Genomic DNA, 144,179 nt, shown 5'->3' on the forward strand with positions numbered 1-144,179 from the left:
AAATAAGAGTACTCGCATTAACTTGAACCTATTACGCATGGTCTCACAGTCTAAAATATCAATCTGTATATATACGGATCGTTTTGGTATTTTTTTTAGCTGAAATTTTCTGTCGTAGAAATTGACAAAGTAACAATTTAAAGGTTTTAGACTTGTTTTCACGATTGTATTAGTTATACATCATTGCTACTAGGTTAATGTTATGCTATATGCTGGTGAACTACCATCCTATTTGGTACAATGGTCCAGATTATTACAAGGACATGCATTATTGCGTCCTTGACGTCGTCATGGCTACTTTCAATGTTACTGAATGTTTTCAGTATGTTGTCTCATCCCGAAAAAGGAATAGGTAAGGTTTTATTATTTGCTTCCGTCATATCTTTGGACAAAAGCTGTGACTTCTAGATAAGTTGAGTAGTCGAATCTACGAATATTGTGGTATATAGTGCTGTAATAGTACCGTGGCCTGTCCACCAATCTGCTGTCGATACTTGTTGTAATCGGTTAATTTCCTTTAATGTAGCTGGATGTCTGAATGTGAAATGGTGGATTTTTCTTAAACTTATTAAAATGACTTCTGGGCCAATATGCTTTCAATTAAAAAAATGTAGTCATAGACCCTGTTTTTTTTTCATTCAAAATACATTGAAATTAACAGTTATTTTATTTGGGCTACATTGGGGGAATTTAATTTTTTCTTGTTGAAGAAACATTAAACGACAGAATGAGTCCTTTTCGAGGGCTTTGTCAGTTGCACCTATTTATTTGATTTGTCTTATATTGAGCAGTAATAAAATTTTCCAAGATAAGGGAGAGGGTTCGGCGACTGCAATCAATATGGTCCTCAAATACGCCAAAAATCACTAGGACCACGTTTTCCGCACCTAATCTATATATATTTCTGTCCCAAGCCAGGAGTCTGTTTTTCATGGCTTGTTGTGTGTTGCTGAATATCATACTAGTATTCGTTTATGTTATTGTATATAAATCGAGGTTGTTGACTTTCTTGTTTGTATCGTTTTGCATTTTGTCATGGTTGGACCATTTATAGCTTGCAATGCGGTATGGGTTTGCTCATTGTTGAAGGCCGTACGTTAACCTACAGTTGCTAACAAGAACGTCATTTGATCTTTGCATGGTATTTAATAATTTGTCTCTTTGGCATTCATACCACGTCTTCTTATTTTATACTAAAATCACTTTAATCAGTACTCACACCTGCAGATCGATCATTGTATGTGCATAAAGGCCTTTCGTTTTATTTTACCATCTATTTAAACTATAAGATAAAAGATTGAGTCAATATATACCAAACAAGCGATATGATGACATAATCAAAATATGTATACCAAGCATTCAAGGAAGTTTTTAGCAACATATAAAAGGCGATCTTACGACGGGATTTTCTTCCCTTTATTTTCCAGTGGTATTTATGTTCTTCTTCAGATGATTTAATTTAAATGGAAGTTACCGAACTAAACAAAAATCCATAATGTAAAAGAGTATACGCCCTAACACACTGAGTCCCGCAGTGGTAGTTAGATAAAATAATAAAGTATTTAACATTTAGAAAAAAAGGAAATAAATACGTTGTTGAAGAAGGTTAAACAATCACCCGGATGTATATAAGGATTGACTTGCTCTTAAAACTTGCGCAATATTGACAGGCGATAATATCACCCAATAAGTAGAGTAAGTATTTACTGAATATTTTGTAATCAATGTCATACATAATTTATTAATTTTTACACAGTTTATAGTCATTAAACAAGAAATAGCATTTGATATTATTACAATATTTATAGTTTAGTACAATTAAACCAAGGCATGTACAGATAATACGATACTTCAGTTTCATACAGGAGATAGAACAATGCGAATTTAAAATGCCCCTCTATTAAACCCTCTATTAATTGTCGTTTGATATCTATAGTCCTTCAGCGGTGTCTATTTTGTTTGTATGTTTATAGCAGGGCATTATCGGTTATTAATTTGCCACTGGACGTTAAGCAAACAACAATCAACAAATTAGTCAGTTTTAGCATTGATCGCTAGAAATTGGAACCGACTATTCTTCAGTCATCATGTTATTGAAATTGTAACTGTGTTTAGAAACTTCTGAATAAAATATGAAATGTAAATTTACTGTTCTAAAAGAGTATAAAGAGAAACTGATTTCACATATATTATGAATGTGGTAATATGGTATACGTGTTGGCCGGGAAGTAATTTGTATCTGTTCTGTTTTTCCGCGACATATTTTTAGATTTTTACTTATTGTGATAATCAGAATTATGAAATGTTTTTATATAAATGCTAAACACTCAGCGGAAACCTTACAGCACGCAATTGCTATTATAGTCGGCAAATTTGTACACTTACTGCAAAAACATGTGGGGAATATCTACTAACCAGACGGAAATGTACTAAATTTACGGAAATTGTGAACTTTTTTAGTTCCTTGAAAAATAGTATGTATGTTCATTACTGATAACGCATTGATTTATTGTTATAAACTTTCAATTGAGGAAAATTGTTGGTTTACACCGAAAAGCCACTATTGATTCATTGATTAGATTTTTGTTTTACTTGCACTATTCGGTTGTAAAAGTAGAAAGGAAGAAGTAAAAATCATTTAAAAAATTAAAATCTATAGTTTTGATACACTTCCCAAAAGGCTTCAAACGAGTATTCGTGTCAATCTGTTGCAAATCGAGTGCAGATTATAAAGTACATTGGAAGATAACTGTAATGCATTTAACAAATAGAAAGTTATCTCCCTTGGTATGAGATTCATAGAGCTTTCTATAGAATTTATATTTCACTCGGTAATGGTCTGTATATTAAATCTTTTTTTATGAAAAGCATAACATAATCATATGTATGTGTTTAACTAGTAAATAAAATGTTGCACGATCCTGAAGTAGAGTCGTACTCACCTTAAAAAAATATGCGTTTCACTTTTGATGGTTGACCCGTTTTGTTAATGTAATGAATAGAAGCATAATATTTTTACGATGGAAATTACAGAGCCTTTTGTCTAAATTTGTAAATCTTAATCTTCGTAATTTTTCAAATAAGTCATATACATTTATTTTCCCCTTCTATTTTCACTTCATTTGTGATCCAGGTGTTTTTACCTGCAACTATCAACATAGCAAACTGGTCTGTGATTTCATCCTTGCCAAGACTTCATACAAGTTATATATGTGTAATTTCGTTAATATAGATAAATATTTAGTTTAAAAAAAATCTGTTTATATGTTTTGCACCCAATTCATACAATTCATTTGAAAAATTACGACTTAACATTTTAACAGCAAAATGAATGTAAATAATTATATTCTCTGTAAAACTAAATTGCTTATCTAATCTTAGTTGAGAGAGTGCCCTGAAACAAGGTATTTCTTACCCTGAAATATATTCGTTTAACAACGGTAAATCACGTAGAACAACAAATTTCTGAAAGGCAACACAGTTCAACTACCAATTCTCAAAATTGCTAAAAGAACGGAGTTTTCGATTTTGATTATGAAAAATAAGGAATGAAAATAAATTGTTTATGTGTTTTACTATGAATTATTTTATGATGCAAACATTTATTTATATAAATATTGACGGGAAAAAATAATGCCAAAATATATAAAAAGTTATTAATTCATCGCAATAATCTTTGCTATTGTGATTAGTGGTCGCTTGGTTTATATTTAGGGGTTCTTAAAAGATTTTGTCCGCCTTCTTTTTCATTACATATGCAACACTTATATTTTCGGTGTGAAAGTTTGAAAGCTACATGCAGAGAATTGAAAATGTTATGGATGACAAATCAGAAAATTTAGCCAACCTGAAAATTTCAAACAAGATTTAGAAAATGTTTTTCAAGGGAATAATGGGATTATTTTCCTGAACAAGATATTATTGCTGTATTTTGTGAAAGTTTCAATCAAATAATGAATCTTAGATTTTAAAAACACGCTTTAGTCTTGTCTTAGGTAAAAATTTTGTCCTTCATCGTTTGATATCATATTTTTTGTCATTTCATATAGATTTAAAATGCATTCAATTTACAGTTTGAAAATTACCCTCGATCTACTATTATGTAATCGAAATGTCATCGGTCTTGGTTTGCCTTTTTCAAATTGTATAAATTGATTTTAATATTTGAAAAACTTCCAACTATTTATGTATGCTACTTTTGGATAGACATGTACATTATACGTTTTAAGAAACAAAGTTGTCATTTTAATTAAACGACGAAAAACAAAGAAAGGCATACATTTTGTGGAGAGTTGTCTCATTGACAATCATACCACATCTTCTTTTTTATATATTGTATAAGTTGTTCGGTTTTGATTTATTAGACCGAAGTAGAAATACTCTTCGTAAGTATAGCAACTTTTATTAAGAATCTTTGCCAACATATGACACTAAACTTTTTTATAAGTGTTTTTACCGAACATGATAAAAAAAAAAAGAAGTTATTATAGTCTACAAATTTATTGGCAGAAGGAAACTTTAAGATATTTTTTTCTCTCTATTTGATTGTTACTTTGATGGAACTCAACCATGTTTATAATTTTGGTGAGAGTTGGAAACTCATGCTAGCTGCAATCATAGTTTATTGTTTCACTGTATATGGAATATAAAAGCTTTTAAAATTTCGTTACGCTGACATGTATATATTTCTGAAAATGTCAGTCTTACTGCTTTTGCATTCTTACAGGAATACCAAATTTGTTCCATTTCTACCAAGTAACATTATAATTGTAAAATTGTATTTTCTTACAGGTCATAAACATGTCTTCTGACACACCAAAACGACGAATACTTGTGTGTGGGGGAGGAAATGGTGCCCATTGTCTATCCACGTTAGCTGCCTCACAGAAAAATTCAAAGGTACACGTTCTGACATTATTTCAAGACGAGGCTGACCGCTGGACAAAACTATGTGAGGATTCTGATGTAAAATTGACAATAACGGATTTAGATGGAAGCCAGCGAGAACAATTTGCAAAGCCAACTTTGGTAACGAAAGATACAGAAAAGGCGATGTGTGGTGTCGAGATCATTTTCCTTGTCGTACCAGCTTTCGCTCATGAACAATATTTTAAGGCTATAGAACCACATTTCCAACCGAATACACTGATTGTTGGACTTCCCGGACAGGCAGGATTTGAATTTCAGTGTAGAAGTATATTAGGCGACAAAGCGAACACGTGCACTATAGCATCACTAGAATCACTGCCTTGGGCATGTCGTATATTAGAATTCGGTAGACACGCCCAGATCCTTGGGGCAAAAGATTCTTTAGGAATATCATACATTAAGGGAAAGACGTGTAAATTACCTTTTCCAATAGTCGCATCCATTCAGGATATTATTGGTACAAAACCCAAAATAGAAGAAATACAGAACTACATTGCAATCAACTTGATGGCAAAATCTATGGTCCATCCTCCAATTCTTTACGGAAAATGGAAAAACTGGGATGGAAAACCTTTACAGAATGAACCTTTATTTTATCAAGGTATAGATGAAATACAAGCAGACTTGTTATCTCAAGTCAGTGACGAACTGATAGCCACTGGGGAAAAGTTGGAGCAAGTCAAAGAGGGTATAGACATGTCACAAGTTATGCATATCTATGATTGGTACAAAACCTACTATAAAGATCAAATAACTGATAAAAGTTGTCTTATGAAGGCCATGCAAACCAACAATGCGTATGACGGACTTGTACATCCCATGATTAAAACTGAAGACGGCTACGTACCAAATTTCAATTACCGATACACAACCGAGGATATTCCATTTGGTCTTGTTGTAATGAAGGGCATTGCTGAAATCGCTGGAGTAGATACTCCAGTCATGGATGAAATCATTTTATGGGCACAAAAAAAACTAGGCAAGGAGTACATCGTGGGGTCGAAACTTTCGGGAAAAGATGTTGGCACAGCCAGAGCACCTCAGTCATTCGGTCTAAAAACTGTCGATGAACTTTTTGATACTTAATGGCCTAAATGGTTTTGAATGGTTAGGTTTCTTGTGCCATCATATTAATTTATTTATTTTTTTTTTATAGCTAATATATTTAAGGAACAGTATTATTATCTACCTTATACAAAAAAGTTAACTATTTTATTTGTATAGATTATGGTAACAGCTTTAAATGCTAATGTGTTTTATCTTAGTAAATCAGCAATACACTCTCATTTTCTTGAATTTAATCATTTTAAAATGTTTGTGCAATACTATGCTTATGGTAAATAATTATACGGCATCTGGATTCATTTGCTTTCTTAATTATGCGAGCTTTTTTCAGTATCTGTTGTTATTCGTGATACACAGGGCGTTGTAGTTATCTCCCTTATATAAGATATTTTATTAAAGTTTTGATTTATAATACGTTTTGCAGTCTTTGTTTTATTTTCGCACTTCACCTGTTTTGAAAGAAAAAATAGGTTCACAAAGCGAAAGGGTAACAACCATTGTTTCCCGTCAACAATGGTCAGATACAATTTCATCAAATGTCCCATTTAAGTTTATTTTCGTAATTTTCAAAGACGGTATCAAATTAATTTTAAAAAGTCATCTTGATATTTCTTGAATAAACAGATACCTCCAAAATGCACACATCTATAGTTACTTGTTTTGTCGAAGGAAGCGCTTTGGCACTGCTATGAATACGGAAAATAAACACAGTATATTATGATGTTTAGCCTAACCATGCATGCAAAACTAACAGACTAACTGAAGGTAAGTAATTATGTATAAAAAAACAATGCTACATAAACATATGCATACATCAACATGCAACTTTGTTAGTCTTAAATGCTTATTAATCATTTTTCATTTATATGTTTCCGAGTTAAGTGTGACGTCCATTTTCACTGAACTAGTACACAATTTTGCTAAAGGGCCACTGAAGCCCACCTCTGGGTGCGGAACTTTCTCTCTATGTTGAAGCCCCATTGGTGGCCTTATGCTGTTTTCTGTTCTTATGTATTATTGTGTCTTTGACACATTCCCCATTTCCATTTTCCATTTTATAAATATATATATATATATATCAATACTATTTTACAAGCAAATTTTGAAATAAGAAATATCCTCATTTAATCGTATACAAGGACAAAATTCGTTTTGGGAAATAACGTCCGTTCTGAACACTTAGTATGGACCATATAAATAGTAAAACTAGATGAATACACTTTAAAGTTTACAAATACAGAGTGAAAAAATCAAGAATAGTATCTATTGATTTATTGCAAAATGCAAATCACAGATTCTTTGCTTAGCGTATATCATTAAACAACTGACCCTAACGCAATTTTCAAATATACTACACCAACCTCACAATGATTTCATTCTTATAAAACAAAGAAATACAAATCCTTTACAACCAATTACTACTAATAATGTATAAATGATATAGAAAAAATAACATCAAAATGAATGTGTATATTGGTATGTGTCAATAAAACGAATAGATTTTAGCACTTTTGGATACCGGTACTACTGTTGTCTTTATTTAAAACCATAATGATTTATTAATAAAAAGAATGTTTTCAAGATTGATAAGATGTCTGGTGTTTTTTTTATAATCCATCAAATTGAGAGAAATTGCTATTTTTATAAATCAAACTTTCATTGAAAAAAAAAGTTTGTTCTTAAAAGTTGGAATGTATACCACCGATTCAAAGGTAAGGTATAAGGGTTACATCCATTCGCCCATCCACCAGTATGTAACGCAATTCTGTCGCACTTTTTTCTCGGAAACTACACGTCATAGCTCTTGATTACATGACACCAAGTTTCGTTTGGTTATGCAGTACAATGTGACAAGTAATCAGCTCATCTGATGTTCTACTTCCTGTTTTCCAAATTCATAAAACATGCTAATCTTTAATCCATAAAAATAAATGAAGATGAAAGCTTAAAATTAAAACACACATTTCGAAAAATAGACAAGACTGTCAACGGTATTAACAACACAGACATTAAAAAACGAAATAACAAAAAATACAACATTGAAGACTATTACAAAAGCAACAAGATGAAACAGAGAATGGAAATTGAGAATGTGTCCAAGAGATAACAACCCGACCAAAGAGTATAAAACAGCCCAAGGCCACAAATGGGTCTTCAACAAAGCAAGAAAATCCCGCACCCAGAGGCGTGCTTTAGTTGACCTCTAAAAACAAAAGTGTATATATACTAGTTCAGTGAAAATGGACAGCATACTAAACTCCAAAACATATAAATGAACTACAATCAAAAACACATAAACCACTAACAAAGGCCAGAGGCTCCTGACTTCGAACAGGCGCAAAATTGCGGCGAGGTTAAACATGTTTTGTGAGATATCAACCCTCATCCAATACCTCTAGCCAAGGTAGAATAAACAAACACACACCAATATATACGCACAGTAAAAGTCATATTAAAAGAAGTCCGAGTTCATTATGAGTAATAAACTAATATATACCAGGATTAAAATTTTGTATTTACGCCAGACCTGCGTTTCGTCTACACAAGACTCATCAGTGACACTCGATTAGAAAAAAGTTAAAAAGGCCAAATTAGTACGAAGTTGAAGAGCGTAAAGGACCAAAAATTCTTAAAAGATTTGCCAAATAAAGCTAAGGTAATCTATTTCTGAGGTAAAAAAGCCTTAGTATTTTAAAAATTCAAAGTTTTTTTATACAGTTGATTTATAGTTATGACCATATCAATGATAATTCGTGTCAACACAAAAGTGCTGACTACTGGACTCAACCAACAGTGGAATCGACCCAGTGGTTGTAAATAAACTCCATCATAGATACCAGGATTGAAATTTTGTATTTACGTCAGACGCGCGTTTCGTCTATTAAAAAAGGTTTAAAATACTGATCAATTACTATTAGAAATAATAAAATAGGGTTGCTGTTACTTTCAACAGCATGGGTCGTATCCTAACATCTTGAAGATGGGTAAATAAAATAAAATAAGCAAAATGACAATGACACATTAACTAACTAAGGACTACTAGCAGCTACTGACATGCCAGTTCCAGACATCAATTAAACTGATTGAAAGTTTTCAAAGAACTCCTTTTAAGACAAAATATTGGAAGAATTCAGGTGCTCCATAATATTTAGCTGTTCTGCACGACTAGTTGCAATCATCTCTTTGCTCGTGAAAAGACAATAGGTGGTGTTACAACCAATGAGGACGATACCGTGTATAGAAATAAAGATGTGCTTTTTCTGTTGTATTGTTGATGGTTTTCCTCACTTTTGTCCGAAAATATATGTGTACATTATCCTAAGCCAAGTATAAAACCTACAAACTATCCAATAAAAAAGGTATTGCAGCTAGACAGTAAAGTGAGCTCAAAAATTATCCAAAACCAAAGTTAAATTAACCTTACAGTTGTTTTGCCGTCCTCAAAACAAATGTCAAATGCATAAAATACTCAGCTATCTTTATACAAAACCAAGAAAGTCAGCAACTTCTTCATTACTTGAAAACGACAGTAAATGTTACGGGTTTATTAAAAGTTTTAGTTAAGCACAGAAACAGTAAGAAAATAAGAGCTAAATGATATCAAGCAAGCAACACATTGTAAACTTCTATAGGTCAAATCCAATTGGCAAATACACTTATAAAAGTATTTATAAGATATGACTCAGTTTTAACATCTAGACATTTCGAAGGTTGACTATGGTATGGAAATATGGTAATTTCTTGACTTCTCAGTCATTTTCGTAATGATACTAAAATCGATGTTAAGTAGGGGTCCATATAGGGTCGCTTGCTTCTATCCAACATGACTTATTTTACAGTGGCATTCGTAATTCCTGTCCTTAAACACAATCGACCCCTTTGCAGAACATACCGAATTGGATTTACCAATAAATCATTTTGACAACTAGCATCAGAAATCTTCAGTACGAACACATTATTATATCTAAGCAAAGTACGAAAATGTCGTATGTTGAAGATCGGTAAGGAAAATGAAAAGTTGGGATAAGTAACAAAATGTGTTTAATACTTTACCAATGAGTGTGTTTCAAAAATAAAAAAAAAAAAGATTAAAAATATATCAATATTACCAAAATTCAATTTAATTTTACATAATTTCTCACAGGCACTTGTCTCAGAATTTTTTTTCCTATAGACCTTAATATAACATGTTATATTAAGGTATATATCGGAATTTTTTTTCTGAGACAAGTGCCTGTGTAATTTCTATAAAAGAAAAATCTCAGTTGCAGTTACATTTTTTTCTTGTGTAAGAAGAATCGTTCATTTTGATTTTTAGGGGAAACGATTTTCAGTATGGAGAGAGTAATATCGCCTATCAACTGTATCGAGCATCCAAAATTGCTCTTGAGTTATTATTGTTCCAGTCATGATACAGTATTCTGTGAAAATTGTAAAACTGAACTACATGGATCTTGTGTTGAAGTTCACACTGTTAAGAATGCAGCAAAGTCAATAAGTGATGGCGAAATTGTAAAGGCACTAGTTTCCCGCATAACGGAAGCAAAGGAGTCACTATCAGGTACAACCGACAAACTTGAAGACAACATTGCTACTTTAAGCCAACAATATGACAGCATTAAGCAAAATATTTTCACTGCGCGACAATCTATCAATCAGTATTTTGATTCTCTGGAGTCAGAATTGACTAATCTTGTACATGAACGCTGCATTAAAGGTGTAGAAGAGAAAATAGTTGAACTGGAGAGAAGGAATTATACTTTAGACCAATGGGAAGACGATCTACAGTTAGCCATGCACAGTGATGATGAGGAAATGCTCTTTGCCGTAGTGAAGATCTTAAGTAAATTACAGAATGATATGGAATCATATTTGAATGACATTCTTGAAGAAATAAAAATAACACATGTAAGATGGACACCAATAAAAACAGACAGGGCTTCAATAGTTTCCTTTGTTGGCAAAGTGTCTTTGACTGAAATGTCATCCAAAATTCAAGACCCAAGTTCTGGTAAATGTACGAAAGCCTTGTCAACCGACTCAAGTCGGAATTCGCCAAGCAACATTGGAGCCGTTAATATTTCACAGGAAAGTAAATCAGAGCAAGGTCTAGAAAAGGTGTCAATAAAAACACAACAAGGATGGGATGAAATTTCTAGTAAAGTTAAGGACGAGGAAGTAGAAATAACCGGTGTAAATGCGGGCTTAAATCGAGCATGTTCAAAAAACAACATTGAATTAATTAAAACACCCACTGTTATCGATTTAGTAGATGAACTTTCGAAAGAAGTCAACAAGTCTAATGACACAAGTTACCAAACGGAAACAAAAGTTGATGAGAAAATAGACCAAGAAAACAATAGCGAGAAAACCCAACCAATCGAGAATTTACTGAACAAACAGGACGTCGATGCTATACCTGATAATGAAAGAAAAATGACAAGTACAAGAGGGTCTAGTAGAAGTAAAGCAGATACAATTATTTATAGTGCAAAGTCTAAATTTGAAGCAACTAACTTAGGCCGGAAAAATAGAACAGAAGTGCAGCGAGGATTATTTTTGACAAATGAAGGCATGCTATTCATGGATAAGACTAACAAACACATTTTCATATGCAATAAAGAAGGGCAAATGCTTCATAAGATTAGCCTAAATAATGAACCCCAAGATGTGACAATGTTGGATGAAGATCGTGCAGTGGCAACTATAGGGGACAACGGAATTCAAATGGTCAACATACACAGCTTACGAAAAGAAAAAGCTCACGATGTCGGGGGATTCTGTGGGGGTATCACATCATATAAAGGACAAATAATTGTAAGTGTTGATAAGAAATTGCGTTTGCTCGACGCTTTTGGGTATACACTGCGTCGTTTGCAACATGATGGTAGCGCCTCATTTGTCTGTTCAGATAATGCGGGTAAGATATATTATACCGACTCAATGGATCATGCCGTCCATTGCATAGCATGGTTTGGAATCCCAGTGTTTACCTACAGCAACAAGGGCTTAAAGTGTCCAATGGGTATCGTTGTCGATTCTGATTGGTTCGTCTACGTGGCTGGCTTTGAATCGTGTAATGTACAAAAGCTATCACCCAATGGACGATATCATTCTGACTTTCTAACTGAAAAGGATGAATTGCATGAACCATCATCTCTTGCTTACAACGAGAATGAAAATGAAATTTTAGTTATAAGTGACAACAATAAATCAGTAGAATTGTATGATCTAAATGATAGCGTTCGACATCAACAGTAGGAGTTTTCTTCAAGGATATTCAGACTTCTGTTGTCTCCAGAACTTAAAATGTTATAACATTATATCTAAACAAGGTTTATCCCCAGTATATTAAAAGGTGAAATGTGTTCATCAGCACAGGTAAAATATATAATCATGATAAATGTCAATCATATATATATATATTTGATCAATCTGCACATATTATTATAGTACCTGAAATTCTGGAATAAATAAACCGTATTCATTCAAGGAATTTGCCTTTACCACAATTAACTTTTTTGAATCCTAGGCATTTAGAATGCGGTCAATTATTATATTTATGAGAAGGGCTAATTTGTATGGAAGGGGTAATGATACAATCTTCATTCTCTGTGCCAATAACGTATTCTAGTAATTCAAGGGGTGAAATAAAGGTGCGGTGACTCTTACTCTTACGAAAGCTAAATAGCCTCGTTTAGTGAATGACAACAAATAAATAAAGGCAGCAGTAGTACACCGCTGTTAAAAGTCATAAATCGATTGAGGGAATACAAATCCGGTTTACAAACTATAACAGAGGGAAACACATCAACTATAAGAGGAAAACAATGAAACAACAGAAACACTAGATTGAAACAAAAAACAAACAACAATACAATAGACGTAGAAAGAAACTATTAGATAACAACCGCTATATTTCTGACTTGGTACATGACATTTTAAGAAAAAATGGTTTGTGAGCCTGGTTTTGTTGCTAGCCAAACATCGTGCTTTATGATTCTTTTTGGTAACATTAAATATACGGCTAAAACGACAACATTATATGACAGGAATACATTACAAATGAATAATAATCCAGGCACATATGATGATCATGATGACTTACGAGAGAATCCATGAATCCTGAGATATCCACTGCCATTTGTTTGTAATACTTTTTTTATTTCTACCACCAACCTCAATATCTCTAAATAGCCTTAATCGCTAACCTGGATCTTTATCCGGTGTTAACAATAGCCACTCTCAAATCGGAGGTCGAACAATTCATACTTTATTTTTTGCAAACTTGATTCTGACTTTTTAGCTCACTTTTCGGGCCAAGTGAGCTTTTCCCATCACTTTGCGTCCGGCGTCCGGCGTCAGGCGTCCGTCGTCCGTCGGCGTCCGTCGTCGTCCGTCGTCGTTAACTTTTACAAAAATCTTCTCCTCTGAAACTACTGGGCCAAATTTAACCAAACTTGGCCACAATCATCATTGGAGTATCTAGTTTAAAAAATGTGTCCGGTGACCCGGCCAACCAACCAAGATGGCCGCCATGGCTAAAAATAGAACATAGGGGTAAAATGCAGTTTTTGGCTTATAACTCAAAAACCAAAGCATTTATAGCAAATCTGACAGGGTGATATTGTTCATCAGGTCAAGATCTATCTGCCCTGGAATTTTCAGATGAATCGGACATTCCGTTGTTGGGTTGCTGCCCCTGAAATGGTAATTTTAAGGAAATTTTGCTGCTTTTGGTTATTATCTTGAATATTATTATAGATAGAGATAAACTGTAAACAGCAATAATGTTCAGCAAAGTAAGATCTACAAATAAGTCAACATGATCAAAATGGTCAGTTGACCACTTTAGGAGTTATTGCCCTTTATAGTCAATTTTTAACCATTTTTCGTAAATCTTAGTAATCTTTTAGAAAAATCTTCTCCTCTGAAACTACTGGGCCAAATTTAACCAAACTTAGCCATAATCATCATTGGGGTATATAGTTAAAAAAATGTGTCCGGTAACTCGGCCAACAAACCAAGATGGCCGCCATGGCTAAAAATAGAACATGGGGGTAAAATGCAGTTTCTGACTTATAACTCGAAAACCAAAGCATTAAGAGCAAATCTGACAAGTAAAATTGTTGATCAGGTCACGATCTATCTGCCCTGAAATTTTCAGATGAATCGGATAATTGGTTGTTAGGTTGCTGCCCCTGAATTGGTAATTTTGAGGAAATTTTGCTGTTTTTTTGTTATTATATTGAATATTATTATTATAATCCTGGTACTTTTGATAACTATTTAAACCACTGGGTCGATGCCACTGCTGGTGGACGTTTCGTCCCCGAGGGTATCACCAGCCCAGTAGTCAACATTTCGGTGTTGACATGAATATCAATAATGTGGTCATTTTTATAAATTTCCTGTTTACAAAACTTTGAATTTTTCGAAAAACTAAGGATTTTCTTATTCCAGGCATAGATTACCTTAGCCGTATTTGGCACAACTTTTTGGAATTTTTGATTCTCAATGCTCTTCAACTTTGTACATGTTTGGCTTTATCAATATTTCGATTTGAGCGTCACTGATGAGTCTTATGTAGACGAAACGCGCGTTTGGCGTACTAAATTATAATCCTGGTACTTTTGATAACTATAGATAGAGATAAACTGTAAACAGCAATAATGTACAGCAAAGTAAGAACTAAAATTAAGTCACTATGACCAAAATAGTCAATTGACTACCTAAGGAGTTATTGCCCTTCATAGTCAATTTTTAACAATTTTCTTTAAATTTAAAGATTTTCAATAACATTTTCCACAGAAAGTACTGTTATAGATAGAGATAATTGTAAGCAGCAAGAATGTTTAGTAAAGTAAGATCAACAAACACATCACCATCACCAAAACACAATTTTGTCATGAATCCATCTGTGTCCATTGTTTAATATTCACATAGACCAAGGTGAGCGACACAGGCTTTTTTTTTTTCAATTCGAATCATTATAGGGTTTTCGCTTAGCTAATTATGAACTTTGTCGTTGCTTTATCTGGAGTAACCGATTTGTATCTGGAACTTCTTTAAAAGCCGTATTGTTTATATTGAATCTTTCTCCAAATTGTAAACATATAATATCATGGTGCACCTTGTTTTGATCCAAGGTTTTGGGGCTTCCTGAAAGCAAATCATGGAAATTGTATAAGAGGGAGTACGCTGTCGGTAGACTGGTACCGTTCAGTATTTTACAATTTTAAGAATACCGAATGTATACTGAATATTTTAAGGAAAGAAGTTTGTAAATTCCGAAGGTATACTGAAAACTACCACAAAAATTGTTACAAGGTAGCTCCGAACTTTTTTTAAAGGTCATGCATTTTTTAGATGTGATTCTTTTGTAACACAACAGTGCACACACTGAAATGTCTCGCCTTCTTTACTAATCATTGATTTTATGTTGATAGTCCTAAATGTAAAGCTTTATTACAACTGTCACATAAACTTAACATTAACCAAGAAAACCAAACATTGATCAATGAACCATGAAAATGATGTCAAGGTCAGATAAACATGATAAACCATGCCAGGCAGACATGTACAGCTAACAATTCTTCCATACAACAAATATAGTTGACTTATAGCTTATAGTTTAAGAAAAACAGACCAAAACACAAAAACTTAACACTGAGCAACGAACTGTGGGAATGAGGTCAAGGTCAAATAAAATCTGTGCGACTGTCATATGATCATAAAATATTTACATAAACCAAATATAGTGGGCCTATTGCTTATTGTATTAGAAAAATAGACCAAAACTCAAAAACTTAACTTTGACCACTGAACCATGAAAATGAGGTCAAGGTCAGATGACACCTACCAGCTAGACATGTACACCTTACAATCATTCCATACACCAAATATAGTAGATCAATTGCATACAGTATAAGTAAAATAGACCAAAACACAAAAACTTAACTATAACCACTGAACCATGAAAATGAGGTCAAGGTCAGATGACACCTGCCAGTTGGACATGTACACCTTACAGTCCTTCCATACACCGAATATACTAGACATATTGCTTATAGTATCTGAGATATGGACTTGACCACCAAAACTCAACCTTGTTCACTGATCCATGAAATGAGGTCGAGTTCAGGTGAAAACTGTCTTACGGGCATGAGGACCTTGCAAGGTATGCACATACCAAATATAGTTATCCTACTACTTATAATAAGAGAGAACTTAACATTACAACAAAATTTAACTTTTTTCAAGTAGTCACTATACCATGAAAATGAGGTCAAGGACATTGGACATGTGACTGACGGAAACTTCGTATCATGAGGCCTCCATATACAAAGTATGAAGCATCCAGGTCTTCTACCTTCTAAAATATAAAGCTTTAAGAATTTAGCTAACACCGCCGCCGGATCACTATCCCTATGTCGAGCTTTCTGCAACTAAAGTCGCAGGCTCGACAAAAATTAAATATCTCTTGAAATGAATGGTGGTTAATGTGAATCTTGACAGTCCAAATGCAAGCATATCTTTTAATTCAAACTATTAACTTGCTGAAACGATAAAAATGCTTGTATCATTTCATGCATTTTACATACATGAATTTTGAAAAGAGGTGAAGTAAAAAGCTATTATAATCAAAGCTCGCGTTCAAGGAGAATAGTTTTTTTTTTTATTTTAAATTGAAAAGTTACCAGTCTGGATGAATTAGCGTTTATAATCTGTTTGCAATTTATTCATTCTGTTACACGGTATGACTTCTAGATGTCAACTTTCAATGAACTTTAAATTTGCTAATTGGATATTTAATATATGCATTACATTTACCAACTCATCTCCTCAGCGTGACCTTTTCCATAGATATGGACTTTTTGTTGGACTATTGATGTCTTTCAAGAAACATATTAGTATTTTAAGAGATTTGAAACTGTTCCTGGTATGTTAAACACATATAAATCTGAGATTGAACAAAACAGAGTTTCATTTATTTTAAGATCTACTATTATATATCATATAAACGTTTTTTATAAGTAGGTTTGAAATCTGGAGCATCCATATCGTCTCTACCTGTATCAAAATTGCTTCAAGGCCTTTTTAATAATGGATCCATTTTTAACTGACTGTGTTTTGTCATACGATCGTTTATGTTACTTATTAGTATCTTGAACTATTAAGTGATTTAACAACCATTCAAAAGGTCTATTGGAAATAGTGATACTTCAATAGAAGTTGGCCTACTACAGAATAATATTTTCATTGAAATACAGTATGGTCGAGTGGATTTACAAGCCAGACCTTCAAAATCACACAATACATGAAAATACAGAAATGTAGGTACAAATTAAACATGATGACATACCCCTAATTTTTGCATGTTTGGGGCAATTACCTCAAAACTCAATCCTGAGGTACAATGTCAGAGATCTATTTACACACAAATCGGAAAATACAAAAATGTTTGTTTTTGGCCCCTTTATGGCCCTTAATTCCTAATCTGTTGGCACCATAACCCCCAAAATGAATACCAACCTTCTACTTGTGGTATTAAACATTTTGGTACAATTTCAGAGCAATCGAAATACTTTTTTACAAGCAATTGTCCTGAAACTAGGAAAATGTGGTTTTGGTCCCCTTATTCCCAAACGATTGGGACCATCATCCCAAAATCTAATCCTGACCTTCCATTTGTAGTATTGAACTTTCTTAAAAAATGTCATAGAAATCCATTCACTTACACTAAAGTTGTGGTCCAGAAACCAAATGTGTCTTCTGACGACGACAAAGCAGACTATGACATCAAAGCATTATACGAAACTCAAAAAATGTTTGCAGTCATATAAAAAGGATAATAGAAAACATCAACAATAGTTGCGAGTTCAACAGGCAACACCAACCACCAACACTTGTCATTGTCCAGAAAGCTAGACTTTGTAATAGTATGTCTTAATAATTGCATTATGTACAAGGTAATTCACTTGCAGTTGAACTATGATTGAGGATACGATAGCAGGCAGACATGCATGTAGATTCAAATAAGCTACCAATTCCTTTTTTCTATGTCTGTTTTGTATGGTCAGCAACCAGTTCAGTTACTGTATTTTGTTGTATCTTTAATATAGTATGAGACAACACACCATCCAAGTCACAATGTAAACAAAGTCAACAATTATAGGTCAAAGTATGGCTCCACCATGGAACCTTTGATCAAATCGAACAACAAGCTATAAAGGACCACCAAATGACAAGTGTAAAATAATGCAGACTTGAAAATCAACGGTCTAATTTATATCAAAAACAAGAAATGACAAACTTTATGAACCACACCAAGAAACAACAACTACTGAACATCTGGCTCCTGACTTAGGACAAGTGCCAACCTTTACCCTAACCTTAGATAGTCAGTTAACGTTCTAACCTGTTTTGTCCACCCTGAGAATTCTGAGCTTGACCTAAATGAATTGACACCTGTCTTTTACTGAAGATTGCTGTTAATGTATACTCCACATCTATTGTGGTAAAAGTTGCTGATCATGACAGATAATCATGCTAGCTCATTATAAAAGCACTTTTTGATCATTTATTCAGGCGAGAAGAAAAAAATATAAATACATATTTATTTTATATTTTTATTAATGTTAAACAGAAACCATCTACCATATCTTAATTCACATCAACAGAAAACAAGATTTAAGAACACAAAACAAGGATGATATCAACAATGTAAAACATAACAGAATAGTATTCAATAATGAAAATTATGCAAATCAGATTGTAAAAATAAGACATTGGTTGCACAACATAAACGGTAAACCAAATCGATAAATTCACAAAAACCACAAAGACCTCTTCATTTGATTTGGTTCTAGTGATTTCTTTATTACATAAAAACTGTGGTAAATTAGTCGACGTGGAGTCTCAGTGGCGGATCCAGAGGGGGGGTTCCAAGGGTCCGCACCCCCCTTTATTTTGGCCGATCAATGCATTTGAATCGGGACATATGTTTTGCACCCCCCTGCACCCCCCCTTTGCCCTGGGCTAGCACCCCCCCTTTCGAAAATTCCTGCATCCGCCACTGAGTCTTTTCAAATCTCTGTTCAAGTATAAACATGAATATGGGAAAAAAACAAATTTGTAAAGACACCAAATTATTTGCATTGTTATCTAGAACATTTCTTGGGTTTTAAAACTGGCCTAACAAGTATTTGCATTGTCTTGATGACTCCATTCATTGTTTTGTCAGTGATAAATAAAATAATGAAACAAGTTCTGAACATTTTTTTTACAATTACTATGAATAAAAGGAGAAGTGGTGAATATGTCGACCCAGTGAGAAAAATAAACAATATATGTCTTAAACATTTGGGTACATATGGTATCTATCACCTTAATAATGTCCTCTGAAATTTTGCTGTTTTTAAAAGGGAGCTAAATCTAAACAATGAGACAAGTAAAATTTTGAGACAAAACAAATCACCATACGATAGTTTATATCAAACATGTCAAATGGTATAAATTTTCACATAATAAAGACTTGTTAAATTTTTTAAAGAATATAATCCTTGAAAATCCATGCAACATGGATATGAATTCTCCTAAATAGACAAATTTCAATATAAACATTCATTGTCCGTCTTATTTTACTCTTAAATGACCCAATAACATCTTTGAGACAATGAATAATAGTTGCTTACAATTATGGAAAAATTAGGGTATTTATTATTTTGATTTTAAGTGTGGAAATTATTGTAAGAGGTCTGCCTCCATATTCCAGTTTGATTTATTTCATTCAAGTAGTGAAAACTATACATTAACCAGATCAGTATATTATAGATAGGATTTGAATGACATAATTTAACTTGAGTTGTTTCCCTTGTCCAACATTTTTTAGTGATATTTTGTTGATTTTTTATTTGACTAACTGAATTGAAACATGTGATACGCACCGATCTGATAAGAGATACTAACCATATGAAAGTAATGAATTAATCATGGCTTAAACAATTGAAACTTTCTATGTAAAAACATTTTTAAAGTCTATGGGTCAGTATAACAAGTTGAATATCATATGGTTGATTAATTCTCCAACATAGTGACAAAAGGGAAGTATCTCTTGCTCAAACTGTGACAATCAAAAGCTGTCTTGTCAAGAAAGATATAAACATAATACATACATATGCACCAGGCATTGTAAACAAAAATGTAAATAAACAAATAAACAAAAGTATCAATTGACAGATTTTAAACTGCAATGTAAGGTGATATCTGTTTAAAATATTTCATGTAAGTTTTTTCAATAAGACATACAATAACACAAGATTAAATCTCATCAGATACATAATCATTATAGTGAGGCACTGTTATTATTTTTACTTCCACAAGTATGATGTAAAACATATAAAATGCTTTGCAACCCTTAATTAGTATTTCAAAATAGATTTATAATTGCCATTAATGTATTACTCCAGCAAAGATTGAGGTGGTACAGGTAAACAAAGTCTTGATTACCCTACAAACTCTAGATAGTATTGGCAGTTATTTCAAAATATATCATGACACTCTACCAAAACAAAGGCTGAACTGATGATATAACTCAGGAATGTTAAGGGGAGATAACTTGGAAATTAATACATTTCAAATAAAAATAACCATAAAACTGAAACTTAATAAAGCTTGATATAATAAAATTTGAATTACATTTTTAATGTTTTAAAGACAATACAAAAACACTTAGCGATGTTTGTCTGTTTCACACATGGAATTATTCTCAAAAGCATACACACAAAATATGAAAATTAAAGATCAGATCATCTTATGAATTTCTTGGTTCCCTCTATATTTCTTGCAAAAAATTGCTGATTTAGGAAGTTGAGTATTACGTTTTTCAACTTTTTCATTTTTATTATGCAGCACACAAAATAATCTCTATTATATTTATTTGACACTTGCAGATCTTAAACTAGAAAAAATTGAAGACACCATTTTTATCAAGATACATTGTATTATGCACAAAGGATATCAAATGAGTATGTCCGTTTCACAATTTCAATCTTGCACTTACATTTTTTGTACATGTATACATTATAATGGGGGTCTCATTGGTGGGTTCTGATCCCGGATCCTGCTTACACTATATAGGTAAGCAATTCTCATTTTTATGTTATTTCTCGTGTCCCGCTAGACTTCATTTCCCATTTTCACGTCACAATAATTTGACTTTCACGAGTCACGCTTACTAAAAATCAGCAATCCCGTGTCACGCTTAGACCCCCATGAGACCCACTATAATTAGTTTATTATGATTAAACATTTCCAGATCTTCATAAAAATTACAAGAATGTCACAAACATAATAAGATACATTGTAGAATTCTTGTGTTGTATTTACAATGCACCATTTAAATATCAATGTCATTTTTAAATAAATATGCTGAGATTCATGATTCTGTCATTACCACGTAACATGAGATTTATGGAAAAATGTACGACTGTTTATGATTTTGAATTCTTTAAACACCATTTTCATCTAAACAACCTTTGAAAAGAATGTTTAAAGCGTAATGGTCACTTATGTAATACAAAGTAAACATCCAATTGAGTCCAAAAAGACAACTTCTACAGAGGTGTATAACAACCTTGGCTACGGTACCAATGAATGACATAGAGAAGCTGATCCATGAGTTTAGAGAGTTGAAATTTCAAATTATCATGACTGAATAAAAATAGGAGTGTGTTAAGGAAATTATGATCAGTTCTGCTTTATTCACCTAGAAAATTTCACGGTTTATTATAAGGACATTTTTTAATGAACTTTGGTTTGTCCAATTAAAAAAAATGTGAAAACATGTATGGTCCCTTTTTCTTTACAAAAATTAAAGTCTCCCAAATGCATTTATAGAATATATATTTAAAAATCTTGATAATTAATTTTTTTTTAATTTTTCTTTCAGAACATAAAAATACAACAGGGGCATCACAAAGCAGCCCCTCACAAAAGACATTGCGGCTTGCCTTTGATATTGGCTTATGTTCTCCTAGTTTTTAATTATAATCATTGCACAGAATTTTCTCATACCAATTTTCTAACAGATTCAGTTCTATAACTAGCATTGGTTTATCAACATAAACATAATGAATGCTAAAAACATTGCTACCTTATGTCAAGTATATTTTAAGTAATAAAAAAAAAATTAAATCACAATTTGAAGAAATTTTTTGTGTGTGAGTCATATGTTTATATAAACATGTATATGAAATAACATTATTCATGATCGGATTTCATTAATTAGTAAAAAAATTAATCTCAATCTTTTGTAAGTTATCTTTATTAACAATGTTGAGTAAGTTCTTTACTGACAATTGTATGTAAGTTCTTACTGACAATCATGTGTAAGTTCTTTACTGACAATTGTGTGCAAGTTCTTAATGACAATCATGTGTAAGTTCTTTACTGACAATTGTGTGTTAGTTCTTTCCTGACAATTGTGTGTAAGTTCTTACTGACAATCATGTGTAAGGTCTTTACTGACAATTGTGTGCAAGTTCTTAATGACAATCCTGTGTAAGTTCTTTACTGACAATTGTGTGTAAGTTCTTACTGACAATCGTGTGTAAGTTTTTTTTACTGATAATCATGATTAATTTCTTACGTACAATCATGTGTAAGTTCTTAATTTCAAACATGTGTAAGTTCTTTACTGACAATGGTGTGTAAGTTGACAACCATCAATAAGTTGTTTACTGACAATTTACTGAAAATCTCATGTAAGTTCTTTACTGGTAAGTGTGTTGTCTTTATCTAATAGTTGTACACTTTTCAAATGAATACAAAAGTAATGCTGTTTTTTAATGAAGTGAACCATAGTCCTGTAATCTGAAAAAAACAAAATAAAATAATTGAAATAATGAAATAATAATGAAAGTACAATAGAACTTATTTACAAACTTTAAAAGAAATATATTTGTTTTTACTAATAGTAATTTATGTATAAGAATGTTTGAATACTTTTACAAATGCAATAAAGTACATATACATGTAAGTCAGTAACACATGTAGATTTTCACCTGAAGTACACCCAGACCCTGGACATACATGTACAACAGTACAATGCTTCACTTCACACATTTTCTCATTGTCGTGTACTTTTAAGTATCAAGGTGACTTTCTATGATCCTTGTAACAATTAATGGGTTTCTTTTTTCAAGGTTGGCTACTTTCGCCCCGCTAGTCATTGTATCTATGGTAATAATAAAAAAGAATGTCTAATTTGTCAACGTACCAATTATTATCTCAGAAATATGCAACATATGCAACTTTTAATAGTTCTGTTTAATAACCCCTCATCAACATCAATAATAGATGTACAGTCTGTACAGTTAGCCACTAGTCCGATGCCCCAGACTAGTAAATATTGTTTCGGACTAGTGAAAATTTTCAAAATTTTACATAGTCATGAAGGGACAAATTTTGATAATTAGTTTCCGGACTAGTAAATGAAAACATTTTCTGTGCAGACTGATGTATATAAAGATGTATAAGTGTTGATGTAACCTGAAGCAAGTACAGACCCACTAATAGATGTATATAAAAATGTATAAGTGTTGATGTAACCTGAAGCAAGTACAGACCCACTTAAAGCTTGCATAACATAACAACATGATCAAATCTATTCTAGACATTTATTGTTGAAGGTATTTGCTTTTGTAACATAAACATGTCACCTGTTCAGTTAAGTTTTAGGTCATCAAAATAAATGAACGTGGCTTTTTAAAACTTTTTTCAGTTAAGAAATTGTCCATGCAAAACATAATAAACATTTAAACTGGATAAATCTTTGATTTTTTAACATGTTTAATCTAACATAACACAGCTGACAACAGAAAAGTAGCTTTATATTTAAACTAGTCTTACAACACACAGTATGACATTTAAGGGAAACAAATGTACTTTCTGAATTAATTTTATAAAAGACAGATGGGTCTTTTACACATGTTGTGATACATTATAATATAAAAGATTTTTTTGGCAGACTATGTATACAAAGGTTTAAATCTGTCCTACATTTCTGACATACATCTACATGTATATTGTATTGGACCAAAGTGGGAAATTAAAATTGTGGAGTAATATACAAAACTGTACATGTATATATGCATGAATAAAGCACAGAAATATTTCTTACTTTTTAATTTGTCTTGCAAATTTCCACTTAAATTTTAAGAAAATTGATACCAATGGATACTATTTGTAAACTTATTTTCAAAAAAAATATATATCCATGACATAAACCATGACCTAATTCTTTGTATTTAAATTAAACTTCTTATCTCAGTCTGGCACTTAAAATGTCAATGAATGTACTGAATTCAGCTGGATCAAGTTCAACATTTTACAATACAAAACATGTACATGCCACATTGTCAGATTGTATGAATTTGGCATTATTTCAGTTAAAATATTGCTTGCTAAATGCTAAATTACACAAGAAATGAAACAATTCAATTTCATTTAAATAAATAGTTTTCTACAAATACATGTATATAAACATGATAAAGAAATTCCAATTATTGTGATATGTCATGACTGCAAAAGATATAGTTTGTATATATGCATTCAATAAACATTTAACTTTTCACTTCAAGTAGTTTGAGACAACTGTACATGTTACCCATACAAATGTATATTCAGGGGCATAATAAAAGTTTTAAAATGCTATTAAACATTCAAGGGGATAAATGTAAACTGTAACCATTTCAAGTACAATATTAATGTAAACATATTAATTCTTTTATTTGTATTTGTATACAGTAATGAATCTCTTTGAAGCATCATGAAATTTAATTGTAACATGAAATACATTTTTATGTACATGTATACAATCAGGTGCGGATCCAGAGGGGGGGTTCCGGGGGTTTGAACCCCCCTTTTTTTTGGACGATCAATGCATTTGAATGGGGACATGCAATTGGAACCCCCCCTTTGTCCTGGGTTAGGAACCCCCCTTTTTTAAAATGGCTGGATCCGCCCCTGACAATAAATGAGAATTCAAAGACTTCAATCACGAAAAATCACTATCACACCTCAAATGATAGTCAAAGCATACATAGAATTTTATATTCTGATGTAAACCGAATGTTTGTTTTAGTAGTAATTTTATCTTCATTTTATCAAGAGCAGCTTAAAAAAACGATGAAGGTCTGAAAATAATAACATACATGACATAAAGATTTTACTAACTTAAGTATAAAATCATGTGTCTTAAGCAAAATGTCTTGTATTTATATTAACACGTCGGAGCAATATCGATTTCAATGTCTTGAAACAGTCCAGGTGACCAGCTGCCGGAGTTATTGGATCTTACAGGCATTGTTTTTCATGTTTTATGACCAGCTGCAGGAGTTATTGGATCTTACAGGCATTTTTTTCATGTTTTATGACCAGCTGCAGGAGTTATTGATATCTTACAGGCATTGTTTTTCATGTTTTATGACCAGCTGCAGGAGTTATTGGATCTTACAGGCATTGTTTTTCATGTTTTATGACCAGCTGCAGGAGTTATTGGATCTTACAGGCATTGTTTTTCATGTTTTATGACCAGCTGCAGGAGTTATTGGATCTGACAGGCATTGTTTTTCATGTTTTATGACCAGCTGCAGAAGTTATTGGATCTTACAGGCATTGTTTTTCATATTAAAAAGTAAACCCCTATACAGTGTATCTTGACAGCCAAAAAGTACATGTACAATGTCAATGAATGTATTAAGCACAAAATTAAACAAAAAGACAATAGAAACGATATACCAATCTAAGAGTACATCCAGTGATCAAAAGGCTGGTTCTAAACTAGCTTCAACTAACACTGTAACATAGAATGTAAAACAGTGCAATTAATCATGTTTTCCAAGTCTAAAATATCAACTAGTACACATCAAACTGATTAAGCATGTTTAGTGTAAAGATGTCATTAACAGTCTGTGAATAACAAAGTTTTATGTGTAAATTAGGTAGTCAACATCACCTGCAGGTATTTACCGTATTATATACTTACTTTTGAATTGTAGGGTATTAGTTCCATGTCAGTTTTTGAGTATTTTTACATTCATGTAAAGCTTGGAGAGTTTTATCAAAGACTTCCCTTTGTCTATTGTAGTCAACCCTGTGAAAAACCAGAAGGTACATGTAGTTACACATAGACCATCCACTGGACGACAACTGGAATCTAGCACTAATTGTTGGGGGAATGTTCACTTCCTGAGCTAATATTCCCATGTAAGCATCCTCGTTTGGAATGATTTTAATGTACTGACTAATGTTAACAACTTTTTTAACAACGTCAGCAGAAAGTAAATAGCCTACACCACTGACATAAGGAGGATATGTTTCCTCCTCATATTCTTCTTTTAGCACATGCCACCTACTGTCTTGATCACGTATAACTCTCCGTTGTTTAGGGTCTGACTGGACGTGACCCATATATAAACTGTTTGCATCTTGATGATGTATTATGATATCATATAAGTTATGAGTATGAACAAAACAATCATCGTCAGTTTTTAATATGAATTTGGCTGGGCAATACCTGCTTGCCCAGTGGAATCCTTGCATCACTTTTAGCGATAGGTTTCTGTAAGAGTCTGTATAGCTGCCTGATATTATATCCCTGAAAGACTTGAATTCCTCTTGTAAACTGTCCTGTAAGTCACTAGACTCTACTTTACCTATAAGAAACAAACATTGCCATGCATTCTCGGAATGTTTGTACAAAACTGGATTACACCAAGTCTCTCTTATAATTTGTCTATTCTGTATATTTTTGGGTGCAGACACTATAAGAATTAAAAATTCTATACCACTTTTGCATATATTTCCTGGAGTATTTCCTAAAATCTCTGAAATGTTCCATTTAAGACTATAATAATGATTCTCCATTGCAGCAAATTTTGATGATCCACCAAATTTTGGAATCAATTTAATTCTGCTTTTGTGAGAGCTGTGGTATGGAACTGTAGGTGGGAAATACTTCAATAAAAAGGTATAAAGCACTATAAAACCAATGGTTATAGCAAGGACAGAAGTGATACTAGCTTTTAGTATAACCTTCGGTGATGTCCTATGCCTTCGCATTACTGACTGAACTTGAAGTGAGACAATATATTTAGTATCAATGGGAGATTCTGTCTGATGAGACGATTCGTCAGGTGTTGTAATTTGGCACTTCAGAGGGTTTGCCTCATGCTGAAGATGGTGCATGGTGGGGACTTTAGGTGTCCCCATGGCAAAAATGTTTGTCTGTCACAGCTCTTCCACATCAAAACTCTTAGTAGAGCAAAGCCATATCCTACTAGTATTCAATAATCTGAAAGACAAAATCTGATTTGATAATAATTCCACTTAAAAACTGAAATAGGTTATTGGTATGTAATTTTAAATCAAACTAGACTTATCATGTATATTGAGACAATTTACTACTGCTGACAAGTTACGGCAGTACAGTATAAACATTATTTGATTATATAATTTCAATTGGATATTTTTGGGTAAACTATAAATTACATGTACAAGTACAAAACTGGGCATCTATTTTTTTACATACAACAGGTACACTGTATTGTAAGATTCTCATTTTCAGATCCAAATACACATACATGTACAGTTTACAAATTAAGTTTTATTCACATTTTCTTATAATTCCACTTGTAAGAGGGTGGTAAAGGGGGGTGCTTGCACGAAAAAAACGTGAAATAAGACATAATTTCACGTTGAATGTGAAATAATTTCTGTAATGAACGTTGCACGTTGCACGAAAAATAAATACTTTTATTTGAACCTTTTGTGACTGAGTCACTGTCTTCTTGTATATATTAACTCTTTGTTTTACTTGATATTCCCGATTTAGTATACACATTTATGATATAATTGGTTTTTGGCTTTTAAAAAAGTATTTCTTGACGATCCCTGCCAAGTGTTTGAATTTTATTTGAAAAATACCGAGTACGCAAAATAAGACTGAAAATCACGATCACGTAAAATTAAATAAGCAGAACACGTTGAACAAGGCACCCTTCTTGCACGACTGAACGTCAAATAAAAAAGTAAAAACATGTTGAACGTGAAATAAAAAACGGTGATCACATTGCATGAAAATAACCCTTTACCACCCTCTTGTAATAATATGTTTACTGTGACCATTTCTTGCCCTTACAGATAATAAGACAGCATCATAATAATTATAAATAGTTTGATACACATGAACATTGTTAATTTGACAATGATTCCTCATATTTATAAATGATAATTTTTTAATGACATTATGGATTCTGTTTTAAGAAAATAATCTAAATCAATATAAATTGAATGATTCATTTGCATGTGAACAAATTTCTGCTTACACAAAAATTGCAATTCATAAAAAAAACAAGTCATGTCCAAAAATCAGTTTAGATACCCATGATAGAAATATAGATGAACAATGTAATAAGCAAAGCATACATGTTTGTAAAATATCAATGTTCATCTAATGATTTTAGGACATTTTAGCATTTTTTAAGCTTTATTCTAAACAGGTATGATTTTTTTATCTAAAAAAAAAAACACCATATTAGTGTTTGATTCATTTCTATCATGTAGGTTTTTTTTTATCAAACAAAATTTGAGTTCCATGCATAATCTATACAAAATCTGACAATTTTGCACAACCTGTAGCATGAAAAAAGACCTGTGACACACACTTTTTATTATATTTTTAAAAAAAGCATGATAAAAACTCTCCCTGGGTTCCCTCTAAATCCACCTCTGGCTATTTAAAAAAAATGTGTAGAAAACAAAGGAATGACCACATGTACATTTTAACAATGTACAGAAATGTTATTCTCTAATTTTTGTGATATTTTCACATTTCCTGACCAGTGGGAGAAAAATATTTCTCCTCACTTGTGAAAAATCTGTTTTCGGCAAATGATTGGTTAAAATTAATTGTGACGTTAAATTTAATTGTTTTCTTCTGCATTTTCTTATTGTGACGTCATGCATGAAAAAAGGTGACCATGTCTGATGATGTCACATCAAAATTACACAACTTTCCTCATATCTTTGAAAAGGAAGGATACAAATCATTAGAGAAACAGATTACACCACTATATCTGTGGTATTACGATATTTCTCCACTGTACAGTCAGAACTCAGACATAAATAAGTCTGAATCTGCTTTTGACTCATAGAGGTCTAAATTTGTAAGTTTTAGGATTTGTCTCCCTTCAATGCAAGACAAAATACGACTTTAATAAGTCAAATATTGTTAAGCATGAAATAATTGACCAGAATCAAAAAGTTGCAAATATCGACTCCTACAAGTCGATAAGTTATCAAAATTGGTTAACTTCAAGACCCACACATATTTATAAAAAGGTCATGCATCTAAATCAAATAATGACAACATTGAAAGACAATGCTTTGTCTTCTAAAGAAAAATATGAATGAGAGTCTAAAAAATCGGAGATAATGTTAATTAACCTTACAATGCAACCACCTGGAACAGACATATGACAGAGTTGTCAAGCCACAACTGGAGATTTGGAAATTTTCAGCTGGAGTTTGGGCCTCAAAACTGGAGATTTTTTATCGACCTTTTTATCGACATACGCAAGATTTTTTTGTGTGTGTTTAAACTGCATATATATCTTTCTTTTTTGTTAAAAAAACAATGATTCCATACCTTTGAACACCTGCATAGCCATTTTTTACTCAGTAAAATAGAAGATAAGGGGGGTTCAAATATTTATTCATCATATATAGTTCCAAGATAAAGTGATCAGCCATCATACATGGCAAAAAGTACCTTTTCTTTAGCTACATTGTCAACTTTAGTACCACTACTGAACATGTTTGTAACAGAAATGTTGAATTGATAGAGTTGTGGGTCTTCTGGTGGGTAGCTGTCTCAATATTTTTAGTCAAGTAATTAGGGCCGCCATAGTCAGCTTTGTATGAAGTGTAGTAAGCATGGTCTTGACCCTTGGCACTTGACTTGCACCATTTTTAAATTTGGCTAAGATACTGTGTCTTCTTTAATTTGATGCTGGGGTATTTGGTGATAACATACAGTTTGCATTTTGTCAAATTATAAGACAAACACACTTTAATATGTAAAGGTATTCCATTGGCTTTGATAGAAAACAAGCCATACATGCCATATTTGAGTTGATTTTATTGTCTTTAAGGTTCAGTATAAACTGTAAGTCTGTTCCATGTTTTTCAACAGCATCAAAATCGATGTTTATACGTATATTTAACTAGCTAGTTGATTACTAGGTAAATGCCAATCATCATTACTGGAGACTTCCGTTTTTCTCAGACTTTTCCCATATCAATTTTGAGTTTCTCAGACCTTTTCCCTGTCCGTATCTATTTCGAAACAGCAATGTCTACTGAAATTTTTTCAAGATTGACATTTTCAAAAAGCGGAAGATTTCAATTTTTAACGGGAGGGACGGAAGAGGGTCTGAAAAGCGGGAGATTTTAACTCCCGCCGGAAGAATCACATCATGTATGCTGAAACCACACTTAATGAGGTAAAACATCTGTGTTCAGTAAGAATGTTCAATTAGATAATTAAATATAGACAGTGATCGGGAAAGTCGTGCGCCCTGCGCCTATAGCGCATATCGACCAGAAATGGCGCATAGAGTGACTTATGTAAGCGCCCACGTGGCGCACAATATTTTTCACTTCGTTTCGATACGTTTAGATATTGTCAAATGGATTTCCGATCGTGTTCCGTGCCGCCATGTGTGTGTACACAACTGTGTAATGTTCCTTCAATGATAGGAGCATCTATATATTTTTGGGACGTCTCGGGTGTTTTCCTATGGAAATAATAGAACCATGGGTGTAACTGATTACCCAACAAACGTAATTAACCATCATTCATGATATGATTTTTTACAACCTTAAATTTGTAAAATTTGGCTAGTACAGACGAGATTTGTCTCTAATTATTATCTTTTAACTTAGTTCAGCTTGATACTTTTTCGTTGAAAAACCCCAAAGCCTTTTTATGAATATAGCTTTTGTCTCCATAAAAGGCGACTAACTGTCCTTGTCACTTTTTGGTCTTTGGCTTGTTTTGATATTTTATAAACATGCCTTCAGCGAATTGTTGTTTTGTTTTATCAATTAATGATACTCTCTACTGTTATTGTTGTCATCGTGATGAAGTAATAATAATACAAGAAGTGCAGAGGAAATGCCAAATACGTCCTCTAATACGGAACGTCGGGAATAAGTATGGTATCGACGAAGACCCAAATTTAATGTAAAAAAAAACATGCACATGAACAAGACAACAGTAGCAGTAGAAACATTGTAAATAAAGGATATCTTAAATATTATCTGGTTTGGAAGAAATTATTTTACATTCTTTGTTGAATTGAAATAACAAAATCACAGGCACAATATCTATAATATTATTTAAAATCATAAAGGTAAGTACCACCATCACTTTGCCGAGATATACACTTTTTACTTTTTTCACTGTAGTCAATTCAAATTAAATGGCCCATTCATTTGACAACATGGCCCATTATTTTTTTAAATGGCCCCTTGAATTTAATTTTGAGGGGCCCTGGGCCCATAGAGAAAAAATCCTTCCAGATCACTGTATAGATAGCTTAAGTCTTTGTGAACTCTCTTGTTGTCATAGGTGGTGTACTTTGGCCACCAAGTAAAATTAAGTTTTTTCATCAGCATAAATAGACCTACATGTATTAACATGATTAAACAAGTCTGTCATTTTCTGACTTAGAAAAGTCTAAAATTGAAAACACATTTTTATAATAAATACATGTTTTGACTTCTTTAAGTCAAAAGCAAAAATCGACTTGTTTATGCCTGAGCTCTGACTGCTGTACACAACTTTGCAAATCTTTGAAAAGGAAGGATAAAAATAAAATCATAAGCAGTCAGGGGACTTACTTAAATAAGTGATTTTCTAAATCACTGATTTAAGTAACATTACTTCCATAAAGGTTGGAAGTTAGAGTTGTCTTTCTTTAATAATCACCTATTTAAGGCAGATTTTACAATAAGAAGGAATTATTGTTTTTTGTATCCATCAAAAAAGCAATTGCTGAAACTGTGAAACAGACTGTGTAATGGAGTAATGCATTATGTTATTGAATAAAATGTGTCTTTCTGAGTAAATAAAAATAAAAATTACTCTGTGTTTGTGTTTTATGTTAGAATTAGAGGGTTTTCAATTTCAAAATATTGGACATGGAATAGACATCATGACCTACTTTACTGACATCCAGCTTATTTGGAGTGGAATTTTGAAGTATTATTTATAAGTGGAGCCTAATAACATGGACTTATATTTTAATAAAAAGTCTTCTTTTGTGTTTTAATCATAACTTTAAGGCAGATTTTTATTGGTAAAGGCTAAAAAAGGTAATTTAATAATATTGTTGCTAACGTCACGTCTTTTCCGTCCATTGTGGTATGTCACGATCGCAATTTTCTTGTTAGTTCTCAGACAGCCCATTGTAGTTATTTTTATCCCGGGTTTTATAAATAATTGAAAATAGCAATCATATTAAATTTGGATGACGTAAGGGGGTCAAAGGACTTGAGGAATCAATATCATTGGCTGTTTTATTTTTTGCGAACGTTACTGTTCGAGGTTTCCGTCCAAATCAGTGTCACGTGAGCAACATATATTTATATCTGTAACTCTCCTGTATAGGAGTTACGATATCGCCCTTTGCAGAAATAGATTCGGAGTCAGTTCCTTCACATGATGGGGAAGCAAAGAAGGTAAGTTGTATGTAATATCGTTACAAGAGGACCTTAAATGTATTCCGTCCATCAAAAAGACGTTCGCAACAAAACATAATGTCATGATAGTAGATGTTGCTAATGTTACTATTACGAATTGGTTTCTTGTGTATTCATTTGATATAAAGTACACCTGCAAATGACATTCTGTATATTTAGAAATTCTAAACCAGACTGTACAATTTTATTACTCCAGGCATATTTTAAACATCACTGTGTGCATACATTTTAACTTTTAAAGATGTTGTTGCTCATGTGACATGTCCAAATGTCGCTAACGTTACTAATTTTTTGGTTTCTTGTGTATTCATTTGATATAAAGTACACCTGCAAATGACATTCTGTATATTTAGAAATTCTAAACCAGACTGTACAATTTTATTACTCCAGGCATATATTAAACATCACTGTGTGCATACATTTTAACTTTTAAAGATGTTGTTGCTCATGTGACATGTCCAAATGTCGCTAACGTTACTCATTTTTGTCTCCGTCACATTAGCAACATGAAAGTAGGAGACAGAACACAATACTGTAAAATCTGCCTTAAGTAGTACAAATTAATCACTAGAAGAAGTGATTTAATTTTACTGTAGCTTTAAATATAGAATACTAATGATCCAGGGACTAATTATGTTTCTAAACTTATCAGAACCAACATCTGTGTTGTCTAGGATGACCAGGTCATTTCAGGTGATGACCTTGTACTGAATCTAGGATAATGACATAAAAATCACTTGTTTAAGTATCAGACCTCAATTTCCTTCCCACAAATCACTTCTTTAAGTATCATTCTTTTAATAATCCCTACTAATTTCAACACCCCCGAACAGTGAGATTTTTATCGTGAACAGTAGAATTTTATTACATAATCTGAAAGATGAAACCTTGAACTTCACAGTAAAAATACTCCCACTGCTGGGAAAAATCTTTGAAGAAAGTATCAGTTCATTATGTAAAGCCATTATTATAGCATTTTTTCAACTAAAATAGAATTTTCAGCTAAATGATAGCATCAAAGGCAGAAACCTTTCTACTTAAAAGAAGCAAAAAGTTTATTTTTTTTAAATTTTACTAATTAAAAGTTATTATTTAAACCTATGTGTTTAAAATTTGGAAAAAAATACAAAATTCAAATTTGTGACAAAACCACGATTTTGCTACTCAAATAAGTGATTTAAAATCACCTATTTCAGTAAGTCCCCTGACTGATAAGGGAAACAGATTATACCGCTGTAACTCGTGTATTGCGATATTTCTCCACTCTCAACAGTTAAATTTTATTATTTAAAGAGCTCTGCAACCCTCGGGCTTTAAATATTAAAATTTAACTGTCTCGAGTGGAGAAATATCGTAATACACTTGTTGCAGAATCTATATTTCCATATCAAAAAGCACAGGCACTTGTTTCTGTCAATGTGGGGTTAACCATACACACCTGTATGAAAGTGATTTTTCGTACGGTGTGGATAGTAAACCCCACATGCACATTGGAAGAAACAAGTGCCTGTGTCAAAAAGCTCTAAAGCCTAATCCAGTCATATTTGGATGGAAATATTTTCAATAATTACCCATACAAATCATCAAATGTAGGCTGTCACTGCCGATAAGAGTGCTACAGTGTGCTAAACATAAATGTCATTATTGTGGAAAATCTAAAACTTCACGTTTTTTATACTTTTATAAATATTTCAGTCTAAGGTTAACATGTGTGATGAATAATCCTACCTGATTATGTCTGTGATCATTGATTTCTGTAATGTGGGTTGATTACATTTATAAAATTTTATTGTTCTTTATCAACTGATGTTTTGTTACAATATTTTGACTCCTTACCTTTAAAACAACCTGTGTTTTTGATAAACGATCAACGAATACCACGTAATGCCAAGCGCCATTTGGTGTTGTGCCAACAAGGTCAAGGCAATTTATCATGGGAGACAACTCTACATTTTTGACACACCTCTTCCGATTCCACAGAGTCCAAAGTTCACTTTATATTTTCTTATTTTTTATGGGAATTTGCATTTAAAATAAATAAATAAACTTTTTTCAATATTTTTATATCAAAACTCAATATATTTTATTTGTAGGTAAAGTGTATTTTTCCAGCCGGACATTTTTTTAACATCTAAAATCTGCCGTAATTTTTCATACTAACTAAACTGAATAATGAAATGCCATGAATGGCATGATAAAGTTATGAAATAAAATTTAAAAGTATTCGAGAATATATCTTAGAAGCCAGCGGTAAATCTTCATATGCAGAAGTGAAATTCGAATAGAAAAAAATGGTGTAAACGCGGGAAAACTTCGGAAAAAACCTAATGTAGATCTATGTACAGTACACTGGAGATTTTTTTAATTTAAAGAATGACATTTCATTTATGTTCTACTATCTAGTCATTGCGCTCTAACTACAGAGATTCGAATAAATCACATCATAGCTTCAAAGGACATCTTCTGGACATTTGAGCCGGGGTCTCTACTATTATGCATTGATTCGGGAAGAAGTCCATTATACTGACTAGGGCATTGCATGGTTACCTCAACCTGAGATTATTATACTATACATTATGTCCCAGTCTAAACTACACAAAAAACTGTCTGTACAAACTGAGATCGTTTCATCTCAACCTCTAATAGATCTAAGTGTTCTTCAACTTTAAAATTGACTATTACTAGATCCTTTCCTAGATTTAGTCATTTAAGCTTTATACGGAGACACTCTATGCAAAAAAATCCGACAAAGGAGAAGATTTTTCGTTTATTTTTGTTTATTGCTATAATCACTGGGGTAAAGCTGATGACCGTAACTGCATTCACGGTCATCCCAAGATGTCGGATGAAAAATTAGGTCAGTATCTGTATTTTCTGTTAAAGTGTTTCTAAATATATATCATTTTCTTTTATATACAAAGTATACATTGATACGATGTAAATTTATAAAAGATTCACACAGAAATCCCAAATAACTACCGAAAAATGTTCAGGAAACGCGAAATTCAACTTGAAAAAATCGCTAGGATGACCGTAAATCATTATCAAAATATTTTCAAGATGACCGTAACATAAAACAAGGATGACCGTGATTGGTAAACAGATGACCGTAACTTGTAAAAGATGACCGTAATTTGTAAAGAGGATCGTAACTTTTAAATGATGACCCTCAATTCTAAGACTATCCGTATTTGTATTCATAGCTTTTTGTTATGTTTGTCTCAATAGGGGCTTAGTTAGTGGATATAAACATGTTTCATCAATTTATTTTTAACTCCTTGCCGTATTTTGAGTTCATGACAATGATAGTAAATTGCAAATTTCTCGAAAACAATGAAATATTTATTGATAACGATTTTAAAAATTTAATACAAATTGACAGAGATACGACGAAAAGTTGAAGAAACAAGAATGTGTCCCTCTGAGGTGTCTCTAGTACAACGTCTCATCTACACTATAATTTTCTATGTTCAGTGGACCGTTAAAATGGGAAAAAACTGTAATTTGGCATTATGATTAGAAAGATCATATCATAGAAAACATCTATAATACTAAAATTACGAGGTCCAATTTGTCAGCCGTCATCACGTAAAAACGATGAATCAAAGAATTCAACATTATATATAACTAATATAGTGCAATGGTGTTAATTAAAAATTACACCACTCTAGACCCGTTTGTTTTCCACGTCATTAATATTGCCAATAATTAAGAAGTTCCGGATCGAGTCCGACACCGATACCAATAGTATATTCACCTGTTACCTATTACCTTATCTGTACGTTCCGCATCTGACAGGCGCACCACCAAACAGTGTATTTAGAATTTTGCTGTATACTGTTGAGTAAAAAATATTCCATTCCAGGCCCTTTTGTTTTCCAAATTATTAATATTACCAATAATTGATAGGTTCCAGGTCGACAGGTTCAAACAGAAAGATTTTGAAAGCAGAGAAAACTGTGCACCTTATACATGTTATAATCGGCATAACTTTATCAGATGACAATACCAATACTAAAATAAGGCATACGCATAGTTATATATCAGTCACTGACCCGCGATATCACGGGTGTGTTCTAGTGTGTACTAAGTTTCAAGTTGATTGGACTTCAACGTCATCTAAAACCTCCTCGACCAAAAACTTTAACCTGAGGTGGGACAGACGGACGACCGAGCAAACGAACAAACGAACGGACGCACAGACCAGAAAACATAATGCCCATGAATGGAGCGTAAAAAACACTAATCAAACATATGAATATCCGGTAATCGAGCCTGTGTGTATGGTTCCAGAGGAAGCAGATTAAAATCTTAGTTTGTCGATCTTTATATCTGAATAACATTGCTGTATATGCAAATTGACAAGGTTCCCCTCAGTGGTGGATCCAAAGAGGGGGGGTCCGGGGGTAGGGACCCCCTTTTTATTTACCGATCAGTCACGGCATTTGAATAGGGACACATAGTTTGGACCCCCTTTACCCTGGGTTGGGACCCCCTTTTTTTGAAAATGGCTTAATCCGCACCTGCTCCTTGTGATACGCTATACGCACAAGACTATTTTTAAGGATCTATTTTGCTGGAGCTCGCCTTCAATAGTTTGGTCGTAGTATTTTAAAAACAGGTTCTGTTATTTTACTTGCAAGACAAAATAGAAGACAAATCAAATACGATATAATATCAATGGGTGTACATCCATTGGCATTTTTAAAAAAGTGCATTTATTATATGTCATTACAAGGAATTCCAGAAATAAAAAAAAAAATCTTTTGGCTTTTAGTTGGAGGCTGTGCAGCACACTTTTTTTATTTTACTTGTAAGGTGTCATTTGATCGCGCTTTTGTTGCATGTTTCCCCCACTTTTTCATGTGCATGTCTTGCTGTATGTTCATTTTAAAAATTATACCCTCTACCGTAAAAAAAAATATATATATGGTGAACTTTGTATTTAAAGCACGTCTTATTTTCTCCTACCTATAGGATAATACTCTCATATAAATACGTTTTATGTCAACACCATTAATCATTTGATACAAAAAAAAGTAGTTATACAAATACGGATATTTCTTAGAATTGACGATCATCCTTTAAAAGTTACGGTCATCATTTAAAAATTACGGTTATCCTTTACAAATTACGGTCATCTTTTAACCAATTACGGTCACCCTTGCTATGAATTTCTGATTCTGTTACGGTCATCTCGATTGTAATTTACGGTCATCTTAATAGTGATTTTTTTAAATCGAATTTCCTTTTTCATGCACATTTCTCGGAAGTAATTTGCGATTTCCGTTTGAATTTTTTATAAATTTACATCGTATCAATGTCTCCTTTGTAAAGAAAGTGATATAGAAACACTGTAACAGACAATACAGATACTGACCTATTTTTTCATCCGACATCTTGGGATGACCATGAATGCAGTTACGGTCATCAGCTTTACCCCAGTGATAATATCCTAATTTGACTACTGGGGATGTTCCCTTGGCAGCATGCTACGGTGTTCATATATATCACAACTCGTTCGCAACGCCCGTGTTTTTAGTGGCGTTTTTGGATTTTAATTAAAGTAATCTATGTCAAGTTACTGGTAAGTCATAATTAAGATCAGGGATTTCGCATTACAAACTACTTAAAACCTTTACTTAATTCTGCCATAGATACAAAAATTTGGTTTGTAAGTTTGGCAGTACCTGTATCCTTTTGTTGTTGACCATGCGATATGGGTTTTAAACAATAGAGTTGTTAGGCAGAAACCATTTGATTTTCTGGGGGGGGCTATGGTTTTTTGTGGAAAAAAAGTTTGTTTCCAGTTTTTGGAGAAAAAAATAATTTGTTTTTGATTCTGAGAAAAAAAAATGTTTGTTTCACCCTCAGCTGCCACTATATGTAATGCTAAAATTGAAAGAAAAAAATTGTTTTCGACTTGTGGCGAAAAAAAAAGATTGTTTTTCGCCACAGGCGAAAAAAATTATTTGTCCAGAAAAAAAAACCATAGCCCCCCCCCCGAAAATCAAATGGTTGCTGCCTTACATTGTTTAAACTCAAACTCTCTGTTCTGTTAAGATTCATATATATGAAAAAAAGATATATGGCATTGTTCACTTTTAAAAAATATCACTGACTTTGGACCTATTAAATATTGATTTTCTGTCGCTTATATGGTGTTGGTTAAACTAAATATTATTGTCACAGTGGCGGATCCAGCCATTTCAAAAGGGGGGGTCCAACTCAGAGTAAAGGGGGTTCCAACTATATGCTCCCATTCAAATGCATTGATCGGCCAAAAAAAAAGGGGGGTTCCAACCCCCGGAACCCCCCCCCCCCTTGGATCCGCCACTGTGCCAGGGCCCAATCGGACAGGAAGAGACAAACTGACATCTTTCTAGTAGATCATTCTATAATAAGGATGTTGATATACAAGCAGCACCACCATTGGGCTCGTACATGCTTGTTCAATCCTAATAAATATTGACATATATATATCGGTTTTGCCGTAAATTACCCACATGTCTGTCTGCATCTTTTTGTTATTTGTAGTCGTAGGCGGAGGGAACGTCAGTTGCCATTTGATTATCGATACAAAACACTACTTTCTAAATCTATCTAAACAGGAGCCACGAGAAAGCCCAACTGATCGACTCGCTCATGTTTATTCTATGAATGGCTTAGTAATATCTTACATATTATATACTTTAATAACTTGTCTGTTGAACATAAAAAGGGGTATATAATGGGATGTTTTTAGCCTTATAAAAGTATTTTTTCAATCAACGGTAGAATCCAATCTAACTCATATTAAAATTAAAATAAGGAGATATGGATAGATCGCCAATGAGACAACTAACCAATATAATCCAAATGACGTGAATGTAAGCATGCAGCTATTGGTCACAACAATGAATAAAACTCGTACCCTCACTATAGTCAGCTATAAGAAGACCCAGATAGGACGTGTGAAACAATTCAAACGACAAAACCAACGATTTATAACAAACCAAGGAATACAAATATAAAGCACATGATTTTTCCATTGCAGACATTCTGATGTCAAAACATACCGTATCTGACATTTTACATGATAAACAACCGTTAACTTACCTTGTTAACCCGTCATGCAGTTTCTTTTTTAAATACGGATGTGACCAAAACAACGTTTAAAAGGGATATCCTAGCACTTTGTGAACATAAACTTTTTTTTAGTTGCAGTACAAAAGTATTGAAACTAGTATTTCGTTTTTGGCATTTTCTTTTCCGTGAAATTCTTTGCCATTTGTTTCAATAATTTCACTTTTAAGCCAAGAACAAAAAGTAAGAAAAATTAATACCAAGGTACAATCAAAGAAACGAATGGTATAAATTGCCTTTATTTCCGCCTGTCGACAGATTTAAAGAGATGTAATTCAAAAGAAATTTGAGACTATTTGTGTGGTTGTTTATATCCTGGAGAAATTTAAATGTATACCCTATAAAATAAAAATGATGTGAAACCTGAAACCCGAGGCAATAATTTCTTACTAAGGTTTATGTAAGATTCAAATGTAGCTATATTAAGCTCATAAGTTGGACATGTTGCATTGATATAGTTTTGCATATAAAATAAATGGGGAATGTGTCAATGGGACACATATGATGCCCCCGCTTGCATATCATAACCAGATGCTCCGCAGGGCGTAGCTTTATATGACCGCAGAGGTTGAACCCTGAACGGTTGGGGCAAGTATGGACACAACATTCAAGCTGGATTCAGCTCTAAATTTGGATTGTGATTAAATAGTTGACACAGCATAGGTTTCTGACACAGAATGAATGTGTTCTAATGAACTTAAAATTTTTGTTTTCTCTTAGAGCAATTCACTATGCTGTTGAATATTAATCCTCTCAAAAAAATGTTTGAAGAAATTTTCTTTTTTATTTATGAAATTTCAAATGAGAAAAATTGAACCCAATTTTTTTAATCACATCCCCCTTTCCCTTATTCCAAAACTAATCTCAATTAAAATTTCTAATGGAGTTTGCAACAATAACTACTCATTTAAATACATCATAAAATATTAAGATGTAAAAAAACTGCTTGTTATCACTGAATGGTAAAGATTATTTTAATTTATCAGTTGGTAGTAAAAAGTGAATATACATTGTATATTGTATATAACAAAGATTTAAGTTGATTCTGGACAAAGAAAGATATCTCCAATTAAAAAAAAATCTTGCTATTGCAAATATTTTGCAATTAGATATTTCTTGCTTACTATTCTGGACAAAGAAAGATAACTCTAATTAAAAAAAAATTTGCTATTTCACAATATTGTGCAATTAGATATTTCTTGCCATTGCGCAATACTGTGCAATTGAAAAGACTTGCTATTGCACAATACTTAATATAATAATTTTAGATCCTGATTTGGACCAACTTGAAAACTGGGCCCATAATAAAAAATCTAAGTACATTTTTGGATTCAGCATATCAAAGAACCCCAAGATTTCAATTTTTGTTAAAATCAGAGTAAGTTTAATTTTGGACCCTTTGGACTTTAGTGTAGACCAATTTGAAAACAGGACCAAAAATGAAGAATCTACATACACAGTTAGATTTGGTATATCAAAGAACCCCATTTATTCAATTTTTGATGAAATCAAACAAAGTTTAATTTTGGACCCTTTGGGCCCCTTATTATGTTGGGACCAAAACTCCCAAAATCAATACCAACCTTCCTTTTATGGTCATAAACCTTGTGTTTAAATTTCATAGATTTCTATTTACTTATACTAACGTTATGGTGCGAAAACCAAGAAAAATGCTTATTTGGGTCCCTTTTTGGCCCCTAATTCCTAAACTGTTGGGACCTAAACTCCCAAAATCAATATCAACCTTCCTTTTGTAGTCATTAACATTGTGTTTAAATTTCATTGATTTCTATTTACTTAAACTAAAGTTATTGTGCGAAAACCAAGAATAATGCTTATTTGGGCCCTTTTTTGGCCCCTAATTCCTAAACTGTTGAAACCAAAACTCCCAAAATCAATCCCAACCGTTCTTTTGTGGTCATAAACCTTGTGTCAAAATTTCATAGATTTCTATTTACTTATACTAACGTTATAGTGCGAAAACCAAGAAAAATGCTTATTTGGGTCCCTTTTTGGCCCCTAATTCCTAAAATGTGGGGACCAAAACTCCCAAAATCAATACCAACCTTCCTTTTGTAGTCATTAACATTGTGTTTAAATTTCATTGATTTCTATTTACTTAAACTAAAGTTATTGTGCGAAAACCAAGAATAATGCTTATTTGGGCCCTTTTTTGGCCCCTAATTCCTAAACTGTTGGGACCTAAACTCCCAAAATCAATACCAACCTTTCTTTTGTAGTCATTAACATTGTGTTTAAATTTCATTGATTTCTATTTACTTAAACTAAAGTTATTGTGCGAAAACCAAGAATAATGCTTATTTGGGTCCCTTTTTGGCCCCTAATTCCTAAACTGTTGAAACCAAAACTCCCAAAATCAATACCAAGCTTCCTTTTATGGTCATAAACCTTGTGTTTAAATTTCATAGATTTCTATTTACTTATACTAACGTTATGGTGCGAAAACCAAGAAAAATGCTTATTTGGGTCCCTTTTTGGCCCCTAATTCCTAAACTGTTGGGACCTAAACTCCCAAAATCAATACCAACCTTCCTTTTGTAGTCATTAACATTGTGTTTAAATTTCATTGATTTCTATTTACTTAAACTAAAGTTATTGTGCGAAAACCAAGAATAATGCTTATTTGGGCCCTTTTTTGGCCCCTAATTCCTAAACTGTTGAAACCAAAACTCCCAAAATCAATCCCAACCGTTCTTTTGTGGTCATAAACCTTGTGTCAAAATTTCATAGATTTCTATTAACTTAAACTAAAGTTATAGTGCGAAAACCAAAAAAATGCTTATTTGGGCCCTTTTTGGCCCCTAATTCCTAAAATGTGGGGACCAAAACTCCCAAAATCAATACCAACCTTCCTTTTGTGGTCATAAACCTTGTGTTAAAATTTCATAGATTTCCATTCACTTTTACTAAAGTTAGAGTGCGAAAACTAAAAGTATTCAGACGACGACGACGCAGACGACGACGCCAACGTGATAGCAATATACGACGAAAATTTTTTCAAATTTTGCGGTCGTATAAAAAGTTATAAAGGGACAAACTGAAGAACATTAATCAAAGTGTTTGTAAGCACCGAAAGGGTAAAGATTGTTTAAATTTTGTCAGTGAATATTGCATTGTATATAAAGCATTGGTTGTAGTTGATTCAACTACAATTATGGACGAAGAAAGATAACTTTAATTTTTAAATTACTTTTAACAATTATATCATTGATATTTTTAGAACAGATATTAGATTCCTGCACCTTGAAAAAAAAGTTGTGTAATTTCCTTGACAACTATAACATTATTTTGTGACTTGAATATCTGAGCATATATTTCATTGCAAAATTTCGAGTAATAGAATGTTTGATCAATGCACTATATTTTTTGCATCTTAAGGTAGTGGTAAACCTTGGAAGATTTTGATATCAAGTCAGACCCATAGGGTTTTGATTGCATTTCATTCAAATCTTTACCCAAAAGGCAAAAGGTGACACTACACATATTTGTACTTGATCAGAGTTTTGTGGTAACAAGTATTGTATATTAGTTTCGTAATATTTGGTTGAGTCAAACTTTTAAAAGTTAAGAGAACTGAAACGAAAAAAATCACCAATTTTTCCATTTGTAAAGGGGCATAACTCTAAAATGGTTAAAGTGACACCACCAAAATTCAAACTTGATCTGTGTTTGTGGTAGTAAAAATTTTGTGTAAATTTCATAACATGTGGTTGAGGCAAACTAAAGTAAGAGAATGGAAACCAATTTTGGGACTACAGACATACATACATACGTATGTACAGACAGACAACGGTCAAACTTAATGCCCCCTTCACTATGGTGGGGTCATAAAAATAGTGGTCCACATTTTGCAGAGGGATATATATCATGAAAATAATATTAATAAAAATCAAAAGAACAAAGTAAGTGTGAAAGTTGTGTTGTGTTCATAATTCAAATTGATTTGCATGGGTTTGTTTAATGCAGCACCAAGTGTAAGAAACAAAGAGAAACATGTACAAGATATATTTGCTTTATCACTTGATTTGTTTTTAAAAAAGTTAGGACAACCTAAATTCTCAATTCAATTTCAACTTTTCCCTAATCCATTGAAATACAATTGCATTTGTAAAGTAGTATGAATGTATTAGCAATGCAAAATCTAACTCCATACTTTCAGTACTATATGTAGCATTTTGTGCTATTACGAATGCAGTATACTGTAAGACAGTAGGTGACAGTCTTGTAATTTATAACAGCTCCATAGGCTGACATGCAAAACAGCTGTTTTAAATTTTGAGATAAATCAAATGCTACACATAAATTCAAATGCTTATCATGTATGTAGTAATGTGATACTGTGATTTCATAAAAAGAAAAGTACAACAAGCCAAGAAGATTAAACTAGAGGCTCTAAAGAGCCTGTGTCGCTCACCTGTATTTACAGATGCTTTGGAAAACATGTAAAATTCGGTGAAAGATATATATATAGAGGCAGATCCGGGATTTTGCAAAGGGGGGCGAAGTTTTTTAAATTTGCCGAGCGGAGCGAGGCAAAAAAATTTTGGGACCTTTTTTGGCTAAAAAACATAAAATAAGTGTAAAATACACTTTTTAAACGGTTCGTGACGTGGGCATGTATATTTTATAGTTGCTGTTTAGTGTAAGGGTTGGACATTTTTGATGTTGTATTCTCCCCATAAATTGTCTATCATAAAATGATAGTATGGGTCAAAAGCTATGAACTGATATATTTGATGTGGGACTTGTCAGTAAAAAATAGACATGGAAAATTCTCGCTTGTTGTATGTTAAGTTAGCATAAACTCACAGATTTCTTGTTGTAAACAAGATACACGCCGCGCTATTCGATGGACACCAGCGACACGAGTTAAAAAAGACAAACAAGCAATTTTTATACAAATGTTTGGTTGATATGTTTTACCAAGCAAAATTGAAAATTAACCATAGGCTACGAATGAGTCTGAAATGACAACGAATTTATGAATGACGGTCGACAAATGAAGACATAAAGGCCACACCCAGCAGGCAGTTTGCAGTCTGATCTTGATAAACAAATTACAAAAATTACAAAAATTTACGAAAAAATTGGTAAAATTTACTATAAAGGGCAATAACTCCTGAAGGGGTCAACTGACCATTTTGGTCATTTGACTTAATTGTAGATCTTACTTTGCTGAACATTATTGCTGTTTACAGTTTATCTCTATCTATAATAATATTCAAGATAATAACGAGCTAGAGGCTCTAAAGAGCCTGTGTCGCTCACCTTGGTCTATGTGCATATTAAACAAAGGACACAGATTGATTCATGACAAAATTGTGTTTTGGTAATGGTGATGTGTTTGTAGATATGACTTTACTGAACACTCTTGCTGTTAAAAATATATCTATCTATTAGAGTATAATGCACTGTGCCTAGTAGTTAGAGAGAAAAACATTTTGTAACCAGGTGCTCCGCAGGGCGCAGCTTTATACGACCGCAGAGGTCGAACCCTGAACAGTTGGGGCAAGTATGGACAAAACATTCAAGCGTGATACAGCTCTGAATTTTGATTGTGATCAAATTTTTGACATTACATGGGTTTTTTTACACAAAACAAATGTCAAGATTTTACAAATCAATTAAAGATTTCTTCTTATTTAAATCTAAAATTAAATAGTTGACACAGCATAGGTTTCTGACACAGAATGAATGTGGTCTAATGAACTTAAAAGTTTTTTTTTGCCTTTGAGCAATTGACTATGCTGTTGAATATTAATCCTCTCAAAAAAATGTTTGAAGAAATTTTCTTTTTATTTATGAAATCTGAAATGAGAAAAATTTACCCCCCCCCCTTTTTTCACATCCCCGTTTCCCTTTTTCCAAAACTGATATCAATTCAAATTTCTAATGGAGTTTGCAACAATAACTACTCTTTTAAATACATCATAAAATATTAAAATGTAAAATAAAGTGCTTGTTATCACTGAATGGTAAAGATTGGTTGGTAGTAAAAGTGAATATACATTGTTTATTGTATAAAACAATAAAAAAAACTTCATCAGCAACATTTTATATTGGCAAATTTCCAATGAAGTTATTGACATAAAGTTATTGGCAAATAAAAATAGAAAATGACATCATAGTCATGTCTGGCAAATTTCCAACATACATTATCTAAAACATTTTAGATAAGATAAGGAAAAAAAGCTTCATCAGCAACATTTTATATTGGCAAATTTCCAATGAAGTTATTTACATAAAGTTATTGGCAAATAAAAATAGAAAATGACATCATAGTCATGTCTGGCAAATTTCCAACATATATTATCAACTACTATTCTATACAAAGAAAGATAACTCCAATTGAAAATTAATTGCTATTGCACAATATTGTGCAATTAGATATTTCTTGCTATTGTGCAATACTGTGCAATTGAAAATTTCTTGCTATTGCACAATACTTGATATGGAATCCTGATTTGGACCAACTTGAAAACTGGGCCCATAATCAAAAATCCAAGTACATATTTAGATAAAGCATATCAAATAAGCCCAAGAATTTAATTTTTGTTAAAATCAAACTTAGTTTAATTTGGACCCTTTGGACCTTAATGTAGACCAATTTGAAAACTGGACCAAAAATTAAGAATCTACATACACAGTTAGATTTGGCATATCAAAGAACCCATTTATTCAATTTTTGAAGAAATCAAACAAAGTTTAATTTTGGACCCCCATTTGGACCAACTTGAAAACTAGGCCAATAATTAAAAATCTAAGTACATTTTTAAATTCAGCATATCAAAGAACCCCAAGGATTCAATTTTTGTTAAAATCAAACTAAGTTTAATTTTGGACCCTTTGGACCTTAATGTAGACCAATTTGAAAACGGGACCAAAAATTAAGAATCTACATACATAGTTAGATTCGGCATATCAAAGAACCCCAATTATTCAATTTTTGATGAAATCACACAAAGTTCAATTTTGGACCCTTTGGGCCCCTTATTCCTAAACTGTTAGGACCAAAACTCCCAAAATCAAACCCAACCTTCCTTTTATGGTCATAAACCTTGTGTTTAAATTTCATAGATTTCTATTTACTTATACTAAAGTTATGGTGCAAAAACCAAAAATAATGCTTAATAGGGCCCCTTTTTGGCCCCTAATTCATAAACTGTTGTGACCTCAACTCCAAAAATCAATCCCAACCTTCCTTATGTGGTCATAAACCTTGTGCTAAAATTTCATTGATTTCTATTTACTTATACTAAAGTTATTGTGCGAAAACCAAGAATAATGCTTATTTGGGCCCTTTTTTGGCCCTTAATTCCTAAACTGTTGGAACCAAAACCCCCAAAATCAATCCCAACCTTCCTTTTGTGGTCATAAACCTTGTGTCAAAATTTCATAGATTTCTATTCACTTAAACTAAAGTTATAGTGCGAAAACCAAGAAAATGCTTATTTGGGCCCTTTTTGGCCCCTAATTCCTAAAACGTTGGGACCAAAACTCCCAAAATCAATACCAACCTTCCTTTTGTGGTCATAAACCTTGTGTTAAAATTTCATAGATTTCCATTCACTTTTACTAAAGTTAGAGTGCGAAAACTAAAAGTATTCGGACGCCGGAGGACGACGACGACGACGACGCCGACGCCGACGCCGACGCCAACGTGATAGCAATATACGACGAAAAATTTTTCAAATTTTGCGGTCGTATAAAAATTAACAATTTACAAAATTTATGAAAATTGTTAAAATTGACTATAAAGGGCAATAACTCCTCAAGGGGTCAATTGACCATTTTGCTCATGTTGACTGATTTGTAGATCTTACTTTGCCGAACATTTTTGATGTTTTAAGTTTATCTCTATCTATAATAATATTCAAGATAATAAACAAAAACGGCTAAATTTCCATAAAATCCTTATCAGATTTGCTCTAAATGCTTTGGTTTCAGAGTTATAAGCTAAAATCTACATTTTACCCCTATGTTTTATTTTTAGCCATGGCGGCCATCTTGGTTGGCTGGCCAGGTCATCGGACACATTTTAACTAGATACTCCAATGATGATTATGGCCAAGTTTGGTTAAATTTTGCCCAGTAGTTTCAGAGAAGATTTTTGTAAAAGTTAACAGACGACACCGGACGACGACGGACGCCAAGTGATGTGAAAAGCTCACTTGGCCCTTTGGGCCAGGTGAGCTTAAAACAGCAAAATTTCCTTAAAATTACCAAGTAAGGGGAAGAACCCAACAACAGGTTGTCCGATTCATCTGAAAATTTCAGGGCAGATAGATCTTGACTAGATAAACAATTTTAACCCTTGTCAGATTTGCTCTAAATGCTTTGGTTTCAGAGTTATAAGCCAAAATCTAAAGTTTACCCCTATGTTCTATTTTTAGCCATGATGGCCATCTTGGTTGGCTCGCCGGGTCAACAAAAACATTTTTTAAACTACATACCCTTATGATGATTTCGACAAATTTGGTTAAATTTGCCTTAGTAGTTTCAGAGGAGAAGATTTTTGTAAAAGATTACAAAAATTTACGAAAAAATTGGTAAAAAATGACTCTAAAGGGCAATAACTCCATAAGCGATCAACTGACCATTTTGGTCATGTTGGCATATTTGTAGATCTTACTTTGATGAACATTATTGCTGTTTACAGTTTATCTCTATCTATAATAATATTCAAGATAAAAACTAAAAATGGCAAAATTTCCTAAAAATTACCAATTCAGGGGCAGCAACCCAACAACGGGTTGTCTGATTTATCTGAAAATTTCAGGGAAGATAGATGTTGACTTGATTAACAATTTTACCCCTGTCAGATTTGCTCTAATGCTTTGGTTTAAGAGTTATAAGCCAAAATCTACATTTTACCCCTTTGTTCTATTTTTAGCCATGGCGTCAATCTTGGTTGGTTTGCCGGGTCACGGGACACATTTTTTTAACTAGATACCCCAATGATGATTGTGGCCAAGTTTGGTAAAATTTAGCCCAGTAGTTTCAGAGAAGAAGATTTTTCAAAAGTTAACGACGACGGACGACTATGGACGACAGACTCCAAGTGATGAGAAAAGCTCACTTGGCCCTTTGGGCCAGGTGAGATAAAAAAGGTATTTCTCTAGAATGGTAATTGACTTACTGTCCAAATTTAAACTCTGTCTGTATGTTGTTGTTCTTAGCAATATTTTTGGATAAGACAAACTTAAGTTAGAGTGCAGACTGAAATTGTCTTTTAATTGTCCATTTTTATGCCCCATTTATGGGCATTATGTGTTCTGGTCTGTGGGTCCGTTCGTCCGTTCGTTAGTCTGTTTGTCAGTCTGTTCGTCCCACATCAGGTTAAAGTTTTTAGTTGAGGTAGTTTTTGATGAATTTGAAGTCCAATCAACTTAAAACTTAGTATACATGTTCCGTATGATATGATCTTTCTAATCTTAATGCCAAATCAGAGATTTTCCCACATTTTTACGGTCAATTCAACATAAAAAATGATAGTGCGGATGGGGCATCCTGTACTATGAACACATTCTTGTTTTTAAAAGTTATTCCAACATTGACTTTCCCCTATTAGTCTTTGTTTAAATATCAAAATCTAAAGCACAATGATTTGTTTTGATATATATTTTTAAGAACAAAGCAGTGCCCTAAAACACTAAATGTAAAAGGTGTACCCAACTTTCTTTTTACCATAAGATTGTACCCATTTTTAGGATTTGTTTTTGTTCAAAATGCTGTAGCCAGTGATTTAGATTTTAAATTTAAATTTATGCATTAAACTGGTCAATCCTTTATAATTTCATTGAATTAAGAGGCATCCCAAGATCCAAAATGATTTAAACCTGCCAAAATTATTTGTTCCGTGACTTTTTGTCTGTGTTCTACAATTTGTTTATATACAAGTATATAACATACAAAATCTTAAATCATACAGCTATTTTCAACCATAGAAACAGTACAAATATGTCAACTTATCAATTGTTTACTTTCTATAATAAAAAGTTCCATTTGTATTGTTTAATTTAAACTGGAAATTCGCTTGTTTCTGTTTTTTCTAGAATACTGCAGATGTTCATGATTAGCTTGTATTGAAACAGAGTTTCTGCATTGATTGAAAACTTATTTTTAGAATTTGCATATATGCAAATCTTTTATATACTGTCATAGAGATTTTTACATTCATTTAATTTGACTTTTTTTGTCATGAAAAATGGAATCTGAAATCATTGTATTTTAGATAAACACAATATAATTACAAACATCAGAATTTTTTTCAGGAGTTTAATAACTGCTTGACATCATCATTATAGGCAAACAGTTTTAACATGTCTTTTTCTAATGGATGTAATTCTCCAGGAATAACAAATGAATGTAGAGGAGCACCAATGTCTACGGTCATCATGTCTGTAAAGGTAGCAGCAATAATTGTTTGTGTCTCTGATCCAATACGTGCCAGTCCAATACATATTGTATCTTCTGTAAATGCTACAAAATATAATTGAATGTATTACAAACAAACTACATTTATAACATATTTCAGAAACAAAATAGCTGTGCCTGCTTGAAATTGAGGAATTTAACATAGAAAGCAAAGGGGCCATGAATTAGGGATATGTTTCCTTAATACAAATGGTCTACAGATATATCTTATTCCATAATGGGAAATAACTCTGATTTATTACAAATGATCTATACCAAATTTCATAATGGTAAATAACCCATGTATTATTACAAATGAACTGCATTGTATACCGTTAGATGGCAGTATTGTAATACACAGCTCCACATGCAAAATAGAGTATCGTTCATTTTCTTGAAAAAAAAATGCTTTGAGAAAAAATAAAATTTAGTCATAAAAAAAAGTCCAATCAGCCAAGAAGACTTCTTAAAAGTCAAAACTATTTTTTTTTCTTCAAATTTCTATTTGTCGTTTTCTTCCAGTCTCATCACTTTCAGCCAACATGATTTCCCTCTACTCTCCTAGTTTTGTGTTTCAAGAAAGATGCAACACCGTTTTCACACCTTTTTTTACATTCACAAAGATGTTTCAATTCAGCATTAATTTTAAAAACAAACAAACATCAAAAGAAAAAACAGACAAAAAAAATTTTCTATGTTATTGCACTTGCTGGTTTAACATTGCATGTTATTTTATTATATAATGATTACTTCTTAAGGGAAATAATGTATTTGATTCATTATTTGGTCCGAGACCACAATTGTTATCCCTTGATTTTTGTTGTTCACGAATATAGTCCCTAGTGTTGACAGTGGGTTACTTGCCAATGATTTTTATACCCCTTCCAAATTTATTTCTCCATGTTTTATAGCTCAAATTGCAAGTAGGGGGGTGAAATTACACTGTAAAAAAATTTGGGTCCAGAATTTTAAAGGAAAGCAGTGATTTGGTCCAGCTGAAAAAGGTTAAAAATTAGAACTTCGGAAGCTGTCAAAAGATTTCAAGATGCCCTAAACATAAAATTGTCCATATTTTGAGTTAGAGCCGATGAAGTTTTCTATAATTTTTCTATAATTTGTCCCAAAAGTAGTACAACACACTGTAAAAATTTCATTGAGAAAGCGCAGGTGGGAATTTTTTAATTTTCATTTATGTTCTAAAAGAAATGCTCTACGAAATTATTGTGGTCTTGGACCATTTTAAACCACTTACACAAAAATTTCTAATGGGAGACAACTCATAGTTATAAGCATTTGTTAAACATGAAAACTGTCAAAACTTGCAAAATATTAATGAACAACCCATGGTAATTTGGTGAGATTTGAACAAGTTTTCATTTTAACCATTAAGCATTTTTCTATATTAAACTATCCATGTTTTTCTTTCAAATACAGACCCAATTATCCAAATACTCTGGTCTTTGTACAGATTTTTATTCAATCTTAAAGACAATAATAATTTCACTGCTATCTATTGGCTGCAAATTCTATGAAATCAATGTAATTCACAACTTACCCAAATCTTTTTCCCCTTCTTCTTTCTTTCTTTGAATAATTTCTACTAGCTGTTCTGCAGCTGTATTCACAGACATATATCTTGGTGGCTCAAATATCTTCTTTCCTCTAATTAAAACATTAATACCAAGATGATTTGTAAATTCATTACAATATATGCGTTGTTTCTAAGTTTTTTGAATGTGCTCATACTATTAAGTATAAGAGATGTATGGAAAACTAGAGGCTCTAAAGAGCCTGTGTTGCTCACCTTGGTCTATGTGCATATTAAACAAAGGACACAGATGGATTAATGTCAAAATTGTGTTTTGGTGATGGTGATGTGTTTGTAGATCTTACTTTACTGAACACTCTTGATGCTTACAATTATCTCTATCTATAATGAACTTGGCCCAGTAATTTCAGTGGAAATTATTTTGTAAATTTATGAATATTGCTAAAAATTGATTATAAAGGGCAATAACTCCTTATGGGGTCAATTGACCATTTTGGTCATGTTGACTTATTTGTAGGTCTTACTTTGCTGTACATTATTGCTGTTTACAGTTTATCTCTATCTATAATAATATTCGAGATAATAACCAAAAGCTGAAAATTTTTCTTAAAATTACCAAGTCAAGGGCAGCAACCCAACAACGGGTTGCATGAATGGTCTGAAAATTTAAGAGATAGATAGAAATTGACCTAATGAACAATTTTTTTTTCAAAGATTTGCTCGAAATGCTTTGGGTTTAAATATATGAGCCAAAAACTGCATTTTACCCTATATACTAGTATTAGCCATGTTGGCCATCTTGGTTTGCGGGTGGGGGTCATAAGACACCATTTTAAACTACATACCCTAGGCTAATGATGATTGATTACAACTTTGGTTACATTCATCTAAGTAGTTTCAGAGGAGAAGATTTTTGTAAAAGATAACAAAAATTTGCGAAAAATTGTTAAAAATTGACTATAAAACGGCAATAACTCCTTAACACGAAGTGTACATAATGAAACTACACAATGGATTTTTTTAAAAATTTTACATGTAGATTCTGCTTGTAAAAATAAATCGGAAAATAAAATAAAAAAAGGGGGTAACCGTTTTCGTTTTTGAGATACGAGCTGTTGAAGTTAACAGTGTCATACACCAAAATTACAAAGGACATATAGGGAAAATCGTGAAATTCGGCAGGAATTGTTACATTTCCAAGATTTTCTATTATATTAGACAATCGATTTTTTTTTAAATTTATGAGACGATTCTAAAATGTCTGAGGAATCAATTGGTGCAAAGAAAGTCCTTAGCAACCATGCTACTTTTCAAGCTATACACTGTTAAAGTTGAATCTTGAGTGTAAAAAAACAAAAAACAACGACAACGTTATTGACGTCGCAGCAACAGTTACGACGTTTCCTATATATATATATATATTTCTATACTTGTATGAAAAATATACCGTTTTGTTGGAGTTCGTGTTGCTTGGTCTTTAGTTCTTTATGTTACGTTTTGTGTACTATTGTATTGTGTTTGTCTATTATATTCGGGTGCGTGCGGAGATCGCCAAGCTAGAAAACAGTTGACATTTTCATCATTATAAACTAGAACTATTTTCAACCTTGGTGCCTTATTTTTGTTAAAATCTAAACACTGCGACGTGTTTTCAAAATCTTTGTTCCCATAAAACTTCATTTCATCAAGGTCTCTTCTCAGAATATCAGCCATCTGTCTGGCACAGGATAACATATCAATATTTAAGTAAATTTAAGTTGTGTGGTAATTCTTAGTACATTTGGGTAAATTAATCTTATCTTTGTGCCGCATAAGCATCCCTGAGCCACGACATAATATATATTATGCATTGCATGCGCTTCTTTTTATCACAATCCAGACCGGCTATTAACCGTTGTATAACTTTACACGTCTGAAGACGAATATTTGAGTGAAACTTTTTTGTATGATTTTTATTTCAGGAAATCAATCTGAAATCTACAACAGTCCTTTTCCGAAAGTCGGGCTGGACCTTTACTTTTATGTGCATTCGGGATTTACACAAATTGTAACCCGAATAATTCAGTCGTATTATTCAGCTGATGTACAAATGCTACATTTCTTGTGTGGGAGAAAATCGGACATGGAAAGGGCTTGAATTATTCGAGTTACTCAAATTGAAACTCGGGAATAAATTTCTAGCTGTTCGGAATTCGCGGAAACAAATGATTTTTTTTCCGGCATTACGGTATTGAATCAATATGAGACAGGGGCGTAGCTAGGTATTCAGTCAACTGTTTACACATGACATTCGATAATTAAAGAGTTTTGATAACTTCATCGGCTTCATCTACAGATAACATTGTTTATTAATTTTTTTTAATAAAACAAAAAAATGTGAAAAAATTATGTGTAGGCACGTGCCTAAAGTGCCTAACGGCAGCTACGCCCCTGTGAGATACAAATCATTTCTTTTAACAAATTCGAATACCAGTCAGTTTATAGGACTTCAGTTTGAAATAGGGGCGGCAGTCCATTCATTTTATCCAATCAATTGGGGGAGGGGTCAACATTGACAGTCAAAAAGCCTTGAAATATTCGATAAAAAACGTTGAATGTAAATTATATGAACTCCAAAGTCTCATATTATAAGACTAGTAAACCACAGGCTTCTCAATTCTTGTATGATCATGAACTAGGTGAAAACCTAGAGCTGACCGAGTGCGAGATCCTCATGGATAATCATCGAGGTCGTTAAACACCCCTTGCAGTAAACTTGGGTTAAATTTTAAAAAATCGAAATGTAATAGTCGGAACACATTTCACCTCTCATTCCACTAAATATAAACTTCCTTGACCTCTTTTCTTTAACCATAATAGAGGGAGGAGGGAAGGAGGGATCCAGATCCCGAAATCCCGGGCTTAAAAACACGAAATCCCGAGGTCCCAAATTTAAAAAAAATTAAATCCCGACTACCCGAAATTCGAAAATAGAACTCCCGGATTCCGAAAGGGTCAATCCCAAAATCCCGAGCTTAAAAAACACCCGATCCCGGAGTTCCGATAAAGGTCCTAACCCCCTCCCCTGTAATTCTATATTCTATTCATTCATAATCTTGAATTGAGACTTGATACTTCAAAATTATAATCTCTAATTTTGAATGATGCACACAGGCACAATAAAAGAAAACAGATTTCGCTATATATCTCTTCGAAATTGTAATTTGTGAAAGAAGAAATGACATGTTATATTTTATCTTACATGTGTACTTTCAATTTCAATATGGTTCTAAATTTAGATTTAGTTTTCCCATAAATTGCGGACGGAATAGAAGACACCTGTTTATTTTCTGCACATGTAGAAAAAGTTGAAAACTGGGAGTTGAATGACATAATTTTTACTTATTTTAAGATAAATGTTAGAGTGAGACAACTTTTAAGTTCCTGAGTAATTTAGGGCCTAATTTGTTTATTTTTTGTTTGTTTTCCGTCTTTGTTCTTCCGACTGGTAAGTTTTGCACTAGTGGTCAAATTATTCTCTTGGTATCGTCTGATTTCTTATATGAATATAAATCATGTCCTTAAATTTTCAATTGCACAAAATACGAACATTTCAACGTCTTTTTAATTAAACAATTAAATTCATACGTCTTTCATTAATTATTTGTAACCTATTATAAACCTTTACGTTGAATACTGTGTTTTTCGTTCAAGACTCTGGCTTTTTTAAAACGATATTGTTGGGTCAATTCAGGTTTCATTTTAATTAATTTGATGTCAATAGAAGAAAAATTGTTACATGTTCATTTGTTTATTTGTTTATAATTTTGTTGTGAGGCGTTTTTTCTTTCTGTTGATATCATAAACACGAAATGCCTTCTCCTACGCGTCTAAAACAAAAAAAAACAGAGTTTTTAAGTCAGGCTGCACACAGAACAACGTACAGAATGCTGTGATTTCTAATTGGAGTTATTTAGATAATTTCTATGAGGTTTAAGACAGCACAGGCGTGCTTGTTGGATTCATTATAGACCGCAGAAAGTAGTTTCTCTTTCCTGTGTCCTTTCTTGGAGTAAGGGAGATAGATAACTTGCGTAACTAACGACAAACGTTTTTAATCCCGTATTCCGCTAGAGGCGTGCAATTACGTACACTTCGCCTTAAGGGTCAACTGACCATTTTGGTCATGTTGACTTATTTGTAAAACTTCCTTTGCTGAACATTATTGCTGTTTACAGTTTATCTCTATCTATAATAATATTCAAGATAACAACCAAATACAGCAAAATTTCCTTAAAATTACTAATTCAGGGGCAGCAACCCAACAACAGGTTGTCCAATTCATAAACATTTTTGACTCTGTCAGATTTGCTCTAAATGCTTTGGTTACAGAGATATAAGCCAAAATCTACATTTTACCCCTATGCTGCCATCTTGGTTGGTTGGCCAGGTCACCAGACACATTTTTAAACTAGATACCCCAATGATGACTGTGGCCAAGTGTGGTTAAATTTGGCCTAGCAGTTTCAGAGGAAAAGATTTTTGTAAAAGTTAATGACGACGGAAGACAGACGACGGACGATGGACACCAAGTGATGAGAAAATCTCAGTTGGCCATTTGGGCCAGGTGAGCTAAAAAGAAAATACCGCAAAATTACTATATAACATGCATAATTATAAATAGGTTTCCCTCATCAATAACTAATCATCTAAATATTATTACAGAGACATTGTTTACCATTAAGTAAAAAGAAATAAGACGGAAAATATCAATTACAAATATATTGCTTTCTAAATACCCTTTATAAAATTTGATTACCAGCAATGACTGTTACTCAGATTTTTTTAAATGTAACACATGTTTATCAAAATTTATGAAAGAAGCAATATTTGTATTTATAATCAGCAACATTTTTATAGGTTTTTCTAGACCATATCAACATTCAAGTTTCTAATTTAGAGTTTAATACGGTTTTGTAAGTAAGAAATGTTTGCATTTTTTAATTTTATGTCATGTGTTAATCAGTGGTTTTATATTGTTGTTTGTCTTTAATAATATAGATGGTTTTATTAAAGTTGGGTGGTTTGTAGTCAAAGTGGCCTTCAGTGGCAGATCCAGAAATTTTCATAAGAAGGGGCCTGCTCTGGTCATGCTTCAGTGATTGAACTGTGATTCCCTATATTTTCCCAGAAAAGGGAGGGGGCGCATAGGCGGATCCAGGGGGGGGGCCCCCCTTTCGTGGGAAAAATTTGGTTGATTATATAGGGAATCATTGAAGCATGACTGGAGCGGGCCCCCTCTTAGGTCAGTCAGCGGGCCCCCCTTAGGAAAAGTTCTGGATCCGCCACTGGGGCGGGCCCTCTTGGCCATACATGTGAACCTCCCGACGGGAGTACAATAATCCCGTTTTCAGGGGTCTCCTCCCGTCCTCCCGTTGAAGCAGAAAAAATCCTGTGTATGAAATATTTCATGAATTAAAACTTTTAGCCCCATATCCGGTGTAACTGACATTACCTGAGGTAAATTTTACCTGTAAATCAAAGAACATGCATAATTATATGGCTTCATTTGCCAGCTTGGGTGTCAAACATACTGGTAATCAACAAGTTTTACCTCAGGCTAATTGCTGTTGAGTAATAAAAATTGTGTATCTAAAAATAACTTTGGGTTACTTTCCCTGTTTTGTCCTCCCTCTAAATCCGCCTCTGGCCTTTGACATATTTGTACTGTGCAATGTTTTTGACAATTCCTGTCATTACTTTGTAAGAACCAGAATTTATAAGTAAAACAATGCCAGCATAAACACTTTATATTTTTTAACAGTTTATTTCATCAGATATATATATAATAAAACTTACTAAGGAATAAAATATACTTACTTCATTAAATTTTCTATACTTTGTTCTTTAACTTTAATATCTGAAAAAAAATGGAAAACTGTAAACCTTGTACCTCTAGTAAAATAAAAAAAAAATACAATGCAAACAGCAAGTTTCAGAGTAAATAACAACTAAACCATAGTATCGAAACTGAAATTTAAACAATTTGTGTATGCCAGAACTTCATGCCTTCATAAGTTCCATAATAAGTGTAAATAAAACTCAGACATTTAGTTTTCATATTAGATGCAGCTTTCAATTTTGTTATGAAAAGTAGTAATTTTTGGTTTGCAGTGTATATTTATCATTAATAAATTAAACAGGAGAAGGTTTGATTAGTCAACCTCATTGGCCCCTTTAAATTGAAAATTAAAAAAGTTTATATTTAACCATCCTTCATCAGTAGTTCACATCCAGATGATACTACTCATTATCAGGTGGTTTGCATATTGATGTCATATATCAGTTACAAGTCACAATATGAAACTTTTTGTCTAGTGGCTGAAGACAATGAGTTCAACCAGGTTCTCCGCAGGGCGCAGCTTGATACAAATGCAGAGGTCTAACCCTGAACAGTTGGGGCAAGTATGGACACAACATTCAAGCTTGATACAGCTCTGAATTTGGATTGTGATTAAATAGTTGACACAGAATGAATGTGGTCTAAGAACTTAAAAAAATTAAATTGGACGTTAACCTATTATGGTCCAATATCCAAAATCTAAATACATGGTTGGATTCAGCATTCCAAAGAACCCCATATATTAAATTTTTGTTGAAATCAAACAAAGTTTAATTTTAGACCCCAATTTGGACCAACTTGAAAACTTGGCCTATAATCAAAAATGGTTATTTTTGAAATCTCAAGAAGAGATTTTATATGAATTTATATTGTATAATCTACTTACCACCCCTCGAATGACTCAACATGTTCAGGTCAATTTTATCAACAGCGCTTCATTCATTATGGTGTCAATGATTTAGGCCTGGTTAATGTGTTTGACATTGATTTGCAATTTTAAGATCTTAGCAGAGTTATACAACAGTGGGAACACTGATGTTGTCAGTTATCAGTTTTCCTACAATGCTAAAATATTACATTGCCAGTAGTTTTTATTCAAATTCATAACATCGGTGTAAAGGGTTTTTTCATGCCATTAATTTGCTACTTTATATTCAATATGTTTTCTTGCTAAAGTTCTTTTTTACTATGTTTAATGCAAAAGACAGAAAACAATGTTCATGCCAAAATTATATTATGTTCATTGTGTTATCACATTATCATTTCAGGCTGATCCATGCACCACAACTTTTTTAAAATTCTATATGCATACCTAATAAACATAATGTATGCATTCCTAAATCTCTATTTCTTTTTATTTTATCATAAAAGCTATCAGGTTTCCATGTATCTGTCCAGAAGACAATTGATATAGTTTCGCCAAAGTTGTACAACTGAAACATAGAAATAGTAGTTACAATTAGTTACAATTCATTTTATATATTATATCTCTCTGTTTTAAAAGTACTGTGATATTCCACATTAAAAATTTAATATGAAGTTGAAAAATTCATTTTACTGTAGTATCAATAAAAATAAAACACTATTTCTCAATGATAATGTGGTCCCTTTTGTATAAGAAAATATAGTTAATATACCAAATAAATATACAATATTAGTTCAATAAAGGCAACAGTAGTATGTCAATTTTCAAAACTCATAAATCGATAGAAAAAAACAATTCCTGGTCACAAACCAAAATCGAGGAACGCATTACATAAAAGAGGAGAATGAGGACACAACATCAAAATGTAACACACACAGAAATGAACTACGCATTAGACAAAATCTGATGAGAATAACAAATATAACATCAGGAAAATATCAACTTTTTTGTATGAGGCTGAAAAACTGGAGAAAAGAGCCCTTCCCCAGTTTTGCGCTTAGTACCAAAAAGGTTGATATTTTTATGACATTGACCTAACATTGTTTTTATACTGCAACTTAAATTAATAAATTGATAGCCTTTTTAATCTTTACACAAATGTCAAAATTATTTTCATCCCTTCATGAACCACTGATTTTAGAGAAAGTGTTCTATGATGAAATTGACATTGTACAAAATATAGCTATGTTACTATATTTAGGAAATATAAAACCACAACTAGTTGCAGTAAAGGTGTGACCTGTGATCAAATAAGTCTTAATAATTGTACATGAGTGGAAGACAAATGTTGTTTTGGTTAATTTGAAAAGTGTTGCTCCTGTAGTATCTTGAGTGTATGGGTACTGTTATTGTACATGCAGAAGTGATCTGATATAAATTGATGAAATTAAAATTTTTAAGAAGCAGTAGTAGGCTTCTACTAGACTCAAACATTATTACAGAATTTACAATGAATATTTGAAAACAAAAAATGCCTACCTGTAGACCACAACAGCCAACAGCATTCATTATGGAGGCATTATGTATAACTCTGTATTCAAGTTCTTTCTCCTTAGCTCTCAATACTAAATCTGTATGTGTTGTTGCACTACAATGGTTTGACTGAATTTTAAATAAAAGTTGTTTGTTCCAAAGGCATAAAATAATTGTAGACAAATTAAGTAGTTCTCTTGAGCTCTCAGAAGTTTCAGACAGAGAAGAGCAGCCAACAGTTAAAAAAATTGATAATTTTGTTCTGGTTTTAATGTTCAAATCTTAAAGGAGTAGGGGCATTAAGGCCTGGTTTTGGCCCAGGAAAATAAAATGTTTGATAACTTTTTTCAAATTGGCACATAATCTTTAGAAATGCATAGGGTCAAGAAATATAAATGAAAAACATTAAGATTTTTATGTGATGACGTCACAATTACGTCATAATATGTACTGTTTTCACAAAAACGATGAAAATTCAGAATTTATGCAGTTTTCTATCTCTATTTCTGTTGTGGAAACATCGTGCGCAGCCAAGAAACAACAAAATAATTAAACTGCAGCTTTATTATTACTATTGACAAAATCTCACGAAATATAAAGTTGTTTCTTGGGTGCGCACATACTTTTCCAATCGAAAATATACTTAAAAATTTGATGAAAAACAAGGAAAAACACAAAATTTTACAAAATATGCAAATTAAGGCATGATTTGTTGCCATGGTAACTTGTTCAATGTCCAAAATTATTTAGCTTTTCTGAATACCTTCTACCTGAGATACTTTTCAGTAATTTAAAAATATGGATGATAACTCTTAAATTTGCAGTAATTTTTGGGCCAAATAAGGGCCTTATTGCCCCTACTCCTTTTGGTTCTAAATCTACCTTGAATCATAAAAATTTTGGCCATTTTAAGAAAAAATCTTCCATAAAACTTATTTAGTATTTCAGAATTAAAACTAAATTTCAAGTATAAATACCACGTCCACTTGTATTTTTGTCCATCTGATGAGTTAAGCCTTTTTCAACTGATTTTTATAGTTTGTTCTTATGTTGTACTGTTATACCACTGTCCCAGGTTAGGTGGAGGGTTGGGATCCCGCTAACATGTTTAACCACGCCACATTATTTATGTATGTGCCTGTCCCAAGTCAGGAGCCTTTAATTCAGTGGTTGTCGTTTGTTTATGTGTTACATATTTGTTTTTCGTTCATTTTTTTACATAAATAAGGCCGTTAGTTTTCTTGTTTGAATTGTTTTACATTGTCTTATCGGGGTCTTTTATAGCTGACTATGCGGTATGGGCTTTGCTCATTGTCGAAGGCCATACAGTGACCTATAGTTGTTAATGTCTGTGTCAGTTTGGTCTTTTGTGTATAGCTGTCTCATTGGCAATCATACCACATCTTCTTTTTTATATTTAGAGATAATTAAAACTATATTTCAAATAATAGATATCTAGAGATAATTTTAAACTTGTTTTTGTTAAAAATGATAGTCAGTATGATTATAAGAATATTTTCATGTTTAGCATTGACCATGTGAATTAGGGTTGTGTTGCTTGTGCACTTACAATGTAACACAAAACTTGTATCAATGCTAAATGCATATTACCATAAAAATATCAACAACTTTTATGTCCTTATGAAGTAAACCTACCCAAATGGATCACCTACAACTAGAAAGGAAACATCCTCAGTGTCAGATCCCTCAAACATTTCATCTGCAAATATAGAAAATGTAATCAATGCTTTGTCATCCAGGCTTTTTTTAATATATATATATATAACTTGTCTAAACATCAACCCAACAATGTCAGATATCCTTTATCTCTTGACTAGTAGCTCCCTAACATGAAAACCTTACTGATGTATAATTGAAGGCCAAAAAACCCAAAACATCATGTAAAAGTAAATTTAAACCCAAATTATATACAACTTGCACATGTATAAATTATATACCTGACTGCGTTTCAACCATATCTCTGTCAGCCAATATAACTTCCCTGCCATAGAATTCTTCCTGCAAAACATTTATACCTTTTAAAACAAGCATTAACTACTGGTAAAACATACCCCGAATAAACCAGGTGCTCCACAGGGTTCAGCTTTATACGACTGTAGAAGTCGAACCCTGAACAGTTGGGGAAAGTATGGACACAACATTCAAGCTTGATACAGCTCTGAATTTTGATTGCAATCAAATTTTTTAAATAATATGAGTTTCTGACACAAAACAAATGTCAATATATTACAAATCTAGTGTGCAATATCTTGCAATTAAAAATTTCTTCTTATAACTTTTCAAAAATTTGGAATTTGAGAAATTTGAAGAAAAAAAATTGAAAACAACTACTAACCCCCTTTTTTTCAATTAGTCCAAATCCTGACATTTCTTCAACATAATGTACAAGCAGTGTAAGGGAGGTAAATCCAAAACATACCCAACATTGTATGTTAAATGTTTTAGAATTACCTCCCTTACCCTGCTTTTATTAAAATTGTCTTAATTGTCCATTGACCAGAAATACCTAGTTTTTCCCCTTTTTTCCCCTAATTCTGAAACATTTTTAGCCATAATTCCTAAACTGTTTGGACAATAACCACCAAAATCAATCCCAACCTTCCTTTAGTGGTATTTAACCTTCTTGTAAAAATTTATAGAGATCCATACACTTAAACACAAGTTATTGTCTGTAAACTAGAAAAAATGCTTCTTTTTGGCACTTTTTGGCCCCTTATTCCTACATATTCAGGAAAATTAACCCCAATCTGAATCCCAGCTTTCCCTCTGTTATATGGAAACTTGTGGTACAATGTCAGAGAGATCTATACAGTTACACACAAGTTATTGTCTTGCAACTACAAAAATGCTTGTTTTGGCCCCTTTTTGGCAATTAATTCTTATACTATTTGCCCTGCCCAATAACCCCTTAAAATAAATCCCAACCTTTAACTTATGGTATTAAACATTGTGGTACAATTTTAGAACAATTGAATTACTAAGACACAACTTTTTGTCCTGAAACTAGATAAATGCTGTTTTTGGCCCCTTTGGACCCCTTATTCCTTAATCTTTGAGACCATAACCCCCAAAATCAATCTCAAGCTTCCTTTAGTGGTTATAAACATTGCGTTAAAATTTTATTGACTTATTTTTACACATTCAAAAGTTATTATCGGGAAACAATCTGTCTTTGGACCACGTTGACAACGTGATACCAATATAAGACCATTTTTTTTTTTAATTTTTGCGGTCGTATAAAAAGCCTGTATATTAATATATCAGTCATCATGGACAGACACTATAGCTAAAATACAATTGAAAATACTAACAGTTTTGCCTGCATGCCAATTGTTACTAAATCTTTTTGACCTAAATATTAAAGTTAGAGGTTTGTTTTCTTATACCAAATGACAACTGTTTAATATTTTTTTACCTGACCTACAAATGTAAACCTCAAAATCATTTATATTACAGACTAATTATCCAGGGCCGTAACTAGGCCCTTTTAACACTGAGGCAAAATATATTCGCCGAGCGTAGCGAGGCGAAAAAATTTTTGGCGAGGGGTCTGGGGATCTTAAGCTCTGAGAAAAATAACGCAAAATCGTGCATTCTGAGCGTTTCCTCTCTTTCTTACATAGAAACGCAAATCATTTTTAGCTATTTTTTCGACAATATTCTGGTCTCAAAGCAAAAACATAGATTCATTGTTATTTAAGACTTTAAAGTTTTAGGGAAATTCAAAACATTAAAAGACCGATATGTAGGATAAAGCAAAAATCGTAATTCTCATAATCATTAATACCGGATCTGTCTGTCTGTTCTTGTCTTGTATTGTGCTGACTTGAGATTTTTTATGACTAGATTTAAATATAGTGACAGTCATTAGTGCAGTAATATACGCTAAATACTAGTACTGCTCAAGTCGACACTAGGGACCATATTGACCTTTTTTTCCGGTATTTATGATTCTTTCATTATTGAAGACCCTCCAGCAACTATCAAGATGAAGAACAGGAATAAAACTTTGACCATTGATCATATTTGTATTTTTTTCTATACATTGACATTGTGTGCGATTAAATGTAGCTCCCGTGCACGTGTACTTCTTATTCCTTTATTTTCTGTTAAAGGGTCTGAACACGACTTAATACAAATTTAACCCTTGAATGTAAAAGGTCATATGGCAATACATTGATTTTTTTTTCAACAAATGATTTGATACCGGGAAATTGGTGGTCTTACTTTAATTTAAACCATGTCAGCTATCTAGTTTTATCCACAGGCGCTTGGGTATATGATAGTTATTTTTTTTATTTTTTTTGTTGATTAAGATATTCAATTTTCTATATTTATAATACATATCTATCACTTCTGTGCATATCTCACCTACAGAAAATACCTAATTTTACAATCCATACTAAGAAAAATTGGGTATGGTTTTATATACAAGAAAGGCAGTTTCGTATTCTTTGATATCAAGTTCAATTCTCCATGCAGAAACGACCACTTTTTTCTGTGTCCAGTAGCATCGTATATTCTTAAAATATTTTCTCGCATAATGCCTGGACATCGGTGGACATGCAACATTACACAGTGTGACACGTTTACAAATGAAAATCAACACTCAAGACTAGTCATTAAGTAGGACAATAAATGAACAAAAGACAAACCCGGGACACAGAAGTACAAACAATAGACCATCAACTCTGAAAACCAAAAGTAAAATAGAAACATGGATTACGAAAAATATGCAGGGGCGACATCGGAGAGTGAAGAGAACTTGCTTCTTGCAAGACACTTTCAGTGAAAACAATTTGTTTTAGTTTTTTTTTTTTTTTTTGAAATTTAAAACATGAGGCATTTGCCTCATTTGCCTCAATGTAGTTACGGCCCTGTTATCAAATTTAAATTCTTGTTGAAATTTATTATATCATAAATTGTGATACAAGGTTCCTCCAACAACCTTTGCCAGAATGTTGTCTTGGAACACATTCTCCTTTGAGGCTTTTTGTTGTTTGTGTCAGGAAAATATGATATGTTTTATTTTCAAGCCTTAGAATGAACTTGTTCATGTTGTTATAAACTGTACATGTGTAAATCCAGAAAATATTGCAAATTTTAATTAATGTGAATGTAATGTGATTTGGTGATTATTTCAATAATAAGAGATCACATTCTGATACATGTATATGATACCAGATATCAAAATGCATATTTTCCTGAAATTGTAAAATAATCTAAAAAATTTGTCAATTCTTCAAAAATCATGATTATAAATGTACACAATAATTTCTAAATTTATAGTTCTTCATATATCATGTATATATATGGTAAAAAGGTATTCACTTGCAGGCCCACAAATTATGCTGAGTTGTTTGTTTTTTCTCAATTTAAGCAATTACATGTGAATTATTTCATAAAACAAAAAAAAATGCTGCTGGAATTTTTTTTCTATATGGACATGATGGAGTATTTCAAACACAGGTACTTTTAATTGTTTTCAAAACAGGGACTTGATATTGTCTTCACATATTGAGGAACAATTGAGGACAGATTCACATGGAAGCATCAGTGAATGTAGTTAGTATACAAGTTGTGTTTTATGTCTTCAATTGACTAGGGTATAGGAATACCATTTATAATCAAACATCTGTTTTTTGTTACTGTTAGCGTGTATTTTTTAAATTTTATTCATCAAATCCCATTTTGCAGCTACTGTAAGGGTAAAAATGGAATAGAATGTTTGTAGTTAAGTTTATTTTAAAAGATATTTAACTGTCTTTTATCATGTGGGTTAGCACATTTCTACCCTCTTTAACCATTAATTTTGTTAACTACAATGTACATGTATTTATCTTTGAATTCCATTGATCAATCAATCAGGGTTGTGATTATTTACTGTTAATTGGCAAGATTACTTTTTTCCAGATTTAATAAATTAATCTTCAGGAGATTACAATAATCAAAGGAACTAGTTTTATCGTTCCTATAAACTACTAAAAACCTTTACTAAATTTTTCCATTGATATAAAAATTTGGTTTTTAAGTTTGGTTGTTCCTGTAGAAAACTTATTTCAAACAGGATAGCACATCCTCATTTTTAAGGAAACTTATTCTACAAGGTTACCAATTCAACACTGTAATATGACCATTGAATATTGTTTTTATTGGTATAAATATTGATTTTGTTATCAGTAAATTAAACGCAAACTAAATATTACTACATGTAGTATATACATATACACATTCATTGATCTACAATCTGTCGATACCTGTATCTTGGCATTGCACAAGGTCATGTTTTTCTCTGACTGTTTATGACGTCTTTACACTAAATCCATTGGATGTTGGATGTGTACTGATTGATATTTTAGTCTTAGATGCATGATTTTTTTATTAGTTGTTAGTGGCTTTGAACAAGCTGTCAGATAACTGTGAGTAAGATCTGTTCTTAGTGTCATTTTGTTGTTGAGATGTACAAGTATTTGGCCACGTCCACTTGTACATTTGTCCATCTGATGAGTTAAGCCTTTTTCAACTGTATTTATAGTTCGTTCTTATGTTGTACTGTTATACCACTGTCCCAGGTAAGGGGAGAGTTGGGATCCCGCTAACATGTTGAACCCCACCACATTATGAACGACATGTATGTGTATGTCCAAAGCCAGGAGCCTGTAATTCAGTGGTTGTCATTTGTTTATGTATTATACATTTGTTTTTCGCTCATTTTTTTAAATAAATAAGGTCATTAGTTTTCTTGTTTGAATTGTTTTACATTGTCATTTCGGGGCCTTTTATAGCTGACTATGCGGTATGGGCTTTGCTCATTGTTGAAGACCTATAGTTGTTAATTTCTGTGTCATTTTGGTCTCTTGTGGACAGTTGTCTCATTGGCAATCATACCACATCTTCTTTTTTATAGTTACATATTTATAAATCATAATTTAATATGTAAAATTTACCAATTTTTCCTTGCCAACTGTTAAAATAGAAGTATATGCTTCAAGATACACCCTTTTGGATTTTTTGACAATTTCTAAACCTTTTACTGTTATGTCTTTTGCATCCCCAAGACCTAAACCAATAAAATAAAACATCATCAGCTGATCTGTTTGTTTTGATTTTCAAAACACGTGTGTCATTCCGGAAGAAGTTTCTCAAAAAGTGTTAGATATTTCGATTGGACGTTTCTTTTTCCTAAGACCAATCACTGACGCTGTTATAAATTCTAACATTTATTAACTCCCTTGAATTCTAGAAATAACAACAATCCAGACAACGAAGAAAGTGAAAGATGTATAGTTTTGAGGGAAATTTCCGTCGAGCTCCAGTACAATCTTTAAGAGGAGCAAGTAAAAAGGTTCATAGATAATCAAATTCAATTATTACACTATTTTCTTTTGATAGAAAGGAGCTGATTTTACATCCTTGCATAGTCCTATAAAATAATGTGACGTCCTTTATAATGACATTGCATTTATATTATATCCCACAATTAAGAATAATTCAGAAAGGTACAAAAATATTCTGTTCATCGTAAATGTCAATCTGTTCCAATTAGGTCATTTTTTTTAACTATCTCAAATAATGACATGAATCAGGGATCTCCATGCCCATGGCCTGTTTAACGATGATGCGCCCTGCCATTGTTCAAATGTCTTGCGCCATCTTCAAATGACCCGCGCCATCGTTCAAAACTGTAATCGTTTTTATAGCCTGACACCATTTTTTTTAGCAATTATAATCAAATGCATGTAATTGCATAACCCTCAGGCTTTTTTTTTAATAGTATAATCCAATACAGTTGTAACGCCTGATCATGAGGGATATCCGAATTAAAATCGCTAATCACTTGTACCTGAGCTTGTACAGGTAGATCAACAAACCAGACAGGAGAATATTATCTGGATTCATTTGTCGAATTATTTAACTAAGTTTCTGCAAATGCTTATGATACAATGTAATTCAGATTAAATAAATAAATTAATAATCCAGTAGCAAAGTTTAACAAGTCGAACACATGCTTTTATTTTGACTTACGCAATCAGCATCCCCCTTTTTAAGAAGTATTAATAAGATGTAAAACAGTAGGTATTATTTCATCGCAAATAACTCAAGTACTGCTGTATTGTAACAATAATATAGAATTTCTTTAAAAGTTAAAAAGTAAAAACTTTTAATATTTCCTGTAAAGAAATATTGTATCGAATTCATTTCGTAGTTTACAATCAAATTGATACATCCGCGTTTCCGGATTCTATTCAGACTAGAAAGATGCATGTTGCATAGCATCGATTTGCTAGATAAAGTCATTAAAAAACTTTTCATTTGACAACGTTTGCTTTACAAATCTTTTTAACCTTTTACATAACCCGTACGACTCGTTTTGTTGTTGCTGCAAACCAGCCATACCGTTAATGGGTTAATGACTTCTGAATTTGACAGTGTCAGTGAAAAATAAGCTCCACATAATTTTTAACCCCAATAACAATTAACAAAAATAGCAAGTAAACAACATGGGGACCTTCGTGATAGCTATTGGTCATTCTCGACTAAGGGAAAGGGAGGGGGCATGAAGGCTTGGCCTTTGAAGGGTTACTAACGTCAATTATTGAAAATATATATACTTCTATATAGTATTTATAATGAAAATTCAAATAAATATAATTTAAATAAGCAATGAAATAGGATGTTCACCTATCCTTATGTGGAGGGATGAAATACTTTCGATCGCGCTACACTGTACGGTGTAGATACGGTTTATGATCATGATGATGGTGAAAGTTCCTCCATTGCTCAATTTTCATCCATGGAGATCTCTGTGAATCAATTGGTAAATGAACCAACTAGAGGACAAAACACACTAGACTTACTCATGACAACCAATCCTGGACTTGTAAGTAATATTGAAGTACATCCTGGAATGAGTGACCACCATGTAGTCATAGCAAATATAGATATGAAGGCCAAAACATCAAAAAAGAAACCCAGACTCTTGCACCTATTCAAAAAGGGTGATATGAATGGACTCAAAGAAAACATTCGAGAATACTTGGAACAAGAATTAACAACATGGAAGAAAACACCGTAGAAGAAAACTGGACATACTACAGAAAGATCATACTACAAGCAACCAAAGAATTCATCCCACAGAAGACTATAGGTAGCAGTGTTCCAGCTAGGCCGTTTTCAGAGGGTGCGGCGCCTGCCCTTTCCCGTAGTAAACAACATGTTCCATGGATCTCTACACATATTAAAAGACTGATACAACGCAGACAGCGAAGATACAATGCTGCTTAAAAACATGACACCAAGAAAAATTGGAATAATATAAAAAAGAAGATGTGGTGTGATTGCCAAAGAGACAACTATCCACAAAAGACCAAAATGACACAGACATTAACAACTATAGGTCACTGTACGGCCTTCAACAATGAGCAAAGCCCATACCTCATAGTCAGCTATAAAAGGCCCAGATAAGACAATGTAAAACAATTCAAACAAGAAAAGTAACGGCCTTATTTATGTAAAAAAATGAACGAAAAACAAATATGTAACACATTTAAACAAACAGTGGTATAACAGTACAACATAAGAACGAACTATAAAAATCAGTTGAAAAAGGCTTAACTCATCAGATGGACAAAAATACAAGTGGAAGTGGCCACAGACAGTACAAATAGATGAGAGAACTTGTCAGGAAGACAATAAACGAGGCCCACGACAACTATGTTAGACAAATCCTAAATTAAGAGTACGAAGAAAACCCTAAACCAAGACTTGGCAAAAATTTTTGGAAGTACAAGGAAAATGGACACAATGGGAATAACCCCCCTCCAGAACAACCTAGGAGAACATATTATTGACAGCAAAGGAAAATCACTCTATATGATAGTGTCTTCACTACAGAGGATAGCGAAAACATGCCAAACATGGGAACCAGTACAACTCCAAACATCAGGAAGTTACATATCAGATCGGAAGGGGTTGAGAAACAGCTTAAACCTTTAGACCCAACAAAAGCAAACGGTTCAGATGAAATACCAACTTGAGACAGTCTTGGAAGGAGCACACTGCGAAATTGCATCATTCCTCACAAAAATCTTTGAACAGTCTATGACAGAGGAGAAGTCAGTGGCGTAGCTGGGTCATTTTTACGTGTACGCCCGAACTTTGGCGAGGGATATGAGGGGTTCCAACTGCTCAATGTTGAAGCACCTGCTGGTAGTGGATTCGAAAGGGACAGCTATCGAGAATGAGATACCATAATGATTCTTGTCAGTAAAAAAATCATTGATAGCAACATACTTTTGAATCTAAATGGTTTATTTGTTTTGGTTAAAATTTGTAATATGTTAACTTATTCATCATGTTAAACTGGAAGCTAGCCTAATGGTCATTGGTTTTAAAGAAAACATCCAAACCAATATTACTTTTAAATAAGTTTAAAGGGTGCCGTGAGTGAGCATACAATCAACAAAAGCACCTTTTAATGAACACGAAAAAAAATATTTCTTAGAGGAGCAATATAATCTATGAAGGTTTTATAAATTGAGCATGTAAAACAATTAATTGCTAAAAGAAGAGTCCGGCTATCTGTCTATCAGAAAAGAACAGAAAAATGAACGAAAACAAATGCTTTCAAAATTTTAGCTTTAGACATTAGACATAGAAAAAGGTTCTTCGGCATTTTCATAAAATTTGATGAAGGTTCGACAAATAGTTAATGTAGTTGAGAAATAACAAAATGTAAGCCCAAACTGCAACCACTTATTAATTGCAGAAAGAAATACATTTTGTCCTAAAAATGCTGGAAAATTAAAGATATAATTGCATTATTATATTGCTCTGAATACTCTTTTGATCATAAACAGTTTCTGTCCAACTTTCGTAAAATTTCACGGAGAGTCATTCAAAAGACTTTATCCACATTCGGAACCTAAATATTGACGCCGCTTTGTCTCGCATTTGGGACATAAATCACAGGCTCAACAAAAATACAAACAGCATTTCGAATCTGAGCAGATAGTGAATTGCTTTAAATAGAAGAAAAGTACGTAGAATTCATAGTAGATTCAGACTTTTACAAAAGATTCGAACAAATATATTAAATGATCTATTTGAGTAAATTTAGTCCCTTTTTATTCAAAATTACAATCCATTGAAAACAGAAGCACAAGGCTGATGTGCTTTTGACCAGTTTTCTTATTCTATGTCGATCATTTGTTTTATTTTCAAAATTCAAGTGTACGCCCGTGCGTTTTGACGTAAATGTAGCTAGGCGCATGGAAGTTCCTGAAGATTGGCAACAAGCAAATATCACAGCCATCTACAAAAAGGGGGACAGAAGTCAAGCAGTTAACTACTGCCCTGTATCGTTAACCACAATATGTTGTAAAGTCATGGAACACATTATCTACAAGCACATCATGGAACATCTAGTCCTATACGACTTCCAACACGGATTCAGACGTAACCGATCATGTGAAACCCAACTCATTAACACCATAGAAACTGTTGCAAGAGAACTGGACATTCAAGGACAAAAAGACATGCTTATCCTTGATTTTTCGGAAGCGTTCGATACAGTTTCCCACCAAAGATTTCTAAAGAAAATGGCTCACTATGAGATAACATACAACACTCTACTATGGATTTCTGCATGGCTCACTCAGCGACACCAGAGAGTATGTCTAGATGGAGAAACCAGTGAGAACAAACCAGTACGATCAGGAGTTTCACAGGGTACAGTATTAGGACCACTTTGTTTCTTGATATACATCAACGATATGGGAGAAACAATATCATCAAAATCAACCCTACTATTTGCTGACGACTCGCTACTATATCGATCCATCAAGGGTAGTGAGGACAGCTTACAACTACAAAAAGATCTAACAGAACTGATTAAATGGGCAGAGAGGTGGCAAATGACATTCCACCCAGCTAAATGCTACACACTGAGGGTAACAAGAAAGAAAAATCCAAGGATAAGAGAGTATGAAATGATGGGACAACAACTTACCACAGTACACCAATATCCATACCTCGGAGTCGAATTGTCAGAAGATCTCAGTTGGGATACACACATCAGGAAAGCCATCACAAAATCCAACCGATTACTAGGATTCCTAAGGCGTAATATCTCGAAGTGTCCACAAGACATCAAAGCGCAGGCCCATACATCGCTAGTGCATCCACATCTTGAGTACGCCTCTGCAGTATGGGATCAGTACCGAAAACATCACATCGACTCCCTAGAAATGGTCCAAAGAAGAGCTGCCAGATTTGCAACATCAACATACAGTTGAGAACCAGGGACAGTTACCAACATCATGAAAACCCTAGAATGGCAAACGTTAAAATCTAGATGGAAATCCAGTAGACTAAGCATGTTCTACAAAGCAACACATGGAAAGGCGGCAGTCAACATACCATCCTACGTGAAAAGACCATCTACCTCAACAAGACAATACCATCCAGAAAAATTCACTCAGATCAGTACCTCCACAGATGCCTACAAATACAGCTACATACCACGCATCATCACCGACTTAAACAGCCTGCCTTTTGAAGCCTTCCAAGCTACATCTCTGGAATGCTTCAAGGAGCAACTTTGGAGACTGCAGCTGTAAACAGAAACCACCTGTTTTTATCCAATTTTAATTGCACTTGTAAATACTGAGCACGCAGATTGACGTTTGCACAGCAGTATCTGCGTTATGGATTTCCACTGCAGATCAATAGTATAGATGTAGATGTAGACACACAGACTTACATAGTAGTACATTTATAGTTTTACATGCAATGGAGGGATTGTAGGTATAACTATGAGCACCAATTGTGCCCTTTCAATAACAGACTTAATTGTTGTATGCTTTAGAATCCCAGTTTATGGCCTTAATCATAAAGATCTTTTTCAATTTGAACTAAATTGAATAGTAACTTAGAAACTCTTGCCATTGCTTACTGCTATTGATTATGTTAATAATCAAATTTGTTGTTGTCGAGCCTGCAACTTTTGTTGCAGAAAGCTCGACATAGGGATAGTGATCCGGCGGCGGTGGCTACAGCGGCGGCGGTAGCTCACTTCTTAAAAGCTTTATATTTTAGAAGGTGGAAGACCTGGATGCTTCATACTTTGTGTATAGATACTTCATGTTACGAAGTTTCCGTCAGTCAAATGTCCAATGTCCTTGACCTCATTGTCATGGTTCAGTAACCACTTGAAAAAAAAGTTCAAATTTTTTGTAATGTTGAATTCTCTCTTATTATAAGTAATAGGATAACTATATTTGATATGTGCGTACCTTGCAAGGTCCTTATGTCTGTCAGACAGTTTTCACTTGACCTCGACCTCATTTCATGGATCAGTGAACAAGGTTAAGTTTTGGTGGTCAAGTCCATATCTCAGATACTGTAAGCAATAGGGCTAGTATATTCCGTGTGTGGAAGGACTGTAAGGTGTACATGTCCAACTGGCAGGTGTCATCTGACCTTGACCTCATTTTCATGGTTCAGTGGTTATAGTTAAGTTTTTGTGTTTTGGTCTGTTTTTCTCATACTATATGCAATAGGTCTACTATATTTGTTGTATGGAATGATTGTAAGGTGTACATGTCTAGCGAGCAGATGTCATGTGACCTTGACCTCATTTTCATGGTTCAGTGGTCAAAGTCAAGTCTTTGAGTTTTGGTCTTTTTATCTAATACTATATGCCATAGGTCAACTATATTTGGTGTATGGAAATATTTTATGATCTTTATGTCAGTCGTCTAGGTTTTATTTGACCTTGACCTCATTTTCACGGTTCATTGCACAGTGTTAAGTTTTTGTGTTTTGGGCTATTTTTCTTAAACTATAAGTAATGGGTCAACTATATATGTTGTATAGAAGCATTGTTAGCTGTACATGTCTGCCTGGCATGGTTCATCTGACCTTGACCTCATTTTCAAGGTTCATTGGTCTTTGTTTAGTTATCTTGGTTAATGTTAAGTTTATGTGACAGTTGTAATAAAGCTTAGCTTTATACTTAGGACTATCAACATAATATCAATGATTAGTATAGAAGGCGAGACATTTCAGCGTGTGCACTCTTGTTTTTTAAAGGTTTGATTATTTCATTTCGACATGGGGAAACTATATGAAAATTGAAGACACAAGAGATCATTTTCTTATATTTGAGCCCATAAATTTTGATTTGATCTTTTAAATAAATTTATTTTAAAAGGCTATGGACCATGCATGTCAACTTAACACAGTTGTAAAATCTTTAAATATTGTATTTATCGGTACTTACATGTACATGGATTTAAAAAAAAAAAGAAAAGAAAGATATAAAAAGATGTGCCAATGAGACAACTCTCAATCCAAATCTTCAACAAAGAGCCTTGGCTCACACGGAAAACCAAGCTATAAAGGGCCCAAAAAATGACTAGGGTAAAACCATCCATACAGGAAAACCAACAGTCTAACCTATATAAAAAAACAATCAACAAAAGACAACCACTCATCATCAGGTTCCTGGCCTAGGACAGGTGCAAATAAATGCAGCAGGTTTAAACACTTTTATATGCATGTACATTTTTACATGTATCTAAATATATATTGCTGTGTATGTACAATATGTCGGATAGTCCGTAAGTTCAATGTGCTGTTACACCTCTGTCCAAAGTTGAGGGAGGGTTAAGCTCTCACAAACATGTTTAACCCTTTACATTTTAGTGTGCCCAATGCCTTTCCCAAGCATTTGCCAAGTCAGGAGCCTGTAGTTGATTAGTTTTTTCTTGGTTCATATTTTTCATATTGTGTTTGCACATTGAATTGATATAAATTAGGCTGTTGAATAGATTTACATGTGCCATGCCAGGACCTGTTATATCCAAGTATGGGGTAAAGGCTTTTCTTATTGTTTTAGGCTGTAAATGTACAGCAGCCTACAATTTCTCATTCATTTAATTCATTTGAACTTTGACTTTCATTCGCAGTCACACCAGTGTTCCAGCTTGAATCTCAGGGCAGAAGGGTGCTAGTTGTCTGAAAGGGCACTTTAGCGCAATAACCCAAATTTTAAGGGCACTGTTTGGCAGTGTATTAATCATTGAATACATGTATATACTGCTAGGCTCAGCTGGAGATCATTACTTGTATTTTAACCTTATTCTAAGGCATGAAATTTGGTAAATGTATCTTTTGAAAAGGCAGAGGGGGCATTATTTTGCTTTGGAGGGCAGAAGGGTGGGGGTTAGGTTGTCAAGTTCATGAAAACCTTGCCAAGGAAGTACTCTGACAGACAACCCTGAATGATTACATTTAACCATTGGTGACTAAGATCACACTGACATGCTGAGGTAAACTGCAGTTTGACTTCAGAGCAGAAGAACAGAAATCATAAGAAAAATGTTCTTTCCAAGGTACATGTACTTACCATACATGAATGCTGTTGCATGTACTTTTATTTGACTTTTGTTCTGATTTAAAGCAGATTTTTTACTTGAATATTCAGACAAAAGAGATCAAGAAGAGCCATTTAGGTTCCTGATGGCCTATAAGGCTATGACTGCTCTCATGATGTGAAATGCTTTCTCAATAGACTATGCAATGTACATGTACAATAACATGTATGAATAGATATTCATTCAATAAAGATTTTTTTTCCTAAATTTATTTTTTTCAGGATGATAAAGAGCTTTTGATAAAGAGAGCTCAAACAGAAAGACAGAAAAGAGAGGTAACTAAATACATGTATCTGGTAAATCAAAAAACTGTAGTGGTTTAATTCAATATAAACAGAAAGTAATATAAATACATTACAAACCCTGTGTAAGTATTGGCTTTGAAATGTTTATATTTTGACACTCAATTACAGATGAATTCTTTTCTTTTCATTAAAAATATGTTTGCATTTTTTTAATTTTCCAAATAATTTTGAACCCGGCTATAATAAGGCCTTTTTATAATCAACTGTTTCTATCTAAAATTGTAATCAAGATAGATTTATTAAAAACACCATTTGACTATTACAGGACCAGAGAAGGAGAGCTGATAGTACAGTATGCATTCAGTCTTATTATCGTGGATATTCTGTCAGAAAGAAATGTGTAAGTATATCATTTCAGTTTGGTTTGAATCTGATATTAAATTTGTGTTTGTTTTCACTTCTTTGAACATACTATCCTTACTGTTTCTGTTTATAAACAAAATTAATTGTTCTTTTTTGACTGTGGAGCTTGCAACATATTTTTTGTGGAAGTAAGACATAGCAATCCTACATCCGGTCACAGTTGGCAGCATTTACATTTAGTTTCTGTCTGCAGTTACATTTTTTTTAACATCAAGTTCTTGGTGAAATCTTCATGAAATTTTATGAAACTTGTCGACATAAGCCTTTTAAGAAAAAAAATATAAGTGTTTAATTTTGAAATATCTTATTTTCTTTCATTTTAGAAATGAAAACTGACAGCACCTATCACAAGCAATAGACATGATAGACATGGTTTCACAAAGCCTTTATATAGTTTTAATGTTATCAGATATTGTGACTGTATCAATCTTTTTTAATGTGAAACTTGATTTCATGATTAGTTTTCAATCAATGAAAAACTTAGAACCGAAAATCTTCAGGTTGATATTTAAAAAAATTACTGTTTTTGAAATGTTGTCGGAAATTATGGAAAAGAAAATACCAATACAGTTGTGTATTAAATAATCTTTTTAAATCAAGAAAAACATTATTAAATGTGTATTTTATGAAAATTATAACATTTTAAACATGAACATCAAAATTAACATACATTGTAAATTAAACATTTCCACCAAATAATAATAAAATAAAAGAGGTAATTGTCTATTGATTTTTAGGACTGAAAAATACAGAGCATATATACTAAGTAATATCAAGTTGACACATTACATCTTTCTTTTTTTCAGGCTGAACGGTTGAGGATTGAGTTTGATAAAGAAAGCAATTTAAAGAAAAACTCCACAGATGCTAATTTTTTATTGAAGTTGACTAGCAAACTAGGTTATTTTTGTGATGTGAAGAAAGATGGCCAAAGACTGGTAGTTATTAATTATATTCTCTTGTATTAATTAAAACAAGTACATAATGTAACTTTCATAAATTTACAACTTTTTCATAGCAGCATGATGCATCTTTAAACCTTCTTAACTGACATACTGTATAGCAGCTTATTTTTGCAGATGTAATATTTCACGATTTTCATTGAATAAAGCATACGAAATATTTTGGCGGATTCAAAACTTTTATCAATACCTGATAATTTAACATTTTAGATTGGTGGAACTTATAATGGCGATTTTGTTTCTGTCTGCAAAAATAAGTGAAAAAATTTACACCCACGAAAATAACCCGCTGTACTGTATGTCTTTGGATATGACCATGGTTTATAACTGAAGAACACATTATACTTACAAATTGTTGTTCGACCGTAAAGTTCACTTCCATTTGATTTATGATTATAATGATTATGAAAGCAAAACATGTTAGAACTAAGGGGGGGGGCTAGGTTGAGAAACTTTACTGCACTAAGACTATAAGCTTCCAATTATCAAACTAAGGAAATATGTTTTCAATGAAAAATTAAATTTTTGCGGTACCTATGCTGAGGTAAATAATTGTTATGTTAAGAATAATTTATGTATTGTATAGTAGTAAACATGATACATGTTCACTGTAAAACACAAAACCCTTTGCTTCTGATGGTTTACTGTTTATAAATCATTTTTGCATTAATACGGTAGTTTGTGATGTTCCTATTAAATCTGATATTTTTTCATAATTAAAATAATAAACTCATTTTTTTTCTTAAAAAACAAATTGAATGCCCTTTCATAGTTCAAGAAAATAACATACTAATGTAGCTTGATATGATTTCTATTACAGATTTGGCTTTGTCAGAATATAATGAAGTCAAAAGAAAATATAATTGCTGGGGTGTATAGTCAAAAACCACAAAGATCATTTCTCATCAACAGATTGTTGGTCCTTTGCTTAAGGTATTTACATGAAATATTTATATACATGCATTTAGTTAGTACCTATATAGTTCAAGAATGAACTACATGTACACAAAATAAACAAATGGGGTAGTTGACTGACTGTTTTATTTGTGATACTTAAACTATGTTACTGTCAAATTAAATGTATTTGAAAAAGAAGATAAAAAACAAGGAACAGATTCTTTCTCATGCTTAGAGATGTATTTGTCATAACTTTCACAATTATAATAACACAGAAAAAGTTTCTGATTTACAGCGGATTTCAGTGAGTATGTAGCTAAAGGTAATATCTTTGCTTAGCTTGCTTGTTACCTGAATCGTGAAGTCATTGTTAGGTAAGTTAAACTACCCTCCTTTAATAGTAGACTAGTCTGACAGATAACCAATCTATCTGTCTGTAGGACTAGGCTACTTCTAAAGGAGGGTAGTATACCTGACCTAACAATGACTTCACGGTTCAGCTAACAAGCAAGCTAACCAAAGATATTACCTCTAGCTACATACTCACTGAAACCTGCTGTAACAGTTCTTAAACTGTCTGACATTTTACAGTACACTTACAGAATTTATCTTTTGAATGATACAATCAGTCCTCAGAAAACTTTATTTAGATCATTTTCATAAATAAAATATTCTTGTATCAACAGATACTTGGTATCCATAGCTGATACATCACAACCTATAGCAGTACCAATGAGGATGTTAGAAACATTCACATCACGGGCTCTGTACAAAAATCACAGTTATTTGTCAGTTATTTGGTCCCACCTGATTGAAAAAGGTAAACAATTTAAAATAGGTACATTTAATTATTCATGTGTTGGATGAATGTAATTGGATCTTTAACCGATCAGCACAAACCAAAAAAAATACATCTAGTGTTACAATTATTATCTTCAAAGATAGATAAGGCAATACCGTATATATCATGTGCAGACAAGTTGTAAATGAATTGAACAGAGATTGAGCTAAATATGTTTAAATGTCACATCCAGTGAAGTGACAAAAAATCTCCAAAAACATAACCTGTCTATTCTACTAGCAGTTTCACATTATGGTATTTTTGGATGTCAGGTGTATGTTGCTAACAGTTGTACATTAGTTGTGACTAGCAATTCTGGATGTGAATATATCAAAATAGAAAATAGAACATAATATTGTCATATCCTTTTTAAATTTTTAAGCTTAGTCTGTACACATGATCTCTTTTTCATTTTGATTTTTAAAATTAAAGAAATGTATTTTTTTCTGTTGTATCAAATGTTTACAAAAGATAGAAACAAGAGTACTAATCTTTTGTAATCATTACTAATTTCAGGTTACTTTGAGTATATGAGGACTATCTTTGAAGCTAAAGTACCGTCTAACTTAGAGAAATCCACAGTACCACCCACACCACAAGCAGGCAGTATATTTTCCCTCATTATGTCACCTATTGTGTTTGCTACAGAGGCAAAGAACAAAGTATTTAGGTCAGTATACTCATGAAAGTACTTATACCTGTATGTTTAGTTATCATGTTTGAATTATTTTTTGACTCCCTTATACTGTTAAAAATAAAAGATATTTGATTATTCAAAATAACAAATAGAGTAGACACAAGTTTTGCATCTAAGTAACACTGATATAGTAGGATCATTAGATGTTTATTTGTTCAGAAACCGCACCTTTCACAGTCGTGTTAATATGTAGTTCATTGCTTTACAGATTTATGTAAACTACACCAGACACCATTTATCTGTTTCCTTCTAATTTATGATTTTATCATTTCTATTAAGATTGTCTAAGAAGATTTTTTAAATTATAAAGTTTTCAAAATGGCTTTAGAGAAAAAATTGCTTGATAACAGCAATTTATCTTTGATTTACCATACTTATAATTGATTTTTTTATTTTTATAGTCAGTTTATCCTGAAGTCCTTGTGTAAGTCTTTCTTCTGTCCAGCCTTCAGTGAACAGATTGAACAATTCCTTCTACCAGCAATGGCTTACAACAAATTTCCATTTCCTCTGGTTGAGCTCATACAAGCACTTCTTCAACAGACAAGTGATACCTCAAAGGTGAAAGGTCAAAAATCTGATGATATGGCAGATATACCAAAGACTCAATGGTTATTAACAGCAGTAGTGACATTTGCTGAAAGATATTTGGGTAAAAATCTGTGTGCTTAAGTCATTATTTTATTGAATTACATGTACAATAACTAGAATAAACTGAATATTTATTGGAATGTACAGTCCATCTTTATGATGTTTGGGGAAGGGTAAGGGTTCTTTTTGATAATTGAAAATGAGTTGAGGTTGAAGAGATTGATTGTATTAAAAAAAGTAAAGACTAAAAGAGTTGTTTCTCTTTAGATAAATTATTTTTCAATAAAATGAATATTTTTGATAAATTGCCCTTGTCATTGATCTATTATTTTAAACATATACTAAAACTGAAAACTGCAAAAATGATCTTGAATACATGATCGATAAAAAAACAATGTTGGGTATATAGGCAGCTGTCTTATTGACATAACACTATTTCTCTTCATTATATTTTATATTCATTATTGTGAAGTTTCTGTATTAATATCAGAGTTAAGTTAAAATAAAAGGGGTTGCTATAATCATGGCCATGATGTGTATTGTATTTTTTGTAGATACTATGTCTACCCCAGATGTACTGAACTTACTGTTGGTTCTAAAACAACTTTTACCATGTGTTGCTGTTCATAGTAAGTTTGGTTCTCATGAAGATTCTGATTCAGAAGAGGAGGAAATGGAGACAGATTCAAATATTGTAAGTTATTCTCAGCAAAGATTTTAAAATTCTAAAAGCATTAATAATGATAAAGCAATTGAGCTTCCACATGTATATAACGTAACGGTACCCAAATTGCACCGAGTACCCAAATTGCACCTATTTAGCAAAACTAGCAGCGAAAATTTTACAAGATTTCATAGAGACTAAACAATTTGTATTTTTATGATTTGATACTAAGCACATCTTTCAACATAGGTAAAACTATTTAGATATGCACAAAACGTTCACAGTATTTATCAACAGATGAAGTATTTACTGAAAAAGCAAAATGTACTGAAACGTCGCCATGCGATGTCATCAAAACGTCATCTTTTTAAAATGAGCAAATACAATATGTTACAAGTATCCATTTAAAAAATAATGAAGAGTAAGCATGGACTAATATCCAATTGTTCTAAATATTTGAAGAAATTAAACAAAAGCTCTGTTATTAGACTTTTGACGATGTGAATTTAAGCATGGATGCAATTTGGGTACTCCTCATTTCAGAATCATTGATGGTATGGAGGTCAGTTTAGACCAATTTTTCTATGATTCCATATGGAATAAAAATTTAATTGGTGTACCTTTATAATAAAGAAGGATACGGCTACAAAATAAACACAGAATGGACATTTTTGTCTTTATCATAAAAAAACGTAGATGAAAAAACTGTCAAAATAGGTGCAATTTGGGTACCGTCACGTTATATCAGGACGTATCAATTATGAGTCATAATAAAAAGGTTTTTGTCTTGCCTGTGACAAATGTAGCAGGATACTTATTCCAATAAGGCAAAGGCATTTACTATTTGTATAGTATACAGTTTTATATTTTAGAAGGTAAAAGAACTGGTTACTTCATAGTTAATTGAGAAACCTTGTAAAATGTCAATAAAATATCATTATTTTGTCACATAAAAAAGTCGGAATTAAAATAAAAACAACACAATAAACTCATTTCGTGGATCAGTGATCAACATTAAGTTTTCATAGCTAGGTCCAGTTCTCAGAAACAAGGAGGCTATGAGCAACATGTCAACAGTAATTAAGTGATTTTATGTTGTACATACTATCTTTCTGGGTTAATCTGATCAATACATCATTTGCATGCTTCATTGCTGAACATTATCTTTTCTGAGATACTTTAAGCAATAAGTCGAATATATTTGTTATATATGTAACAAATTTTAAAGGTGTAAAAATATCAGTACCTTTACAAGGCAGTTAAATATAACAGAGGACTAATGTATCCTAGTGATTGGTAACTTTACATTCTTAATTGTGCTTTTTTTAGGACAGACATCCCTTATATAAGATAAGATTTATTTCAGACTTTTCCCGTGGATTACAATATGAAATGCATTAACTTTAAAATTAATCTTTTATAGAACTTCAAAAGTCAGCATGAAGATATTGTGGCATTTCTGAATTCCCAGAAGTTTGTACATGCTGTTGTTAGATGTCTCAGTCAAAATAGAAAGTTAGATGAGCAAGATGTGTCGTGTGTGTGTGTTATATGTTATTCTCTTATGTCACAGTTTAATCTATCCATCCATAAACAAAGGTAATGTATTCATTATTTATGTACAATGTATTAGATCTCTTAAAATGGCAATAGTACATATACATTGTATAAAGATATTCACTCATTTGGAGATTGATCAGTCCTCAATTTTATTTTATCTCTTTTTAAATGTTTAATAAGAATTATCAAGTTTAAGTTATAACCCTCCTTTAGTTGAAAGAATGATGTGAAATTTAGTTTTAAGAAAATTAATATGTTTATAGAAGGTAGTTCAGAATTAAGAGCTACCAGAATCTCAAAATGTACTAGAGACCCAACATTCAGTAGAATATGGATGATTGGTCCTTCCTCTGTTTATTTTAAGTGAAGCATTCAACAATAAAAATATTCTTAGACACTTAATAAGAATAAAGACAACTCCTAAAATACTGTATACCAACCTATTTAAGGCCACACCAATTTAATTTCTTGTTCTACGGCTTTTTGGACTCCAAAAATTGGGGCGAGCGAGCGATTTGAAAATTTTAATAAAAAATTTTCTTTTATTTGGAATTTTTTTTATGCGAAACATGAAAAGTAAAGGCGAGCGATTATATTTTTTTTTTGTAAACATAAAATAGTAGGTTTTGACAATATTAAAACTTGATTTATCACTTGTTGTTTGACATTTCTTTAATTTATGAAGTATTTTTTCCCTGTTCACCAAGAAATAATTGAATAATTAACTTTGGTCTATGTAGATTCAGATTCAATATTTTATTATTTGTATGTGTGACTGCCAATGAGACAATTCCCCCCCCCCCCCCAAGTTATAATCTGGTTGGGAACAACCCCTTAATGTTATAAATATCTCTCTTATGAGGGGTGAATATAAGTTATAATATATTTTTTTGTAAAAAACACTTTTTAGTACAAAAGGGCTCATATTTTCCCAAAGAACTATATATCTATCTGGTATTAAATGGTCAAAACATGTCAAAAAATTTTGTAATATTCCTGGACTTTAACCATGTTATTGTTAACACATTTACTTTTAACAGTTTATTAAATTCAAATTAAGTCGACCCCTCTTTTGGAAAAGTTGTTTAAAATATAATGTATTTCTCCTCTTTTTGAGTAAACAAAGTTTTCAAAGGTTTTGTATAGTAGCACTCTACACATCCTTGGTATTTCTATTTTCTTCTCTACAACAGTAAAATGACCCCTTGTCTGAGGGAGGGTTGTTCCCAACCTGATAATAACAAATAGGTCAAAGTACGGCCTTTTACACAGGGCTTGATCCAGACCAAACATCAAGCTATAAGGGACCCCAAAATTATTAGTGTACGCAATTCAAAGTTGAACAGGAAAACCAACAATCTAATTTATATATACAAATGGGAAAATACCAATGAACCACATCAACATACGATAACTGCTGAACGACAGGCCCCTGAATAAATCAGGACAGGTGCATAAACATGCAGAGGCTATAAATAGTTTCTTTTCGCCAGCATACAATATAATTGCAGTTGATGCAAATCCTTCAGAAGTTCTTTGTATTTTATTTTTACAACGAACATTTTTGATAGGGAATATTAGTAAGGGGGAAAGAAACTGATGTATTGTACTGTACAGGTATTTCTGCTGTTATATTTTATATCGCAGCACTCCCACGTGGGATAAATTGGTTTGATGCTTAACCAAATATTCTCACAGATATTTACACAGTGTGGTGGGGTGCTTATAGGTTTAAAATCGTTGTATTAAGGTTAGACTGTGATTTTAAAAACAAATGGTGATATTTTTTTATAATATTTACAAAAAAACGGTGTGGGAAATGATTACATTTCCGGATGTGGGAAGCGGGATTATAAGAAAAATAAAAAAATTCTGTTTTGAAAAAAAAAGGTGTGGGTGGGTCCGTCGAACAAGGAATTAAATTGGTGTGGCCTAAGCTTGCAATTTATTTACGCAACTTGATTGGTAAGAAATAGGCTGAATATAGATTGTCTTGAATATGTCAAATTTTTATCTTTCCTAGTAGGAATGCATCTACAAAATTGGAATACGGTGAAAATAAATTGCAGCAAAGTAGGCTATAATGTACTAAACACATAAAAGAGTTTCTGCAAAAATAAGGTGATTACCAGATAATTTCCTTTTATACAAATATTTGTTATAATAAACATCTATAAATTATGAATGATGTTTTTTTTAGACTTTTATACAGTTTAGCATTCAACAGAGAGTTCATGGTGAAGTTGTGGTATACCTGTGTCTCTATGTCTATTGTATCTGTTACAAGGTATGGTATAATATATTAATCACCAAAGCTTTCTGACTAAAACTGTGAATATGTTGAATAGGAAAGTGAAGATGCCATATTTTACAATAGTCTTAACTATTAAAATGTTGATTGTCACATGAGAAATCAACACATTAATCGTTGATTACTGCTGCAGAGTCCAGCTATCAAAATTCTTGGCTAACCTTGTTGATGTGAACTTAATGGAATTAATGGTATGAAAGAACGGAATGACACATTATTACAGATCTTTAAGAGGGAAATAAGTTCTTTGAAATTTTATGAACATATTTTGAGTAGTTTTGTACACTATTAAAAAATTTAGAAATTTTTTTTTTGATATTTATAGTCATAAGTAAACCATAGATGTATTTCAAATTTGATTGTGTATATTACAGAACTGAAACAACATTATTACAAACGTTATCTAGAGGATTACAGATGTCAGAAGAGGATATTAATCGTATAGTACCAATGTTGTCAGTGTTTTGTTCCATGTTTAGTCATTCTCTGTATACATTACATGACGCTGATTTCTATGGAGAAACATTCAATGGTAGGTTAAATATGAATAAGTGGAGATGTGAGGTATATTTCAAATAAACAGCAATATAACTTTATCAAAAAGACATCTTGGGTTTAACAGTAGACAATACTGTATTTGAGCCATATGCATATGTCAAGCTCTAAATTGTTCTTGATAAACTGTTGGTGTGGTGAATTAAAAAAAAATAGACTACAAAGTACAAACTATATGGTTTACAATTTTGAGTATTACTGCCTTCTTATTTTTGAGTCAGTGGCCTTGTCTGAATTGGAGAGGAACAAAGACTGAAGTTGTTTTCTATGCATGCAAAATTTAGAGAAAGATTGGCATTCTTAGATTGAAAATGTTTTAATCATATAGGATGACTGTGAACTAATCTAAGTTATCATTTACTTATTTTACAAGTCTCAAGAATCACATTATTTGTTGATAGTTTGAACAACTTTTAACTTGGAAAATGACACACAACACTTTAAAAAATGTAAAATTCTCAGTATTTGATTTTTTTGTTTGTTAATTTTCAGATAAAACCAATAGTATGCCCTTTTCTCTGGATGAGTTAGTACCAATGATATTGATGTTAAGAGATTCCTGTTTAGGAATTATAGAGCTAGCCCATCCTGATGCCAAACCAATGATCACTGATGATTATAAAGAAGCTCTAAGAATCACAGGTGTCAGAGATGTCACCAAACAATCTAGAGATGAAGAAACCAGAAGATGGGCTTATTTATTCAAGGTGAATAGATATATGATTAATGGTCTTCGGCTCTTATGTGGTCTTTGGTCTGATTGTTGTCTCTTTGACAAATTCCCCATTTCCATTCTCAATTTTATGTACATGTGTATACCTATGTGTGAAAGGTTTGTTTTTTCTATATATGATTTGACTGGTAACAAATCTATTAATGAGTTCTGTGATAATTACGGCCCCGCCTTTAGGCGGGTCGCCCTATAGTGATCAGTCCGTCCGTCCGTCCGTCCATCCGTAACACTTTAACTTTGTGTCCGCTCCATATCTAGAGAACCATTATGATTTCATACTTTATACTTTACATGTTTATTAACCACCACCAGAGGGCGTGTCATGATGTATGTACAACTTCCTAGGTTAAAGGTCAAGGTAAAAAAACTTTGGTTTCAGTTGACAACCCTGTGTCCTGTGGTGAAGATCGTGTCCGCTCTATATCTTGAGAACCGTTATGATTTCAAAGTTTATACTTGACATGTATATGAACCAACACCAGAGGGTGTGTCATAATTTATGAACGACTGCCTAGGGCAAAGTTCAAGGTCAAAAACTTTGGTTTCAGTTGACAACCCCATGTCGTATGGTAAAGATTGTGTCCGCTCTATATCTTGAGAACCGTTATCATTTTAAAGTTTATACCTGAAATGTATATAAACCAATATAAGAGGGTATGTCATAATTTATGTACAACTTCCTAGGTCAAAGGTCAAGGTCAAAAACTTTGGTTTCAGTTGACAACTCCATGTCCTATGGTAAAGATCGTGTCCGCTCTATATCTTGAGAACCGTTATCATTTCAAAGTTTATACTTGACATGTATATAAACCAACACCAAAGGGTGTGTCATAATTTATGTGCAACTTCCTAGGTCAAAGGTCAAGGTCAAAAACTTTGGTTTCAGTTGACAACCCCATGTCCTATGGTAAAGATCGTGTCCACTCTATATCTTGAGAACCGTTATCATTTCAAAGTTTATACTTGACATGTTTATGAACCAACACCAAAGGGTGTGTCATAATTTATTTACAACTTCCTAGGTCAAAGGTCAAGGTCAAAAACTTTGATTTCAGTTGACAAACCCATGTCCTATGGTAAAGATACAATTTTTTAATGCACATTATTCACAGCTGGGCACACAGAGATGGCTCCCATCTCAATGATATCTAGTTGGTCCTATAACAGTATTATATACAGCATTTCATCAATAGTAAGGATCCATATAGAACTATTTGATAGTTTCCTTAAATGTTTTATGTAAGATCGCAAAGTAAAAAACAAAGTTATTGTTATAATAAAGTTTTTCATATCTGATTTTCATGAAATTTTTAAAATTCTAATGTGATGACCTATATATCGTCAACCAGTATAATCACAGTATATATAAAAAAAGAAGATGTGGTATGATTGCCAATGAGACAACTACCTAAAGGCTAATCCCATAAATACATAAAACTGGCTGTTCTGCGTTACGCCCAACTTATTTATACATGTACTACAAGGTATACTAAATTTTCGACATCAAAACCTACAGTTTATGTAGACCAAGTAAAATTCTTTTAATGAAAACTTGCCGAAATGATGTTATTATCTTAGGCAACTGAACAAGGAGAACTTATATGTTTAATTCTGGGATCAAGGTTATATAGTGGTCATTTTAAAGTTTCTTTTATACCTCAAAATGCAATAAAATTACATTGAAAGAAACATTTAGGTGAAAAATATGAGTTGGTTTTCATGCCCCACCTACGATACCACCTACGATAGTAAAGGGGCATTATGTTTTCTGGTCTGTGCGTCAGTTCGTTCGTCTGTCCTCTTGTCTGTTCATCCCGCTTCCGGTTAAAGTTTTTGATCAAGGTAGTTTTTGATGAAGTTGAAGTCCAATCAACTTGAAACTCAGTACACATGTGCCCTATGATATGATCTTTTTTATTTTAATGCCAAATTAGTGTTTTGACCCCAATTTCACGGTTCACTGAACATAGAAAATGATAGTGCAAATTTCAGGTTAAAGTTTTTGGTCAAGGTAGTTTTTGATGGAGTTTAAGTCCAATCAACTTGAAACTTAGTATACATGTTCCCTGTGATATGATCTTTCTAATTTAAATGCCAAATTAGAGTTTTTACCCCAATTTCACAGTTCACTAAACACAGAAAATGATAGTGCAAGTGGGGCATCTGTGTACTATGGACACATTCTTGTTTTTATTTGTTATTGAATAATATTATGCTTTTATATTGGGGTAACCAGACCAGCCAAAACAATATTGAATATTGTGTATGTAGGACTTTTACAGTTTACAAAATTACTGAATGTTTGTTTATATTATAGGTGATAGCAACATTAGTACGACAAATCTATATCAGAGATGCCAGGCGATCTTTTTGTCCTAGACAAATGTGGTTATCTGACAGAGTACATATACAGGCTGATAAGGTAAGATAACCGTTGTGATGGGGCACTAAGTTTTACCCTTGTCCATCTGTACGTCATTCCTTATGTCCGTACATCCCAAAGTATGGTCAGATCATATGTTTTCATACGTCATATGTTTTTGAACTATGCATGCTATTTCAACGGAAATCGTGATGTTGTTATGAATTCTTATCTTAATAGAACAAAACCCATGAGACAAGGATATTTTTCCGTTCTCTAACTTTAGTTTGACTTATCCAAATGTTATGGAACTTATACACAATGATTATTACCTTAAAACACAGATTAAGTTTGAATTTTGTTGGCGTCACATTAAATGTTCTAGAGTTATGTCGCTTTACAAATGGAAAAATTGCTGTATTTTTTATTTGATTTCATGACTAAAATAAAATATCACCAAAAATTGTTTCTAGTATTATTTCTTAATGAACATCTTGTATAGTATTTTCTTTACAAGTAACATTTTTAATGTTTTAGTTGTTATCTTTTCAGCCATCTCAAATTTACAGAGCACAAGGTTCAGTCTTCACAAGAAGACCTTTTGGTACAATGAGGTCATTGACAAAAGTAAAAATTGGTAAGTCATTAAAAAATGGTTGCTGTCTCTTTTAAAGTTGACCCAAGATTCTCTTAAGTTAAATTAAATAATTCAGATAAATTGATAATTTCTTCAATATATTTTTTATTAGTTCTATAGTCTTATTGATACAAACGTTGCAACTGTTTTTATTTATTTATGTAATTTCCCTAGATGCTAGTTAAAATATAAAATAAAATGGATGGGATTAACTTAGTTATTACAACACTATTTATTTCATTTCTCTGTAAAGGGGATTGACCAAAAGAAAAAAGCTTACTATATGAAATGTCCTTTTCAAATATGTACTTTAAAAAGAAATACCCATCATATATGTGTTATTCAAGATGCTGATTTATCATTGCTTACTTTTGTTTTTATTGTTGACATATATTCTAACCTTAAATTATATTTAGATGATGATGGACCTCCACTTTCTAACACTGATGTAAAGAACCTTGTCATACTCACAGAATTACCATTTGTTGTCTCATTTGCAGAACGTGTCAAGGTATGGCATTGCTGCTTTGTCAATTCATTTTTTAAAGATGAAAAAGATTAAAATCTGAAACATATAAATGGACTAAAATTAAAAAAAAACACAAGACTACAAAAGGCTATAATTTCCTGCCTTGGGACATGTGCATAAATGCAGCGGGTTTTTTAGAACTCAACCCTCCCCTTTACCTCTAACCAATGTAAAATAAAGAAACACATAGCAATAGGCATAGTCAGATGTTAGAATAGGTAACAGAAGAAATTAACTAAAATAATAATGATAAATTAATAATTGCTTATGTTCTTTGCTCATCAATTTACTGTTAACTGAAATCTTAAAAGTGGAAGTATTACTGAACAGTTTTATTTGTTCATAATGTTTCAGATGTTAATACAGGATTCTTGTAGGAAACTTTCAAATATGTAATCATTGATCAAATGCCTTTTTCTAGTAACCTGTAAGGTCATTACATTTAATTGATATTTCCTATTACAGATATTACAAAAGTTGATTCAGAATGACAGAGAAGAAAACCAGGGAGATAGACACCACTTCCTGTCCGGTCCTGCAATCAGTGTAATGATCAGGAGAAATTATATCTATGAAGATGCATTTGACAAACTCTCACCAGAAAATGGTTGGTGTTATTTTATATTGTTTGAGAGCTGCTATTCAAATATTTGCCACTTGACTTTAAGAAAAAACATTCGTTCAATCCATTCATCAGTACCTTATGAACAGTTTTGAGTTTATATTCACTATCTACTTACACCTATCCTATGCTATTGAGTTATACACTTGCAGTACTCCTATTTACAATATTTATACCATGATATCATGCTATTGAGTTACAATGCAGTACTCCTATTTACAATATTTATACCATGATATCATGCTATTGAGTTACAATGCAGTACTCTATCTGCTTACACATATCCTATGCTATTGAGTTACAATGCAGTACTCCTATTTACAATATTTATACCTTGATATCATGCTATTGAGTTACAATGCAGTACTCCTATTTACAATATTTATACCTTGATATCATGCTATTGAGTTACAATGCAGTACTCCTATTTACAATATTTATACCTTGATATCAAAATAATTCATGTATTGAAGCATCAATAAAATTATTTGTTTGGCATCAGATTTTAAGAACAATGTTTACCAATCACTAAATATAAAAAAGAAGATGTGGTATGATTGCCAAAGGCGACAACTCTCCACATGAGACCAATGACACAAAAATTGACCTTCAACAATGAGCAAAGCCCATACTGCATAGTCAGCTATATAAAAGGCCCTGGAATGACTAATGTAAAACAACTCAAACTAGAAAACTAACGGCCTTATTTATGTTAAAAAAAAATACGAAAGACAAATATGCAACACATCAACAAACGACAACCACTGAATTACAGGCTCCTGACTTGGGTCAGACACAGACATACAGAATGCAGCAGGATTAAACTAAGTTTTGTGTATTCTTTTGAAAAATTCTAATACATTAAATTATAATATTATATTGTAGAACCAAACCTAAAGCTGAAGATGAGAGTACAGTTAGTAAATGCTGCCGGTCTGGATGAGGCTGGTATTGATGGTGGAGGTATATTTAGGGAGTTTTTATCAGAGTTGTTAAAGACAGGATTTGATCCTAACAGAGGTCTATTCCTGAGTACGACAGACAGATTATTATACCCTAATCCACAAGCAGCATTGTTGATGGATAACTTCACACAGCATTATTTTTTCCTAGGAAGGATGTTAGGAAAGGTATTCTTCAACAAGATATTTTCCATGTGTAATTTTTTTTCAGAGACTTGACAATAAATACAATCAAATTAGTTGTAAGACAATACTATATTTAGATAGCTCACTTTAAAATTGAAATTCGTTTTAAACACTATAAGATGAGAAATTACAAAGACAAAAAAAATGAATTAAAATATTTTTTTAATGAAATATATTGAGGTAATTTTCAGATTAAATGCAGATTGTTATATTCTAACATACTCTAAATTGTATTCCAGGCTATATATGAAAACATGTTAGTAGAGATTCCATTTGCTAGTTTCTTTCTGTCGAAGATTTTAAGTCGACATGGTGGCGACCTTGACATTCACCATCTAGCTTCATTAGATCCAGAAATGTACAAGTATGTAGAATATTATAATTGTTGATGAGAGATCTTAAGTATTGATTCTTTAGTACTCAAATTATTTTGTATTTTAGTCTTTTTCTGCCTTGCCTTTAAAAGTTTTAGCAGAAAAGAAGTTGTAATTTGTAAGTTGCTTCTAATCGGCAATTTAATATGTGATCAGTTTTATAATAAATAGCATAAAACTTTATTACAAGATGCAGGCAGAAACTCATTATTTCTAATGGCTTAAATGATTCAAATTCAATATATCATGTATTTTACAGAAATTTGTTATCGCTGAAGACTTATGATGGTGATGTAGCAGACTTGGGCTTAGATTTCTCAGTGGTCAACAATGATTTTGGGCAAACTAAAGTGAGTGTTCCATGAATTATGTTTTGTTCTAGGAATTTATTATTTTTTTAAGTCTAGAAGTCATAGTTCTTGTGTCATACTTGGTTTAGATAGTATAACAGACTTGACAGCCTTATGTAAACTTTTATGACTTACTGAATATTCAAAGATTTTCTTGGGAACATTCTTTTATTTTAAAATAAGTAAAACAGAAAGGATCCATGTATAATGCTCATGAAGTGTTGTTACTTTCATACATTTCATTTAAATAAAAAATGGAAAGCCTGAATAAAAAAAAGACTATTTTTTTCAATATTTCCATACCAGTTTACCCATGTTCCTAGACATGTTTGTTTAACAATTAGTTTATATTCACTTGGATTGATTTGATTATTTATTGTAAAATACATAACTATACATTTGTATACCCAAAATAGAGTCAATAAAATGATGTTTTTAGAAAGGTTAGATATATAAGGTAGATGTAAAAAAAAATCTATGAAATTCTAGTAAAGTGTTAATCTGTTATTGCTATCCACATCTTAATAATTGCTTGAAGGTTAAGTTGAAAACAAAAGTTTGAAGAAGGATATCTCCTAATGAGGATAGTAGGAAAAGTTCTTTGAATCATAAACTTAAAAATGTCTTGCTGTATGTAAAAGAAGGTATGGTTTTGATTTAATGAATCTTATATTTGTGAATTTCAGATAGAAGAATTAAAACCTGGTGGTCGTGATATAGCTGTAAACAACAACAACAAAATTGAATACATTCACTTAATGGCAGATTATAAAATAAACAAACAGGTATGTTTATTGAAATGTTCCTATACACTATTGCTTATGTAAGCGATATACAAGATTTTTTTTACATTAAATATTCAAGCAAGTAACTTTTTTTAGTCATTAAGTCATGAGAAATTGTTTCAATGAGTGAAAATCTATCAAATGAGAAGAACAATAGTTAGATGATTTTATTTCAATATGCTTTATAACAAAAAGTCCAAAAATGTTGATGGAGATCTTGAAAATATTTTAGTTTCTGTTGATTTTCAAAGAATAATCAATTGTAAAACATTGAATAACTAATAAAATGCTCCAAAAAATACAGTTTTTTTAATTGCACTGATCAAAACCTTGTGTCATAAAAAAAACTTGTAAGTCACAAAAACTGCCATCTGTAAAGAGAACTTTGTTTATATTTAGATAAGACAACATTGTACGGCATTCAGACAAGGAATGGCTGATCTCATTAACTTGGAATGGTTAAGAATGTTTGACCATCAAGAACTACAAGTTCTTATATCTGGCGCCCTTGTTCCTGTTGATATAGCAGATCTCAAACACCACACAAACTATTCAGGTAAATATTCAATAAGGGGAGACAACTTATATTTCAAACATGATATTTTTAGACACATGTTAAAATTATGATATTATATGTAAAGTTAATTTAAAATATGCTGCTCTATCAGGTTTTCTGTATAAATTGAATGGAATTGACTTAGTCGAGCAATAATTAATGAAAACTAATAAGTATAATCATTTTATAGTGAACCTGTGGGAACAGTTTGCTTCCTGAAAGTTTTTACTAAAAAGTAGATAGATGTACACAAGAATTCAATATCATATTGTCATATGTTGTAACATGTTATAGATGATACTTTTACTAAATTTTGTGAATTGGGTAAAACAGTAATTATTGTATTTAGTAGATTTTTTGTTTTGTTTGTATGAATGATAAATTGATATAAGAGTGACTGCATCCTAATTCCAGGTTGTATTATAGTTAAATGTTAAATGATCAACGAATTTGACATGAATTTCAAATTATATTAAGCAAGTAATAATCAATCATTGAGTTATGATTGTTTATTATTAGGAGGCTACACATCAGATCACAGAATTATTAAGTGGTTTTGGGAAGCAGTAGAAAGTTTTACAGACCATCAAAAGAGACAACTATTAAAGTTTGTGACTAGTTGTTCAAGACCACCACTGTTAGGATTTAAAGTAAGTGTGAAATAATTCAGGAAAAGTACAGTTAATGCTTATATTTATCAGTTAGGACAATAACGGCCTTTATACAAAGGGAATGATAGTAGAAAATCATCATAGTTTTAATTTGATAGTGTGCTGAAACAGACATGTAAGTTGAATATATGCCAATGAGACAGCAACCAACCACACAAAGAAGAGAAACCAAGATAGAATTCAAGAGGTGTCTTGCAGAACTTTGTTACAAATTTTTACAGTTTTTATTGTTTGTTGTTAATGAAATGATATATATTTAAAACAAAAAGATTAAAAGCTTACAATAGCAAAGAGATAAACCTATGTTCATTATGTTTTCATTGTACAATTATATACAGTATGATAAAAAATAAATTTTATATTATCTAGGACCTGTACCCAGCATTCTGTGTTCATCATGGTGGAAGTGAAGAACGTCTTCCAACAGCAAGCACCTGCATGAATCTCCTAAAACTTCCAGAATTTGGCAATGAAGAAACACTCAAAAATAAACTGCTGTATGCCATTGAATCAGGTGCTGGTTTTGAATTGAGTTGATTGACAGCACACAGTTTAGGAAACATTATTTATGAATTCTGTAATGAGATATAAATATGCCTTCATGTCTGATTTGTTTTTGTCAATATTAGGGATGTTGTTTCTTAAAAATTACTAACTTTTAACTTAAAAGGAGTAAAAACAAATCTTTTTAGTCTGTGTATTTACTTTTCTTTGTATTAAAAACATTGAGGTGACTTTTTACACCAGGAAGTAATTCAAACTCATTACTACATAGAGTATAAAATGATGAATTTATGAAAAACTAAGGTTCATACATTGTTACTTTTGATAAAAAGACTGTTTCAAAAATAAAAAAATAAAAATTCATTGATTTTCAGTTTTAGTATTCCAGTTCTCATGTTATTGTTACAGAGTAAAGACTTTTCAGGAGTATAGAACTAAACAACATTGAATGAGTTTTATTACAAAATCAGATCTTGTTAAATAGTTTAATATGATCATATCAGTATTATTCTCAACATTTTTTGCTTTATCCATTTCATGCAGACAGAAAAATGTGTATCAATTATAACATACTGAAATTATCTATGAACAAAATAACATGTATATATGTACCTTGGTTTGTGATAGTTATATGTAATAACCAACTTATTACAGTTATTTCAGCCATTTATGAATGTATTGACATTAAATAATTATGGATTTAGGTGGTACATGTACCATGATATACCGTTTAGTAATTTATTCATTACTGTACATTTAACAAATGTTATCCTTTTCTGTAAGATTTGTTAATGTATATTTAAGTTAAGTCTTTCAGTATTTATAAAGTTAACTTTTTTCGTTTTTACTATTTAATGAAAAGTTCATCAAACATTGTCAGCTTGTACTTGAAAACTTCATGTATGAAAATATTTACTGCTCAGTGCTGACAAAATAAAGGTTTTATGCTTGTCAACAATTAATGCAAATAGATATATATTCTAGCTTGGGTATATCTTTTACTAAGAATGTTCAAATTTGGTTAAGTTCTATGTTTTTACCTGGGACAAGTATAATAGTCCCAGGTTTTACCTTATTTTTTCAAGGAAAAATGTTTTTGATCTTTTGAATAATGGCCTGATTAGTGATGACCTTTAGAAATCTCAATGACTTTTTACCCACATCTTGTTTTATTCATTTTCAGGTAATGAAATTTTCTTTTTCATTACATGCTTTAAACAGAAACTGTGATATTTTGTTTTAAACATGATTTATATTCTGCAATTATCATCACTTTGAAAGGTACAGAGTAAATGTGATTTTTTGTTTGCATTTCCCCTGCACTATTCCTTTTAAAAGCAATGCACTAAATGACTCTAAAAAATGTCCAGAAAGGTAGTCAAAATTGGTGAAACTGTTTTTGACTGTTATTTAAGATTTATTTATAGATAAATGTAAGCATATTCATTACATTTAAAGATTACTGTACGGAATTTGTTTGGACATTTTAGTCAGATAGTTATTATAAGAAAATATTACCACACAGTTAAGAATCATTTCTTTTATTTATTATGTTTTAAGTCTATTATTTGTGTATTTTGTTGGATGGATTTTAAACATGTTCAATAAAGTAAAAGAACAAAATGTGATTGAAGATTTTTTTTTATCTTGAATTGAATAATGTACTTTTTGAAGATATGGTATGATTGCAAATGAGACAACTCTCCATAAGAGACCAAATGACACATAAATTAACAACATTAGGTAACCGTATGCAACAATGAGCAAATCCCATACCGCATAGTCAGCCGTAAAAGCCCCCAAGATGTCAAATGTTAAACAATTCAAACAAACAAAACTAATTGCCTAATTTATGTACAAAATATGAATGAAAAACAAATATGTAGCACAGCAACAAACCACACCCACTGAATTACAGACTCCTGACTTGGAACTGTTTATTTGTGATCAAAACAGTTTATCAGACATATGTTAATGATCTGATCAGAGCCCTCTAGTTGCATGGTATCAATCATTTAATACCATAACCTCTGATGATGTTATTAATGTTGAGATTATCTAGACTTATACTGAGGTTATGAGTTTTAATCTGGAATGAATGTTTGACTCCTATCTTAATTGACTTGGATTGTCACTTTTCTTGCAGAAGGTAGGGACTCTTTATTGATACTCAAACTTTCTCCAGCATTAACAAATGACAGCCACAATAAAGCCAATATTCCTGAAATTTTATAGTTAAGGAGGCTCGCAGGTATAAGATTTTCAGAAAAAAATTAAACATTTATTTTTCATTACAAATTTTATTAATTACCTTCAGTAGTTGTTACTTTATCATATGGTACAAAAAACATTCCAAAAAATCAATTCGTGTTGACCCCAGGTGACTTTTAAAATGTAGATATTATTGAAAAAGCTCCAAATTATCTCCCTTTGGTTCAAAAATACCATTTTTCGGCGTTAAAATTGAAATATCTTGTTTAACTCATCGATGACCTATATTTTTTATTGTTGTTTTCCAATAAACTTTACATAAACTAAATAATTGTAAAATTTAAGCGATTTCTGTAATTTAGTTCTATTTTTATTTCGATATTACCGATTTCTCCTATTAGTTCAACAGAAAAAATTTACAAAAATGTATGCTTTTTTCAAAAGCAGATTGTGAGCGTGAATTAACGGTGACCCTATTTTTTTATTTCATTTTTCTATTAAGTATAAGATAATGATCCTTTATAGAAAAATATAGCGAAATCCTATATTAAATAAAAAAAATTACTTAGACCCGCGAGCCCCCTTAAGTCAATATATTGTATGAACATGAATGTCCTGCAGATAATAGATTATGAAAAACTATGTTCATAGAATGTTTAATTCTATGATATAGATGTTGGTACCTAGATTAACTATGCATAGTTTTAGAACTTTTCATATATTTTTTCTTACCTTTTATATTTTCCATTGCAAACTTGTTTTATTCTCTTTAGAATCATCTGGTTTGAAAAGGACTAAGGCTTAATTTGGCTATTTTAATATAAACAGGTTTACCTTAAAAGCTGTCTTATGACCCAGTGGAATGACTAGTATCACCGTTGTTATTAATAGAACAAAATTGTATGTGTTCAATGAACCAGAACCAAACAAATATTTCAATCAATTAAACTAAAAGTGTCCAATTGCAACCAAACTTTGAATAACAAATGAAAATTATTATAAATAATTACCAATCTTCATGAAATTTTTCCAAATGATGGACAAATTGGAGTCCTTGATTCCTAACTGAATATCAAAGATTATAGGCACCACTGAGAATCAGTTACTTGTATGCAACAACATCCAGTACTTGTACCTTGATTACAAAGTCAAAGGTCAAGGTCCCTCAAAACCTGTATCCTATTCAAATGCAAGGTCAAATATCAAGGTCACAAGCCTATTACGGAAAACAGAAATTCAAATTTAGGGATAGTGAACCGATATTCAGGTTTGCAGTAACCGAAAGATAGAACAGGTACAGCAGTAAAATAATTGGGGAAAACACAGCTGTTTTTATTCTATGGGAATTTGAGGAGTAACCTATCTTGTTCTAAATTGTTGATGTTGTATCAAGTGAAACACTTAACTGTTTGAAGAAGGTAAGCTAATGGAACCAAAATAGAATGTTTGGTTCAGATTTGCAGTAATGATGAATGCTTTACATGAATATATACTGGTACTTTTCTTTTAAAAAAACACAAGAGAACTCTTTTTGTCAGGAAACACTGTCAAACATCCAAACATACTATCCACACTGATCTGTGTCCACACTTGTACTTTTCTTTAAAATAATTGCTACATATCTTCTTTATTGAACAAAAAAACTAAAAATATAAAACAATCTTTAATATTTTTAACATTGCACTCTATATATTTTATAACAAATTTCTGGCAAGCAAATTTCAAACAACATAGTGCAAATAAACTGTTATCTGATGCTCAGACAGGACCAGTGACCCCATTTGAGTCTCCTCCGGTTATTTTTCTTATCTCACTGAAGGCAAGAACGGCTGATACAGTTGTCATGACAACAGAAATCAGTGCTAAACCAAAGGACCATGACATAGATGAATTTTGTTGAGAGAAGTTCATTCTGATAACATCGATTATACTGTCTTTGACCTTGATGGCATACACTATCATTGTCATCATCTGTAAACAGGCTGGAATGTAAAAGGAAGAACGGTATTAAATAGATAATTTTACTAATCTTTGTATGTCCCTATAGGTCACCAAGCTCTTCACGTTTCCATGTATTTGTACATATCACTGGCTTTCCAGTGTTTGAGCCGTTTTAGCATTGATGCCCGATGATTTTAAATCCAGAAAAAAAGCTTCACACGCACACAATTTATAAAAAGAGAGTCATTGCTATTTGAATGTTGTTATTGTCATATGTGTTGAAAGAATTCCAGTACTGTGGAAAGACAGCCAAATAGACATGACCAGGCATTAACACTCGAATGTATATCAACAAATTGCAAAGACATACATTTGTAAAATGCAAGCGATGTGTAGTACGAACACCCTTAAAACATATGGAGTGAAACCGATTGCTCTCGGAGTATAAGGATGTTGCATTTCCATGTTCTTTTGAGTTGATGATAGTACGGAATGGTTCAGTGTATGTCAATTTGTTTAGTTTTGTTGGGTTTCTGTCTCAATGGTGTTTACATCTGGTTCATGATAGTACGGAATGGTTCAGTGTATGTCAATTTGTTTGGTTTTGTTGGGTTTCTGTCTCAATGGTGTTTACATCTGGTTCATGATAGTACGGAATGGTTCAGTGTATGTCAATTTGTTTGGTTTTGTTGGGTTTCTGTCTCAATGGTGTTTACATCTGGTTCATGATAGTACGGAATGGTTCAGTGTATGTCAATTTGTTTGGTTTTGTTGGGTTTCTGTCTCAATGGTGTTTACATCTGTCTCCTTTTATTCATTGTCATGTCACAACTATTCATCATGCTAAACGTTGTTGATTTAGAAAAGACTTTTTATACTATAAATAACCAGCTTTCTGTATAATTCAAATGCTTTTTGGGTCTTCTCAGAATTCAAATCAGCTTTTTCAAGACAGTCTTCAAATAAAAAATTATGCTTATAAAATAAGGAGATGAGGTATGATTGACAAAGAAACCAAAATTCACCAGAGTTCAAATGAAAAAGATACCCTAATCCTAATCTGCGATTAAACGCTAGAAATACCTACACGTCATGGAAACAAAATATCGATTTTTCCAATTCACATTCCATAAATATATAACATTGAATTACCTACCTATACTCAAACACAGCAAACATAACGACAATGTAAGAGAGAACATCGTAGACGTCGAGGTTGGACATTTTATAAAGATGACCAGAAATACTACAGTTAGAACATATCCAAAAATACACATCACCGAAAATGCCTGAACAGCCACTGCAAAATCTGGAGATAAAAAGAAAAGAAAAGAAATATTTACATTGCTTATTATTCATTAGGTTGTAAATAGTATATAAATACAAGTTTTTCTCTATCGATCTTAGAGAAAACAATAAGTAGCTAAACATTTCTAAGATATATAATTTTGATAACTTTCAGCACACAAACTAGTAGTCTGATGTTATTTATGTATTATTGTCATTTTGTTTATTTTCTTTGTTTAAATCTTCTGACATCAGACTCGGACTTCTCTTGAACTGAATTTTAAATTTGCGTATTGTTATGCGTTTACTTTTCTGCATTGGCTAGATGTATAGGGGGAGGGTTGAGATCTCACAAACATGTTTAACCCCGCCGCATTTTTGCGCCTCAGTGTCCCAAGTCAGGAGCCTCTGGCCTTTGTTAGTCTTGTATTATTTTAACTTTTAGTTTCTTGTGTATAATTTGGAGTTTAGTATGGTATTACTGAACTAGTATATATATTTGTTTAGGGGCCAGCTGAAGGACGCCTCCGGGTGCGGGAATTTCTCGTTGCATTGAATACCTGTTGGTGACCTTCTGCTGTTGTCTGCTCTATGGTCGGGGGTCCGTGTAACACTTATCAATTCAAAGTTTTAAAAAGTTTTGAAATTTTAGATTTTTAGAATTTTTATCAAAGTTTTAAAATATCAAATTTCCAAATTGTGTATAAGTTTTGAAATTTTGAAATTTCAACCAAATATTTAAAATATTAAAATTCTTAATATCGTTTTTAAATTTGATAGTTTAGAAATTTGATCAAACTTTAAAAATACTAAACCTTATGTGCAATTTTGATTATTTCACTTTTTGAAAGTTTGATTTTTTAAATTTTTGATTAAGATATCAAAACTAGAAAAGGGGCGAAAAGAGGGGTACCTGTAAACTGCAAAACGAAATAAAAGCGAAACGAAACAAAACAAAATAAAATGAAAACATACTGATACTTAAAAGTAAATGTTTAAAATAAAACCACAGCCAGACAGTTGAGTCACAGTTGTAAGCGGGGAAAAATTGGATGACAAAATAAATTCGTTTTAAAACAAGACTCACGGCTCTGATAATTGGATATAGGAAGATGTGGTGTGAGTGCCAATGAGACAACTCTCCATCCAAATAACAATTTAAAATGACCATTTTACTTGCTAGTTTTCCCAGCACCAATATTTTGGGAGTAACAGTAAAATCTGATCAACTCGCAGTAGGTCAAATAGTATGGTTAGGTTGAGTATCATATGTATTTATATATTTTCTACTGAACTTTAAGCAATAAAATGGCTCAATACATGTTGTATTATATTTGATTTCAATTTTTTTTTCTGTTTTGCTCTACGAATTCTTACTTTCTGCAATCAAGTCGGCAGATGAATATATCCTTCCATGTACATTTTGAACGATCTCATCTTTAACGTTTTAATCAACTATTTCTGTTCTTTATAAATGGTTGGCCATAAATATTTAGCTTTGAGTGTTCCTGAAGAAGGTAGATCCAGAACAGCGCTTCGGTCGTATTTTTTAACGTTTTGTTTTCATTTTTTATCGATTGCCTGACGATCATATAAATACTGCTTTGTATCAATGATTTCAGTTCTAAGTATTGGTACGGTAGGAACACTGAATTCATGATCTAAGTATTGGTACGGTAGGAACACTGAATTCATGATCTAAGTATTGGTACGGTAGGAACACTGAATTCATGATCTAAGTATTGGTACGGTAGGAACACTGAATTCATGATGTCGCAATGAACGTTGTGCTAGTCTGGAATGTGGGAGGTTTTTGATATCTTTTTTATGCTGAAATTAAGAGTAAGATCAAATATAAGTAGCTTGGAGCTAGGATACTGTTATAAAGTAGCTACATAAACTCATCGTAGATAAATAACAGGATGTAAATTTTGTATTTGCGCCAGACGCGCGTTTCGTCTTCAAAAGACTTATGTAATAGTTGCCGCTGTATCTATCTATCCTTTTGTAGGTGTCGGCATTTTGAAAAATATTTTCAAAAGTTTATATCAGCGATAAATGTTCATCTTTTTGGGAATCTGATATATAAATATTGTCACTAAGGTGACACTTTTTTTAACTTGTCCGGATACTTCCACGAGGGGCTTCAATAATGGTACATAAAATATTCTTATCCCTATTTCGATAAGAAAAAATATTCTGTGCAAGCATAGGACAAAATAAAATATTTTGAATTCAGATGTTCCCCATGCCTTATAGTGTTGAACTAAATCATTTGATTAATAGTGATGAAAAACTTTATAAAATTATTAGCGCTTAGCGCGATTTTTTCTTCTTTTTTTTTCGCTTCGACATAACAACCATACCCCTATTTTTGAAGTTGAATTGTTGCTCCCTTAGACAACGTTTTACTGTGCGTATTGCAGTGTGTGTTTTTTTTTTTTATTATTTTATATTGGTTAGAGGTAGAGGGGTAGGGTTGTGATCTTAACAAACATGTTTAACCCCGCTGCATCTGTGCGCCTGTCCCAATTCAGGTGCCTCTGGCCTATTTAGTCGTGTAGGATTTTTATTTTTAGTTCATTGTTATATTTTGGAGTTTAGTAGGACGTCTATTATCACTGAATCATCACTGAACAAGTACACTTATTTGTCTAGGGACCAGCTGAAGCAGGCCTAGCACAACGTTCATTGCGACACCATAATGATTTAGTATTCCTTCCGTATCAGTACTTGGAACTGATATCAATCATAAAAGGCAATGCAATTGATAAAAAAGAAAACAAAACGTTGTAAGTTGCATGCGACTGAAGCGCTTTTTCTGGATCTACCTTCATCAGGAACGTCAAAAAGGCGAATAATACTAGTCAGTTGGCCTACTGCGAGTTGGTCAGTTTTCACTGTTACTTCTAAATGTTTGGCACTGGGACACCAAATAGCTCTGAATTATATTTGTCTCAAACTCTCACCTTGTATTAGAGATTTAAATCAACTTATTTGATGCCGGTTCAAATAGGTTTGAATATTTTTTTTAATAGATGCACAACCTAAAATGTTATCCCATGTGATGGCTAATATGTTTGATAAAAAAAACCTTCTTTTTTTATTCATTTTGTAATAAAAAATGATTTGATATATTTCGTGCTATTTATTCCAAACTAAGAATGATTATAATCAGAGCCGTGTTTACAGGTACCCCTCTTTTTTTAGCCCCTTTTCTATTTTTGATATTTTAATAAAAAATTTTAAAAATCCAACTTTCAAAAAGTGAAAAAATCAAAATTGCACATTAGGTTTAATATGTTAAAAGTTTTATCAAATTTCTAAACTATCAAATTTAAAAACGATATTTAAAATTTTAATATTTTCATTATTTGGTTAAAATTTCAAAATTTCAAAACTTTAAAACAATTTGGAATTTTGATATTTTAAAACTTTTATCAAATTTCCAAAAATCTAAAATTTGAAAACTTTTTAGAACTTTAAATTGATAAGTGTTACACGGACCGTCGGGTTGTTGTCTTTTTGGCACATTCCCCATTTCCAATCTCAATTTTATAGGTTGTGATAGTGTAATTGAAATAAGTAAAATGGGTAAATACAAGATTTTCTTTGAAAATAATGTCGAAGTTAACTACATAACAATATTATGACATAACATTGTTGGGAGAATTCGGTATGTGATCATTCCTGTGTGGTCGCTCTTGTTGATAAGTTTGTAACGAAGCGATGCATTTTGTGTTTGCCAACTTAATATCATATTGAGCATTCTGAATGAAGTTGAATAATAAAAAAAAAACGCTTTAGATGCACCAGAGACTACTATGTTATAGTAGTCTCAGGATGCACCAAATGTATAATGCTTTATATTTCTAATTTTACGACGGTGTCTGTATCGCTGTTAGTCACCGAAAATCTACCATCAACTCACAAGTCAGTTTTTCCGTACTTACAAGAAGATTTATAACACACATTGCTTTAATTCTCCATTAATAGATTTAAAATTAGAAACTAATAAAAAAAAAAACTTCGCTTCCAGCTGTTACTTTTAGTCAATGTTGACCGTGGGTTGATTTTGGCAAAGTCTCGTTTGATCTTATAGTTCCTCGTTAAGTATTTACATCCTTGGTTGATTTTTTTTTTTTTTTTTTTTGTGTTTTGTTTTTTTTTGTATTGTTTGAGTGGGTTTTTTTTTTGGGAGGGGAGTGGGGTTGAGAGTTGCTTATGCCTGATTAAGGTAAATCCAGAAAAGCGCTTCAGACGCATAAAGGGTCAATCTATGCTTAATTCTCCAGTTCTGGTAATATATCTGGCATCATTATTTTTTTTGATAGTTCTATTTGCATTTCATTTTCTTATTCATTTCTAACAGATTTTTTCATTTTATTCCTTTTCTTACCAGATTTAAAGGAATCACATTTCCAGTGGTTCGATGTGGGTTGGAAGAGACATATATTCCATATGCCCGTTTTCACTTTGGTTCCACATAAAAACCATTCATTTGTAGATACTGCTATCACAAACATTAAAGCTGATAGATAAAGAGTTAGAAATGTCTGTATTCTACAGGAAACCTTTTCTATTATTTTTGAAAGGAAAGGACTGCACTTTAACGTCCATGGCATCTAAATTAAAATCGAAATTGCAAATTTACAAACAAAAATGATAACAGTTTTATTTCAACATCAGTAAAATGAATAGATACATAAGCGAGCAAGCAACCAGACAACACGGTTATGCAACAACAAACAATTTCAGCAGTGAAATTCAAGTTGGGTGCATGCCATGCATGTCTACTCAGTCTTTTAATAGTTAATACTAAAACCTGCGTCAACTTTGAAATTTTAGAATGGTTTTGGAATATTAGTTTTGAAGTTACAACAGCTGAAAATAAATTTTGAAAAAAAAAAAATAGTTGCTTTTGTATTGTGCTACATTAACTGTTTCCTTTCTTTAATATTGGGGTTGTTTTGTTCATTTTTGATACGTGTATACTACAGAGGCAAGTAGACAAGAAATACGAAACACAAATTCTTATTGCAATTATCAAAATTATACATATGAACCAATACGTATATGGTGTTTTTTCTTGATTTATCTCTTAAAAATATGCAATCGTTTCTATTTTTTTTTTACTAAAACACATTGAAAAAAATAGATGTGGAATTCGTATACATTGTATAAAGGACTTGACTATTGATTTGTTCCAGGAAAAAAATAATTTCCGTTAATTCATATAGGCACTGGTTTAATATTTTCGAGCCATTTTGAACATTATACTGTATATAAAAAAATTAAAGAATAAAAGATTCCAAATTCCAAATAATATTTGATCAATTTGTTTGGCCAATCTAGCAGATTTGAAACATATTTAAAAAAAAATACACGAAAAAATAGAAAGAAGAAAAAACACAATTGTTCCTACCTTTACAAGGAAAATTCCTCAAAATTTTAATCTAACATTGTTTCCTCCAATAAAAGTTAAACAAGTATATAGCGCATGAAAGAAGCGATATATGTCAGATAAACAATTATCGAATGGTATAAATATTAAAGTTTATGAGAAACAGTTTATGTTGATGTAATTTTCTGGTATACAAATAATTATTTTTCAAACAGAGATGAAATGCTGGGACTCGCCAATTAATTATTTTGTAATTTTATAATCAGATGTTATTGTGATTATAGAGAAGGAAGTCGGGCGAAATATTATTTAAAAAGATATTAAACGCTCTAATATATATAACAGCAACCCTATTCAAATAATCATCTGACTTTGATAATTAAGTTCATTCAGTAAGTAAAATGGGGGGGGGGGGGGGTAAAAATTGATATTATGTGTAAACTTCTGATGAAAAGTCAGATGACCTGTGTTCTGACGGAATGGACAAGGAATCACGTAGGTGCTGCTGTGTAAAACTGAATATCCTTATATGAAAAATATCAAGATTTCCCAGCATAAATATATATGAATACACAAGCATCACAGTCATTCTAATTGTAAATGAGACATTCGCTTTTAAAAAAAAAAGTGAATTTAATTGCATTGCATAACATTGGCATTGGCATTGCATTGAATTGAATTGAATTAAATTAAATTGAATTACATTGCATTGCATTGCATTGAATTGAATTGAATTGAATTGAATTGAATTATAATTGCAATCGTAATTGTATTGCTATTGATGTGATATTGCTATTGTAAATGTATTGCTATTGTAATTGTAATTGTATTTCTATTGTAATTATTATTGTATTGCTATTGTTATTACATTGCATTACATTGCAACGTATTGCATTGTAATTGTATTGCTACTCTTATTGTATTGTAATTGTAATTGTAATGCTATTGTTATTGCATTGTATTGAATTGTATTTGTATTGATATTGCAATTGTATTGCTATTGTAATTGTATTAATTTTGCTAGTAATTGTAATTGTATAGCTATTGTTATTACATTGCATTGCATTGCAATTATAATTGTATTGATATTGTAATTGCAATGTTTGGGATTGTAACTGTAATTGTATAATTATAGCTATTGTAATTGTAATGCTTTGCATTGTGTCAATATCAGCTTGAACCAATAGTGATAGATGAATTAATACCTAATGTCAGAACGACGTTCTCTTTCGGAACTCCAATTTGAGCCATGAAAGTGAACACTACATTCAATACTAAATGTAAGAAAATAAAAATTGCTATTTGGTTAAAAAGAATCACAAATTAGTAGTTTTGTCTATCACTTTGAAGATTATAGTAGCAGGATTTTATTCTCTGAAAATAATTGCAATAGAGCAGACTAGCTGGGATAAGAGTCCCAGAATCGCTTGACGCAAAATATTCACCGTTTCCGATTTCATTATTATTGTACAACATCCGGTTTTTACTTTCACTTTCTGTTTCTCGTTTCTACACTGGTTTTTGTCAGCTGAGCAGTTACTGTGGTGCGCATTATTTAAACTAACTTCTAAGAGTACAGTCTAAATGTTTGGATATTTTACCCAATACAAATTTACGTTTCATCTTGTGACTGTATCCAGAAATTACCGTTTTCTCATGTTGTCTTAATTTCGATGTAACACTTTTAACGTTTCCATTCTGTGTTTGTTTTTTTAGATCTAGATGCATCTTTATTTACAAAATACACCTATTTAATTTTGAATCCATATTGAATCATATAGACAAATAGAGTTAAACCGACCTTAAAAACCATCCATGATTCTGTAATGAGGAGTACCAAATTCACCTCTATAAATATCGAATAACTGATGTTTTGTTTTATTTCTTCAAATAAAACAAATTTAAACCATATTCAAAGTCGCTTTTAAAGACGTTAGAACAAATTTAATAAAACTAACATATTTAGCCATTTTTATTTAATGTCAAAAATATGCATCACTAGAATAGTTGTTGAAAAAAATTCTGAAAGGTTAAAAATAAAGTCCAGACATGTTTTTTGCCTGTTAGACACCGGATCTTCAAGACATGTGACTGTCATGTGTTTTTTCAGCTGTTTTAATTACAAACCAGCGAGTTAAAATTAATAGGGTGCATATATAAAATGCATGGTTGTTCAACCTCCATTCATTCAATATTCTATTGACAATTTTTTTTTTTAACTATCCTTAATACATAAAGATGAAAACAGTCTTAGCTTTTCACATTTAATCATAAATTTTGAAAATTGCATTTTAAATTCCTCAAAATAATGTCTTTAGTAGAAACCTGGTGCCAAATTGCCAATCTGAAAAAAAAATCACAATGTTACAATTTCAGCACATGAAACATCAACTAAAACTATTTACAAGTAAGCTTTAGTACTGAAAAGAATTAAACATTTTTTTTTGTGATTGAAGCAATTAGCAGAACCACGACTTTAGAAAATACTCATTTCCGGATTTTAAATTCATTTCCTGTCAGTGTACTGATCCAGTTTCTTCTTCATACGAAAACATATGACACTGTTTTTTGACATACGATTTTAGCAAAATAATTGGAAACAGTAAAAAATCGTAGTAAGCCTTGACAAAATAATTCAAATACCTAAAAACATTCGACAGAACATGCCTTTTAAAGTTTGAGCACAAATGTGAATAAAAAATCAACAGTGAAAACCGTAAGCAGTGAAAATTGTTGTTAGTACAAAACACAACACGAGGATACTGTACATTTTATTTTTTAGAGTAAATTGTTAATCTGTTGATACTGTGAATGTTTTGTGCATATTTAAATATATTAAGCTATGTTGACATGAAAGAAAGACCTGCATATTGTCAAATGATAAAAATACAAATTGTTATTCTCTAAGAAAACATGTCATGCATGTAATACTTCTGCTTCAATTTTTGCTGATGTCACCGATTTTGGTATATATTTTCATGCAACATTGTCATTGTTACCGAAAATTATAAAAACAATGCATTATCTCATTTATTTTGTGTAAAATGGACAATTGAATTCTGTCAAAATAGGTGATTTTTTAAATATTTTCATATGATAAATTTAAGATATTCTGTATTGAGAGTTTATTATGTTTTATAGTAGATGTACTACAGATGAAGATTATTTATCATAGTATAAGAACATTGTGTAAATATCATAGTTTAACATTTGTACCTTATAAATACCTGTCAACAATGTCTACCGTTGATGCCAGTAAGCTAAAACAGCCTAATCCTATCATTGGAGTGTGTCAGTTGACCTGCACAGTGGATAAAGAAAAAAATTTCCAGATTTCTAGAAGTTTGATAGAAAGGGCAAAAAGCAAAGGTGCAAAGGTTTGTATTGAAGAGTTGCAATAAATAAAGAGTGATATAACACCAGTACTCCAAGGTTTGTTTTTAAGGCACAATAATCATAAACTGAAGTGTCTGAACCATGGTTTTAAAATTCATTCTCATCAGTCTGGATTTGACTAAGCACTTTTGAATCTGTCTTAATGTACTCCAAAATAAGGGCATAACATGCTGTTACAGGGTAACATGTTACGAGGAATATATATTGAAAAGCTTTCATTTACTTTAGTATAGATAAACCATAAAAACCATGAATGCTTAAGGAAAGAGGTAGACAATACCAAAGAGACATTCAGAAACAATAATTGTTGATAGAAAAACAGAAAACCACAATCAAAAGAAAAACAGACAAACAAATCTAGAAAGCACCGAAAGGTTAATAATGAGCAACATGAACACACCAAACGTATTAAGTATATATTAAAGGGGATATGAGATGTACATTAATGAGGAAATCACTCAATAATACAAAAAAAAATTCCACAGAATAAAACGTTTCTTTGATTTTTAGATGGTATTTTTACCAGAAGCAGTAGATTACATTGGAGAATCTAAACAACAAAGTATAGACATGGCAGAGGATCTAAATGGTATAACTACATCCAAATATCAAGATTTAGCAAAACAGCTTGGAGTATGGATATCAGTTGGAGGATTTCACCAGAAGGTAAAATTAATAACATTATATCAGTTGGGTTGTTCTACTAGGAGGGAAACAAGAAGTTTCATTAACTGGTAACCAAATACGAATCCACCTTTATGATTTATTTTAAATCCAGTATATTTTAAACGTCATTGTTTTTAATTAACGTCATTGTTTTTAATTAAGTTTAACGTCTGAGCTGATACCTAGATAACTGTAATTTAATAGCTCAGCCTCATGAATCGTGTAAATACATGTATGTAGAGTAGGTGAGCATTCAATGAAAAGTTGGACACAGTGACTTACACTTCATGCTTCATTGACATAAATTGAGTTGTAGGATATAGTATTTCTGTGAATATAAGTAATAGGACTTCTTCTTTGATGAGGGTCAACATAAGGGCAAAGTTTTGACTAGTTAAGTTGAATGTTGTAATTCTTATCAGAGGCGGATTTAGGGGGGGGGGGGGGGGGGCAGGGGGCCCGGGCCCCCCCTTTTTCAGTAAAATTTTGGTTGGTTATATAGGGAATCACTAAAGCGTGACAGAATCGGGCCCCCCCCCCCTTAGGCAGTCAGTGGGCCCCCTCTTATGAAAATTTCTAGATCCGCCACTGCTTATTTCAGTACTTATAAGACTGAGGATCATTTAAACTTGTGGAGAGATGAATAGGTTATTTTGACCAAATTATATATTTTCTTTTTACATTTATTCAATTGAACTTATTTTGCATAACAAGAAAACCTATGTGCTTTTAAATAACCTAAGTTTTAAACCATGTCTATGCCTTATATTTAGTATGTAAAAAAGGATAGCTTAAATTAAGAATATTCATCTCATGAAAACTGGCACATATATATATAAAAGAGAGAAAATTCATCTAAAAACGCAATAAAATGTCTATGCATCCCTACTGTGTATAGAAGGGGTTTCAGGAGGATGCACATGAGACAATTCTCTTGAAATCTCAGGACAAATTCCATCTGTCACAGAAGTTATAGCCCTTTATTAGTTATAAGAAGAGACAAAGTTTTCTAAGTTTTATACATGCATCAATATTTTAGGTTAAAGAAGAGAAAAGATTGCTGAACACACATGTGCTGATAGATAACAATGGTGAGATACAATCTACCTACAGTAAAGCTCATTTATTTGACCTTGACATACCAGAGAAGGTCAGACTATGTGAGAGTGATTATACTGTTCCAGGGGACAAAATGGTATCACCAGTAGAAACTCCTGTTGGCAAAGTTGGACTTTCTATTGTATCTTTTCTGTCTAGTATATTAAGATGATAAGGCCATTTTTTTGTTGATCTACTTTATAGGACTTTATATAAGTTTCTAAACATCTTACAAATAATAATGTCATTTTATATGATATAGGAAACCAAAACTATATAAAATATGGTTAGATTTATTTCAACTTTCTAGTAGTTCTGTTAATGAAGGATCTCTTGATTACTAGTCTTTGTCTTAATATTTACTCTCTAAGTTTGTAAATTTAGATAGAACTGTTTAATATGCTCCTTAATAAGGGTTATATCAATCTCTTTGAAGAATATTTGCAAATGTAGACATTTTATATATAAAACTCATACAGTCATCCTGCAAAATAAGAACTTTATAACAATAACTAGACAAAAGACAATAATATGAATCTAATTTTTGTAGGAAACATTAACATGAATTTTTTCCTTATCTTAGTTGGTGTTATGATTTAAGATTTCCAGAAATGTCTACAGCTTTAGCTAAGGAAGGAGCAGATATACTGACATATCCCTCAGCATTCACAGTACCAACAGGGATGGCTCACTGGGAAGTAGGTAATAGAGAAGTACCCCTTAGCATGCACAATCCCTACAGGGATGGCTCACTGGGAAGTAGATAATAAAACCATATCCCTCTTCTTTCACAGTCCTACCATAGATATTTTCCTAGGAAGAGCTAGGAAGTAGGTAATAACGAGGTAACCCTCATCATTCTTAATCCCTGTAGTGATTGCTAACTTTAAAAATGTATATCATATCAATTTACTCCTCTGATCCTTTAATTGTACAAAGACAAAAACACCTAAAATTTTAATGTGAAATTCATATTTTCTAATGACTGAGGGATTAAGGACTAAGCAATTTTCTTCAAATTTTCATCTTCATCTTCAGATGGAAAAACAATATTAAACAATAAATTTATCTTTATTAAAAAAAACAAAAAACAAGTAAGTGTGATCTTATGGTAATAAACATAATATGTTTTAGGTTTTACTGCGGAGTAGAGCTATAGAGACACAGTGTTATGTGGTAGCAGCAGCTCAGACTGGTAAACATAATGAAAAAAGGCAATCCTATGGTCATGCTATGGTAATTTTTTTTCTGTATATGATAAAGGGATGTGGTATACTTATATATATAATAAAGGAATGTGGTATGCTATCTATACCTAGTATCATATGAATAAAGGGTAATATGTAGAATGCAATAGTGAGATAGCAACCCAATAAAAAAAAGTTGTAATGAAATGAAACGACGTTTGGAGATCAACCAGCTCTACATTAAGCAGTCTTAAAAAGTTGTGGATACATTTGACTGATAATATTGAGAATGGAAATAGGGAATGTGTCAAAGAGACAACAACCTGACCAAAGAGAAATAAACAGCTGCGCCATGAGGGCATGATAAACCTGTCATCTTGTGTGTAATATTTATGCAATAATCATAAATAATTTCTGAGACACAGTGTGAAAACACACCATTTTTAAGAAAAAACTCAATAACTCTTAAATTAAATTTTGAATCATCACCAAAAAGTATACAGATCTTAAGATTAATATAACTAAGAAGTGTGTAAAGTTTTAAGCAAGAATCATAAATTGTTTTTGAGATACAGCGAGACATGTGAAAAACACCGTTTTTTTTTTACATAAACTCAATATCTCTAAAATATTTTTTTTAATAAAAACCAAAAAGTATACAGATCTTTAGATTAATATTACTAAAAAGTGTGTAAAGTTTTAAGCAATAATCATCAATTGTTTTTGAGATATGGCGCAACATATAAAAAAAAACCTCCTCCTTTTTTTACAAAATACGCAATAACTCAAATATAAAATTTTGAATCATCACCAAAAAGTATACAGATCTTTAGATTAATATAACAGAGAAGTGTGTAAAGTTTTAATCAATAATCATAAATCGTTTTTGAGAAACGGCGCGACATGTGAAAAAAACACACCCCTGTTTTAGTAACAAAGTCCTGCAACTCAAAAAGTTTTAATCTAATTTTCACCAAAAAGTATACAGATCGTTTGACCATCATAAGAAAACAACTATATTAAGTTTCATGGAATTTGGATAAGTCATTCTCAAGTTACAGTGCGACATGTTTACGCCGGACAGACAGACGGACAGACCCCGGACATTTGTATACCATAATGCATCCCATCAAAATTTTGACTGGTGTATAAAAATACCTGAAGGCCATCAATAAGTCTTCTAACAGCGAGAAAATCCAGCACCTGGATGCCATCAAAACTACATTCCCAAGAGACAAAACTAAAGACTACCACAAAGATTATCATTTTTCTTTAGTTATACCAGTAAGTTCACCTGATAAGAAAAAAATCAGCATAATAAAGTTGTGTCCAAACATTAATAGATCTAACCTTTAAAATCATAGAAAGACTACTGTGAATTCACTATTATTGGACACCAATTTTGGGGTTTTGTGGGAACAGGTGAACCATGAGTTTAAATGTTCAACAAATTTCAAATTTTATTTAGACCTCGTATGCAGAGATTGAGATTGGCAAAACCATGAAATCACTTACCGGTATCCACGAAAATGCAAATTTTCCACAATCTACAAAAATTAATACCCACGAAAATAAATGAATCCACAGTATGTAGATAGACTAGAGCAACAAAACACTGCTTTAGAAATGTCAATAAAAGAGTCGTCCTGAATATGCATGAAATATTTGCCACTGGACGTAAAGCAACCAACAACGAATCAATCAATAACAGATTAGTACCACTTCATATTTTTTGAATTACCTGTAAACATTTATACAGCTGCATTAGCACAATTGATATTTTACAAATACAGGTAGTAGATCCCTGGGGAGCAGTAATTGCACAGTGTAGAGAAGGTACAGATGTATGTGTAGCAGAAATAGATCTTTCCTATATCAAAAGTGTCAGAGCCAACATGCCAATATGGAGTCATAGAAGACCAGACTTATATGGAGAAATACAAAATTTATCTAAAAGTAAGTTAAAACTTTTAGGATTCTAAACTGACATGTAACCTTGCACTTGGATATCATAAAATAATAACAATATATATTTCTGGTATATTATGGATGCATTCAAAAATAGAAGATGAAAGCAGATGCATTTATTAGTTGTGGTATAATCCAGATTCTCTTTTCTCAAGATTCTATTTAAAGTAATATAGACTATGGTTTTGTCCTGAAGTACTTATCTTTTAAACATGTTTGTATGATTCCTTTAATTTTTGTTTTCACTTGTCAGAAAAGTATATATGTAAATAAATTATAGTAGACACTTCTCGGAATACAGTGATTTCCTCGGTAATTTCATTTAACCCACATATTTCTTTTCAGGATCAGGCTGTGATATTGATAGTGAAGAGAAGTACCAGTTTGGACATTGTTGGATTAAAAACACTCAAGTTTTCTATAAAACAAAATTAAGTTTTGCTTTTGTGAATATAAAACCGGTTTTTGCTGGTCATATCCTTTTGAAAAATATACATAAAAGTACTTAGTAGGTGGAGGTTGTGAAATTGACAAAACATTACTTACTGTCATTAGTAACAATTGCACCACATACAAACAATTATAAGATCTCTGACTTTTCTCTGCTGTCAAAATTTAAGAGAATACAGGAGTTCCAAATAAAATGGAGAACATGTATAATCATACCTAACCTTTAAAAACCTTACCCTAACATAGAAAAAAAACCCTTACTATAAATTAGCTCAACTCTAAAAAACAGGACCCTGTAGTAAAGGAGGGTCATAGTTGACTATAAATATTCAGACATGAACGTTTTGTTTCATAATAAAATGCAAATTCTGAATAAACATGAATCTTAAATGATATAAACATACAACAAATTTTCTTCAAAATCCCTGAAACTGTTATAAAATTTTATTACTGTGGTGAATCAAATACTGTTTTGTTCTGTAAATCTGTCAGTTTTAGATTGTTGTACCTCTATACTGCATTTTTTTTCTTGAAACAAATTATAGCAATTCTTATCCTTAACTTTAATGCACATGTATTAGTTGCACCTTTACGTCCAGCAGAGAGACTGTGTGACTTGTCACCTACAGAAATATCAGATGTGTTCAACACAGTTCAGACTGTTTCTAATGTAATAAAAAAACATTTTAATGGGACATCACTGACAGTTGCTGTTCAGGATGGCAAAGATGCTGGACAAACAGTTAAGGTAACTTATACGGTAAATGTATTTACAACAAGAATGTGTCAATAGTACATGGATGGCCCACTCACACTATCCTTTTCTATGTTCAGTGGCTTGTAAAAGGAGTAGGTTCAGTAAGACCCCTTTTTGACCCCAAAATATATCAGTTTTACAAAATTGTGAAAATGCAATGTTTTATCTATTTATTGGAAAGTAGAATGCTTCTGCTACACAAATATGAGCTGTTTTTGATAATTCAATGCACATATATCGGGTACTAACATCATTAAGTCATGCTAAATTACTGAAATCTTCACAGTTTTAGCATTTTAGTTAAATTTTAGACGGTTTCTGTCTTAAATGAAAGTGGCCGCATTCGTGTTCATTCATAATATTGAAATGTAAGTTGAATTTGATGATAATACATAACATTAATAAGGGTTGAAGATGAACATGGATGCGGCCACTTTCATTTTTGAGAAAAACCATCTGAAAAGTGACGATTTTTTGCATATTTGATAGATTTTTCATATTTTAGCTTGAATCGGCAGGTTTTTAATGACTTAATCAGTTAAAATCTTTCACATAAACTAATTGAATCAATTGAAATAGACACTTAAGTGTTTAAAAAGTGTCCAAAATATGTCATTAGACGAACCTGGAATTTGAGGCCAAAATAGGCCCTTACTGTGGGTAAAAACTCTAATTTGGCATTAAAATTAAAATTATCACATCATATAGAACATGTGTACTACGTTTCAAATTATTTGGACTTCAACTGCATCAAAAACTACCTTGACCAAAAACTTTAACCTGAAGTGGGATAGACAGATGGATGAATGGATGTACAGACAGAAAAACATAATGCCCCTAGTTGTTTAATATGGATAGATAAAACTATAATTTTGTGACTTAATTGTACAAAGAAAGCAATTCAGTTGAAAGAAAGTTGAAAGCTCTCATCCTTTTCTTTTTAGTAAATTATGTCCTTGAAATGTAAATAATAAAGAAAAGTGATTGTGTTGTGTACAATCACTGGCATGACAACTCTGTCTGTATTTTACAATTGTAATACAACCAATTTGACTTTTTTTCAGCATTTTCATGTTCACATCCTACCAAGAAGAGAGCAAGATATTCCAAATAATGATGATATATATCATGAGGTATGCATTATTAACTAAGTTCTTTAATGAGGCACACTTTTCACATTTTAATTTGAAATCTAATGTTGAAACTGATGTAAACAAGAATGTGTCCACAGTACACGGATGCCCCACTCACACTATCATTTTCTATGTTTAAAGGACTGTGAAATTGGAATAAATTCTCTAATTTGGCATTAAAATTAGAATGATCTTATCAAAGGGAACATGTATACTAAGTTTCAAGTTGATTGGACTTCTACTTTATCAAAAACTACCTTGACCAAAAACTTTAACCTGAAATTTGCACTATCATTTTCTATGTTCAGTGAACCGTAAAATTGGGGTCAAAACTCTAATTTGGCATTTAAATTAGAAAGATCATATCATAGGGCACATGTATACTAAGTTTCAAGTTGATTGGACTTCAACTTCATCAAAAACTACCTTGACCAAAAACTTTAACCTGAAGCCAAAAACTTTAACCTGAAATTTGCACTATCATTTTCTATGTTCAGTGAACCGTAAAATTGGGGTCAAAACTCTAATTTGGCATTTAAATTAGAAAGATCATATCATAGGGCACATGTATACTAAGTTTCAAGTTGATTGGACTTCAACTTCATCAAAAACTACCTTGACCAAAAACTTTAACCTGAAATTTGCACTATCATTTTCTATGTTCAGTGAACCGTAAAATTGGGGTCAAAACTCTAATTTGGCATTTAAATTAGAAAGATCATATCATAGGGCACATGTATACTAAGTTTCAAGTTGATTGGACTTCAACTTCATCAAAAACTACCTTGACAAAAAACTTTAACCTGAAATTTGCACTATCATTTTCTATGTTCAGTGAACCGTAAAATTGGGGTCAAAACTCTAATTTGGCATTTAAATTAGAAAGATCATATCATAGGGCACATGTATACCAAGTTTCAAGTTGATTGGACTTCAACTTCATCAAAAACTACCTTGACCAAAAACTTTAACCTGAAATTTGCACTATCATTTTCTATGTTCAGTGAACCGTAAAATTGGGGTCAAAACTCTAATTTGGCATTTAAATTAGAAAGATCATATCATAGGGCACATGTATACTAAGTTTCAAGTTGATTGGACTTCAACTTCATCAAAAACTACCTTGACCAAAAACTTTAACCTGAAGCCAAAAACTTTAACCTGAAATTTGCACTATCATTTTCTATGTTCAGTGAACCGTAAAATTGGGGTCAAAACTCTAATTTGGCATTTAAATTAAAAAGATCATATCATAGGGCACATGTATACTAAGTTTCAAGTTGATTGGACTTCAACTTCATCAAAAACTACCTTGACCAAAAACTTTAACCTGAAGCCAAAAACTTTAACCTGAAATTTGCACTATCATTTTCTATCAGTGAACCGTAAAATTGGGGTCAAAACTCTAATTTGGCATTTAAATTAGAAAGATCATATCATAAGGAACATGTGTACTAAGTTTCAAGTTGATTGGACTTCAACTTCATCAAAAACTACCTTGACCAAAAACTTTAACCTGAAGCGGGACAGACGGACGAACGAACAGACGAACGAACGAACAGATGGACGGACGAACGGACGCACAGACCAGAAAACATAATGCCCCTCTACTATCGTAGGTGGGGCATAAAAATGATACAGGGTAAACATAGACAATGAAAAATACAATACAGCAAAAGATAATACATGATACAAAACACCCAAGAAGTGATACATTCAAAAGATTAGACCATCAACTGAACATGACCTTTTTTTAGTTATTAGTAAACTTTTATAAATACAGTTTATTTAATTCAAGTTATCATTGCAGTTTCTTCAAAAAAATATTTATGAAAAGCATATTACCGTTTTTGAATTTTATTTACAGCTTGAGAAGCATGATAAGGTCATGTTACAATCTGATATGAGATCTGAAGAAGAGATGGAGAAAGAATCAAGAGAATTACGAAAGTATTTCAACCTATAGACTGAAATGAAATGGAAAAGCCAATGGACACTTGTTGCAATACATTAGTGTTACTTTGTTGATCTCAGTTATTCAGATCTTCTTTTATTAAACAGAAATGCAAAGTATTTCATACTCAGACATACCAATGAACATTGTGAACAAATAACAATGTTGCCCTCTTTAATTTGAGAAACCGATCACTTTAAGAGTATGGATAAGTTTATGGTTAGGGTCAAGTAAGATGAAATTTGACAAAAGCGTTCGGGTTGACTTACTATGAGTCACCCCTGGTTATGATAATAATTCGGGATAATAATAGTTTAGATTCATGTTTGGACATTTTTACTGATGCAAGGATTGTTTAATAATTGGGTTGTCACCCAGTTGTTAAAGAGTGGGTCCTCTCCTCCACCGAACAGGGCTGTAAATAGTAAAGAACAAAAAAATCAGTTGCATCATTGAAGTTGCATGTTATAGTTAATAAGCAGATATCATGAAAAGTTTCATTTAAAAAAATTATGTACAGTACATTAGGTTAATAATATAAATATAACTCGAGAATTTCCTTAATTTTAACAAGAACAACAAAGATTTCAAAATGATTTTTGATTGTAATCAGATTTTATTTTAAGTATTGCATTTTAAGAGTGGGTACTTATTACAGATTTTGTTAGGCAGAGACGCATTGTTTTAAAAGGAGGTTTTAAGATGTTTTTTATGCTGGTTATATTCTTTTTAAAAGGTGTACATGAGAGAATTTCATTTTGCTATTGCTTTAGCAATAAAAATATTGAAAGCAATATAAGTGTTTATTTCTTCATTATTGCATTAATATTATGAGTAGACATATGTCGACACAATTGTTAGTAGAAGTAAGTAAGATTTTATATAGGAATCTAAACAAACTGAATCCATTAAAACGTTTAATCCCGCTGCAAATGTTTGCACCTGTCCTAAGTCAGGAATCTGATGTACAGTAGTTGTCGTTTGTTTATGTAATATATACGTGTTTCTCGTTTCTCGTTTTGTTTATATAGATTAGACCGTTGGTTTTCCCGTTTGAATGGTTTTACACTAGTAATTTTGGGGCCCTTTATAGCTTGTTGTTCGGTGTGAGCCAAGGCTCCGTGTTGAAGGCCGTACTTTAACCTATAATGGTTTACTTTTTAAATTGTTATTTGTATGGAGAGTTGTCTCATTGGCACTCACACCAAATCTTCCTATATCTATGAAAATATTGCTTGTTTTATCTTTCGTGTTGTCTAGGTTATAACTTGTAAGGCTTCTTTAAAATAAATGTAAGACAAATTTTCTTTACATTTTGCATTTCGCTGAAATGAACCATGAAAGTTAGGTCACGTTCAGATGAACTTGACAGATGTGTGCACCACTCAATCATTTCAATCACACCATTCTTTCCATACACCAAAATAGTTGACCTATTGCTAGAGTAAATGAAAACGATGTCAAGGACAATGGACATAAGACTGACTGAAACTTTATGTGATAAGGCATTTGTATGCATGTGGGAAGCATCCAGGTCTTCTACCCTCTTGTCAGTGGTGAGATAAAAACTGTACATTGAACAATGAATAATGAAAATGAGGTCAAGGTCAGATGAGACCTGCCAGACAGACATGCACCATACAATAATTTCATTTACCAAGTGAAATTGACATAAGGCTTATAGTACAAAAGGATCAACCTTACAATAAAAACTTTACATTGACCAATCAACCATGAAAATGAAGTCAAGGTCAGATGAACTAGACATAATTTTGCATCTTACAATCATTACATACATCAAAATATAGTTGACCTACTGCTTAGAGTTTTGGATTAACAGATTTAAATACAAGAGTGCACACTGAAATTTCTCGCCTTCTTTTCTAACCATTGATATTATGTTGATAGTCCTAAATAGAAAGCTTTACTACAAATATTACATAAACTTAACATGATCTTAGAAAATGAGGTCAAGGTCATATAAAACAAACAACAAGAAATACATGTACACCTTACAATCATGCAATATACTAAATATAGTTGACCTATTGCTTATAGTTTCTAAGAAACAGACTTAAGACCAAAGAACCATGAAAATGAGGTCAAGGTCAGATGAACCATGCCGGGCAGACATTTACAGCTTACAATTCTTCCATTCAACAAATATAGTTTAAGAAAAACAGACCAAAACACATAAAATTAACACTAAGCAATGAACCGTGAAAATCAGGTCAAGGTCAAATGAAACCTGTGAGACTGACATGTTCATCATAAAATATTTCCATACACCAAATATAGTTGACCTATTGCATATAGTATTAGAAAAAAAGACCAAAATTCAAAAACTTAACTGACCATTGAAGCATGAAAATGATGTCAAGGTCAGATGAAATCTGACAGTTGAACATGTACACCTTACAATCATTCCATACACCAAATTTAGTAGACCTATTGAGTACTGTATAAGAAAAACAGACCAAAACACAAAAACTTAACTATAACCACTGAACCATGAGGTCAAGGTCAGATGAAACCTGTCAGTTTAACATTTACACCTTACAATCCTTCCATACACCAAATATACTCGCTCTATTTCTTATAGTATCTGAGATATGTACTTGACCACCAAAACTTATCCTTGTTCACTGATCCATGAAATGAGGTCGAGATCAAGTGAAAACTGTGTGATGGGCATGAGGACCTTGCAAGGTAGGCACATACCTGTCCAAATATATTTAACCTATTACTCATAAGAGAAATTAACATTATAAAAATACTTTTTTCAAGTAGTCGCTGAACCATGAAAATGAGGCCAAGGACAATGGACATGTGACAGACGGAAACTTCGTAACATAAAGCATCGATATACAAAATATGAAGCCTCCAGGTCTTCCACATTCTAAAATATAAAGCTTTTAAGAAGTAAGCTAACGCCGCCGCCACCAGATCGCTATCCAAAAGTCGCAGATCGACAAAAACTTACTGTTGGCCAATGAACTATGAAATTGATGTCAAAGTCAGATGAACCCAACCAGGCAGACAAAAATCCATCTTACAATCAATCCATAAATCAAAGTTGACATACTGCTCATAGTATCTTAGAGATAGACCTGTTTACGAAAATTAACGTTGCTCGCTGATCCATGAAACGAGGTCAGGTGTGCCTTGTTTCACGGACACGTATACTTGTTCCTTTGAAATTTCAACCAAAGATGAAGAACTGGATCTTCCATCACTGTATTGGATTCCTAAATTACATAAGTGTCCTTACAAACAACGGTATATTGCTGGGTCTTCCAAGTGCTCCACAAAACCTTTCTGAATTATTAACATCTATTTTATCAGCAATCAAAGACGGGCTTCAAAGTTATTGTGAAACTGCCTATTCTAGAGGTGGCGTGAATCAGATGTGGATACTTCAAAATTCCAAAGATCTTTTAGAGTACATACAATCTAACTCTCTTTCATCTAGCAATAGTATTAAAACTTTTTTATTTTTCTACACCGTTTACACAAGTATTCCCAAATCCAAACTAAAAGACAGATTGAGAGAGTTGGTATTGCTTTGTTTCATAAAGAAGAATGGCCAACGTAGATACAAGTATCATTTCTTAGGGAGGGATAAATCCTACTTTGTAAGAAACCGAAACTGACCTTATCAAGATGCTTGATTTTTTATTGACAACATATTTGTTACGCTCGGAGGACGTGTTTTTCAACAAACTGTCGGCATTCCAATGGGAACCAAGTGTGCTCCTCTTATTGCCGACTTGTTTCTTTATTATTATGAGGCTGACTTCATACAAGAACTTCTTAGGAAGAAAGATAAGAAGTTGGCAATATCCCTTAACTCTACTTTCCGCTATATAGACAACGTTCTTTCACTAAATAATTCAAAATTTGGTGACTATTTTAAACGCATCTATCCCATCGAACTAGAGATAAAGGATACAACAGATACAGTTAATTCGGCCTCATATCTTGACTTACATCTAGAAATTGATAATTAGGGTCGGTTGAAAATAAAACTTTACGACAAAAGAGATGATTTCAGCTTTCCAATTCCCGTATAGAAAATGCTAACAAAAGCATATAAGTTGCATATATAAAACTAACAAATTGCACATAAGAAATGTATGCAAATTAGTTTGCTCATATGTGCATTTATATAGTAGTTTGTATATGCAGGAAATTTCTAACATGAATGCTCATATGAGCAATTACTTTCATATGTGCAATTTCTTTGTTTCAATGTTAGCAAGTTATTCACATGTGAGCAATTCATGTTAGAAAATTTAGTTTAACAGTAAGATATAAAATAATCTTGAAATTGTCCAAGTCCAAAAGCTCATAAGAGATTTATGTTAGCAATTGGACTAAGATTTTTTTTTCAAATATATTTGCTAGCATGAATCTGTAAAATAAAATCCAAGTCCAAAACCTCAGTATGATACTGAAATTAATCATCATACCTACACATGATTTGTATATTTGTATAAAGGTAATATGACAAGACATATTAGCCAGGAGACGTATTTGATTTTGATTTTTTTTTGGAGGGGTCTGTCCCGGGGGGGGGGGGGGTAATTTATTTTTCCAAGCTTTTATGGCTGTTTTATTTTTGTCAAAAGCTGATCAACTTCATCTTTCAGTTTCTTTTTTTTAACTTGTTTTCTTTTTCCTCATTTTTATTAAAATTTTCATTCTCATTTTTTTATAATCTCTAGTTCAAAATTCATCATTCAACATCCCGTTTCATTTTTTTTTGTTTATTGAATCTGATTCTTACCATGCAATTTGATAATTGAAATATTATGATGGATGCCACATGTGAAGCATGATCTTCTTACCCTGCCAGAGCAACTGAGATCACCCCTAGTTTTTGGTGGGGTTTGTGTTTCTCAATCCTTAGTTTACTATGTTGTGTTTTGTGAACTTTAGTTTTTCTGTTGGTCTGTTTCTTTTTTTAGCCATGGCTTTGTCAGGTTTTTTTTGTTACTTATGAGTTTGAATGTCCTTCTGGTATCGTTCGCCTCTCTTATTATACTTCTAAATCATTTTTTACATTTTAAGTTAGTAAGTACTTGAAACATATTAAGTATTTAAAGTAAATATTGAATCTTTTGACTTATATTTAAAATTAAGCCAGTTGTATATGATATAACAATACACACAGAAAAATATTGAATTTGAATCAAATACTTAAATTGGTCAGTGATGAGTTGTAGCATATGGGCATTTTTAGATGTGTTGAACACACACTTCATATAAATAGGTACTTTGAATTTTCTGTGATATGTTGGCCAGCACCTTAACAGTGATTTTATAGTTGTAAAGTATGTCAGCACTTTTGGATCTGTCTCTGTCAAACACATATATACTTTCTGTATGGTGATACATCAAAGTAGCACATCACATGAACTCTTGCTGTTAATATTGTAACACATACTTTTCAACTTTTGCATTTCTGACATAAAATTGAGAATGGAAATGGGGAATGTGTCAAAGAGACAACAACCCGACCAAATAAAAAACAACAGCAGAGGGTCACCAACAGGTCTTCAATGTAGCGAGAAATTCCCGCACCCGGAGGCGTCCTTCAGCTGGCCCCTAAACAAATATATACTAGTCCAGTGATAATGAACGCCATACTAATTTCCAAATTGTACACAAGAAATTAAAATTAAAATAATACAAGACTAACAAAGGCCAGAGGCTCCTGACTTGGGACAGGCGCAAAAATGTGGCGGGGTTAAACATGTTTGTGAGATCTCAACTTTCCCCCTATACCTCTAACCAATGTAGAAAAGTAAACGCATAACAATACGCACATTAAAATTCAGTTCAAGAGAAGTCCGAGTCTGATGTCAGAAGATGTAACCAAAGAAAATAAACAAAATGACAATAATACATAAATAACAACAGACTACTAGCAGTTAACTGACATGCCAGCTCCAAACTTCAATTAAACTGACTGAAAGATTATGATTTCATCATATGAACATCAGGTACAATCCTTCCCGTTAGGGGTTTAATATCATACCATCATTACATATATGAGAAGAACATAACCCGTGTCATGCCAACAACTGTTTTTAGAATAAAAGTGTTTAGTTCCGATGCAAAGACCTTATCAGTGACAATATTAACGCCAAAATATGCAATCTTTAATGACTTGACAACAGTATCGTAATTATATCCCTTCTTAATAAGTCTATTCAAAGGTTTTGTAAGTTTCTGAGGTGAATACTGACACCTTTGTGCTTTATAAATGATTTTCACAATAACAATATTGCATTGTCTAACAAGTTTATTGGAAGTTAATCTTAAAGTTCAAACTCACGCCCCCCCCCCCCTTTTTTTCATCCCAATCACAAAGGACTACCGACAGAGTGCTGCAATACAAAGCTGTCAAATATTTCAGAAATGCTCATCAGAAAGATCCGTTTGCACGTATGCAATAGTTTGCTAATACGAGCAAATTGCACGTATGCATTTAATTTTGAATGCTTCCAAATAAGGGAATGTTCATATGAAAACTAACGTGAGCATTTGCACGTAAGGTTTTTATCATGAAATTAGGTTAGTTGCATACGTGCAAATATAATTTTTCTAACATAAATGCTCACCTAATTTGCACGTTAAAAACCTTACGTGCAATCATGTTAGAAACTAACGTGAGCAGCATATATGCATCATATATGCAAAATTTAAGCACCATTTGGTAAGGGTTGTGAACTTTCCATTTCTAAGTAGCAACATTCCAGCAGCACCTGCATACGGGGTATGTATCTCCCGATTGATACGATATTCCCGTTCTTGCATTTCCTATCATGATTTTCTTGATAGAGGGTTGCTGCTCACAAGGAAGCTATTAAACCAAGAGTTCCAAATGGTGAAGTTGTAATCATCCCTTCATAAATTTTACGGACGCCATCACGAGTTGGTTGACCGTTATGGAATAACCGTTTCACAAATGATGTCGGATATGTTCCTTACGTCGTAACTGCAATCCCCTTCCCTTTCATGAATGTGACCTACCGAATTAGACTATTTACCGGATTTAGTATAACATAAGCAACACAACGGGTGCCACATGTGGAGCAGGATCTACTTACCCTTCCGGAGCACCTGAGATCACCCCTAGTTTTTGGTGGGGTTCGTGTTGCTTATTCTTTAGTTTTCTTTGTTATTTCATGTGTTCTATTGTTTGTCTGTTTGTCTTATTTCATTTTTAGCCAGGCGTTGTCAGTTGATTTTCGATTTATGAGTTTGACTGTCCCTCTGGTATCTTTCGTCCCTCTTTTGCAAGAAAGGTCTTTACAAAATATAGTTTATCTCATTACTCATTAGTGAGAAATTCACACGACAAATAGTGTGTAAGAATTTTAAAGTTTGTTCTTATGTTGTGCTGTTACACCAATGCCCCAGGTTAACATTCGGTATGTAGCAGTCCAATGTCAGGAGCATAGATAAATCACTGGTTGTTGTTCGTTGTTGTATACTAGTATAATTTTAGTTTCTCGTTTGTTTGAATTTTTTACACAAATCAGATCAGGCCGTTGGTTTTCTCGTTTGATAAGTTTTACATTTGTCGAACACTGTATAGCTATGAGGTATTGGTTCTGCTCATTGTTACAGTTCGTATGGTGACCTAGAGTTTCTAATATCTACGTTAACTTATTTCGTCTCCGGTAAATTGAATCCGTACGACGTGTCACATACTGCCACCTTCATCTAAAGCCTTCTTATGTGAGGAAAAGGGGAATATGCTAGCTATACTGTGATGATATGATTGAAGCTTTGATCCTTTTAAATTTTTATTTCATAAACATATGTAGACATAACTCTACTTGATTTTTTTCTTGATTTATTCCAGAAAATAAAAAGAGCTTTTTAACTCTTCATCGAATGGCATAAATCCTGTGCATCCATTTGAATTACAAAAACATTTCGTGCCTGTTTTCTGGTCTGGTCTTAGCGTTCCATAAACAAATGATAGCTCTTCAAGGGGTTCAATGTCTCTATTGGCAAATAAGCAAACTTTTGGAACCATAGTATCTACTCGTATGGGAACCATTGATAAATTAGGAGAACAACTGTGATTTATATATCTCCCAATATTTCCTAACTTATTTGGATCGACAAAGGTTTTTAGTATGCCATTTTTACAGTGCTCCTTTACAGTGAGTATATAATTCATGTCCGTATTTTTCTGTTTGTTACATCTACTTTGTGCTTCTTGTAAGGATATAATTTCTCCTGCATATTCACATACAAATGTTCCTGTTTGTATTTTCTCCAAAGTCTGAAGACCAAGACCTTTATTGTCTGTATTGAAAATTTGTAATTGTACACTGATTCCGTGCTGTACTACCCTGTTTTGACACTGCGAAGAACATGAACAGTTAGAATTACATTCAAATACAGGTGTTACACTGGACCCTAAAAGGGTTAGGTCTATTTTCTTGTCTTTGTATGCATTTCCATATTGAGCAGTACATTTGCAGTCTCTATCACAAGCTAGGCATTGACAGCCGAGAAGTTTATCTTCGAAATCATCCATCTCACAGCCTGGACCAGGAATGTTTTGTGTGACATACTAAAATGAAAATTCACAAAGGTAAGAAATAATAAGCAACAATGTCAGGTTAACGTTATCATGGTTATTGTTAAAATAAAAAATGCCGAATCCTTGTTAATGTACTAAAATATGAATAACTGACCTGATATGAAAATGTTTGGTTACCGAAAGAAAGTAAACATTATTCTTTAATTATCATAAATGTTTCATAAATTTTTTTTAAAGATCTACATTGTAGCTCAATATACCTGTCTGTTTACCATGGACAAACGGTATTAACCAATTGCTGCTGAATTTCGTGACACGTAAACCTGTATATTTGGGATTAAGATGTCGAGTTGGGAATCATAACCCACTGGCTCACGTGGTAAGACTCGACAGGAATACATAACATCCTACCGGTACCCGGATACATTTTCTGACTCTAATTGCAAAAAAGAAGATGTGAATAGTTGGCCCTTCAAAAGAGACCAAATGAAACAGAAATTAACAACATAGGTTACCGTACGGTCTTCAACAATGAGCAAAGACCATACCACAAAGTCAGCCATAAAAGACCCCGAAATGACAATTGTAAAACATTTCAAAAGACAAAATTAACGGCCTAATTTAGTTCTGGATCCGCAACTGGTGTCGTTAGTCATGTTAGTACTAAACTATAGACTACTAGATTCCCCTTACTACATTATATATTATACATTTTTAATGCTATACTACCAACAAGTACGCAAACATGCAGTATTATACACAATGAAATAATTGTCTGACAATCTTTTGACATGTTTTGACAAAAATTACAATAAAGATATTATTTGACAATGTCACTAAAGTAATTATTTTTCTAACTGTGTCTGGTGAGGAATCAAGAATCCAAGAAAGTAACATGGCAGCATCTTTGATCATCTATTGGTCCTGAGACTACTGACTACTATAACACAGTGTTACAGTGAGTAGTCATAGTAGTCTCAGATTGATCACACAATACAAAATAATAAACAAGTCCGAAATGTTATACGTAGTGTACATAAAATTAACACTTTATAGATATACGGATTTTCGACACCAAATTAAGAACCTTGGGACATACCTTCGATTTCTTCATCTTGAAGATAAGAACTTTGTCATTGCTAAATATTGCTTTGTTTTCAAGTCCTTCAGTCCAGTCAAACTTATTATTATCCATAGTTTAATTTTCCGGAAGTCACTATTCTAAATGTTGGTTCGTATTCGGATACACTTATCAATTACCGTGTTTTAGTCGAGAACTGTACGATAAGGCGAGCAAAGAAAAATATTGCTAAACTGGATAAAAGAAAACGCACTGCTAAACTGGATAAAAGAAAAAGCAGTTGCTAAACTGAACCCCAGTATAGAAAGTATATTGAAGGAGGCAGTTGTTAACCGTTGGTGCTCACGTAGGATATTTCATGTCATTTAGCATGTGAGTTTTGCCTAAGTTTGCTATACTTGAGTCGCCAGGTGTCCCTCTAAGTCTTCCGCCTCATTCATATTTTATTTTAATCGGTTCTCTATAGATATGTGTGCAGAACTAAAAAAAAAAACAGTATGCCTGTAAAAAAACAGACGGCGATTTTTCAGGTCCATAGCATATAGGCAAAAATTCAACATGTCTAACCATGCTAACATTACAGCTTCAATCGGGAGCTTATATATAAACTGATATAACACGAAGTAGGTGCTACCTGATGAATTTCCGAAGGTTATTGTTTGAATGGGAAGAATTTAATATTCACAAGTCAATGATTGCTCCTTTTTTTCACTAATATTTTCCTTAGCCAACTCAGAAGACTTTACCTGCTATAGTGTGTTAAACTTTTTCATGATCATATATATATATATCAACAGAAGTATACCTTCTCTATAAATGATACTAGTAGTAGGTTAAGAGGAAACGCAGCTGAGTTTACAACTTCACCATGTCTGCTTTCATGTCGATATGACAGTGCTGTTACTGGATGCTGGACAAAATGCTGGATAAGACGCGGAGTCCACATCTCGAATACATACGACCCTGAATGCTCAAGACTCTCATCATGACATGTTTGTCGGTTTATATCTCAGTGGACCTGTGGTCCTTTGTCTTATTCATCTTTTACTCCTTATGAGTTATTTTTCAGTTGGTACAAATTATCATCACTTCGTATTTTATATTTGAATAAAAAACGTAATAGCAAATGTTTTGATAAAACTTTTATTTTACATTTAAGCACTAATAAATATAATAACAGTTATGTACAAAAGTATACAATTATAAATACAAGTACATGTACTTTTTTAAATGCAGTTCTTAATGTTTGATTTTGGCACTTTATTGCATCTTTGTTTTCATTTTCTCAGCACATGATTTCTCTATCGTCGTCTAAGTCCAGCTGTGGCATGTCCAGATGTGGCATGTCCAACTGAGGTGACCGGTACAACATTGGTGTCCTTGATCTTGGAGTTTGCATGACTTTTTGTAGTTGCTGGGGAACATTCCTGAAAAACTGTGAAATCGGAGATCGAGAGATGGGTTTAACCATGGCAACAGGTTTGTTTTTGGTTGTCGATGGAGGAAAATTCCATTGCCTCTGTTCTGATTGGTTTTTGGCTGTACAACACTTCTCGTCGACTTTGCTCACCACGATATCTGGAAGAGGTCTCCTTTCTGGTAAACTGGCGTCACTACTCTCGCTACTTTGTCTATGGCGGGGTAAAAACAAACCACTCTTCCTTCTTTTATCTGGTGAAATTCCTAAGTCTATGACATGAACAAGAGATCGTCTTCCTGACTTCTTTTTTGGAGTTAGTTTAGGCGATTCTGTCAACACGCTGTCATCTAACGTTTTCAGTGGCCGATTCTTTTTTGTAACACTTTGAAGATACAAATGATTAGGAATTTCCATCTCTTTCCAAAAACTTGACACTTCCTCAGCAAGATCTTGTGGAATTTTAAACAAATTGTTTCCAGATTCAATCATAAATGCAACCAGGTGACAAAATGTCTTAGTAGTTGTTTGCAGTTCAGTCCCGCTTGATGATTTATTGCAGAGAAAATGAGGAGTGAATATAATAGCCAGTGAATCCGCTGTCATGAGATTTTCCGGTGTTTTTGAAGTACGATGAAGTAGTGTGATCAATGGTCTCAGTAAGCAATAGTTGTCACTTGGCATCAGTAACATCAGCATTTGTAGAGCTTTCAAAGTTGTTGGTTTGGCTTTATCTTCGGTTGTCAGTAGAGATGCTAATCTAGTATACACATTATGGAATCTGTTCGTTAGAAGTGGTTCAAAGAGGTCTCGTATGAAGTTCTTTAGCACGTTAGCTCCATCATGAGACGAAATTAGTTCCAAGTCAATCATGGAACACTCCAGAAGTTGTTTTCTAACAGTTTTCTGGCGGCTTATGTTTCCAGTTTTACGGAATAGTCCTTCATCTTTGATGTTGTAACTTTTTCCAATGAATTCAATCAAGACTGTGAGAGCAGAAATGGAATCTGGTGTTAGCTGTGTGAATTCCCTCTTTTTAATAGACTTTCTGTAGAACGAGAGTCTGGAGCTTTTGCGTTTGAGTGTAACCTTCTCAGGGCTCTTTCTGTTCACTTGAGAGTCTATTTCTTGTGTTGTCATAGTCACTGCTTTACCAAGACTACTAAGAACCATTTCTTCGAATTTGTTTGGCATGCTATTTTTTAATCTGAAGACATTCCGTTCTGCCTGTTGCTGGCATCTGTTGCGTCTAAGAGAGGATGTAGACATTGTTTGTCGTCTTTTGATCGCTGTGAATGTGTAAAAATAATTGAAGTATGAATAACTAATTTAATCTACTATTTTTATATACTAGATATTTTACTCTATTATGACATGACTCGTTATGGACTTGGTGGACGTATTGAGGGATAGTTGAGATGAGCTGTCATTAAGTTAAGGCGTCATTAATGAGGTGGTCTATTTTTGTTTTGATAATTTACTCTTTTACCTATTTCATACATATATCAAAAAGAAATTAAAGACTTTACAGAAAAAGTAAGTAAATACATATATGTTTGAATGAATTAAATTCATGAATGTTAAAATGAAATATTTTTTAATTGGGACAATACATTTTCTCAAAAATTATTAGTAAACAGCTTTTATTTCCTATGTTTTGTTCAATAAATTACACAATTTAAAAATGTTAAATATTGTTCCAGTAAATATTTCCGACATCTTCAATCTTTTGTTTTATAAAATTACCTGAATGTTTTTTAGCTTTAAAACTTCTGTATTTATTTATTTCTCTTGACAATTCCATTTTCTTTTCTTTTTGTTATTTAGTAAACTCAGAAGGTTGATTCTTGTTTGATTGAATCTCAGAACTTTATGCTTTATATAACGCTAGTGTAGAAATACTTCATTTTATCAGATTCAAAATAATGATTAATTCCTAAAGTCTATTAATTATTTTTCTATTTTAATTAAAAAAAGATAAATATCTAATAATTCAGTAGTAACTTGGGGCAAAGTTTAACGATCAATTAATTAATGAAGATTAAGAACAATTAATTAAACAATATTCATATTTCACACCCTTTTAATAACACGCACCTCTGGTATGAGCCAAGCGTGTGCTTTTTTCACTTATAGGTTAGACAATACTTGGTCATGTTTTATGAAGATTTAAGCCCAAGGCGAAGCAATAGCTGTAAGCAATACACACTTCTGCTAAAGACAGCAAGTGCATTTTTTCATAAACAAACAACACTTCATTTAATGATGAAACGTCACAACGCATTCATAAAAGGCTTGTCATACATAAAAAAAAATTGTACTGTGATCTTTATATATATGTTAAGAACGAAAGGTTCCATACAACGATATCTTTTCTGATATATAAAACAAAACCTTCCATCACAATTTTGAGATTTTATTTCGTATTTCAACATCGACAGTATATTGGTACAGCAGAGACATAATACAATTGTGTTTGTCTCTGGGTACAGTCTTCTTATAAATAATGACTAGTTTCAAAAACCTTTTAAAATCTTAGACATATATTTTTCAGCGCCTATTTTTTAGAGCCATGTTTACTGCATATATATCTAAGATTTGTTTGTACGTTTACCGCATCGTTGCAATCTTTCGTTTCTATGAAGTCGAAATATCGAAATATAAGTCTTGCGAACTGCAGTCTCTTTCTCCATTAACGAGTCTATTTGCACGGTTTCACTAACAATGTATACTTTCAGGTTTATTCATTCTGTTAGCAAAACTGTAGCAAACAAATGGATATACTTGACATCTGGTACTTAGTATACAAAATATCTTTTGGTCCTAACTTACAGACGACTGGATCAATTTTCAACTAAAATTAATATAGATGTGAAGAGAAAAAATCTTCATTCGGGTCACCCACTACTCATATTTCTTGTGTATCATTATTGGGATACAATGCCTGTTTTCGTACGAACGAATGTATACTAGTACAGTTTTGTATTTTATTCTTAACAAGTATATTGAATTCTTACAGTGGATTGTCATTAGTGTATTGTGAACTTTATAAATACAGTATCATGTTGCTAACGTTATCAAAATTAAGAATGAAATTAGTATGTATTCAGTAAGATTAATAATATATTAGGTCTATATAAAACAAGGAATTGGACCTTCACAATTTTTGTTAACAATTATCATCAAGATAAATAATTTCATGTTTTTTTCACCATATAAAAAGTTATCAAAGGTACCAGGATTATAATTTAATACGCCAGACGCACGTTTCGTCTACTTAAGACTCATCAGCGACGCTCATATCAAAATAGTTATAATAAAATGATATGATATGTATCTAATCCTCAATAATTTCTACCCATTTCACTTGTTTATTTGTATATACAAACTTATTATTTTAAGGATGCCGTGTCATAAAATTACAATTAACATGACTATGGGACCCCGTTCCTTTTTCACCTAACACTAATATAGGTGTCATAATCGTCCCCGAACCTGTTAAATGTGATTGTCCATGTCCCGCAAGGGTGTGAAATCTGATAACGGGGTTGACACGTGAAAAGACAACTATATTTATTATTTATTAGTGTATTATCATTATACCCCATCTTTGTTGATTGGGACAATGACAGATATCTATTCACTTCATTATACATAATTAATCATAACAGTATAAAAAGAAATCGCATTAAACAAAAATTCATAAACTCTTGTTTTGTGAATGAAGACAACATCTTCTATATATTGTCATTATGGATTATAAAGATATTCAAGCTATGAAGTACAGAAGTTTTAGAGTTACAAGAAATACAGGTATAAATTCTTCTAAACTTAAAAAATTAAAACAGAAACAGTTTTTATTTATCAATATATGTAATATCATCATTAGTTTACCATATTTATAGTAACATTCGAATTTATTTACCAAAATATGTGTTTTATTCGTTCACTCCTGTCATATATGTTTTTTTTTAATAAGAACGTTTATATTTGGATTTTTTCGTAAATATCATAAATAGTCTTACTTTCTGTGTTTGCCTTATGATAAAATATAACATCTAAAATATATTGGAGGAATTTGATACTCTTATCTTATTTATGATCATTCATCAAATATACATACATATATATATTAAGTAGATTTTGATTCCATGCAATTTAAAAGATATAAAAAGGGAACAATGATATTAAAATTTATCAAGTAAATGCACTAAATACCAATAAAATGCAATTCGAAACATGCACTTTCTTTTATAATCTATAGAATTTATTTGATTAACAGTTGAGTAGTACTGATTTTATATAAATAGTTTTTACAATGATGTCATCAATTAAAGCAAGGATTTGTATAGTAAGACTATACAAATCCTTGATTAAAGTTAACAATTATCGGGACAAAAAAATATGAAAAAGACGTTTTTCAAAATAACGAATACAAAGTGTTTACAAAATTTATGAAAACAAGAAATTAAACGTTTGTATCTTTGGTGCGGAAATGCATTAAATATTAAATAAGTGCAAGCAACATTTTATATTAAACTTTTGAGACAAAAGTATTTTTTTTATTTTCAGTTTGTTGACAATTCATTTGAATGCTGTCTACATCATATTATAGATAATTGACTAAAACACTCTATATTTACTTAATGTAATTTAGTTTAACACTTGAAGGTATGGGGTCATTACAAACACACGAGAACTGTTAACCCCTCCCGGTCACGGACATGACATTTTGACACTCATTATTATATATCATATTTCATGTTTAACTTTTTATTATCATATGAAATTTTAACAAGGAAGGATTATAACTTATTGGGATGTTTTCAAACCGGTCTTCATGTAAGTCCTCATAATTACCATATATATCCATGTACTGAAGTTATTAAATTATTCATTTTATTAATAAGACAATAGTTTCCAAATGAATGAATAAAATGAAATATAACAGTACAATTTCGAATTATCGATCCAGAATTTTCAGTAAAGCATTTATATGAAATTCATAGATTTTATAAAAGGTTTTGTCATCGAGAAGAAAGAAATCTTCTATTTTGTCAAAAACCAATAAGTTTATGATGACTGTGGAACTGCAAGTGCCCTCCTTTGGATACCGTATGGACTGACTCTCCCTTTATTAATGAACAAATATTGTCTAATATCATGGAAGTATTATATTCACAGGAACTTATTTATATATAATATAAATCAGAATTATATTATTTTGTATGTATTTCACATAACCAAGGAGGTCATATAACCTCCTTGACGTAACTTTGATATGCTCGCAATAATTTCTATGATTAGGAAAATAAGGACATTAATGTATTAAGAATATTAGTATTAGTGTGCGTATTATTCAAGAATCGGTCTAAATACATTTTGAATATCAATAACCGATAGAGCAATTGCATGATTTGACAATTGCTACAATAACCCAGTCACGCATCGTTGGAACCCTCCAAATAAGAAGCCACTAAGCAACGCACACACTGATAAAAATTGTGAATTCAAAGTTATATTTTAACTGGGACTATTATACTAACTAATATAATAGTCCCAGATTTCAAACTAAAGATAATGAATGAAGCAAGTTAAAAGTGCATTTTGGGTAACATCAAAGCACTGAACTCCGTTAAACATAATCATTAGCTATTGATATATAACTTATTTTACAAAGACCGATATGAATATTACATCCATACCTATAACACTAAAAGAGTATCACATATACAATACATATATAAGGAGATGTAGGTATTTTACATTAATGAGACAGCATCCCATCAAGACAATAAAGTCATAAAACAATTTGCAGTTTTAATAATTTATGGCTCATGATTCTACAATATATTAGCTTTATTGTGGATCTATATTGAATCTTAAGTACTAGTTAATATTTTTATATTACATTTATTTCAGGGTCTCCAGCACAGTCCGTCAGTAGACTAACACTTTCTGTAAATAGAAGAACCCGTTTTCAACCATCAGAAAAGCACGTATGTAGACTACAGAATTGCATGCCTCTGAAGTTTAAAGAGTTTGTAAAGTCACACTTATCAACAATCCTTGAAATACCACAAGATGACCTTGAGACATTGATGATACCACCTACTGCACCTGTTCCACAACACAAGACGGCTCTTTCGTTCAGTAAGAGAAAAGCTCAGAAACAGTCCATGTTTGGCTCCGACCTTTCACCAGAGAATATTGCATCAGTGCTTCAGTTGATCAACTACCTTTCCCAAGATGGCGTCATATCTACAGAAGGTTTATTCCGTAAAACTGGTAACATATGCAGACAGAAGCAGTTGAAATCAAAGCTAGACTCATCAACACTTACCGAGAAATACTTGTCATCGTTATCTCCACACGACAGTGCCAACGTTCTCAAACGCTACATTCACAATCTACCAGAACCTCTTCTAACTCAAAAGTTCTTCAATGTATATGTTCAGATTACCAACATCACCAAGTCAACAAAAGAAGAAACAATGTCTGCCAAGATCCAAGCTATGCAACTTGTTCTCCATCTTTTACCATCCGATAACCTCAACTTATTGAAGCCATTGATGACACTCCTCAACAAAGCCGCATCCATCTCTAGTAACCTGATGACAGCTTATTCTTTGGGTATTTTATTCGCACCTCATCTCCTCTGTGACCGTCATTCGTCAGCTGACAATCTTCACTCTGTTCTACCGAAAGTTTCCGATTTGGTTTCCATAATGATAGAGAATGGCCCACAGATATTCAGTATACCTAAAGACTTGTCTCGATCCGTAGCTAACTTCTGGCGAGAGATGGAGGTACCAAACCAGCTTTATTACAGAACAGTTCAAGAAACTACAGACTCAGCTGTTATAGACAGGACGTCACCGAAAGTTCACGTCGTAGACCTCTGTGACAAGCCAAAAGCCACCAGTACACTCGCAGTGCCCTTCACACCTCCAACAAAACCTCGTAAGAGACTGAGTAGTGACACTAGTGATGGTATCCCAGAGAAGAGACCTACACCAGAGATGTTCCTTTCACCATTATGTAATGTACTCGACTTTAAGCCAAAACTCAGTAAGCAGACTAATTCCATCATCTTCAGTACAGCACCTGGATCTTCTTCCAAGAAACCAGTAGCACGTGTTAAACCAATTCAACATTCACCCATATCTCAGTTCTTCAAGAGTGTGCCACTCAAGCTTCAGCGGGTTATGTCAACACCGAGATCTCGTGCTCCGATGGCTCTGTTTCAGTCACCAAGCCACTGTGTGAAGTTTTAAGACATTGATGGAGAAACAATAAATTATTATGTGAATATACTGTTATGTTTGAGAGAGTAATATATTATTGTTATTAATTTATTAAACTATGAAAAGGAAAGAAATTTTTATTTGAATTTTCATGCATACATTTGAACTTTTATATTCGTAGTAAAATATACACTGTGATCTGCTTAAAAAATGAGCATTTTCACAGTACACCAGTAAATTTAGATAATATAAATATCCAACATTGTTGTATGGTTGCCAATGAGACAACTCTTACACCAAACGATGTAAAAGTAATCAACTATAGGCCACCCTACAGTCTTCAACAAAACATGTATACATAAATAAGGCCGTTAGTTTTCTCGTTTGAATTGTTTTACATTGTCTTATCGGGGCCTTTTATAGCCGACTATGCGATATGGGCTTTGCTCATTGTTGAAGGCCGTACGGTGACCTATAGTTGTTAATTTCTTTGTCATTTTGGTCTTTTGTGGATAGTTGTCTCATTGGCAATCATACCACATCTTCTTTTTTTTTATATTTTTATATATACCGCTGTAACCGCATATCAAGCTATAGAAACCCTTAACATGACAAATGTTAAACCATTCATAAAAGAAAAGTATAGAGGCCCTATTTATATACGAAACAAATCAAGAAGCAAAAAATATCCGTCAAGCACTGAGTTTGTTGATTCTGAGATAGGATACATAATGTGACGGGTTAAACATGATTGCCAGCGCCCAACCATCCCCTAATATATGAGTGGTGTTATAGCATAACATAAGAACAAACAACATGTTCATTAAAACTGTATTTTCTCAAAAAGACAATGACTCAAACATGACTTATACAGAAGTACCAATTTACCATGGCAAGCCGTTCTCGTCAAAACTATATTGATATTGATATAAACATAAGGAGATGTGACATGATTGCCAATGAGACAGCTATCATATACTCGACTTTCAAATTGTTAGACCACTTCTTGTAGGAGTTATTGTCCATAATAGACGAATTTTCCCATTTTTTGTCTATTATTTTGAAAACAAATTAGAATCGATACAGTAGAGATCGAAAAGATAACTATAGAAGGCATACTAGAAACCGTCACTACTGAAATAGCAGACATTCTTACCCAACAATTACAGCTAGTACTCACTAATAAAAAAAATCGAACAAAAGGCCCAGGTCCATACAAAAAAAAATGCCAGAAATAAGAATCATATCATCTGGTATATTAAAATTACTACAGAAGCTAAAATCCCACAAAGCTAGTGGTTAACGGCATCATTAGACAATTATAAAAAGAACTAAAAACACAAATCGCAACAATCTTAATTAACATTTTTACTAAATCACAGCAACAGTCAAAATACCAACAAGCAAACCTTGCGCCAGCATATAAAAAGATCTGGGCGAACAAAACAAGTATAAAAATTATAGCCATGCAATCTCTCTTACTTGTATTTGTTAAATATTCTTGAAGCATTTTGTGACAAAACATATATGTACCATCTGGAGGCAAATAACATCCGTTGCGACCTCCAATATGGTTTCCGAAAATAGAGATCGTGCGAAACACAACGTATTAATTTATACAAAAACCGCATAACAACAAAAACAAAAATATTCAAATAGTCTTCATTACAAAGATTTTAAGCGTTTGATCATAAACTTCTAGTTTACAAGCTTAAATACAACACTCTAAATTGGATTCAGCTTTTTCATTAGACCGTTTACAAAAACATAGAATACATCTGAATCACAAGCCAGGACTCTTTGCTGATGATAACATACTAATACCGTGAAATAACAAGTCAACAAGATTATAAATGGAAGGTTGCATGGCTTATGAACTTCAAACCTGGCAAATTTATTGTTCTAATCCTCACACATCAGAAAAAGATTCGCTTTCTGAAGAGAAACTATAAAATACCAAACACCAACATCAATTCCCTGATAAAGATTCTAGAATAACCCAATCACAACAAGTTGAGACTCTTTGCTGACATCGATAGCATTATATACCGTGAAATAAAATATTAACAAGATTGCTGAAAACTACAGACATATATGTTGATAACCACCTTCAATTCCTACCTTCGTGGCAAATATATTGTTTATTTCCAATATAATAAAACACCAAAACAACATGGAATTTAACCAAAGATGAAGAACTGGGACTTCTTTCATTTATTGGATACCTAAATTTCATAAGTGTCATTATGAACAACGATACATTATATCATAATGCTAGGTTTTCCAAGTATACCCGAAACATCTTTCTAAATTATTAACATCAAGTGTATCAGCAAAAACAGCTGGGCGGATTGAATTAACAAAAGTATTTGCCATTCCAAACTCAAAGACAAGAATTGACCCTGCTATATTTTCGACCGGAATTTTTAGCGAGGATTTCTTGGCATGCAATCCGCCGCATTCTGGCGGCATTACCATGGGAACCAACTGTGCTCCTCTTTTAGCCGACATATTTCTTTTTTCATATATGGCAAACTCATACAGGATCTTAAAATAGAAGAATGAAAAGAAGATTGCATAATCGAACTCTAAATAAAGGATGCACCAGATGTGGAGTAGGATCTGCGTACCGTTCTGGATCACATGAGACCACCCCCGGTTTTTTCGTGCTGCTCAGTCTTTAGTCTTTAGTTTACCCTGATGTGTTTTGTAAACTATTTTTTATCTTGTTGTGTTCTTTTTGCATTGACATTGTCATTTCTTTTTCGGCATATGAGTTTGAATGTCTCTTTGGTAAGTTCTGCCTCTCTTTTATCCTTCAGATGAAAGTTTCAAACTGTAAACCGAAAAATGACTTCAAGACACTATATAATAGGTTAACGGAACCAAAATTGTCAGTCCACTACTTGTAGAAGAAAGAAACTATATTAATGTCGAAAGAAATTGTGTGTCTTAAATGCCCCCCCCTCCCCTCCCCCTAAAAATTGTTGCTAATATTAGACGAAAATTAACACTTTACCTGTGAAGGCTAATATAATATTAAAACTAACTTCGGAGAAATATTTCCGTGTCAACTTTTAAGCAAGTTCAGCAATATAATAATATTTATACAAGACAATACATCATGTACATAGAGATATAAATCATAAGATCGGGTATTTATAATTCATCATTTTAATGAACATTATCAGGGTAGCATACAGAAATACGTCCAAATTGCATGAATCTAATTATAGGTGATAAATAGCTGATTACAAAAATCAAGAATTTTTTAAGGAAAATCCTTGCAAAAATGCAACTGGTCATTGAGTTAAGGTTCATCATAAGGAATTGAAAAATATGGCCATGTTTACACCTCCAAAATTACTATGAGTACAGACAAACTGGTACATCCAGGAAAGTTTTAAGGCATGGCAGGAACTAGATATATAAAAGTTATATGAAGTCTACGTTTCAGAAAATTAAAAACTTACCTGGGTTTTGATGTTCATTTTTTTCCAGTCTGCAGAAGATAGCAAAATAAACAAACACCCGAGTTTCATTTGATACGGTCCACTCAGTTACACAGTTTAAACCTGTTAAATACCCTATTGTTTACAGGTGTCTATTGTCCATCTATTGTCCATTTAAATCAATACTACTCACAACATTGATTATATGAGGGGAGCTTCTCAATCGTTTTCACTACTTAGTTAATTTTTGCACCTTCTGCAGGAACGAAAAAAAATGGATAGCAAAATCTAGAAAAGTTTATAATTTTCTGAAACATAAAATGCATTTAAAATTTATATATCTAGTTCCTGCCATCCCTTTATATAAAACTGTTGCAGGTGTATAGGTTAGTCTGTACTCAGAGTAAAATTTGGGGTGTAAATACGGCCATTTTAGCCAAAAGGTTATGATGAACCTTAAGCTTTTAACAACCTTTAAAACTTCTCATAATATATAGCTAGATTATTGTGAACATATATTTGTTCCACCTAACAGAAGTTCCACTGGAAACTTTGTTTTAAACAATGTCATATTATTCCTGTTGGAACAAATATTCTATACCATTTATTCATTTAGGAACATATACTGTAATATTTATTGCTGTGGAAATAACATTCCAGAATGTTTCTTCCTTTTAGAACTTATATTATGAAGGAACTTCTATTCCGTGACATTAGTACATTTATCCCTTTGGCTTTGGAAGACCACTTATAAAGCAGACTGCAATAGTGACATTATTAGAATTTGCTATAAAGTTTTTTTTTTATTCAGTTTAAAAAATGCCGCTTGCAGGATTTTTTCATGCAATTATATGAGGGTCATAATGGGGGACCTTCATGACAAAACAGTAGAAATTCTTGCCAAATTACGTTAACGGTAATTTTCGGTGCATGACAGTAAAATTTATACTGTCTGTAAGATGATAAATAAAATTTACTGATTTTAACAAATCTGACAGCCATTTTTTTCTAAAAAAGAAGATTAGCAATAATTGTTTTAGACCTCTGATGAATCACAACAAGGATACTTTGATAAATGACTGAAATTTTAACCAATTTGACCCTAACCAATCCAAAATAACTGTTTGACACCTGACAGTAAGCATGTAAGGGGTATTCCTACCCTCTTTTTTTATAACCTCTGTGAATTTTATATTTTTCCCCCCAGGAAGCAGTTTTAAACGTTACCTTTTGAAAGAAGTTTTTAGATAGAAGACATGTTTTAAAAACTAATGACATATTTGCAAATACTATGATACAAAATAAGATATTTCTCACATATATGTGTTTATACATTAAATCAATATTCAATTATTTTTTCAGTGCAAGGAATGCATGAAATTGACACAAATGATATTTTCAAGGCAGCTCAGCAAGGAAATATAAATTTATTCAAAGATTTAGGGAAGAAAGAATTATCATCATGGCTTCACAAGACATACCCTAAGTCTGGAGACACAGTTTTACATTATGCCTGTAGATTTGGTCACTTAGAGCTTGTGAAAGTTTTATTGGACAATGGTGCTGATTTAGAATCATCAAACTTTGATGGAAAGAGAGCATTACATGAAGCTGCACAGTATGATCGTTTAGGTTGTGTGCAGTATTTATTGAGTTATGGAGCTCAAATGGACAGTTTAAAAAGAGCTGATTGGTAAATTTATGAGATAGTCTTAAAAACAATTAATCTCATCAAACCATGATTTATAAAACGATCCAAATTAAGTAAAAACTATAATGAAATGTTGACAGAAATTTTATGATCTTTGAAGAAGTTGAATATTTTTTAGGTATACATGTTTATATTCATTGCTATTTTTTGTCACACAAGTTTTGGAGGTTTACTGGTACTCTTAATTCTATTTTTAAGTTTTCAAGATTATAGCCATTTCTAGTAGTAAACAGTCATGACAGTGTAAATATGGTACATTTGTCATTAGAAAAGTAACTAAATACAAAGTATGCACATATTCTGAATAAAAAAAGGTTAGATTAAGCATCTTATGAAATCATGTTTACTGAATAGATATATGTGTATTTCAAATGAAAATTGATTTAGTTGAAAATGATTGAATAAAACCATTCTACAACTTTTATTTTCTGTATTTTGAACAATACATTACCTTTTTATTACTAAACTATAGTCTTTGTTCAATGTATTATAAGATATCTAATAAATGTATATGATGTCTTAAGGAGGCTCGAGGGTATAAGAATTTCAGAAAAAAATCAAACATTTGTTTTTCATTACAAATTTTATTTATTTCCTTTTGTAGTTGTTACTTTATCATATGGTACAACAATCATTCAAAACAATCAATTCGTGTTGGCCCCAGTTGACTTTCAAAATGTATACATCATTGAAAAAGTTCCAAATTATCTCCCTTTGGTGGAAAAATGCCATTTTTTGGCTCTAAAATTGAAATATCTTTTTCAACTCATCAGTGACCTATCTTTTTTAATATAATTTCCATATAAGCTGTACTTAAACTAAATTATTGTAAAATTTTAGCGATTTCTGTAATAAATTTCTTTTTTTTATTTCGATATAACCTTTATTTCTCCTATTACTTCAACAGAAAAAAAAACGCCTTTACAAAAATGTATGCTTCTTTCGAAGGCAGATTGTGAGCGCAAATGAACAGTGATCCCACTTTTTTATTTTATTTTTCTATCAACTATAAGATAAAGTTCATTTATAGAAAAATATAAAGAAATCCTATATAAATGATTTAGACCCGCGAACCCCCGTAAAAAGTATATAAGATACTTGTGTATTTGATAAAAGTAGGAGGATTTCTTCTAAAGAATATGAGATATTTTGGACATTGGATAAATCCATGCAAATATGACATATGATAGCTTTAAATTTCTAAATTGACTAAATGTACTAGAATTAACTGAATTTTGGTTGATACATACAAGTTATTAGTAAGTTATATAAAACATTGTATTAAGATGTTTACAGTACTTCTGTGTTGTTTTATTTTTTAGGACACCTTTGATGTTAGCTTGCACAAAGTCAAATCTTAGTATAATACAAGCTTTGTTAGACAATGGAGCAGATCAGACTCTCAGAAATAAAGATGGATGGAATTGTTTCCACATAGCTACAAGGTAAATATAGCTTTAGTAAAGTACTTTGTTAGCAAATCTTACTAAATTTTTGTCTTGTAACTTGTTTTCTATAGAAGATCTGCTTGCCATCTGTGAGAACCCAACAATTAACCATTTCAGAATAAAATATGTTCCAGGTAATTATTTCAAAAGCACACAAGAGAATTATTGTTATGATTGAGTAATTTTGACATTTTTATTTGTTGTACGAACAATGATTCTTAAATGTAAAATTGTGTTTTACTTTAACTCCTTTTCTCTTTGATTTTACTTGGGATCTCACACTAGATGCTCCCTTCAGAGGTCTAAACTTTGTCAAAGGGATACATCCACATATTTTCAATAATGATTTTATATTTATGAAGAGTAACTACGGGTATAGGAATATGGAGGTGTTTTATAAATCCCAACTGAACAATTCCTACAGAGTCTCTGAAAATGTTCTATAACATCATAAAATTTCATAATATATTCAAATAGATTATATTGGTAATTCCAGGGAAGGTCATGAAGACATTTTAGATTTCCTCCATTCAAAGAACTCAGAAGTCTGGGACACCTGTAGTAAAAATGGAAGATCACCATTACACACAGCAGGTAAATAAAATGTGATGTCAAATGATGATATAAGTACAAAATTTTGAAGAATATCAAAGGGGGATCCAGAACTTTTTAAAAGATATACCTGGAAAACACTAATACAGCAGACAGATCAACAATCTTTATCCTATAGCACATTCATACTGTAAATTTAGAGCATTTTGTGATTTAATTATACTTCTGACAATTGTATTTGGATAGGTTTCACAAAAATAAAAACTTGCATTTTAAATTAATTTTATACCAATAACGATAGAGTCACATTCTTACTTATGTATGAAAGATTGTGGCCACTGTTGCTTACAATTTTATTGTTGCATATTTTTGCCAGGTAAACAATTCTGGCTCTTGACTTTATGCCTTTTCAATTTTATCCATATATCTTTCAGCTTTACATGGCTGTACCTCAGTGTTCCGTTTTCTTTTAAAGAATTGTACCTACCCAGTAGACCAGAAAGACAGTTGTGGAAGTACACCTTTAATGGATGCTTTAAGATCAGGTCATACT

At 32.3% G+C, this 144,179-nt stretch overlaps 9 protein-coding genes and 1 long non-coding RNA gene across 15 annotated transcripts in view; 5 read left to right on the plus strand and 5 right to left on the minus strand.

Moving 5' to 3' along the window:
• The first annotated feature begins 333 nt into the window (after window positions 1–333).
• On the plus strand, window positions 334–6,411 carry LOC143044866 (opine dehydrogenase-like). Of its 2 annotated transcripts, none has more exons than XM_076217090.1 (2): window positions 334–352; window positions 4,792–6,411. In XM_076217090.1, exon 2 carries the CDS (start codon window positions 4,801–4,803, stop codon window positions 6,013–6,015), a length of 1,215 nt encoding a protein of 404 aa, XP_076073205.1. In that variant the 5' UTR covers window positions 334–352; window positions 4,792–4,800; the 3' UTR covers window positions 6,016–6,411. The 2 variants fall into 2 exon arrangements, with proteins under 2 accessions (XP_076073205.1, XP_076073198.1); XM_076217083.1 differs by lacking the exon at window positions 334–352 and adding an exon at window positions 1,540–1,695.
• Window positions 6,412–22,398: 15,987 nt separating this feature from the next.
• On the minus strand, window positions 22,399–34,755 carry LOC143044877 (beta-1,3-galactosyltransferase 1-like). Its single transcript, XM_076217103.1, has 3 exons — window positions 34,663–34,755; window positions 26,045–27,352; window positions 22,399–22,869 (listed from the first exon to the last, which is right to left on the minus strand). Exon 2 carries the CDS (start codon window positions 27,268–27,270, stop codon window positions 26,062–26,064), a length of 1,209 nt encoding a protein of 402 aa, XP_076073218.1. The 5' UTR covers window positions 27,271–27,352; window positions 34,663–34,755; the 3' UTR covers window positions 22,399–22,869; window positions 26,045–26,061.
• Window positions 34,756–50,091: 15,336 nt separating this feature from the next.
• Window positions 50,092–67,388, minus strand: LOC143044974 (diphthine methyl ester synthase-like). The gene is made up of 8 exons (XM_076217256.1): window positions 67,185–67,388; window positions 62,175–62,235; window positions 61,873–61,936; window positions 60,223–60,331; window positions 59,131–59,251; window positions 57,797–57,836; window positions 51,944–52,050; window positions 50,092–50,454 (listed from the first exon to the last, which is right to left on the minus strand). Exons 1-8 carry the CDS (start codon window positions 67,320–67,322, stop codon window positions 50,243–50,245), a joined length of 852 nt encoding a protein of 283 aa, XP_076073371.1. The 5' UTR covers window positions 67,323–67,388; the 3' UTR covers window positions 50,092–50,242.
• Window positions 67,389–67,448: 60 nt separating this feature from the next.
• Window positions 67,449–96,322, plus strand: LOC143044964 (ubiquitin-protein ligase E3C-like). The gene is made up of 24 exons (XM_076217246.1): window positions 67,449–67,582; window positions 75,899–75,952; window positions 76,248–76,322; window positions 77,152–77,283; window positions 78,128–78,240; window positions 78,891–79,024; window positions 79,562–79,715; window positions 80,144–80,394; window positions 80,888–81,027; window positions 82,421–82,596; window positions 84,758–84,844; window positions 85,243–85,400; window positions 85,916–86,130; window positions 88,474–88,578; window positions 89,071–89,155; window positions 89,572–89,666; window positions 90,150–90,291; window positions 91,192–91,436; window positions 91,694–91,818; window positions 92,088–92,178; window positions 92,865–92,963; window positions 93,363–93,519; window positions 94,039–94,169; window positions 94,560–96,322. The coding sequence occupies exons 1-24, from the start codon at window positions 67,517–67,519 to the stop codon at window positions 94,725–94,727; spliced, it is 3,198 nt and encodes a 1,065-aa protein (XP_076073361.1). The 5' UTR covers window positions 67,449–67,516; the 3' UTR covers window positions 94,728–96,322.
• Window positions 96,323–98,555: 2,233 nt separating this feature from the next.
• LOC143044982 (uncharacterized) lies at window positions 98,556–104,957 on the minus strand. Its single transcript, XR_012968831.1, has 3 exons — window positions 104,533–104,957; window positions 100,003–100,155; window positions 98,556–98,887 (listed from the first exon to the last, which is right to left on the minus strand). It is a non-coding gene; the product is annotated as an uncharacterized LOC143044982 (long non-coding RNA).
• A 2,072-nt stretch (window positions 104,958–107,029) lies between these two features.
• Window positions 107,030–118,713, plus strand: LOC143044886 (nitrilase and fragile histidine triad fusion protein NitFhit-like). 2 transcript variants are annotated; one of them, XM_076217114.1, is made up of 11 exons: window positions 107,030–107,081; window positions 108,679–108,914; window positions 109,444–109,599; window positions 110,639–110,839; window positions 111,285–111,395; window positions 111,832–111,933; window positions 113,678–113,840; window positions 114,198–114,325; window positions 114,874–115,050; window positions 116,124–116,192; window positions 118,060–118,713. In XM_076217114.1, the coding sequence occupies exons 2-11, from the start codon at window positions 108,693–108,695 to the stop codon at window positions 118,156–118,158; spliced, it is 1,428 nt and encodes a 475-aa protein (XP_076073229.1). In that variant the 5' UTR covers window positions 107,030–107,081; window positions 108,679–108,692; the 3' UTR covers window positions 118,159–118,713. The 2 variants fall into 2 exon arrangements, with proteins under 2 accessions (XP_076073229.1, XP_076073236.1); XM_076217121.1 differs by having other exon boundaries at window positions 107,038–107,081; window positions 108,682–108,914.
• A 7,235-nt stretch (window positions 118,714–125,948) lies between these two features.
• Window positions 125,949–127,969, minus strand: LOC143044933 (histone-lysine N-methyltransferase SETMAR-like). The gene is made up of 2 exons (XM_076217198.1): window positions 127,818–127,969; window positions 125,949–126,748 (listed from the first exon to the last, which is right to left on the minus strand). Exons 1-2 carry the CDS (start codon window positions 127,911–127,913, stop codon window positions 126,017–126,019), a joined length of 828 nt encoding a protein of 275 aa, XP_076073313.1. The 5' UTR covers window positions 127,914–127,969; the 3' UTR covers window positions 125,949–126,016.
• Window positions 127,970–128,061: 92 nt separating this feature from the next.
• On the minus strand, window positions 128,062–131,055 carry LOC143044900 (rho GTPase-activating protein 19-like). The gene is made up of 2 exons (XM_076217133.1): window positions 130,963–131,055; window positions 128,062–130,505 (listed from the first exon to the last, which is right to left on the minus strand). Exons 1-2 carry the CDS (start codon window positions 131,018–131,020, stop codon window positions 129,085–129,087), a joined length of 1,479 nt encoding a protein of 492 aa, XP_076073248.1. The 5' UTR covers window positions 131,021–131,055; the 3' UTR covers window positions 128,062–129,084.
• A 1,864-nt stretch (window positions 131,056–132,919) lies between these two features.
• Window positions 132,920–136,599, plus strand: LOC143044909 (rho GTPase-activating protein 19-like). Of its 2 annotated transcripts, none has more exons than XM_076217145.1 (2): window positions 132,920–133,029; window positions 135,139–136,599. In XM_076217145.1, the coding sequence occupies exons 1-2, from the start codon at window positions 132,969–132,971 to the stop codon at window positions 136,491–136,493; spliced, it is 1,416 nt and encodes a 471-aa protein (XP_076073260.1). In that variant the 5' UTR covers window positions 132,920–132,968; the 3' UTR covers window positions 136,494–136,599. The 2 variants fall into 2 exon arrangements, with proteins under 2 accessions (XP_076073260.1, XP_076073270.1); XM_076217155.1 differs by lacking the exon at window positions 132,920–133,029 and adding an exon at window positions 133,958–134,058.
• A 2,903-nt stretch (window positions 136,600–139,502) lies between these two features.
• LOC143044916 (uncharacterized) overlaps window positions 139,503–144,179 on the plus strand; it is a 9,362-nt gene continuing 4,685 nt past the window's right edge. Inside the window, exons 1-5 of one of the 3 annotated variants that reach the window (XM_076217171.1) lie at window positions 139,503–139,618; window positions 141,278–141,608; window positions 142,949–143,071; window positions 143,571–143,668; window positions 144,061–144,179. The exon at window positions 144,061–144,179 is cut by the window's right edge and continues 33 nt beyond it. In XM_076217171.1, coding sequence (XP_076073286.1) covers window positions 141,286–141,608; window positions 142,949–143,071; window positions 143,571–143,668; window positions 144,061–144,179 — 663 coding nt within the window. In that variant the 5' untranslated portion in view covers window positions 139,503–139,618; window positions 141,278–141,285. Of the gene's footprint in view, window positions 139,619–139,978; window positions 140,302–141,277; window positions 141,609–142,948; window positions 143,072–143,570; window positions 143,669–144,060 lie in introns of those variants that run through there. The other 2 variants (XM_076217188.1, XM_076217179.1) reach the window with 2 other exon arrangements.

Source organism: Mytilus galloprovincialis, chromosome 1 (genome assembly GCF_965363235.1).
Source record: "Mytilus galloprovincialis chromosome 1, xbMytGall1.hap1.1, whole genome shotgun sequence".
Lineage (NCBI taxonomy): Eukaryota > Metazoa > Mollusca > Bivalvia > Mytilida > Mytilidae > Mytilus > Mytilus galloprovincialis.

Bases quoted from the DNA above. Each gene is read 5' to 3' on its own strand.
- LOC143044964 (XM_076217246.1), top strand. From the start codon at position 67,517: ATGTATAGTTTTGAGGGAAATTTCCGTCGAGCTCCAGTACAATCTTTA. The intron at 91,437-91,693 runs GTATTCTTCAAC...ATTGTATTCCAG, and splicing joins TAGGAAGGATGTTAGGAAAG to GCTATATATGAAAACATGTT. The intron at 92,179-92,864 runs GTGAGTGTTCCA...TGTGAATTTCAG, and splicing joins ATGATTTTGGGCAAACTAAA to ATAGAAGAATTAAAACCTGG.
- LOC143044877 (XM_076217103.1), bottom strand. From the start codon at position 27,270: ATGGGGACACCTAAAGTCCCCACCATGCACCATCTTCAGCATGAGGCA.
- LOC143044909 (XM_076217145.1), top strand. From the start codon at position 132,969: ATGGATTATAAAGATATTCAAGCTATGAAGTACAGAAGTTTTAGAGTT. The intron at 133,030-135,138 runs GTATAAATTCTT...CATTTATTTCAG, and splicing joins TAGAGTTACAAGAAATACAG to GGTCTCCAGCACAGTCCGTC.
- LOC143044886 (XM_076217114.1), top strand. From the start codon at position 108,693: ATGAAGATTATTTATCATAGTATAAGAACATTGTGTAAATATCATAGT. The intron at 108,915-109,443 runs GTTTGTATTGAA...TTTGATTTTTAG, and splicing joins CAAAAAGCAAAGGTGCAAAG to ATGGTATTTTTACCAGAAGC. The intron at 109,600-110,638 runs GTAAAATTAATA...TCAATATTTTAG, and splicing joins TTGGAGGATTTCACCAGAAG to GTTAAAGAAGAGAAAAGATT.
- LOC143044866 (XM_076217090.1), top strand. From the start codon at position 4,801: ATGTCTTCTGACACACCAAAACGACGAATACTTGTGTGTGGGGGAGGA.
- LOC143044933 (XM_076217198.1), bottom strand. From the start codon at position 127,913: ATGGATAATAATAAGTTTGACTGGACTGAAGGACTTGAAAACAAAGCA. The intron at 126,749-127,817 runs GTATGTCCCAAG...TTTTCATTTTAG, and splicing joins TCAAGATGAAGAAATCGAAG to TATGTCACACAAAACATTCC.
- LOC143044900 (XM_076217133.1), bottom strand. From the start codon at position 131,020: ATGGAATTGTCAAGAGAAATAAATAAATACAGAAGTTTTAAAGCTAAA. The intron at 130,506-130,962 runs GTAATTTTATAA...ACACATTCACAG, and splicing joins TAAAGCTAAAAAACATTCAG to CGATCAAAAGACGACAAACA.
- LOC143044974 (XM_076217256.1), bottom strand. From the start codon at position 67,322: ATGATGTTTTATTTTATTGGTTTAGGTCTTGGGGATGCAAAAGACATA. The intron at 61,937-62,174 runs GTATATAATTTA...CTATATTTGCAG, and splicing joins TATGGTTGAAACGCAGTCAG to ATGAAATGTTTGAGGGATCT. The intron at 50,455-51,943 runs GTAAGTTGTGAA...TATATTTTGTAG, and splicing joins AGAAGGGGAAAAAGATTTGG to CATTTACAGAAGATACAATA.